Source organism: Xiphophorus maculatus, chromosome 6 (genome assembly GCF_002775205.1).
Source record: "Xiphophorus maculatus strain JP 163 A chromosome 6, X_maculatus-5.0-male, whole genome shotgun sequence".
Taxonomy (NCBI): domain Eukaryota; kingdom Metazoa; phylum Chordata; class Actinopteri; order Cyprinodontiformes; family Poeciliidae; genus Xiphophorus; species Xiphophorus maculatus.
The window spans coordinates 3,746,459-3,884,898 of NC_036448.1; the positions used below are offsets into that span (position 1 = coordinate 3,746,459).

The following is a 138,440-nucleotide window of genomic DNA, read 5'->3' on the forward strand; positions in this document are numbered from 1 at the left end:
CAGTGGGTGGAGCGGGAAACTGAAACATGTTAAATGGCTCCTCAACGCCATAAAAACACAGGAAGGCCTGGGAGGGTAAGGACTCACCTCCGGATGGCCTGCAAATGGACAAGCTGTAAGGTGATTTCTGATGTGTGAATCTGCAAAAAAAAAAAAAAAACAAAGGAAAAAGATTATATGTAGTTAATGTCCTACAGTACCTGTGGTCTCCACATCCAGATTAGGCAAATTAGTCCCAGAGTACGAAACAGCTAATCCAAGAGGCAAACATTGGCTGACTTTCCATCGACCATAAAGTTGCACAAATTGAAATTACGAATATAAATTTGCTTAATGGAAACGTGGCGATTTCGAAAAAAACTTATTTATTGATTGAAACATTTGGTTTTTCTGCAGTGAATTTTACAAAACTGCAGTGGAAAAGGTTTTTTTTCGCATCATGCCAGTTTGTATGTCACGGCGAAGCGCCTATTTGTAGGCATTGACTGCATTTCCATTCCAAATGTGCACAAAGTTTCATCGATATTCTGCTAACATAAAACCCCCCCCTCACAAAATCACAAACACAAATTTGCATTGTTTAAAATCACACGTGAATAAACCTGTTCACGCGATAAGTCATAGTTTGGACAAAAACAAGAACAAACCATCATCCTCCTACCACTTCCTGTCGTCTTCTTTGTGGTTTTTGCCAGTAGTAACATCCAGTTATTTATCCTGTGACTCGTGTGATGCGATAAAAGTGTTTTCATTGAAGTTTTGCGAAATGCACTAATTTCGCACAACTGGTAGATTTTCGCTGAAAAACTACCCGATTTTAGCGCAAAACACTTTTATCGTAAAACTTGTCATTTCCGTAATTTCAAGTTGCACAGTTTCATGGTTAATGGAAACGCAGCTACTGGCCTCCTTGGACAGCTGGCTCCACCAGAGCTCTCACAGCATCACACAGTTCAAAAGTTGAGTTTGTAATTTGAAAGCGCTGAATCCATAGCTCTTCTGTAAAATCACAAACTACAATTTCCCCAAAACTCCGCATCCGTAGCGCCTCCCAAGTTATGAAGGGCTCATCGCTGCGACGCCTGAACAAAATGTCGACATCTGATGGTTTAGCTGTTAGCCTCCAAGACCAACGGATCAATGAAGAGCCCAAAAAGGTTTTCTACTGCTGATGAGATATAAACAGAAACTCACTTGAAAAGGACAGGAAGAAATGAATCCAATCATTCAGTCATTGTTCGTTCCTCCCGTCTCTGTGTTTTATCTCTGCGATAAAGTACCAGGTGACCGTGCCATTAGGCTGAGTTAGCCAGCTGCTTCTCTGGTCAATCAGGCCATGGTGACAAACAAGTTGGCAAAGAATTAGGCACGAGGCTCCTTGGCACGGCAGCTCAGACTGCCTCCTTTCAGCCCCAATGAGGGACAAAGAACAGATGTCTGGTTTAAAGCAACAGAGTTCCTCTTGGGCTGCAAATTTGCTCTCGTTTGAAGTTAGCCCCGAGACAGATCTCATTTTCTGCCCCTGCACCAAATCACAGGCATACCTTTATTCACTTCTTGAAGACTCTCATTACGTGAAATGAAGAGTGTCAGATATGGAGGAAGCTATTAGGGGAGAGCAGCAAGCCCAGTAGGTCATAATTGGAAATATTTTGCTGAGATGAGCTTTATATCACCGACGCTGGTTTAGTATCTGACCTCTTGGCTGCTGCGTTTGTGACCCAGAGGGCATTTACAGTCCTCACTCGGGATTTGTTGAAAACACACGGGCGAAGCAACGGTTTTGTCGCAAAGTTCGAATGTTGATGTTGCTGGGAAAAACTATTCATGTAATAGCTTAATTATATCTAAGCCATAGAGCTCCAAAGCTGATCAATAAGCTGAACTCTTGTACATATGTTATAGAAATACTGCTAGAAAGATTGACTAAAGGACATGGAAGATACAATCAGAAGCTGAAAGTAGTTATCAGTGATTGTGTTTATGCTCTGGGAGGAAGTACAGTTCTGTTTCGTCTCAGATTTTTTTTTTTAAATGTAGCAACAAGAAAATCTCCTCTAATGTTGCTGATGGAGCAACATCAAATCAAATCATTACAGATTTGTCCTCGACAGAGAGGTAATGGAAACTGATAAGTGATAAGGGAGCGCTTACTTTATTTCCTTTATTTTCTCATAAATCCCTCATTTTCTGTGCGATTACAAAAGAAACAACATCAAATTTTCCTCCTTTCTGCATTATGGTCCTCAGAAAAAAGTGGAATATGTAGGTCAGACTTTGAAGAAAAACATTGATCAGTATTAGCCAACATAAACCAGACAGGCATCTGGTTTATGTTGGCTAATACTGATCAAATATACTATTTTCAGTATATTTAATCTTAAACAGTAAATATGATTTCTATTTACTACCCACAACAGCTAAACATGGCAATCAAAAAATACATCGTAGTTATAAAGTAAACTATAGCTGTATTTTCACTGACCACAAAATTGTGCAATTTGACGTTCTGAAAATAAATTTGACTAATGCCAATTTCGAAAAAACAAACACATTTTGTGATTAAAAAGTTTAGGCGCCAGGATGAGGTGGTTTTTCAGCCGTATCGAAATTAGTTTCTTTGGCAAAACTGCAATGGAAACACTCCCCCCCCCCCCGCATCACACCAGTGATATGATGAACAACAGGACGTTGTTGCTGAAAAAAAGCAAGAAGATGACGACAGGAAGTAGCGGGAGGATGATGACGCAGCACGTTTTGAATGACTTGTCTGAACAAACTTACCCGTTGTTTTAATTGCGTTTCTTATTTAATGTAAACGCAGCAATTGCGAATTTGTGTTTTTTGGACATTCGGGTAATTTTGACGAAGCTTTCATTAATGGAAACGCAACTGCTATTTGAGTTGAATATTCATAAATTCAGTCATAAAACAAAAATTTTAAAACCATATTTTACTTGGATAAAATATATCCATGACATGATAGTTTTAGTAGTAAACTATAGCTAAGCTAAATATAGTTAGCTAAAAAATAGTTTAGCTAAAGCATTAGTGCTTCTGCAGTGCTAGCAAAGCTTTCAGATGAACATATTCCTAAGTCTCCTGTTTAGTCTGATAATTAACAACTGAAACTATAATCCTTACACACAGGGCACAGACTGAACTTTGACTTCAGTTAAATACTCAGACGTTCACCTTTTGCTAAACACCCTACATTCTGTGTCAAGAGCCTTTTTACCATGCAGTGCTAATTCTCAAAGCAACTCCCATTTCTCCCTTTTTTTTAAGTAGCCTGTTTCTCTCGGCACAACAGGAGGGTTTTAGTGCAAAAAAAAAAAAAAAAAAAATCAACTTGGAGAGTAACTACTAAAACAGAAAGACAGAGCGTATCCAATTAGTACAAACTATCAAATTTATTTGTTTTGTAATGGTCTTTTTGTTATTTTTGGAGCTGATTGCACCTGCTGCAGTAGCCATAAAAGCATAGCAACAATAGGAGCTCTGCAGCAATAAGTTGCATTTTCATTACTTGTCAGCGCTGTGTGTGTGTGTGTAATAAAATTGTCTAGAGCAAATCGTGGCTACCAGCGAGCAGATGTTCCACTGCGGAGCTGTTGTACGGATTAAGATCATCAGTATCTATGGGCTGAAACTGTGCCTTGTGAAGTCAAACATTAACTCATCCTTTCTTTTTCTTTTTTTTTGCTCCTGCAAAGTTGCATTTTCAAAGTGAGGGCCGCAGCCCACTGGAAGGCCACCAGGGGGCGCGAGGTACGCCTCAGAAAGTTGGAGGGAATAAGAGGAGAAAAAACAAAGAGTAAAAAAAAAAATTCTATAAATTTTTTTAATGATAAATCCTTCACCATATTTGTTTTTTCACAAAATAAAATCTGTTTTTCAATTATTATCATGAAATATAAGAGCAAATATTTTACAAAAATGTTATTTGCCCTGCGCACCTTTCTGATTGGCTGATAGTCAAATGTGTCAAGCTGCGTCGTCAAGCCAGTCGGAACCGTCCAGCAGCTGTGCTGTGAAGGACATGGCTGCGAAAAAAACCCAGTAACTCATGTCCAACTAAAATAAGAAGGTATGATTTTAACATTTATCCTAAAAGGAAGACAAAAAAAAAACACATTCTGGAAGTTGATGTTCCTCTTTGTTGTCTGTGGGTTTGTAAAGGTCGTGTTTCTCGACCAGAAGCTAACTCTGTTTGGAGACCCCTGTTGTCGACCACATAATTCAACAATACTACCTTTCTGAATGATAAAGTATTATTATGGAAGGCTCATTGTAAATAACTCCAAATTAAGTTCCTTAACAGTTTATATCCGTTTTTAGCACGTATTGACTTTACTTCGTTTTATTTGTAAAATCTACACTGAACAAACATATAATCGCCCCATGTCAAATATAATAGTTTTCTGAACATTTGGGTTTCGCAATATATAGAGAAACTCAAAATATATTTTCAGTAATTCCTGATCTGTTCTGGCCATTTGTGGCCGATTGACAATCCTTTGAACATGACAGGGGTCAGGTAGAGGAATTAGATTTTGACCAAGTTGGCTTCACGTAGGCGCCCACGGACAGTGTGAGGTGGGAGGCGTCTGTTGTCCAGACCAATAGTCTCATCAGCTGTGTGTGTTTCTGGTCTTAGCCGACCCCGCAGACGGACGAGCCGGATGTGGCGATCTTGTGCTGGAGTGGTCACACGTGGCCGACGAGGATGAGGTCGATTTGCAGTAGTACTCTTAAAAGGCCTGTGGTCCGAGAATGGACATCGAGCCGTGGAACTACTGCTCTGGTCAACATCAGTTTAATGTAAAAGCCACATGCATTTAGACATGGCTGCAAAATTTTATTTATTTTATTTTATATTTTACATCTGCTGTTTTTACAGTATTTCTTAATCTAACTGCTAGATGCTAAGCAGTTAACATAGCTTAGCATTCCTGCATTAGCTGCTAAGCTAATCTAACTGTTGATATCAATAATTTTTATAGATCATTCTGTGGCGCCATTAAGCTAAATTGAGCAACAATGATACATAACATTAAATGAAACTTGAACCGTAGGAAAGATTTAAAAGGCTTCAACAATTTACTGTGGGCAGAGCTTGTTGTTTGATTTTCATGTTGTTTGATGGATGACTACGTAATTCTCCCACTGGGACTAATGAAGTTGCACGACTTTAAAAGACTTAACTGCAGCTGAACCTTTAACAAAATCCTAAAGAATTCACCGAACAATAGAGGAAGAGAGCCAGATTGCATTTTGTCAAAAACAAAGGGGGAGAAAGAAAGGAAAGCATGATGCAAAGTTTTCTTGTGAAGTTCTGCAGTTTGTGTTGGCGTGTTGAGTTTCTCCTTGTGTTGCAGTGTGAAAGCATGCAAGTCATAATTGGGTCTTTCCTACATGAACTCTCATCCCCCAACTTTCTCTTGGACATCAGAAAAACAGAAAGCGGCTGCAGAGACCATCCTTTTATGTGAAGCATGCATTCTGTTGCACATGTGTGGTAAATTGAAAGGCAAAACAAGATTGTTTATTGACATTTCTGCACAAATCTATACCCCATGTCCTGAAGAGCTAATATTTCACATTTAAATGGTTTTCAGGGATGGAAAAAAAAAAATCACTTTTTGTCTGAATTTAAAATGCTCAATAATAACAAGATGAAACAGATAAAGAATTAGGATAGCTAAGGATGCCAACAGAATCGGACTCAAAACTCGATATGCAAAAAGATAAAAGTAGTAACAGCAAAGTCTCCAGTCTGAATATGAGATCACACAATGGATATGAATAGGGAGATTTTCTCACCGTGGGGATCAGGAAGGGAGAAGAAGCAGCAGTTTGGACCCTCGGCTATTGAGAGACGGTTGCTTCCTGGAGGCGTGGACTCTGCCGAGGTTTTAAGTTTTTCCCAATCGCTGTGTTTATCCGTTTCAGCGCTATGAAGCTTACCAGAAATCGCCTGCGCTGTAAACTTCTCCCATTGCGAAGAGAACAATGCAGAGATAGTTGTTAATGTTAAATTAAAAATTTGGAGGCGTGGCCAACCTGCACTGAACGGCTTCGTTCACTTCCTCCTCTGCCGTTGCTAAAACTACAGACAGTGTACAATTCTAAAACGGTACAGAAAAGCAACGTCATTGTTCACAACTTCTCCTGCTGTTTGCTGATTGGTTGAAATTCTACCGGAGAAATCCAAGTCAATGGGAGAAATCCTAGACGGAGAAGTGAAGTGAAATTGCGTAGCAAGGCAATAGCCATGCTAGCTCAAAGGGGAATCCGGGAATGAAGTTCGACTCAACTTAAGCATGTCCCTGCTACAAATTCAAAAATCTACAGGATAAGCTAACTACGGTGCTCAGACACAAGCTAATATTAGCAATACTTGCGAATAGCAGTACATTTCTCTATTTCTTCTTCTAAAAAAGCTAAAAGAAACAGGCTATACAGTTCTACATGTCAAAGTTTGTGTCCCGTTTAATTAGCTTTTGTTCAATTTACTTCAATCAGAAGTGTAAATATTAAAGTTTTCTTACTGGGCCGCACACGCAGGAAACCATCTTTGTTAATTTTCCGTCTGTCTGTCGATCCATGCAGCCTGGAAAACACCTTCATGGTGAACTTTCATATAAATTTTTACCTAATTTCACTCTGGAAACTCCTGAAATTTGCATATGAAAAACTCCTGAAAGACGGTTTAGTCTAAGTTTTTAAAGGTTTTCATTCTCAATAAAAGGCTGTGGCTCAGAGGCAACACAGACGCCAAAATACCGCAGTGGGTTTGTTGACTAGTACACAGAATATCACATGTCTGTTGATATGATAGCATGATAAGATTATGGTATTTGTCATTGAATTACACTAATGCAACGTGTTTTTGCCAACAAAAATGGGGGGGGGATGATTAGTTAAAAAAAACAAACAAACAAGATTTTATGCTTTGGAGACGTATAATCATTGATTGTCATATAAAACACTTCAAAGGTGAATTAAATCAGATGCTTCTGCCTTGGTTTCATAAGCCTCCGCCATTTCCTAATCAAATCGCTTTCATCAAGAGCTCATCTAGTTGTTGGAAACTATGTTAATGTGTTAAAATGAGCAGAGGATTCACCGGTGTAGCTGCAATCAGCGCCGACTTTCATTACAGTCTGATGGAAAATAAAGGGAAGGCAGCACAGAAAAGAAAAGGAGAAATAAAACCAACACTGGTGAATTATGCGTCAGCGACAGAAAAAAAAAAAAAAGTTCTCTCTAATTAAATCAAGCGTGCCCTTCACTTTACTACGCTTCCGTATCTTGTTTTGATCTGCTAGTGGCTGCTGGTAACCTGCACAGGACGTCTGAAAAATAGTCCTAGGATTAGATTACGCTCTGCTCCTTTCTGTTTTCATCCGCCTCCCTGAATGGAAATGACTCAATATGGTTCGTTTCAAGCAGACAGCAGTCAGACTCATCTTAGACCTCAGACTGGTGGCTGCGGCAACGCACTTCAAATAAAAAGCTTAAGCAGCGCATTTTAACGAGGCTTAAAAAACAACAAGTTAATTAATCCTCGCCTCAGTCTTTCGTGTTCCCAGAAAGGAAATGTACGTTCTCATTCAGGTGTGCTTGGCGTCACATTGTGAATGATTAAATAAGAGAAGGTGGTGACTTGTACAACAAATTTCTGTCACCTTCAGCCTGTTGAGCTTACCCCCCGGTGTCTGTAGTCAAACACTTTCATGCATAAAAATCTTTGAAAAATTGTCATTTTAAGGATAATTAAAATGACTTTATTTGAATTTTTTCCCCCAGTTTTTGTTTCATGTCATGGGGAAAAAAAACCCTTGTCGGATTTTGACACAGATGTTTGCAATTTGCTGCTTTTCTCTCGCATTAGTTAAACGACGTGCGATGCTGAACAGAAAAAGGCTTGAAACGTTGGAACGTTCAGCAGCTGCCTGCGACGCAGAACGTCCCTGGTTTTAAGCTGCGACACCCATCAGTCATCGATTACTGCAAGTGCTTTAGAAGCAAAGGCAACTTCTTTTTTCCTATTTTTATATTATAGCAACAAACTAATGTGTCTTAAAAGAGTTTTGCGTTAACGCAACGAAGCAGATGATTGTGAAGTGGAAGGAAAATGATCTTTAGCACTTTTTGCTAGCATACAATCAGATTTTTTTTCATTGCTTAGTGAGACTTGTATATGTTAATTTTTTTTTTTTTCCTCTTCATGAAGTGGTTTTTTTTTTTTTTTGACTGATGGGTTAAAAGTTAATTCATACTGACGGACATGAACCGAGGAGTAAGCATTAGCTTCCGGTCGGGAAGAAAGCTAATGCAGGCTGAAAGCTATAGAGATCCAGAGCTGGAGGAACAACTCTGCATTGGTTTCCTGCAGAACTTTCTGCTGGAACAGGCAGCAGTTTCGTGTCCACACACTGGTAGCCAGAAAATGAAGAAGAACGAATTTCAAAGCAGGCCTTTTTGGTGTTACAGCTTTATGTAACGCGACTGCCTCTCTAAAACCCCAGATTTTCACCGCATGCGCCTCTGCTCCTCTCCGCAGGTGAAGTGCTCAGCGGTGCTGAGTTGTTCCTGACCAGCCCTGTTCAGAGAGAGAGACTGGACACTGAGAAAATGGCAGCAGACTTCCAAGCCATGGTGGACAAGTTTCCAGGACTTTGTTGAAAAGCAGGTAACTGAACACAACATGACACGGGATCATACCATTAACATGGACGAGGTCTGCCTTACGTTTGACAATTTCTAAGGAAATGCAACTTGTACTCCAGTCCAACGCATATGTGTTTTTTTCCTCTTCATGATGCATTTTTGGACTGATAAAACTTGTGCAGTGGAGTGACTTAAAGTCCTGAAAATACAGTGAAAAGTAAAAATGTATTCACACCCCCTGAGTTTCTCCTACATAGCTTATGGCAAACTAGAAACAGGAGTGCTTACTGCTTTTTTCAACAAAGGTCAGATTAGATGAACAATAACGTGTTGTAGACTTGCAGCTGTGGCATATTATTTCCATTTTCAAAGATGATAGATTGAACACACACTCCAGAGGATGATTAACCTTTGCGATATTGTCTTACAACCTGCTTTAATTTTCTCCACACCATTCCTCCCGACCTGTCTGCTGTGTGCCTTGGTCTCCATGACGCCGTTTGCTCACCATTGTTCTCTGGAAAACCTGCAAGGCCTTCACAGAACAGCTGGATTTAAGGTGTCTGAGTGCAATTGCGAGGCAGTGAATGTGCAAAAATGGCCCGAGATCACCCACCGACATACTTTCATTGCTTTGCAGCAACTCGTCTTAGAAATGAGAAACACAGCATGGAACTGTGAGAGCCGAGATGTGAAATCTTCCCTCGCTGCCTGCAATCAAATCTGTACCGTAAGAAGAAAAAAATCAGCACACGTCATATCAGAGCATTCTGTAAATGATCCAAAGTTTTCATGCCACGAAAAACAAAAGCAGGCATTCGTCATTGTTTTAATGTCAGATGGGTCAATCGCTCTAAACCACACAGCCTCGTCGATCCGAATCAGTAAAGCCTAGATGAACCTTCTGCTGGAACAGGCAGCTTTTGAAACCCATCTGACTTGTCAACAAAGAAGAACCTTTGTTGTTCTCCTTAGTATCAGTAAAACGAACCTTGTTGAAACACCTTTTGGTTCACTTTCATCATCCAGTCTCGTTTAGAAAGAGTCTATGGGCAAGTCCTGACAAGACAATATTTACCCACTCTGCTTGGCAAAAGTTCTCCCAATCTGACAGATAGTGGACGACATCTGCTGTCCACTGCCCTCTAAAGGTGATCCCAAATTTTTTCTGACAGCTTTACTTCTGGACTCTGAGTAAGTCTAAAACTTTAATTTCCTCCCCAATCATAAGGTATGACACGTAGGAGACAGGCATTTCAAAGCAGTTTTTTTAGTGTAGCTGTCAACCTTTTGGTGACCTCTGCCTCCCGCTTTTTGTGACGGTGGGATGTTCTCTCTCTCAGATGCGGGCCATGCAATCACAGAGACATACAAGGGAAAAAGCCTCTGTCACAAACCACTCCTAGCAGTACTCGGGTGCCTTCTCGCTGTCTGTGTGTTTTCTTCAAAAGCGGATTGAAGTCAACTCTCTGCTGATAGGACTCTGAGCAACCAGGCAAGATAGTCAGAGCCTTGTCATGACCAGCTCCTGAAAGAGTTGAGTATTTTTGCAGCTTAAGGTTGTGATGCATCGATGACAGAAGGTCTCTGTGGCGAGGTAGCCAGGGGATTTAAGGCAAAAAACCTGCCGTTAACTCACATAGGATGGGTTGTAATGATGTGTGTCAAGATAGGACAGATCACTGGACCAAAGGTAGTTGTAAGAGTAGTAATGATGCTAGAAAAGATCTCTGGTGCTATCAGTGCATTTGACTTTTTAGAGCTATAAATGCATTTTATGTGTAATGGGTAGTTTATGTAATTTCAAGTTTCCTTTGGTTCTGTGAGCCTGGTTTGATCTTTTAAATCTCACGTATTTGGAGGATACATCCGGCTAAGCTGGTGTTGAGTAGGGTTCATCTGGGGCGTGTCGTGGTGGCGTAGGGGTTAGCGCGACCCATATTGGGAGGCCTTGAGTCCTCGACGTGGCTGTCGTGGGTTGGACTCCCGGACCCGGCGATGTTTGCCGCATGTCTTCCCTCTCTCCTGTCAGCCTACTTTCATATAAGGGACACTAGAGCCCACAAAAAGACCCCCTGGAGGGGTAAAAAAAAAGGTATAAGTGGTTCATAAAGAGGGTTCATCTTTGACACTTCAAGACCAACCTGCTTTGTGAAAGAGGCTAAACAACCTTTCTGACCTTTGTTAGGGTCCTCAGTGAACCTAACAAGTATGTTTTTGGACTGTGGAAGTAACATGGGGACAATACATATTATTTTATTGTTAGTAAAAACCACACAGAAGGTCACCAGCTAAGATGCTAACCTTGGGCTGCTTTGCTGTGCAGAAACAGCGCTAAGTAAAGCAGTTCTGTGGCACACAGTGGTCTGAACTCCATTTGTAATTACTAGTGAAGTATTTTTCTGTTTTTGCATCCATTATCTTAAGCAAGATAAATCCCCAGGTATTAGCGATTTACAAGGGATAATTAATCAAACGTACCTGTTACTTACATTACGTTAGCTTTTAGAAAAAATGTGTTGCCGGGATGTCGACTTTCTTTCAACAAGGACAATACACCTGTAGTCAAATTGGTTGAACCTTAAAGCTTTTAGCCAAAGGTTGAACTTTTGCTGCGTATTCAAGATGGCACCCAAACAGACTGCTGATATTAGTGAGTATGAAATAACATGGGGCTGGAAACAAAAAGAGATCTCTTTCCCTTTGAAAACAGAAACCGAGCCTCTGTGATGAGGTTTGAAATCTCAGCAAGTCTGCAGATGCAAATTAGGGTTGAAATTAAGCGCCTTCTATTGAGTTCTTGTGATATTAGGTTTTGAAACGGAAATCATTTTTAAATAAGGGAGACATGTTTTGACCTTTTATGTGAAGTTCACCAGGTCTTGATTAGGATGCACTGATTTATCGACCAGCTGATTCCCTTATTTTTAGGAGATCAGCGATCGGCCAATACTTGCATGTGAAGCTGATCTTATCTACCTCAGCAAAGGTCTAAAAATCAACTGCTGTCCTCTTCTGCTCTCCCCTGACAGAGGTTTGACTGACAGACCGGCCCACCAGGTCATGTCTGCACGTTTGCCGTGAGCAATAGTCACCCCAATGTTGCCAACTCAGCGACTTTCTTCCTCTCTTTTTTTTTTTTCTCTTTGCTTGGTGGTACACGCTACTAATTAAATGCTACCGCAATCAGACTTCTGAACATCACGCAACAGCTCACTGTTTATGGCAGTAACAACAGCTGGATTGATTTTAACATTGTCTATCACTGGGAGCTGACAGTATTGTCTCAGGAAACTCAGAGGAAAGTTGTGTGTTGGCCCTACTTGCTTCAGCCGTTGTTAATGTCTGGAATTACTACGTCTAGCTTTGTTCTGGTGCAGAAAAGGCGTGTAAAATGTGACACAATCGTCGACTGAAAACGCTTTCAAAAGCTATCTGATACATGTCCACATATAGAAGTGACATGAATAACAATTTTTAGAGGGTAAAAAGACTGGAATCAGGCTGTTCAGACTTACGATGGAAAAATTAGATTTGAGTCTCGTTTGCCTGATGTGTGAACGTAGCATAAATAAGCTGTTTTTACTTGTTGTAGAAGACTATAGAGGATTCATGTTTTGGAAAACGGGAAATGGTGAGTTACAAAGCCAGCAGTGCTTTACAGAATTTAGCACTGTTGCCAAATTATGCAATTCAATGACTTCCTGGTTAACCATAAAGAATGTGGTCAACAGATTAACAAGACACCACAGGAAGCGGTTGCTCGGTTAAATTCAACCAGCATATTTCACTGTTTGCTCTTATTTATGATGTACTGTTCATGATTTATTGAATTTTATTTTAAAATATTAGCACCAACTTAATAATTCTGCATTAAGCCAAAGATAGATGAAAACATCCTGGCGAACAAAGACAGAATAATTCTCGTTTCCTTCTGAGGCATCGGATCATCTGGTGCTGCTGTAGTTTAAAGAGAGACCCCTTTTTTTGAAATCCAAAATTAATTTTATTTAAGATGCATGTGGAACCACTGAAACAAGCTGAAACATTTTATTTTTATTGCTTTTAGCAGAGAACGTTGAGGGCGTGCTGTTGTGAAGTACTTAAGTTTCCACTTTTTTTTTTTCCATTTTCGCAAATGCACCATATTTATGTGAGGAGTCGGTATTTATGGTGTTGGCCCTTTTGTTTAATATCTTCTACAAGCTTTCCTCTATAAATCAGCTCCTGGAGCACAGCTTGACTCATCGTGATCTGTTCATGTTAAAATGTTGCTTTCTGTTTATCTAACCGCCTTTTCAGAACTACAAGCAGGTTCTCAAGGTGTTAAGATGCGGGACGTTTTCCTGTCTCAGCTATAAAATGTCGTTCTTCTGATGTGTGAGCCTCTTTGTTTTCACTTTGTTCTTGTAACACGGTGCTCCATGCTGCCTGAAATCGCTCAGGCCGCCTCCAGATTGGGCCTGGAATGTTGGAAGGGGTTCCTCTCGCAAGACGTTTTGGTCCTGGTTTTTATTTAGGGCAGCCTTCTGGGGCAGCATTGACCAGCTCCCTTGAATGAGAAGCAGACCCTCACATTCAGTACATCATATTAGGTGGATTTATGGTGGGAACACCACGGGACTCCTGGCTGCTTTCCCCACCAAACTTTTCTTGCCCAGTCTTCTGATCATCTTTGTACTTCCTGGAGGACTGCAGTCATTCTTTGAAGCTTTATCTTGGATAGAAATTGCTTCCCCCCCCGCCCGCTTTTATGGTTACAAGGCCCTTTATTAAAAATCTTAACCTGACTCTGCATGCAAATGTTCACACATCCACCAAGTTAATCAGACACTAGTGGCAGCACAGCTCACCTCAGGGGGTGACTGTTCTCCTTTAGTGCTTGCTAGTCACCCTTAGCTCCTTTTTACAGCTGTATTGAAAGTAGTGCATTTCACTTTTTTCACCTTTAATGTTTAATGGAAACACAGCAATTGCATTTTTTTTTTAACCTTAGCAGAATGTCAACAGAGTTTTGTGCACATTTGTAATAGAAAAGCAGCTGCCGTCTGCTGTAAACATACAACCACAAAAGTCTCCTTTATGGATCACTGTGTTATGTTTGTCTTTCAAGTTGATAACTGAGATCGCAGGTAGTGTGTACTTTCAGACCATGCAGCTGGGATTGTGGGACCAAGGGGGCAGAGCCTAAATCTCACTGTCTTTCTCTGAAAAGGATTTGCCTTTAGGGTTTCCCTGATATCAATAGAAACAAAAAATAATTGCGTCTGATTTAGCTCTTCTGTGTATTTCTCCTGCTCGCTCTTTGGTAAGCAACAACTGCTTCACCACAACACAGCCTGCTATGAATACTTAGGCTGGTAAGCATAGCCACTGATAAATAGTTTTCCTGTAACGGTAAGTTGTTTTTACACTTTTAGCACATTGAGCAGCATACAGGAAGTTGATTGACAGCGAAATGTCAATTCGCTGTCCCTCCTCCTGGCTTTGATCAGTTGTTTTTGACCGGGAGCGGCGCAATTTCACACTCGTGCATATGTATTAATTAGTTTTACCTTGTAACCAGGTTGCTGTGTATTGCAGACTTCTGCCCAGGTCCCTCTTGAAAATGAGCTCTAGATCTCAACGGGGTTTACCTGCTTAAAAAACAATTGCAGCCCAAGGTATCTTATACTGCCACAACATGGTGATACTCTTAAAAAATCTATAAGCAAAAGTTGCATACTGCAGCTTTAATATGCCAACTATTATCTTAAATTTAATGTTGAGATGTTGGTTAGGAAGGCATAAAGTGCATATTTAAAGGATGGCCCGAAAGTGACTTTTGATGAACCAGACTGTTTTCGCTGTCATCTCTGGTGGTAAACATTGTCAAACACCGAAATCGATCATTTCCAGCTCATCTGAACCTCCTTTACGGCAATCAGTCCGTTAATTAGATTGATAAAGTGATTTCAGCTGGACTCTATCACAGCCTCACCTGTGCTGCCTACTGTACTGAAATGCCACACAGCATTAACACACCGAAAATGGAGTTTTGTTATCCAGTGAATCTTTGCGGGTAGCAAAGCTGTTTGCAGCGAGCCGGCACACATCAGATCACGTTTCCCGACGGGCTCAGCAGTGTGACTCGTCGCCACAAAAAGTTCAGCTTCAAAATTTGCGAAACAACAACGCAACTCCTCTGGTCATAACTGCATTTGTTTTTCAGCTTTTTTTTTTTCAAATTTATTTTGCACATAAATGTTTCCAGATATTATTATTGTTATTAATATTAATATTATTACCAGACAAAGATAATTGGAGCAAAGCGTCGTAGATAAAAATAAAATCAAGGACAAAGTCGTGAACGTTTATCTGTCTGGGAAGCGTTCACAGTGAGAGCCGTTATCGGTTCGCTGCATCTCCATTCACCTTAAAATCCCGCGGATTGGAGTTATGAAAATAAATTCACCAAGCGGAAACATGCCAGTCAGTTTTTTTTTTGTTTGTTTTTTGATAAAATGTTTTTGCGCTAGGACGAGTGGATTTTTAATTTTTTTCCACCCCAGCTCTACTGAAGCCAGTGTATTTCGATGGAAACAATTTAATTTATTTTTTTTGCATCACACGAGTCACGTGATCAACAAACGAACGTTACCGCTGGTGAAAGAGAAGGCAGGAAGCGGTAGGCGGACGACGACATAGTGTGACTTTAACTGTATTTCTTTTATTTAATGAAAAAATCACAATTGGTTTTTCAACATTAGCAGATGTTTAGGTAACTGTATGGTTGAGACTGCATGGCACAGCAGTTCCAGCCCCACAAATACAAATAGTGCTCTGGAAAAATATTCCCATTTGTAATAATACACTCCTTTAGGACGCAAGTCATATAAAGAAGTGCGATTTGTATCACTAAAACTAAAGCTGCATTTCGTCAGATTTTCAAATTTAATGACATTTATTTCATTAAACAAAAAGTGGAGAAAAATAGCAAAAATAACAATCCCGAGAATACGGACGGTTTTGACATCATTAATTAGAATTCATTGTGACAACGACAAATAAAAGTCTTGTTGATAAAGAATTTATTACGATAATTAACAAATGATGTCATAAATACCCGCCCCTGTGTGCTGCTGGATCCTAAACCCCCATTTCAGAAAGAGAGGTACAAATATTTATGCCACCAAATATCCAAACTGAATTCAAAAATAAGTTATTGGTCCCAAAGGGAAATTAAATGTTGTAACTCATACACTCATATGTAACTCATAAACTGTAATTTCTGTAAATGCAGAAATGTGTTGCTTTGCAGAGATCTTTTATAAAAACAGTGACGGACCACACAGCAGTCAATTTGGAATGATCAGTCTGGTTATCAGGCCATCGGATTGGGACGCAAATGACCAGATAAAAAAAAAAAAATGTTTTTAATATTGCGAGATTCTGTGGCGTGTTGTCACTCAGACATTTCATACTCAAAGCAACACTCCAGAGTGGATCAATTAAAACCATTGTTTGAAGATGATTTGAATTACGCTTCGGGAGAAGTGACTTTTTTTTTTTTACACAGGGTCAGGGAAACTTTTTACCCTAATAAATGAAATCATTACTTGAAAACTGCATTTTGCATTTAATCAGGTTATCTCTGTATGATAAGAAAATAAATTCTCATGATTTTAAAGCTTTAATCGTGACATGTGCCCGGTCTTGCCGCCCTGCATGCAGAGCCCCAAGGACAAAGCAAGCATGTCCACTTCAGTCCAGACTTTAACTGGACCCAGATAGTACTGGTGACTTCTGCTGACATCAGACTCCAGACCAAGGCCAGACGCTGGCAGGCATTATTACCACATGGTTTTGTTTACTGTTTAGCAAACAAAACGCACGTTAAGATGATGTTGAATTTCGCCATTATTCAATCTGTTTTACAAGCTGATTATAAAAGTCCCCATAAATAATTCCTCCTAAACAGCTGATTTAGTTTAAGTGAGACAGGTTTGATGGCACATTATTAATGGGAGCGTCCTCCATCGAGAGGGAAATAGATTATTAACCATGAGCATGTTATGCATCATAATGTTTTCTAACTTATTATGCGGTTTCAGAAGCCTGGTCGCATTAGTCATTTTCTTCCAACGTGGAGTGTTGGTGTGGGTGTGTGTGTGTGTGTGTGTGTGAGAAATGAAGAGGAAGATTAAAAGATGTGTCTTTGGAGACTTCAGAAATCCTATGGAGACCATATTATTAACTTTTTCTTGACCCGCAGTCTGTAGTGCAATAATGCTTTTGTTTGTCGGTTTTTTATTAAAACTGATAAACCACTCAGAGTGTCTGAAAGTGTTGGGCTGGCTACATGAAGCCTGATCCGGCCAGGCAGATGGATGGAAGATAAAGCCAGGGTATTCCTGGTCTTTTTTTGTTTGTTTGTTTTGTTTTTTATGCACAAATATTCACACCACTAGGAAACTTTCTTTCACATTTGGTTGTCAAGTTGCAGCAAGGAACGTCGTCGTGTTGGGATTTTTAATGCGACCAGTCGAATCAAATTAGTGCGAAACTGCAAAGCGGAAGGAAAATGACGCATCTCTTACAAGCGAAACGTCTGAAAAGTGCAGCGCGCATTTGTATTCAGCCTATCTGACTCAATACTTTTGACAACTAGAGACTGAAATTTATGCCTAGTCATTTTTTTAGTAAAATAGTTGAACATGCAGTTTCAAAAATTCTCACAGATTGGACACTTTTCAGATTTTAATTTGCGATATTCCTGCTCTCTCATATCAATTCCCATTGAAATGAACCGGAATTTGTCGCTGTAGCATGACTAAACTTGAAGAAGGGTGTGAATACTATTGCGAGGCTTTGTGTGACAGCATCTACTTGAACACAAAACGATCTGTCAGTCAGTAATCTAGCCGCAGCACGATTAGGCCCAGTCACTACATGACTATAATCACACAGCGGCTGAAACCTGCGGAGCGGACAGAATTCCTCAACCTCTGACGGCTTAAAAGCACAACCACACAACGTGTATTTTACCATTGATTGCTCTTCCTCCTGGCTGCTCGCTTTTATATATTTTTTTGTTTTGTTTTGTTTGGAAGAGGGTGGAGGGGATATTTACATTTTCATTAGCATACTAAAAAGCTTATTTGCATGTTTTAGTAAAGTCAGCGCTCAAGTTTGCAGAATTTGTTCATGTAGCTGCAGCAGCTTAATCAGGCTGGAAGAGCTCCTGAAATCACATTTACAGTTTGTTTCCTGTTCGGCAAAGCGGCGTGGAAAAATAATACGGCCCGGCGAAACGGCCATTTTTGCACATTCACTGCCTCGCAAAATTATTATTATTATTATTATTATTATTATTATTATTATTATTATTATTATTGGGGCTGTCAACGTTTAATGCATGCGGTTAATCTGAAAATTTTAACACGTCGATATTACATAACGCAGACTAATCGAAGTTTCGCAGGAAATGAATGGAGAGGAAAGTTTATAAATGAATGTTTAAAACAAAACGACTTGCTTTAAAACTTTCCTGAATATAAAAACCTGGAAACACCGAGAATCTAAAACCATGTTGGGTTTGAGACGATAAAACATACTTTCAAAACCACGAGTACAGTGGCAGTTTTTGATATGGACTCCATGGGCAATATCCCAGGGCGGCATCAGAAAGGAGTGGGGCACCCAAGAAGTAGAAAATAAAATGTATCTTATCCATCAGTTGATCCCTGGACAAACTTGCTGCTACTTGTATGCATGGGTACTGGAGGACGTTTCCCTGAGTTGCTGTTGAGTACTGGGAGACTACCAGTACCAAAAAAAAAACAAACAAACAAAAAAACTAATCAGATCATTTCTTGCATTTTAATTGGTTGGATTTCAGCAGAAGGAGGGTTTTTTCCACACCACCATTCCTGCATGAATAACTACACTCAAGCTTTCAAAGTGAGGCATAGTGATTCATGATTAATCACAGAACAAGAGGGTGTTTAATCTGATCAAAAATGTAATCAATAATATATATATATATATAAAGTGGTAAAATATGGATTTTTAAATCTTTTTGCAGAACCTCTGTAACATTGCGTGGTGTTGCTAACTGAAGTCCCTCTCCTTTATGGCTCTCCCTCTCGACTTTTCATTATCCTTACAAATCTCCCGGCGTGCTAACAAGCCGCTCCGCTCGGTAAGTGAACAGACGGAGCTCAGGGAGGGAGGGGGGGGAGGATCAGAGAGACTCCAAGCTCTTGGGTTGGTGTGTGTTCAGAGATTCGCTTTTTTTTGTTGTTGTTTTGTTTTTTTCCCCGACATACAGCTGGGGCTCAATTAGTGTCCATTTTTGCTAATTAAGTACACTCTGTCTGAATCAGTGGTGCAAAGACTTGCGTTGTTTGTCAAATCATACGCTGTATCCGGCTTGCTGCCCCTGAGGCAGGCTGGAGGCCCTTTCTACACTACAGCGCTCCCCATCTTCCTTCCCTTTCTCCCCTCTTACCCCATCCTCTCGTCTCCTTGATGTGTTCAGAGATGAAGAGAGGAAATAAAGAATTCCCTCTGGTTCTTCTGTTGCGAGCGAATATTTTCTCTCCCCAGTCCTGCTTAAACTAAACCCCGCTGCCAAAGAGGGCGCCTTTAACAAATGAGGAGCCGGTGCGCGTGTCGATATTAGTCCCCCTCTGTCCCCTCTGACGTGAGCCTGTTCCCTTTCAGCCGGACCTTTGATCCTGTGTGTGACACTCGTTACCGTGGCGGCGTGCTAAAGTGCGGCTAAAGGCATGGCGGAGGAGTTTTCGCGCATATTTCCCTAACAATGTGCGGCGGAGGAAAGCTCGGCGGAGCAGATAAATCCTTAAGTATTTGAAGAAGAGACCCGCAGTCACAGACATTTACAGTGTGAAAATATCCTCCACTGGTGTCTGAAGTTAACACTTTGTAGTATGATACGTGTTAGATTGCTCTTCCAGAGAGAATCGGCTCCGACGCCGTCAATCTCCGCACTCCATCTGCGTACGACGGCATTAATTTCCGAGACATAACCGCGGTAGGGGTCAGACTTCTCCAAAATGATCTGTCAACCCCTTCATCCCATGTCGCACTCTTATCAATGCCGCACACTTCCCCTCTCTCCACTGTTGCCATGGCTACGGTTTGGCAGGGATGAGCAGTATCAAAAAAAAAAAACCTCATTCTGGAGTTTTAGAGAAGACTCCTCTCCACACTTACCTTTGTTACGCGGCTCTAATCCTTCTCTTTTTGATCTTCTTTTGATGGAGACATTAAACTTGAAGGAATTCAGCGTGAATCTCACACACACACGCACACCCCCCCCCCCCCACACACACACAAAAAAAGCCCGCATGCGGGCCGTTTGACCGGCCGAGGCGGCGATTCTCTGCGGACAGATGCTCCGGTCCGGCTCGGCTGCTCTCTTCGAGCTAACAGATACCAACCTCATTATCTGCAGTCCACAGATAGGGAATCTCTAGCAGTCAGGAAGCTCCGGCTTTCTTCTACTCCAGGCTTTGAAGCTGCGAAAGGGGAGAAAGACACAAAGAAATTCACAAACCCTGCGAAAAACAGGCACGTTTCATGCCAAATTAAGACGGCAGAAAATGAAAGCTTCGCAAAATAAATACTAGATTTGAAGAAAAAAAAGAGTCTGTAGTCGAAGTTGCCTCAGAAAAACTTCAGGTCTCTGAAGGCGAACATAGAGTTTGGTTAACCTTGCTGATAATATGAGGAGCTGCAGCTCTGAGAGTTTTCAAATCTAACTTGAGGCTGTTGTTAAAAACTGTTCATATATGTAAACATTAACTGCATGACTGTGTGTGCCAGTGATTAGAAATCAACCAGTAGTTTTATATGTTCTGTTTTATTTTATTGATTTATTGTACATCTAATTTTGTAATCTGCCAAGAGACTGCAAATGCGAATTAGCTTTCATGCTAGCTCACGGCGCATCAAATGGTGAAATTTATGTACATTCTCCCTTCCTGAACAAAGTTTACCACTACTACTACTAATTAGTGCAAATATAAAGAACTGTTTGTTCCTGGGAGGGAATAATTTAATATTTTTGAGCTCATGAACCAAAGCACCAGACATTTAAAGTTGATCCTGATCAAACTGCTCCTGTAGTCGTTTGACATTTGTTGAGGGAGAACAATGGCAAAAACCTGCTGTATTAATCACAGGGTCACCCAAAGCCTCTGGATTTCTGCTGCGGAGACATTTAACTCAGAGCCTCTTTCACATGATATTTAAAGTGTATATAGGGCATTCACACTGACCATGCAAGCCTGGAAGACTCGCTCACGCTGAATGTTTTGCCCTTTTTCACAAAGCAGGCACAAATATCCTGAGTTTTCATGAAATATGTGGGATGTTCTCTGGTAGCTGCAGTGTTGTCTTCTTCCTGTAGCGTCAAGTTAGCAAGTATACAGACATTTACGCACATTACACTTCATAAACCATGAAGCAGGAGGAGACATTACTGAGTGTTTAAGCACAAGAGCTTGCGTGAACAGCAACAAAAAAAAAAAAAAAACATAAACATATTACTGGTAATTTTATCTTTTACATTCACATTTCACCAAAACTACAGCTGGTACCGATCCCTGTTGTAGGTACAACCTTAGCAGGACTCAAGTTTTCAGAAAAGTGCTCGTAACCTTTAAAGGTTTTTAAAATTTCTCACGTTTCAAACACAAACATTAGTATATTTTGCCTATTTATGCTTATGTCCAAAACGAAACAAAGCCAAACATAATTGTGTTGTGTTCCCGTTAAATAAGAAACACAATGAAAATCAGTCATTAAAAACATGCTGCAGCGTCGTAGTCGTACTCCTGCTTCTTCCTGTCGTCTTCTTTGTGGTTTCCTCCAGTAGTAACATCCGGTTGTTGATCACATGACTCGGGATGCAAAAAGTGTCTCCATTGCAGGTTGGTAAAATATACAAATTTCGATATGGCTGAAAAAACATCTCGTCTTACTTTTTCAATTTTATTTTTTAAATTGGCATGTTTCCATTAAGTAAATTGTTGTTTTAATTCCAGTTTGCTCAGTTGTATGGTGAATGGAGCAACAGTTTGTGTTTTGGATTTCTTTCTTTCTCTTTACACTTTATAGTAGCTTCATGTTTCATTTCCCCTTTTTTCATTTGCTTTTGCCTTATTTTTCACCTCTGTCTTTCTGCTCCCCTTCCCATCTATTAATCATTTCCCTATTTCCCCTACCTGCTCCTTTCCTCTGCTGCATCCACTTACCTGTAATTAGCTCTTCTGGTTCCTTTTTCCACTCCCATCACTTCCTCAGTACTTAAGCCTTTCAGGTTCTAGCAGGTTCCTCCATTATATTCCCAACATTTCCCTTTTGCCCCTTTGTTGTTTGCTCTGCGTGTCTCCTTGTCTTTGTCCTGCTGTAAGTCTTTTTTTCATTTACTTAACTTGTTAAAGTCTTTGGTCGTGTCTAGGGTCTTCCACATTTACTCACCATGACACAAAGTCTGACAAATATCCTACAAATCCACGAGCTGGAAATGTCAAAGTTGGGTTTTCTTCAGAGGTTATGAGTTAAAAGTGGAGTCAGTAGATCGATGGGCCTGTAAAATTTCCTTAAAAGACTTTGAATGTTTGGGATAACGTAAAGTACAAACGATACGCACACATATTGTGAAAACAGCTTAGGCTTAAAGCTTCTTAAATCTCTGGTAAGTCTCACTGCTGCATTCATCTCAAGTGAAGACATCAATCTCAAACACAGTTTAAGCCTCAACAAAACTGTTAGCTAGCTTGGCGACTCCCATTCATTATGCAATCGATCAATATGTTCCCATTATTGGAGACAACATAAAGCAGTTATCCTCCTCTGGGCCAAATCCAGCCCAGGAGAGCCGCCGCAAAGCGTAGCTTCTTTTAGAAATGACCCACAATCTCATACAGGAAGGAATCACTAAAGAGCAGATGGCAACGGCTGAGTTTATATCAGCAAATTTTTTAAAAAGATAAAATGTTTAGTGCAGCTCAGAAAGGGTCAGTAGTAGTGCTAACACTACTTTAGCCAATCACAGGAGTTAAGTCAGGAGGGAGGAAAGTATCTGTTTATGGATGCTTGGAAGAATCTGTGCTTGAAATGTGACTCGCTAAGAAAAGTTACAACATCAGCAGCAGTCGGCTAAGCTAATGTGTTCTGTTGACAATTGTTTAAATAGTTCCTGAATTTTGTTAATTGTGCTGTAAAGATGCAACAAAATGTTTGGGGTTTTTTTTCTCAAAGAATAAATACATTGCAGTTTTTTTTTGTTTTTTTTTTCATGCATCCCAGTTGTCTTGGTCCAAATATTGATCGTGGCTATTTTGAAATTTCACATTCTCAGGTTCTCCTATTTTGTTATTTTAGACCTTCCTCTTTTTCGCATTAAACGTTTATGGTTATTCACAATCAGAACATAACAATAAAAAGAGAAAATGCGGAAAAAGACCCATTTGGAAAAACAAGAGTAGGCCAAATGCATCGGTGAAAGCAGAAACTTCCCAAAAGTAAAACAGGCTGACCAGACGACACGTTCCATCTGTACGGTGAAGTCATCTGGGAATGACCAACACATCCACCTTGACTGTGAGTAAGATGGCTCAGAAACCTCTGCTTTTAAATAAAACAAGCACTAAATTGATCAAAAGCTGTTTTTGACATACGTCCATGAGTCACATGATCAACAACCGGATGTTACTACTTACAGAAAAAGATGACAGGACGTAGCAGAAGGACCATGGCACCTCATGTTTGTTTTTTTAAATATCTTTTTTTTCCCCCTCTAGGGGGTCTTTTTTTGTGGGCTCTAGTGTCCCTTATATGACAGTAGGCTGACAGGAAAGGGGGAAGGAGAGGGGAAGAGACATGCGGCAAAGATCGCCGGATCCAGGAGTCGAACCCGCGACAGCCGCGTCAAGGACTCAAGACCTCCAAATATGGGTCGCGCTAACCACTGCGCCACCGTGGCACGTCCCACCTCATGTTTTTCAATAACTTATCACGTGGACAAACTTATCCCATATGTGACCTTAATTGTGTTTCTTATGTATTGGAATCACAATTGCGAAATTGTGCTTTTTCCAACATTAGTGGAATATCAATACATAAGATTTACACACATTTGTAATGGAAGGAAATGGAGATAACTGGAAGGGGATGAATATTTATGCAGTCAGTTATTTTATGTTTAATATATTAGTTTAATTGTCATTATTTTGTAGAAATCATGTTGTAGTGTTACTTTTTTTGTCAAAAAAGCCAAATTTTGTTGATCTCAATTAACTTGGAAAAGTAATAACAAGGCTAAACCATCCCAGGATTGGACTCCCTGTTTGTGTTGCCGCCGTTGGCATCGCTAACGCTGAACAGCACTACGTGCGCCAGAGTTGTGTTTTCGGTGGCCCTGTAAATCTTGACAGGGAACCTACAACAGAGCTCTTCCCTGGAGGGAAAGCCATCATTAATACACCTGGGGATTTCCCGCGTTGGTGAGTCGAAATGTACACACTAAAAAATTTATTGGACAGCCTGCTGCCAGGACTGAGTGTCGCACTGCCCTTCCTGCTGCTGAGGGATTTGCTCGCAAGTAAGCGAACACCAACGGCGAGGCTCAAACCAAACGGCAACAAGAGAGTCGAAAACATTGTCCCTTTTTTTTTTTTGCCACACTCAGAGGCGTTTCCAACCCCTCGCTGGCTGGACAAAGGGGCTCCGTTATGCGCAATATGTACCTTAAAAATCTTTCTTCATTCATACACACAATCAAACTGATTAAAGTAGCAGGAGGGATGTTGGTGCAGAAACAAAACACATTCTTTTTTCATGTACAGAGCTTCACTATTTTTCATTTTGTTCCCCTCATTGTGAGCTTTTGACTCACTCTTGCATGTTATTGTCAGAAAGATTTACATTGGGGTCGCCATGGTGAAGGCGGTGCCAACCATCAGTCAGTAGGTCACTGGTTTTAACCCCAGTTGGCGCTCACTGAAACACCTGAAGGTTGTTCTGTACGTCCCCTGCTGGTGGTTCTTTACTTCTATTTTTTTCACATACATAAAACTCAGAGAAATGCTTTTCTCTATGTGCCATAAAAAAATATGTGATATATGTTGATGCTGTTGACTTTAAATTTTGATAGGAAATAGCAGGTTTTTGAAATAAGGCAGATTATATCAAATTTAAAGTATTAAATATTAGTATGATCTCCAAGCAACAGTCTTCCCATTGTTAGAGGTGATAACCTGGGTTATAGCCTCTTGTATGGAAAAATCAAGATTTTTCTAGTGCAGAGTAAACAAACCTTTGGTGTCTTAAATTGAATAAATTGTGTGTTTCATCTTTTAAACAGATATCTCAGAACTTTAGTGTCTGCGCTCCAATAAATTCAATGATTGGAACAACTTTCAAATATTAAAAAAGCTCAGTACACTAACTTTGGTATCGACCTTCATCAACTTAGTAAAAACCCTAGTTCAAGATCAATGTGCTGACTTTTAAAACTGTCGACCTGTCATGTGTATCATACCATGTTTAGTCAGTATGAAAATAGTTCCATTTTTATCTTTATTCATTTCTTTTCTCTGTTTGCACAATGTGTTAATGTTTTCTGAACAAGTCGTTGTTGAAAATAAGAATTTATTCTCACCCAATGTACCTGGTTAAATAAAGATTAAATACATTTTAAAAATGTAAAAAAAATTTTAAAAAAAATTCTATTTCAGTCAGGTTTTCCCCCAATGTATTATAAACCTGGCGGGCCACCAGGCTTTACCTGCCGCCCACCAGACTAAATGTTGTTTATATACCAGTAACAGATAGCACAGACATGTTGGTTGTCTGGTGGAATGGTTGGAAGCACAATGGTAACATAGTCACATAGGGAGGATGAAGTCGGACGTCTTTATTTTATGGACCAGAACTCTTTAAATACTTCCTGTCTACATACTGACTACTTCAGTGAATTAAGTGACAAGTCATGGCTAAAGGATCAAATATTTTGGACACTTTAATGAGGATGAAAGTGCAACAAAAAGAAAAAAAGTACATTTCAAATGTACTTGTATTTGTTTTTTATGTTTGCCCTTTAAGACTACAGTTGGTGTTTAGGTATTGTAAATAATGTCTTCCCATAGCACAAAATTACTTAGTAATATTGTCAAATCTCCTGCCAATTAGAAACATTTTTTAACTCCAAAGCACATAATGCTGCTGGATGACCGTCGTAGCGTCTCTACCACCAGGATTAGCAGGTTTTCTGACTGTGATGCATTACTGCTGGTCTGTTACATAAAATTCCAATAAACTGAATGCGGAAAAGGTGAAAAGGCATGAAGCGTTTTGCGAGGTTCTCTTCAGTCTGTTTAGAGTCTGGTAGAAGGTTATTATCCAGTTCTTATTTCAGACTCTTTTCCTGTTATTTTACTGAATTTCACTGTGAATCTGCTCTTTATGATCTGACTTTTCAGCTTCCTGATTGACCGAACACATTAGAGACCAGCCTGTCAGGATGTAGGATCCTATGCTCTCTTTGCTCACTGCCAGATTGTTCCTGCTGATCCCATCGGCTTGTTTGTTTGGTTTTTTTAGTTCATCTTGTACGCTTTACCTTATTTGAACTTCAGAACTTTCTACGAGTAAATATAGCCTTGGAAGTGGCTTTGTTTTCTGTTCGGGTAGTGAAAGTTTATTTTTGGGTCCCTACCTTCCTGCCTCCGGCCTCCGAAACACTGCAGTGGCAGTGTCAAGATAAACATTCAGGTCTTTATGTGTCTCCTCTGAGACAGGCTGAGGAAGTGATGAGAGGAAGTGTGTGTCTGCACACCATAAATATTTCCTCACTTTCGCTCCTTTCTTTCACCCTTATGCCCTGTAGGCCTGTTTGAGACGCATCAATAAAACTGATGGATGGCTGTAAAAAAGTATTTGCCCTCTTGGAGATTTCTAGTGGTTTGACTTTGTTGTCACATTTGGATGCTTTAGATCAGGGGTCTCAAACTCCAGTCCTTGAGGGCCGCTGTCCTACAGTTTTTAGATGTGCCACAGGTACAAAACACTGGAATGAAATGGCTTAATGACCTCCTCCTTGTGTAGATCAGTTCTCCCAGCCTGGCTAATGACCTAATTATTCTGTTCAGGTGTGGTGCAGCAGAGGCACATCTAAAGGTTGTAGGACTGCAGCCCTCGAGGACTGGAGTTTGAGACCCCTGCTTTAGATCATCAAACACATTTTAAAAGAGCAGTATTATGTATTTCCCACGACATTTTATAGGAGTCAAGTAACTATGTTGACTTTAGTAACTATGTTGAAATGATATATAGAGCATTATTAAAAAGTTCTATATATCAAATATGACATTTTACTTCATAATTTAACGCCCTGAAATTGGGTGTTTTTCTCTTTAAGAAACTCTGCCTTCAGGAAGTCATCAAAACATGGCTCCTCTATTAACCCTTTAATAACATTTTTACCAGCATTGCACTGAGAAGTAGCTCCTTCTAATGGACTGAACAGATGCTCAGTTCTGCTAATTGTAGCTGGCTAGTCTGAAGGAGCAGATTAGGGCAGTTGCAGGGGAGGGCTACTCTGTGACGCAGAAGCTTGGAAACTGTAGCCAGAGAGGAGCTGCACCTTGAAGGTGGGGCTAAGTCCACCCAGGCGTTTTGTCAGATGTTGATGGTGTGTATGGCTGCTATCAACAGAAAGTAGAGGTTTCAATTTTTGGACCAGACATCTCAGAAAACAGAGATTTTTCAGGGGAGAGATGTGATTGGTATTGATGATGTTACAGGCCACCCAGAGACATAGAGAAAGAAATGCAACTCTAACGCACGCCAACGGCAGAAACAGCTGATCAGTCATGCGAGGTAAATGTTTGCCATGTCAGAGCAAATGTGTTTCCATCCCCTCTTAAGCACGTCAACTCTTTTTCGGAAAAGCTGAAAACCACCTCAGACAAAAGTAAAATCTATTTAAATTTTGCCATTTCTAGACCAACTAATTAAAAAACGAACTTAAACGTGGATGGTTACTGAAGTTTGAGTCCCAAAACCTTAGGAATATCTTTGTAATACTTACCAGACTGATAGAAATCAGTGATTTTGTTCCCATTTATTGTTACATTTTTGCTAATCAGGCCAAGTATTTTGAGTTTTTAAACCTACATCATGTTGTCAGTAGAGTTCTATTTAAGTGATTTCTAGAGATTGCGCAGGAAGGACTCAGTAGCTGTGTTTCAGTTACAAATTTTGTTGATATCCCGCTAATGTCAAAAAATTCAATTTCGCAATTGGGGTGTTTCCATTAAACACGAAATACAGTTAAAACCACATGAACATATTTGTAAGTTGTTCAAAAACATGCCAGGCCGTCATCCTCCGACCACTTCCTGTCGCCTTCTCCATCGTTTTCGCCAGTAGTAACATCCAGTTTTTGATCAGGACTCGTACGATGCAAAGAAAGGGTTTCCATTGATTTAAACTTTTTTTTTTTTTTTCCTTTTTTGCAATTTGATGAGTGCAATTTTAAGGTCAGTGGAATCGTAGCTACGGCGACAGGTAGAGTTCAGATAAGCTTTTGTAAATATTTTGTATATTTCAAAAGGGGGCAATAACTTTTTCACTCAAACCCAGGTTGGGTTGGGAGCTTATTTTCCTCTTAAGAAATGAAATCAGCATTTCAAAACTTTTCATATTTCTTTGCTGATGGATTTTGATCACCTGAACTCTGAGGGGAAAACACTTTCTCACAGAACTGTAATTGCATTTAAAGCCAAAGCATTCCAGTTTTTGCTGCCATCAGAGCCTCTTCCCCCCCCCCCCGAAACTGACAAGGCAAGCGCACTCGACTGACTGATCTAAATCACAGCAATGCATTAGAGCCAGATCCATTTTAACAAATTCCCTTCTACCTGTCGCATTAACCATAATGACTGACAGTTAATATTGAGGGGCACGATGTACCTGGACACAGACGGCAGACATGCAGCAAAGCTTTTAATAAGATTTGCTTTTGAATGCTTCATCATGCTTTGACATGCTTTGTGTGGCTACTTGTCAGCCGTGGATGCAAGAAGTCGCCTCGCTGTGAGTGTGCGGGAGTTTATATGGGCTGCATGATGAATAGCTAGTGTCAGGTGTTACCATGGGGATGATTACTTGAAAGCAGCCATGGCAGTATAAGCATTTGGGATTTCTAGCCAAGCCATCAAATGCTTGGCAGGCCATTTATTTTGAATATACAGGTAGTTTCGGGCGATAAGAATCAGCCTTTGTAAGAGGGTGGGTGTGTGTGTGTGTGTGTGCGTGTGCGTGTGTGAGTCGGCGCAACATAGACAAAAGAAAATCACGGCAAATTTCTGTCAAACAGCCGTTTCACATTTAATTACAAAGCAGTGGTGACGCACATCGGCGTCGCCATCAGCTTCCGTAGGATTCCGGTAAAAAGGACCAGACAGATCTTGGCTAAAACGGCGAGGAAGCTTTTTATTGTTTTGTTTTCCGTGTCTATCCTCATTTTCTCGTCGAACGCGTAGAAGGAGGGCCCCCCCCCAAAGCAGAGCCAATCGGCCTTCTCAGTCACGGCCTTGTTGCCGAAGCGTCCCACAGGCCATAACAAAAGTGCCGCCAAAAACAACCTCTCCGAACTTTGACTGGCAGCTCGGTGGAGCGATGTGCGCCGATGCTCGCTCTGCGGAGATTTTTCGTTAAGATAGGAGTTTTCCACGTCGGATCCGCCGATCCCTACGGTCTGTTCTCCTTTTCTTTTCTTCACCAATTTGGGACATCTGCTTCAAAACCACAGCACACCCCCCACGAGGTTTACTGAAAAGTCTTTCTCTTCCTGCCTCTCTCCAACCATGCCCTTTCCCCCCCTCCATCGGAGAGGATTTGCGATTCAAACCGGGTTGAGGGACCTAAACCCCTCTATCTCATCGGCAAACATACAAACGCATAATCTGCTCTTTCTTTCCGCTCCATTCTCATGCATGCTAATGATCTCTGTTGGCCCCTCTTTTCACACAGCGCCGGAGCTTTGAAACCCACCCTGGCAGTCAGATGTTGTTTTCACAAGCCGCATCACGCTACATTTTCATCCATTCTAGTGTACAAAGGACAGTGTTCCCTCTGATGTTTCACCTCCTGGCAGATCGGCGGTGTCGTCACGGCCCCCTCGTCAAACACGCACAACGCAGCTGTGAAATCTCCCGGCTTCACCTTGTCAGAGCCCGGCCATTATCAGAAGGACGCTCTGGGAAAATCGAGGTGGCAACTAAAGTGTCCTGTCACTGCATGGAAACGAAAAACAGCCGGGCTGTGTTGAATGAAGCTAGCGAAGCCTCTAAAGCTCGGTAAATACCGCGGCAGATACATCTGTGTCATCCAAACAAAGAAAACACTGTGGAGCGCTGAAGTGTTTATGAGATTGATTAGAGAGATCCTCAGTTTCAAGATAGGATAGGTTTTTTTTTTGTTGTTGTTGTTTTTTTTATACATTCAGCACCTTCCTCACAATGAATTTTTAGGGGATTTTTTGTGTTTGTCCAAAGAAGGGCGTCTGAAGTTGCGTTTCCATTAACCATAGAATTGCACAAATTTAAACTACTATGCATAAGAAACGCGCCAATTTCGATAAAACTCGTGTTTTTGTTTTTTTATAAAAGCTCTATCAGCCGTATCAAAATCAATGTATTTTGCAAAACTGCAATGGAAACACATTTTTCGCATATGATCAACAACCAAGATGTCACTACTGCCGAAAATGTTAAAGAAGACAACAGGAAGTAGTAGTAGGATGACGGTTTCGTTTTGGTGCGTTTTGTTTTTTGGACAATGTGCAGCTGACTCACATCTTTGCACACTTCATAACAAGTTGTGTCATTCTAACATGTTGAATCCATAGCTCTTCTGTAAAATCACTCAGTACAATTTCCCCAAAATGCCGCACTCAAAAGTAGGCAGGGTTTGGCACCGACGTCTCCTCTGATTGGCTGATAGATCATGAGCATGAGCACTCACTGAATTGTGAATCTCATGTAACCGTTTACATCCGTCGCTGCACTGATTTGTAATGACTTATTGCGTAAACTATCTTATTCACGTGTGATTTTAGCTTAATTTCTACTTTAATGGAAACATCAACATTTTGAAATTGTTTGTTTTACATTCGTTAAGTGTTAATGTGTACTGGGAATGCAGCTAGTGTGAAGTGAAAAGAAAAGAATGCATGATTTTAGTATGCATTCGTAATAGTCCCCTCTACTCTGATACCCCTAAGTATCAACATAGTTCTGGTTCTGGTAAATGACAGTCATGAGACAAAGATGGGGAGAAAGGATCTCCATTAAGATAAAACCAAAATTGAACATTCTCAAAATCCTCAAGCAAATACAAAGTTTCTCAAAAGCGCATTTACTTACAGAGCAATGACAGAGTGAAACTCTACCATTAACTCTGAGTAAAGCTGAACAGAAGTCAGTGTTTAATTGACAACTTCTTTAAATTGGGCCTCTGCCTCTTTAAAAGTGAAACTCCACCTTCAGGAATCATCACATCATCACTCCTCTAACCCTTTAACCTTCTTAACAGCGTTGCACTGAGAAGTAACTCGTATAATGAGCTTAGTTCCACCAGGTGTTGCTAATTGCTGCTAGCTAGTCTGAAGGAGCTGAATGGGGGGAGTCACAGGAGAGAGAAGCTCAGAAGCTTGGAAACTGTTACATACTGCAGCTTCAAGTTTGGTTGAGAATTTGTGGCAAGATATCAAAGATATTGTTTGCCAACACTTTCCATCCGATCTGATTGACCTGGAACCTTTTCGCAAAAGTTTGGAAGCATTTTTAGTCTCTAGGTTTGGATTTAGTCAATAATTCTACAAGGCATTGACTCAAGAATGGAGAATATAAACTAATTCTGCACTTTAGATTTTCATCCTTAATAAAAAAGAAAAACAGGTTAAATCAACAAATACATTAAAGGTTTTAGGATGTGAGGTGATAAAATATGACAGAGTTTACGTATAGAGGGAGTGTGAATACTTTTGGTAGCTGCCGTTACCAGGACGACAGCTGACGTTGCTGTTCTCCTGTCGGAGCTCACGCTGACAGAACAAGCTCTGGTCCGATAAAGCTTGTCCAATTTTTGTTCGTGGATTTAGGCCAGCGCTGGATCATGTGTGGTGACCTAAAAAGGGCAAAGATAAAGGCTTGGCCCGACTCCGCGCGCCGTCCGATGCCAGGTTAGCGTGCCAGCTCTGGCCTGTCGCTGAGCCTGAACTTCCTCTGGCCTGCTTGACCCGGACACGAGCATCACGGCTACCTTGACGAGTGAAACTCTGCGTTGCCACTAATTACATTTTTTTAAATAGCTTTCTAGAGAACCTGGGGGTTATTTATAATGTGATTCATATTTGATGCTCTCTTCATTGCGAGAAAATGGGGGGGAAAAAGAGAGAAATGCTTTAGCAACATTTCGCTGCCATCCTCTTCCACTTTTTGCTTAGCTTGCTCTTTTCCTCCTGTCTGAAGCCAGTGAACCATAAAGCCCAACGAACCCGGAGACAGCTACTGTCAGGATTTTCTTCATTCCCGTCTCCGGCTGCGAGACTGTAAACTCGACCACTTGTGTCATCCAATTCATCCGTTCGCCTCCTTCCCTTTGACTGTTTACGTGAATGTGGGCTTTTAAAAGTCACGCAGAAATAATAGTCCTTGCATTTCCACTCCTACGGTGAGTTGAGGTAATTCTTTATTATCAGCATTTTGAAAGAAATTCTGTAAAAGCCTTCCAGCTGACTCAAATTGCAGCAGCTAGAGTTCCTGTGAGAGTAAAGAGATCATATTTTCATTTTAGCTTCTCTTCACTGTCCTCCCCCCTGCAGATTTATGTTTTCTTTCTCTCATGAAAAGCTCAGCATGGCCACGCTCTCTTTTATATTCTAGAACTGAATGTTCTTTAAGTTCCTTGTTGTTCTCAAACTGTAGGTTTACTCCCGGTTCCCCAACTACAGCGGCGTCTTAAAACTCCACCCCCCTCTTATGAAATGCATATTATTGTTTATTTTTCTCCCGTCACCAGTAATGCGGCTCTTTTTTTTTTTTCCGTCGTGTTAAAAACGTGAAACTTGGATAACTGTTTTGGATATAACTTTTTCCATGTACATGACATAGAATATGATAACCAGATTCATTGTAATTCTCCAGCTCCTTGTTTTCCAGCGTAGAACAAGGAGCTGGTTTTTAACCAGGCTACATTGATACATAAATCACTTTGAGATCTTTTAGTCTACTTCCTGTTGTATTTGGGTTCTATTTCAGTTCCTGATTCTACAGGTTAGGATGCTTGGTGTGGCTAGCACAAATTGCGTCAAGTCATAGTTCAGTTGTGGTATCACATCTTGACAAAGGTATTTTCCAGTAGGTTCGTTTGAAAACAGTTCTTTGTATTTAGGCTGGTTATCTTTGGCTACTGTTTAATGACCTGAAAATTTTAAGTGCGACTAAGGTAGCATTCACACCTGTTTACTTTAATCAAACTCCAGTCCGTTTGCCTACCGAGTCTGGTTCGTTTGGGGAGGTGTGAATGTGTAATCGAACTCTGATGTGGACCAAAAAGGCAAACTCTGGTCCGCCTGCAAACCTCTGCCTTGGTTTGGTTGAAGTGAACTTTGGTGCAGTTTGAATGCGTATGTGAACGGCAAGCGGACCAGAGAGACCGCTCTAAGTGGACAACAGTGCAGTGTGTTCTGTGTAAATATAACCAGAACAAATGTCTAGCCCTAGCAGGAGATATGTCTTATGGTCTAGTTACAAAAACAAACAAAATCCTAAAGTCACTAAAATCTGATGCCACTCCATTTTTGTTTACCTTTCATGAAGGAGGAAGTTGCTGCGCTCGGTGTCTTCTTCGGTGGTTTTTATTTCATTTTCCTCAGCGGTTCTTGTTGCAGCGCCGCCACAGGCGACGGAGAGAACAGGTTTCTCAAACGCTTCGGTTCGTTTGACACAGTGTGGCGTGAAAGTGAACTGCAGCAGCTAAAAAATGTAACAAATGTTGCAATTTTGGTCAAACGGAGTCAATGGGACTTTTCAGGCGTGCTTCCTGAGTCAACCATAAGTCTGCACGGGAGTAAATACTTTCTCACATCGTTTCTACCTTATGCCATAAAAATAACAAGCACGATCTGAAAAATACTAGCTGACAAGCCAGTCCAATCGTTTCACCTCTTTGTGTACCTTTGCCTCTTAATTCTCCCCTCCCGTCCTCCTTTTGCCTGACCTCATTCGCTGCTCTGTCCTCTGCTGATTCTCCCCTCCTGTTTTGGCTGTGGCCTCCAGATCAGCAGCCCTGGCTCAGCAGCAGCAGCAGCAGCAGCAGCAGCAGCAGCAGCAGCAGCAGCAGCAGCAGCAGCAGCGCATCAGGGCTGCTGATGATAGGCAGGGGAGGGGAACGGTGGCTTTAGCAGATTTTCTGCTGCACAGTTTTCCCGCCCTTCAGAGTCGACAGGGCACTGACACCGGTTAGTCAAAGGCAGTGGCTGCACAGGCCACTTTAATGGATCCCACTCGCAGCTCCAGCTGCAGGCTGACAGAGCTGAAGAAGCACACACACACAAAAAGCCACTGTTATGCTAATCACTCGTCCCCCAGGCTTTTTTTTATGACAACAGTGCTGAAAGGTAAAGGCAAAATTGGAAAACATCATTTACCATCACAGGAGTGTGTGCGGAAGGCATGTGTGCAAAGAGAGCAGGGACTCCTGCGTTGCAGGCCCTTTTAATTAAACGTGAAGAAATCATTTCATGGCAAAAAAAAAAAGAAAAAGAAACGCTGCTTTTTCCACCGTTCCACATTTCTTTATTTTATTTTTTTCTTTACATGTGAAAGCTCCAGTAAAGATTAGAGCCGCACGCAGAGCCAGCTGTTTGGCTAAAAATGTTGCCATGTTATAGTTGGAGCGGGGTGAGAGGGAGTAACGGATTATCATTAACGAGATTACTGTAATCTGGTTACAAGAAATGCTTGGTATAATCTATTAGGATTCAAAGAAGGAAGATTTTCATGTTAAATAACATTTTGATGGAGGCAGATTGAGAAATTCCACATTTATTACAGGTCGGTAAGGGTTAATTACTATGTGTTAGGGGTATAACAAGATCCCACACCAGGAAATGTCTCCATATCAAAATGGCTGAATATTTCCTCTTGAAGTAAAGTCACAATCTGCTGTCAGGTTCTGGGTTTTGTCTGGTGAAGTAAGAGTGAACCAGAATAATTGGACTCGTGATTCGAAGGTGCGTGTTTTAAGGTTCCACTATCTGCGTTTCCATTGACCCTATAATTGCATGATTTGACTTTTCGAAAATAAAAACGCTAAATGGAAACGCGGCAATTTCGAAAACCTTGATTAAATCGTTTTGGCACCAAGATGAGATTTTTTTTGTTTTTTAGCCGTATTGAAATTGGTTTGTTTTGCAAAACTGCAACAGAAATACTTTTTTCACGTCACACGACTTACACAATCAACAACTGGATGTCGCTACTGGCACAAACCTCGAAGAAGACGACGACAGGAAGTAGTTGGAGGGTGAAGGCGGGGCATTTTTAAAAAATAACTTATCTTGCACACAAACTTATTCACGTGACTTTAGTTGCGTTTCTTATTTAATGAAAACGGTGCAACTGTGAAACTGTTTTTTCGACATTAGCTGGATATAGACAAAGTTTGGTCATAGAAATTCAGCTGATATTTGAAGCTCTTCATAAAAAAAAGGAAGAAAAAGAAATCAAATAGTTCTTGAGTTTACTTTTTGTCAAATGGCTGCCAAGATATGCTTGCGAAAGTCCTAAAAAGACCGCCACCTTTTTGACATCAAATATCAGGAAGCATTTTGGGCTAAAAACAAAGTGATAGACAAGAGACAGAAGATACATGCTAACCTAACATTTGATTCTTAGTACAGATCTGCTGAACATTGTTAGAAAGCTGCCTATTGTGAGTTCAGGCAAATTCATTCATCTGATAGTGACTGAAGTTTAAACCTTTGAGTCATGAGTACTTTTTGACTTTAGGCACCTTAATAACCAAAATATATGGTTTGTAATTATAAATACAAATGGACTCACTTAGCCAAGTCCCTGGTACCTAAAACTTAACAGAAAGAAAACAAACACTGAAATAATATTTGTTTTATAATTTTAGAATATGACACACAAGACTAAGCTTCGCAAGAGTCAAAGATTTATCTAAATTATTAAAATAGATATATTTCATGTTTAACAATATCTTTTTTATTATTATTTTAGTTTTCTTACAGTTATTAGCAGAATAAAACAGCTGAATGAAAATGTGGAGAACATTGTGACCTGCCATACATTCCCAGTTTACAGCGAGGAACAGAGTTGGTGAAAATGCTGTTTAGTTATCATATCCTCCTCCTCCTCCTCCTCCTCAATTTGATGGAGATTTTTAGGTGCAATACGTTCTGCTCCTGTCTCTTACCATGCCAGCTCTCTATTGACTATTTAGCTCAGGTGGTCCTGCTCTCCTGTGCTTGTCTGATTGCTGTCTGTGCAAAAATGAGGTAGTACTAGTTCTCCCAAGAACATATTCCAAAATTTCAGTCATTTTTCACATGAACCCAATGTCCTGCATCTAAGCTAACTAATATAAATTGCTGATAATATTTGGCAAAAGCGACAAAGAAGCCACGATGATTACACAGATAATGCTTTCAGAATCTATTTAAATGGAAAAGAAGAAAGAATGGCAGATAAGACTTACAGTTTGTAAGCACCGAATGTCACCGCTGGCTAACTGTTAGCTTCTGATGAAGCTAAATTAGCATGTGTGTCAAAGCTTCACCTTAAATTGTAAATGAGCCTGTACCTGTGTAGCATTTATCAAGTGCAAAGCAACTCAAGGCGCTTCACACTTTGACCCTTCAGTCATTCACACACTCGCATGATGTCAGTGGCTGGCTACTTGCTTATCTTAGCCCTGACCTGCTAGTTTTACCTTTGCATTTACATTTATACTCAAATATTGCTGAATTCCTGTCATATTCCTTCGAACAGAGTAACGTGAATTATCTTTTGAAATGGGAGCCTCCTCACACCGCTGAAGAGCTCGTCTGACTAGTCAACAGCACTCAAGTTAGAATAGCATTGTAGAAGCCTTCAGCTCTTTTAAATCATTTTGGAAACATTTTGGTGACCCCCGTTGGGGAAAAAAAAGAAAAGAAAAACAGGTGACAGAATTACAGGTAAGGCTGTTTGTAAGCACCGGTAAGCATTAGCTACTATTAAGGTATCAGTGATATTAACTCGCTATCAGCCGCTGATGATGCTAAAATGAGCATTTCTTTCAAAGCCTCAGAAGTAGTTTTTATATTTACTCTCTGAGGACAAACACCCGAGTTTCTTAGTTTTCCAGGAAGTCTAATGAAAATCTCGCCACATTCCATAAACACAATATTGTTTTGTCTTCTCCTGCTGACTCCATAAATCTTACAGCCCTACTTTTTCACGTGGTTAAATAATTCATCTTTACATAAATGGATTAATTAGTTTAATTAAGAATGCAGCAGTGCTCTTTTTTTCTTTTGTTAATGCAGATTAATGAAAGTGATGTCAAGGTTGAGTCACATTGTGAATGTCTTTCTTCCTGCGGTGCAACACAAACACGACTTTTCTGATTCACAGCCCAACACGCGTAACCGATGATGTAAAGGTAACCTTTTAGCAAAAAGTTTAAACATTCAATCGAACCGTTTCAGGTCAGACATAATCAGTGCAGCTGTTTAGCTCACTCTCTCTCCCCCCTTTGCTTCCCTTCACACCCTCAACTCCCCCCCTCCCCTCTTCTGGATATTTCAGAATATTCAATTAAAACAGAAAACTATATTGCATGAAAAACTTCTGAAAGGGCTTTGATTTCCTCTTGTGCTCTCGGTGCAGGCGCAGAAATCCCTTCCAACGCAGAGCAACTATAGCAGGTCGTTAAAAGAGCCTGAGACTTCAGTGTCTCTCCTCACAGTTTAGGCTTAGTGCTGCCTGCCTTCCCCGTAAAGAGGGTAGTTTTCCATTGATGAGCCCGCACAAGCAGCCTCAGCACCAGCAGCAGCAAATCACTACTCTGTTAAAAGGCCCTGATGCGTAGCAAAACTCTCCTGCCAAGCCCTCCTCGCTCCAACTCTGCCTGCTCTCACCCCCACCCTGCCTCCCTCTGTAATTGGAGGCATTAAACTTGCTTTGGACAGGATGGCAAATGAGCCCTTTGAGCCCGGGAGAGAAGTGACGAGTGCGTTCAAAAAGACGGGGGCCGCCAGTTTAAATCTGAAAGATCGCCTCCAATCCAGCAGATTTGTGCGCGCCTCTCTCCCTCCTGCGGAAGTCCAAGTCTGGTCCGGTGTGGAGGCAGCGCTGCAGCTAATCTGGCGGTGATCGTCAGGGTCGGCGCAGTGACGTCTGGATCTGCCCCGAAGCCGAGCGACCGGCGGCAACCGAATAACAGCGCTTGGCGCTGGGGATGCTTTCTCGACTTTCCCACTCTGCCAAGCTCGCTCATTAAAACCTCTGTGGGAACGCGTCGCAGCTGATTTCTCCCCACTAATGGCCTGTAATACAGTGGTGAGAGATTTTCCTTCAGGTTTGCTGCCATTTTGCATCATCGTCAAAGATGCAGCAGTGGAGGGGAGAGACAAAAAAGAAAGCTTCTGTGAGATGGAGGTGCTGTGGATGTTGTCTCTTGGTGAGCAGCTGTAAACGCTTCAGATGTTTAATGGTAAACAGGATGCAAATTCTCACTTCCTGACATTGTGTCGGGTCTCATAGGAAATGGTAAATACAAACAAAGACATTGGTGATTAAAACGCCGGGCCCGCTCGTGTTAATTCCAAGCTTGAGGATTTCTCTGTAGTCGGAGCACATGCGCCACCACAGAGCGTCTATCTGCTCTCCTAGCAGCAGGTAGCACTGACACATATGATAATTTCCAGCGGCCTGGCTGCTGACCGGCCGCCGTCGCATCCTGTGAGAGCGCCGCTGATGATTAGAGAGCATGATCGTGACCCCCGGCGCTCACTCCGCTGCGGGATCGGCGAAGACAGTGGGGGTTAGGGGTCAGCAGCTGCGTTTCTTTTTGCCAGAGAATCCCGCAAATTGAAAGTACGAAAATAGATTTGCTTAACAGAAATCAATTTTGGAAAAAAGTTGTCATTCGCACATGGTGAGTCCATAGCTCTTCCGTAAAATTGCAAATCACAGACTTACAGTTTCTCCAAGTACAAGCGGCTTCTCGCTCCCATGCCTACATAAGACGCACACGTCTTATTTCTCCTCTGATTGGCTGGTAGATGAGCGCTAGTGTCACGCCTTAAACTTTACCTTAAAACTGCACAAATTGAAATTACGAAAATAAATTAGCTTAATGGAAACATGCCATTTACGAAAAATCTCACGTTTTTGGATAAACAGCTTTTGCGCGAGGATGAGGTGATTTTTCAGCCATAGTGAACTTTAGTGTATTTCACAAATGTGCAATGGAAACACTTTTTTTTCACATCACATGAGTCGCGTGACCAACAGCCGGATGTTACTACTGGCGGAAACGACAAAGACGACGACAGGAAGTGGTAGGAAGAAGATGGATTGTGTTTGTTTTCTTGTAGCTTTCCCAGAGCTCGCAGCGCTCATAAAAAGTTGTCATTTGAAAACGTTGAATCCAGAGCTCTTCCGTAAAATCAAAAGTGACCCCAAAAAAGCCGCACATTTGCAATGGAAACGCAGCTCATGTTCCCATTACGAATGTGCGCAAATCTACAAAACGCAGACGGAGCAGAACCGCTCAACGCCACTCGCTTTGGGTAGCAGATTTTTAAAAATGAAAGGAAATGTTGTCGTCTTATGTCTTACAACAGTCACACAGATATTTGTGGAGAACGATGGGCGCATAAAGGTAAAATCATGCACAAATTTTAACCAGAAAAGAGAGGTTTGCCAAAAAACACATGACCATATATTAAATATTCTATGTTTCTTGCAGATATATTGCTGAATTGATTAAAGCATAACTAATACCTTTAATTAGACACGATCAAAGTTTAAAATATGAGCTTCGATGTTGGATTTTGGATTCGTACGTCCGATAGTGTGGGAGTCTGCTCCTCGACGCACGAGAGCCCCAGGAGCCTCTCAGTGGCCAAGCCTGCTCAGTCAATGCAGACACAGGGTGACGGCTCCGCTCAGCCGGACCGCTCCGCTCCGCGTCCTGCTCGGCAGATTAAAGCCAAACAACACCGGCGCTTGGTGAAAAAGCCAGAATAACTTTGCCTCCTTGAAGCCTCTCCAGCAGCGGCGGAGACTGAAATCCCCACAGCAGTCCTGCGGTCTCGCTAATTGGCGAGCAACGCCGGTCCAGGCTTTGATTAATCTTAAATCTTAATGAGTTCACTCAGAGCTGCTGTGATATTCCGACTGAGGAGGTAAAACACACTCGCGATTCCCCTCGTTTCATCCCCACGGTTGCATCAGAGGAGACCTGGAACCTTCGGCCCAGTGAACCCGCTGAGGAATCAAAGAGAATACCAGAGATGTATTTAATAATTTATTTGCATATGATTATCGTAAAAATACTGAAAGAGAGATGCTTATTTTTGTTCTGGTTTTCTCACATTTTCTTTTTTTTTTCTTTTTTTTTTGCAATCTAGTACACCTTTAACTGCACAGGAAAACTCTGCCCTCACAGACACGTTTTCTTCTTTCGCGGCGAGATTCTCTTTAGCTTCAGACACGGACAGACTAAGGATGTCCCGATCCGATCCCAGGTATTGGTTTGGGCTTTTTTTTTTATTGTTGCTATTGGCATTTCAGGCCTCTTGTCTGTGATTTTTAGCTCTAGCTAGCTGTCCAGTTGTTTCTTTTGTAAACACATTTCCTCCATGGAAATCATAGTAGACGCCACACCTGTCACAAATCTACCCTTCCTGAAAGTCATAGTATTTTTTATTTTTTTTACCCCAACTAATGAAGTTCACAGTGATAGAGACTGTATTGGCTGCTGCAGCTCCTGGTCTGTCAGTCATATTTTGTTAGTCATATGACTTAGATTTGCCCAACTGTCCCAAAAGCAAGAACGACCTCTTTCAAGTTTTATCTGCAACCAGTCAACTAGAAATGCAATAAAATATGTTACAAGCCAAATTATCAGCAAAACCTTTTTTTTTTAAAACCAGAGTAAGCATGCTAACGCTAAGCTAGTAGGCTAGTAAGTAACTCCTTATTTCGAGTCAGATCATAGAAACAATGAAGCTGCGCAGATTTCCACCAGACAGAATCTGATGACATTTTCATTTTGATAAACTTCAGTATAAAAAGCAGTTTAACTGTATGAAGTCTAAAAATTGATGCAGAAATGTACAATGACATTAGTCATAACAGCTAGTTCTGTCGGAGTAATGGAACATCACACAGTTGCAACAATGTTAGCTATAGCATGTATAATTTTAATTTCTGTATATATGGACTTAATGTAAAAATGGATTAAAATTCACTAAATTTAGGTGGAGTCCACATGTAGCCAGATATAGGGGGAAAAAAGTACATTTTGGTTTTAGCCTTTCAACCACACAAAAACTCAGTTTAATCACTAAGAACAATTATTTATTAAAACTCTGATCAAAGTGCAGATTTGAGAAAACTGTGTTTGCATGTGTGTACAAAGGAAAACAGAGAGTTGGGGTCTCGCAAATTTAGTCGAGGACAAGTAATGTGCCAATATATCCGCTTTGACAAGATTCCCAGTCGACATCGTCTTGGTGTTTTATTAACGTTATATTCTAACACATTGTTTAAAAGTAGTTCAACTTTTCCATCTGTCGACACAAATGAGCCACTTGGTGCCGTGTTTAATTCCTGACAGGAAGTCGTGTTAGTTTTGAAGCAATCTGATTGACTGGCATAGGTTCCAGCTTTGTGCTACACTGCCCCCTATTGGTTTGGCATGTTTAAAAAAAAACGCTCAAGGGAGGATTTGTTTGGGTTCACGTGGATGGAAACGTTTCTGAAAATGATCCCGAGTGCAATACTTTATAAAACAATATGAGGAGTCGTTCAATTTAGGCGTTTTCCGAAACGACTCGGATCGGTTTCGGGACATCCCTGGTAGTGACCGTCAAATTCCCTCATTCGTTTGCTTTATGAAAACATAACAACAAGCAGATAAGTGAGGGCCCCGCAAAGGGCCAAAGTCAGGTCGGATAGCTGTAACTGCTCAGTGGTTTGGTCTAATACAAACATGGTGTTATATACAGGCAGTTGGTTTAGATAGAAACTGCACTGACAGTTGGCGTTCCTAGGAAAACACTGATTAGGAATTAAAGAAATAATGGCTGATTTGTTCTGCAGGGTTGTTGTTTTTTTCCTACCTCTGAGTCAGTTTTAAGTTCCTGCTAATCTCCAATTTTTTTTTTCCAAGTAAAATCTGCAGCTCTGCTTGGGGCAGGAAGAAGCCGGACATCGATCCTGACACAGTCTGCTCAGTGATTTTAAAGATAATTAGCCTGTCTGAGTCAAACATTTCCTTAATTTACTCATTCACGTCTGTGTGGTTTCTTACTATGTGGGAAGAAAAAAAAAACAAACAAACAAGCTTTGTAATAAAAAAGTTAAGCACAAGTAAAAAAAAAAAAAGCAGTATCAGGTAATAACTTGGCATTCAAAACAATGCATTTTATGAGTCAAGGAAGGTTAAGAAAACGCGGGCGTTAAAGCCCGAAACAGCAGAATGCCACCGAAGCAACAGCGAATGTGGAACTTGGTAAGTACGTTTCTCATGACGGAGTTTCCACTTTGGCATGCACATGACGTGTCCCGCACAGTGTCAGCTACGTCTCGCCTCCAACCCGGAGAGACGCGGGGGGGTTTGGGAGAGGGTGAAGACTCGGACGCTTTGTACAGATTCGTAAAACACGGATCTCCCAGTACGTTTCTGTGGAAGACGGTATTTAAGAGGAAGAGGATGAAAAGTTTCTTCTTTTTTTTTTTCTCATCGCCAAAAATAACTTTAAGGAACGTATTTGGTTGGGATTAAACAAACTACAAAAGAAAAAAAAAAACGGTCGAGCAGATTGATGCGGATGTCAAGCTGTATTGAAGGTTGGGTTTGCTTCATCTTGGCACTGTTGCGTCATTTCGACGTTTGTTTGCGAGCTCGCCTTTCCTCGGTGAGGCGGCGAGAAGGAAATACTGATTCCCAACCAGCGGAAAGAAACAGGGGAAAAAAAAGAAAAGAGAACACATGCAGGCATGCAAACACAACCTGAGAGGGTCCATTAAGAAGTTTGGCTTCATGTCAATAGTCACAAATCCACAAGTGTCAAGTAATGAACACACACACCGCAATGGGAAGTTGTCTTTATACAGACGTTAAGTCTCCAGTGGGAAGGAAGTCTTCGAACCGGTCCGCTTTCATTGCTGTCATCTTTGATTCCCGCCCTCTTTCTTTTTTTTTTTTTAGACTTTGTACATCGGATTCTCCTCGTCAGAGTTCATAGGTAGTTTTTTTTATTTATTTTTTATTTTAATCTCCTTCTGTATGCGTTGCAGCAGTTCACACTCTGATGGGAAGAGTCTGGCTCATCTGTTGCCGGATGATTTCCTGACTGTCTTCCGGACTCTTCCTGTTGTGTCCCGGCAGCGTTCCTCCCAGCCGCAGCAGATCCCTGCCAAGACAAACGGCACACAGGTCAGCATCGAGTTCTGAGACGCCAAAGCCACCGCGAGTCCGAGTCTTTCTTTTGAAGCCGGATTGAGGTCTAAGCCACCTTTGCGTCAGAGGAGCTCAATTCTGCAGAGTTCCTCACTCTTAGATCCTACGATTGCAAATAATAAAACACTGCATCGTGGGAATAAACCGTAAAAAGTGCTGATCTGAAGCCTCGACTGTTGTAAACAGCTCCAGAATCTATTCATCACGTTTTCAGTTTTTAATAAAACTTCAACATATTTCTTGGCTATCTTTGGGACACCAGCGCCTGAGTGTCCTTTGTTCCCCGGCCAGTGTCCTTGTTTTGAAGGCCTGTGTGGCTGGAGATGCTGAAGCAGATAGCGCCGCATCTCATATCCCCTCTCTGCATCCCCTTTATCTGGCCGTGCCATCGTCCAGCAGCCAATGGCGACGCAGACGCTCTCTAAATCATCGCTCTGACAACATGATTCTTCTCCTCTCCCCATCCATCACTTGCCGCCGCCGCATACAGATGAGGCCATAAATTAATCATCGGCATGTCATCGGCACACAGCCACAGCGGAACGAGTAACACAACGCAAACAGGAGCGTGCGCGCGCGTTCTCCTCCTTCCCGCCCGTCGCGTTCGCCGGGCGCGCCCTCCCCTGATGCATTAAAAAGCTCATTAGCAACCTAATTAAACACATTCCTCTCTTTTAGCTTCTCCTCAATCTCCCTTATTACTCACACTTCATCACCTCCTGCTTTTCCACATCAGCACCCCGTGTGCCGCTTTCTGTCCTATCACCTACATTCCAGCATCCAGCCAAGTGGAAGGGGAATTAAAGCGAGGTCAGCCATTACATTTCCACACACAATTAGCTTCGCTGAGCCCAAATCCTGGCACAGGAAATGCCCTCGGGGGACTCCGTGTTGGAGCGAAAACTGTGAGCCAAGGAGCCGGTACCCGCACCTGGAAACTGAATGTGTGAATTCTGCTGTATGCGTCTGTCTGTCTGTCAGCCAGCCAGCCCGGCGGCGTAGACAGTGCTGAAGATCCGCGTTTGATTCATTATACATCACCAGCCGATCCGGTGTTCTGAGCACCCGCTAAGAACACCGCTAATGTTGTTGACTTGAATTCCAGGCTAACAAAATTCAGAACAAACACGTCGGCATGCCGGAGCGTTCCAAGTCGGCAAAAACTCAGAAGGAGAAAGCTGAAAAAAACCCCTAAACAAAACAAAAAAAAATCCAACACCTGGGGGCGAGCACAGCTACCTACGACATCACATCTCCACTTCCACCGAGAAGTGTCAGAGACTCAGAGGCAGACATCCGTCTGGCAGCAAAAAGGCCCTTCAGCGCAAAGAGGTATCCTATCGAGTCAACACGGAGTATAAAACAAAGCAGAGCCAACAAGCACGCACCTTGTTGTGCTTCTCTTCAGGCCAGACATTATTTTTTTTATTTTATTTTTTTCTGTGACATCTTATTCCAGCAACCCAGAGGCGCAGCGCTGCCCGTCTCCAGAGCAGCAATCTTTATCTTGCGCTGAGCGCCAGTCATATACAATACCGAAGACAATTTCACACGAGGAAGAAGGAAAATGCATTACTGCTTTATTTTCTGCTTCCGTCATGGAATAACCTCCAGACCATTTGGAGTGCTGATGGAGGGAAAAAAAAGAAAAAGAACGAGGACAGTGATTGTTTTTTTTTGTGTAGCAAAGTAGCAAACAGTAGCAAAGTTGCCTCCATTTACAAACACGTTGCCTTTTATTGTAAAGTGACAACCGTCAGAGCAGACGAATGATTAAGAATGGCGGTGGGGTAACCTAAAGACGGACATCCGTTTGGGGAAACGTCAGGTTTTAAAAAGCATTTTAAAACAAATGCAGCACTAAAAGTCAATGCCTCGTCGCACCTTTTCAAACACCTTCATTCAATGTACAAAGGTTGGTAGTACAGATGTTAGAAGCATTAAATTAAAGCGGCAGGATTTAAGTTACATAAAAAATTGTTTTTTACTTGTTTAAACTGTCACCATGTTGTGAAAGATAATCCGTGAAAAGATCAAACTCCTTCACCTCCTACCTGAGCTGCTGTTACCGTCTGGAGAAAAACAACCAATCAGAGCCAAGAGGTGGGTCATAGTGCTGTCAGTCATCCTCATGTAGCTGCTGCTAAATGTGTGGATCGGAGAGAAAACAATCTCACCGTTACAGGAAAATCGTTTATCTGCCGTCATTTGGTGGCTATGCTAACTAGCCTTCACAGTCACAACATGCTACGCTCGCTGCAGTGTGGCAGGGAGCAAGGCGAGGAGAAGGGAGGATGAGCAGCGCCACACATAGAGGTGATTGACAGCGCTAAGACCCAGTTGGCACTGGGAGAAAACAAAGGAACTTCTTTTTTTACACCGATTATACTGTCACGACATAAAGACATTTTCAACAAATTTGTAAAAAAAAAAAAAGTTTGCAAAGTTTACATAAAGCAGCTTTAAATGCAGTATAATATCACAATAGTATAATATCACAGCAAATGTTTGGTTTTTTTTTAGAAAAATCCAAACTTTAGTTCAGTACAATTATATAGTGGAGAAAACGGTGAAATCTATTGCTGCTTTAAATGATTTGCTTCTGGCAGTAGGAGATCATTCTACTGGTCCTTAGGCAATTCACAGACCTCTGGTCCAGAATCATGGCAACTTGGACGACCTTGGAGGAACATTGATTTTGTGTCTGAAGGAACGCTCGGTGTTCTGTTTTGGACCAGATCGAGCTTCACAGTATGTTGAATCACAATAGACATCACCGTTTCCAATGGAGTCACAAAGGGCTGAATAATATTTCCAGTATCATTTATTCAAACTCTGTATCAATAATACATCTTGGCAGTTAGACTTTTCTGTCCTCAACTGGTATAGATTTCGGTAAAAATGAAGAGGAGAAGTTGATGGGGGGGAACAAGAGCACAGAGAGAAAAGTGCGAGTTGTTCACGATCGATGTCGTCACTGCAATTTTCAACTGTGCACCCCCAACAATGATTCATTTTCAGTTTACTGGCAGAGTTCATTCGATTTAAAAAAAAAAATCTCCCCTGGTAAGAGTTTATGATGCTCTGCATTCTAATAAGGATCCCTGGGTTTTTGCAGGAGAAACAGACCCACAGGATTACAGATCTTCTACCGTCGATAACAAGGGACAGGAGGTGGGTTTTTTTGTTGTAAAATCCAAGTTTCATCTGATCAAAGCACGTGCTTCCAGTTAAAGCCATAGTGGAGTTTAGCTAGCTCAGCATTCATATTTGTGGAGGTAGAACAATAAAAAAAAAGAAAAACATTTTTGGCATCTATCCCAGGTAAGTAGGAGATTGGTGATGGATTAATATTGCATAAGAGTCCGCAAAGGTCAGAAAATGAACCACTTTTGGCTCTGCTGTGAGCGAGGGCTGACCGACAGACCCGCCAACCAGGTCACATCTGTACCAGCACCGCTAACGTTGATCCCACTGTCAAGAACTTCATATAAAATAGGTTGCTATATTTTGCAACTTTTTGGCGAAAAAAAAAAATCAGGATTGGCCAAAATCGGAATCTAATGGTTTCCCAAGTTGATCACTCTACTGGTGAGCTTTGGATATTTTTATTACCTTCCGTTAAATCCTGCTCAGTGCGCTGATGGGAACATGAATATGGGTTCTTCTCCAGTCTAATAGCCAACAACTAAAAGATAGTTTATGACATGGAAGCTTCTAGATATTTGGATTTCAAGAGTACCAATAGACACAGAATGTGTTTCACGCTCATGTGCTCAAATTAGAGGTCAGATTTTTTAAAATTAAGTTGCAGAAATTAAAGATTGATTTAAGACTTTTTACATGACATAACGCAGGACAACCACAGTTTTTCCATATCTACATATGTTTATTTTTCCTACATCAACATAACTCGCTTCATCGCAGACCTTCACCCCGACAACAGTAGCTGCGTTCCCGTTACAAAATGTGCGCAAAGGTTTGTTGATATTCCACTAATGTTGAAAAAACACAATTTCACAATTACTGTTTCCACTAAATAAGAAACGTAATTAAAATCACACTGAATAAACACAAAAAAAAAACACACCGTGCGCCATCATCCTCCTCCTACCACTTCCCGTCATCTCCTTTATCGCTTCCTCTAGTACTAACATCCAGCGCACAAACTTTTTATTGAAAAACTAGAGCTTTTTTTTTCAAAATTACTTTGTTTTTACTAAGCAAATGTATTTTTGGAATTCCAATTTGAGCAATTTTAAGGCCAATGGAAACGCAGCTAGCCGATCATCGAGTTGCTCTGAACACCAAGGGTGTTGGGTGTCGATCTGAGCAGCTCTGGTCCAATCAAACCTACACGTCTGACTCACCCTGAGTAGCTGCTGGTCACCACCTTGAGGCTCGCGGCGTTGCGGAGCAGCTTGTCCAGGGTGCTGACGATGCGCGAGAACTTAGGCCTCAGGTTTCTCTCCTTCATCCAGCACTCCAGCATCAGCTGGTGCAGCACCATGGGACAGTCCATGGGCGGGGGCAGCCGGTAGTCCTGCTCTACTGCCGTCATTACCTGGCAGAAGGAAAATCACTCATAAGTACAATAATTTTAAGCTAAATGACATAAACATTGTATGTTCAAGGTCCGCTGAGTTCAATGTGGCTGCAGAACGCAGAGGCTGGTTAAGTGTTTATTCGAACTGCGGCAGTTTATCACTCTGAACATCAGGGAGCAATTCCCCACAATTAAATATTAACAGACAAGAACACTGAAAATGAACACCTGAGCACAAAGTTCAGTTTATCTTTGATCAGAGACAAATCTCTGTTCTTCTGCACGAATTGTAATTTTTGAGTTAGAACTTCATTTTGATGAAGTGGCATCACCTGCCTGGATCATCGACTTGCTCTTAGAATACAGATGATGCAGCGCGGACATGATGGCTCCAAGACAGACGATAAATCTGTATTATTATTTTCAAAAGGCAATTAATTCTAACGGCAACAAACAAGTGAAAAGTCCTGGACTGAGTCTATGCATCGGCTGTGAAGGGAAAGGGTGATGATGCGTAGCTCATCCAGTACAGCTGTTGTTAGTAATTGGTGGGTTCTGAGCTTAGTCTACTTTTTTGTTTTACGCTTGTCGATCTTAACTTTAAAAAAAAACGTCTGTTTGAACTTATAATAAATCTATTTTAGACATCGAAAGAATCGTCTTTAAGATTAAATATTTACACATTTCAGGCATTTATGACGCCTGTAAATACAGGATCATTTACAAGGTAAATTCTGGTTGGTCTGGATGAGGCAGATTTTTTTATTTATTTTGTTGGACTGTGAGTCGGACGTCAAAATCATTCACCCCCTCATGCACAAAGATGTCATAATTTCAGAATGATTTTTTTGTGAGTAAAACCTCTTGTGAAATATGGCAGCCTCCAGAGACGGAGGAAGCGGTTTGTCCAGATGAGATGCAGACACGTTCCACCTGGACCTCGCTGACACTTGTGTCCGTCGGATCCCAGCGTTTCACACAGAGATTCAGATTTTTGATTAAAGACCCTTGGGGACCGATAATGCACTGGTTTGACAACTACCAACTGAGAAAAGAAGGGGAAATAAACTGAACTGAAAAGAAAAGTAAAGCCAAGACTCACCAGGATACCAATGCAGTTTTTCTGCCCCTTTTGTCCCCGAGAAGATCAATAATTCAAAACAGGAGGAGAACAGCAAGTCTACCTTAAACATAAGCGTCTTTGTTTATCTACTTCAGCCTGTGATCTGATTCAGGGGTTTTTGTACCTACTGTGCATTTGGCATCAACCTTTGAAGGGGAATTTTCTGCTGACTAAATGCATGCAAGCTTCACAGGTGAGACTGAACACAAGAAGAAGAAGCCACAACGCAAGAAAAGCCACAAAAAAACAACAAAAAGACACAACAAGTAGCCACAACACAACAAAAAGCAACAATACAGGTTATGCTAAAACTGAAGGTATGCTAAACTTGCTAGCAACATTCAATTTTAATGTAAAACAGAATTTAATAACTTCAAAGCATAACTTCCGTTGTGGCCTTTGACGTTACGCTGTGGCTCTTGCATTTTGCTAACCCTTCTGGGCCACCGTCCTCGACAACATTGTGGTACTTTGAAATCTTAAGTAGTAAGTGAGGAGGTACTTATTTTAAAGTCTGAGAACCATCAATCCATAACCTATCATTTCTTTTACGGTTTTAGGGGTGTCAAACAAAGCATTTCAACTTTAAAAAAACAAACTCCCCATTCCTTAGCTACAAGCTAAAATAAACCCCATCATGTTCAACCATGTAGTTCTGAGTAACCACATAAAGACTCTTTGTTTAGTGTCTGTTGGCGTTCTAGTAAGATAATCGCCACTTTCTGTATTATGTCCTGCGTTTGACAGCTGCTCAGTTTGCGCTGTCAAATATTCCATCCTTCCTTTCAGCGGCTCCGCCAAACTCTTAAAAAAAAACGAATCCCAAATGTTGTCACTTCAGAACTGCCTGTGACTGACGCAGAAAACAATAAGTGAAGGAAGAGCGCGTTGGCTCATTGATTAGATTTCGCCTAGCAACTGCATTTACCTCCATAAGCTCTGTATGGGCTTCCAGCTCCCCGCAACAATAAAAAAACTGGCATTTGGGAACAATAAAGCAGTTCTGCTGCGCTCCTCTCCTCCCGCTGCTTGTCCTTTGATTTTGTGTGGTGCCTCCAGCCGGCGAGTACCTCTGTTTATATCTCGTATTTGTTGACTCTGTTGCTTATTGAGCAACGGCTGAGGCACAAAGGCTACGGGGAACAATGGAGAGCCTCTGCTTTGATGCTTTTCATTACTGCGTTAGGGTTTTGTTGTGAAAGTTATACATACATTAATGCCATTTTTCATTTTGGTTGCCTTCCCCCCCTCCCCCTTGCTTTATTGGTATCAGTGTTACACGTCTCTTTTTTGAAGCGCGATACAGAGCCGGTAGTCCTCGGAGAGTTGCGTGGAGGTGTACAGTACGCACCGCTTCGGCACTTTGCTCAGCGAGGAGGAACCCAGAGATTTCTGTTTTCTTTCCTACAAAGCTCGGCGCTGCAGCTCCAGTGTCTGTGCAGAGCAGATAGCCGACAGGTAACAAGGCCCGTTAAAAAAAAAAAAAAGCTTTTCCTGAGAATGCCTTTGTGAGTGTGAGGAGGAGAGGCTTTGCAGTATGGATTTGTAGGGTGTGTGCCGGGCTTGAGCTGTAAATAAGGTAGTACAAAAAAAAAAAAGAGGGTAGAACACAGGCACACAGCTGCACCGGCATCTGCAGAGAGGAGATAAAGACTCCAGAACAGAGCCGGGGTCCGACGTGTCACTCTGGAAATCAAAGCCACAGCCGCTCAGAGGAACTCCCAGCCGGCCCCCCACTAAACTTTAGTCGTAAAACTCTTTGCAAAAGGAATTTGCGGCGCAGGTGCGTGTGTTTCGGGGAGGCGGCGCGGCCAACTCACGTCCTGGTTGCTCATGTCCCAGTAAGGCCTCTCTCCGTAGGACACCACCTCCCACATGACGATGCCGTAGCTCCACACGTCGCTGGCTGAGGTGAACTTCCTGAAGGCGATGGCTTCTGGCGCCGTCCACCGAATGGGAATCTTTCCTCCCTGCTCACGCACACACACCCACGCACACACACACACACATCGCTACTATAGAATGCACGGCAATATAAAAACAACAGAGAAGTACAGAAACATAGTGGCCCGCAAGTCTTCACACACCACTGACTTCTTTGTATTTACTGGAAAAAGGAACTTATGGAAGGGTATTTTTGAGACGTGTTTTTATCATCTTGACCTTTGGTCGAACTGTTGTGTTGAAAGGTCACGGATGCAAAATGATCCAGACTGTATCTTCCTTTTTTATGTACGCTGATGTTTGAGATGGTAAGTTCTGGAAGGGAAGTGTGATTTTGTGTACGTGACTATAAAAAGCAACTTGTGTACTTGTTTTTTTCAGTCTCGTTTTCTCTGAGACTCTCAACGGTTTAAACTTTGTTGGTCCTTGAAGGAAATATCCTGAAGACAAATGTGCGTTTCTCTGTATGACTGATTCAGTGTTTCTACATTTTAATAAGAGGACACAACCAAAAACCTCACAGTAGGAAATAACTAGGAAATGAGGGAAAAATAATTCACGTTTCAACATATTTTTGTTTTCTTTTTATACCAATACCAATTTATATTGTGCCCTATACTCTAAGGCTTGGTCCACATGTAACTGTATATCTGGGAAAATGAATACATTTTATGTGTTTTTTGCATTCATCCACACAAACACTTCAACTAGTATCACTAAACATGATTACATATTTGATGAGATTTGAAAAAACTCTGTATTTGTGTTTGCGAGTGTACATGTGAAAACAGAGCAGAGATTACAGTCGGCGACAAATAATGCGCCAATATGTCCACATATTTACTCTGTTATTCCCAATCAACATCATCTTGTGTTTTATTAACTTTATGTTCTAATACTCTATTTAAAAGCAGTTCCACCTACATATCTGTTCACAAAAATGGATGTCCTGGAACCGTGTTTAATTTGTAGCAGGAAATATTGGTTCTATTGCAGCGATCCGATTGGCTGGCATAGGATTTAGCTGTGTGCTACGCTGCCCCCTATGGTTTTGGCATGTTAAAACAACCCCCATGGACGTATTTGTCCGAGTTCATGTGGATAAAAACTTTTCCGGAACGTTTTAATAGAAGAGCTGGCTATGCGTGTACATGGCTTATTGCCCAAATAAAATTCTCAACACGAGTTTTCTTTCAGAAGTCACCTTAACAGTAAATCAAGTCTCCCTGTGTGTCATTTCTTCTACGTACAAATACGTTTATACATTTGTACGCAGAAATGTATAAACGTATAAATGTGTCACTGAGACCAAGCAACACAGCAGATGAGTCAGGGATCAAACTGTGAAGAAGTTTAAAGCAGTTCCATCGGTCATCTGAAAGCAGAGTGAGTATGGCACATCTACCAAACAAGACATGGCCGACCACCTGAACTGGCAAACCAGGCATTAATTAGAGAAGCAGCCAAGAGGTTCATGGTAATTATAGAGGAGCTGCAGAGATCCACAGCTCAGCTGGACCAATCTGCCAACAACTGACAGGATGTTATCACTCCTAATAGTCCTTTAGACTCGGTTCAGTTGGCAACCAAAATTGCAACATTTGTTACATTTCTACTGCCGTGTTTCTCTTTCACTGCGTCAAACAACCAAACCATTTTGAAAAACCCATTCCCCTCCTCGCCTGTGGTGGCGCTGTACCAAAGAACCAGAGTTCGACTTTGCATTCACAGCTCCCCAAGAGAACCAGACTTTCTAGGCAAACGAACTGGAGTTTGATTAAAGTGCCACAATACTACAATCTAGATGTTTTTTTTGATATCAGAACCAATACCGATATTAATATCAGATTGGTGTACCTCTAGTCAAAGTGGTAAAAAAATATGAAAACCAGTTTCCTTCTACTTCACCACTATGAACTACTTTGCTTTGGTATGTGACATAAAATCTAAAACAAGCAAGTTTGTGGCTCTAGCAAGAAACGGTAAGAGTTAGACTAAAGAGAACATAAATCTGACTGACCAGGGAGCTCGTGTACGTGGGGTCAGCGGATGTGTCATCGAGGAAGCGCGAGAGGCCGAAGTCGGAGACTTTGCAGACCAGGTTGCTGTTGACCAGGATGTTCCGTGCGGCGAGGTCTCGGTGCACGTAGTTCATGTCTGACAGGTACTTCATCCCGGCGGCGATGCCGCGCAGCATCCCGACCAGCTGCGTCATGGTGAAGCGCCCGTCGTTGAGCTGCAGATAAGAGCCAGAGATTCAGATTCAGGACGGGCGGCGAGGAAGGGATAGGATGCGATGATTATGGAAATATAGGAGGAGTATGAGAGACAACACCGGAGGGGAGCCGATCAGTCACTGGAGCCACACAAACGTGACATCTGTCATGATGCGTCGCAGCTGCTGCTGACGCTCACTGACAGCTGACCTTTTCACACACGCTGCCCAATTAGTAGATTAATTACACACTTTATTGCTGCACCGAAGCCGCTTGTGTCTTAATACCGCTTTGACAAAAACAACATAAAACAAACTGACACACACACACACACAAACGCTCGTCCGTCGCAGACGCACGGCCGCTACCGAGGCGGATTTCTCATCGACATCAAAACAACAACACATTAAAGCGAAACCGCCTTCCAATTGCATCTAGCACCAAAAAGTCCTTGATTCGCAGCTTCTTTTTTTATTTGCCCCCCTTTTTGTTACCATTAAAGAAGCATGAAAGAAATCTTAAGATTGTGGGGCTTTCAGGGTTCATTTCACAATTCTCCACATTAGTGAACCATGTCACAAAGTGGAGATTATAATAAATGATCGGTCCGACCTGTGAAGACTCGTGACCCCCTGACGATGCGAGAGCCGGAGAGAGTCGATGGAACGTCAATAGACAATTAAAAAAAAAAAAACGGGGAGAAGTTTCTTCTCTCATGACCTGAATATCTAATAAAACCGGGAAGAGAAACTGGAGAAAATATTGTGGTGCATAATCGTTGCCTTCTTTCACTCAGCTGTGAGAAAAGCAGGAACGCACGCACAGATGTGACATGGCAGAAACGGTAAACACGCTCGCTTTGTAGTCTGCACACTCCGGTGGAGTTCGACAGGCGAACAGGCCGGGATGGATGGATGTATAAACAGCCATGATTCACTGCAGGCCTTCAGAAAGTCCTGTGTATGCATGTGTGTTATTTCAGGGCGTCTGTGAAAGTTCTGCATGTGCACATGTCCGGAAAGCTCAGAAAGTAGGTCTTCTGGGAAGCCAGAGTTGAGAATTTCCCGTGAGTGACTGACTCGGACAGTAAATAAGTGTGTGTGTGTGTGTGTGTGCGCAGTAGTTTCCTCATTAGAGTAGAACTCTAAGTTCCCCTGAGTCACCGGCTGAGTGACACTGGCAGGAGAGAGGCGCGCAGGGAGCAGGCAGGAGGTTTTTCTCTGTTGTTTATGCGATATCTGACTGAAGCTGCGTTTCCATTATGAATGTGAGGAAAACTGTCAATATTCCGCTAATGTAGAAAAATGAACAACTTCACAATTGCGCTGCTTCCATTAAACAAGAAATGCAGTTCAAATCATGTGGATGTTTGTTCATATAAGTTGCCATCGTTCGTCTACCACTTCCTGCCGTCTTCTTCGTTTTCAACAGTAGTAACATCCATTTGGTTGATGAAATGACTGGTGATGCACAAAAAAAACGTGTTTAGACATGGCGCTACAACTACTGACTGTAATTTCCAAGAACAGGTTTTCAAATAAAGACATGGTAATAAGCAGAATGATATCCATTTGAATAAGACATTTACATTATCCAACAGTTTCAGGTTAGCTTTTCTTCTTCCCTTAGCTGTTCTCTTTAGCATCGCAGCAGATCACCCTAATCTGCTGCCGTACAAAGCATCTGCCCTAATCCATCACTTCATCCACGAACCTTCTGTGGATTGGAGGTATGGTTTGAAACGGGTCCAGATTTACCTGAACACCTCCCAACATGCTGTTCCTGTGGTTTAAGGTCCTTCTTATAGGACAGAATCTCTTGTAAGCAGTTGTATTTGTCCTTCCACTGTAGCTCAGAGAAAAGACTTTAAAATATTTCTGCTACTTTATAAATCACTGAAGGGCTCAGCACCAAAATACATCAAAAATCTGTTGTTGCATCAACTTGGGTCTCCTGGTTTTGGCCTACTCTACACCACCCAGAACCACAACCAGAACCAAACGTAGAGAAGAAGCATTCAGCTTCTATGAACCACAAATCTGGAAAAAAAAAAAACTTCCAGAAATCTGACTTCTTTTAAGTCCAGACTAAAAACCTCACCTGTTTAGAGTTGCCTTTGATTAGTAGTAAAATCACACACTGTTTTGATGATGTAGCTTATTAAATCAATTGTTTCAGTTTTTTTTTTTTACACAAGCAAGGTTTTATGAAAAGGGACATAAGCCATTAAAATGTTACCCGTAGTGTATAACTATTGGCATTCTCATAAAGTATAAATCCTGATTAGTTGGTATCTGAGAGTGAAACTAACAGGGTGAAAACTAAAGGGGACTTTAACAGTCTTAAAAAACGTTACCTGTCATCATGTTTGTAATTGGGTTGTTAATTACACAGAAGCTGATGATGTTTTATACAGTTAACAGCAGCGTGCCACTAATGATCTTCCTTTGTGAACATGTGAAGCTATACATAACTATGTATAATTCTACATAACTATACATAACTGGATAGTGAGACTGATTAACAACCAATAAAACAGGACATAACATTTTATGAAGTAAAACAAAACTTTAATCACTATTATCTTTGATTATTTTTCCTTTTTTTTGGACCACTTCACTTAATGAACTGCATAAATAATTCACTGCTTTGTAGATTTCCTTTCAATACAAATTCTGTATGATGTATAACAGCACCTTTGAAGTATGCATAAAATATGAAACTGTTCAAGTAGTCAAAGGAAATGAATATGTTGGAATCATTTTTGATAGAAACATGAAGTTTTTCCGTCACATCCAGGGTGTGTGTCAGGGTCAAAACAAATCTGTCTTATGAGCTGCTTTATCATATATGAATGATATGATTTTGTAGCATTTTTCTTAGTGTAAAATGATCATGATCACAGCTCCCCTCTTCTGCATTGAAGTCTGTCATCTCATTGTGTGATCAGACAACTAAATGTTTTGGACAAGATACACATAAAATGGCGTCATCAGCAAATACAAACCTTTTCCCCTATGAAAATGTTATCAATTTTTAGCATTTCGAAGCTCTCTTTGACCTTTGACCCTATAGCCTCTGGTAGTGGGGATTGTATAGTTTCAAAATCTAAAACATCCATTGGACATTTCTTGTTTGCCACCTAAGGCCCCCAATAAGAGTTGGAACTCTCTCCCCACTGACCTTTTTTAGCTTCATATCATGTTATGTTATTCCTTCATCAAAATCATACCTTGAAAGCTGCTTTGATTCCTTTATGCATTTTTGAGAAATCTTAATCCATTCAGCTGTGCAAATCGCCTGGGTGGACCTAGCTCCGCCTTCCAGATGCAGCTCCTCCTCAGTTTTAGTTTTCAAGCTTCTGAGCTTCCGCTTCACAGACTTTCCCTCCCCCGCGACTCCCCCACTCAGCTCCTTCAGACTAGCTGGCAGCAATTAGCAACACCTGGTGTTACTGTTCATCTACTGAGCTCATTGTAGGAGCTACGTACATCTCAGTGAAACGCTGGTAAAAATGTTGTTAAATCGTCAATAGAGGAGTTATGTTGTGATGACTTCCTGAAGGTGGAGTTTTAGAAAGAGTAGGAGGTTTTAAAGAGACAGAGGCTCAATTTCAAGAAGTTAAATTACAAAGTAAAATCGCTTTTCTCATATTTGAGATATATAGAGTTTTTAAAGCCACTGAAGGACACAGTTGAATTTGCTATTATCAATGGCAGTATGTGTCTGGAGGAGACCTAATGCTGCATCTAAGGCCAATACAGACCTTACATAAACATCACATTTATAAGACTGGAGTTGCTTTAAGAGACTTCAAACTCCAGTCCTCGAAGGCTGCTGTCCTGCAACTTCTTGACGCGTCCCAATTCCCAACACGCCTAAATCAAAGAACCAAATTATCTCTTCTTGCACTGCAGTTCTATGGAGTTCTGCTAAAGGTAATTATGTAATTCGAGTGTGTTGACAGAGAGGTGCATCTAAAAGCTGCAGGAGGCCTGGAGTCTGACACCTGTCCTCTACGGCAAGCTGTTAGCTTCAGCCTGTGGGACCAACTAATGACAACAGGTGGTATCAGCTGCAGCTAGAATATGAACTGCTTTTAACAGAAACACACTTAGAAAATGATGAACTGTATCTTTAGAGTAACAATATTTTGTTATTATTACAACTGCACTCAAAACATCGTCAATATTCCTCTTGTCGAAAAAAAACGCAACCAGAATTTTACAATTATGCCATTTCTAATAAGAAATGCGATTTAAAAATAATGAATAAGTTTGTTCACATGATGTCATTACAAAACATACTGCTCCATCTTCCTCCTACCACTTCCTGTCGTTTTCTTCATCATTTCCACCTGAAGTAACATCTGGCTGTTGTTCAGATGACTCGTGATGTGAAAGATGTATTTCCATTGCCGTTTTGTGAAATACATTTATTTCAATGCAGAAGAAAAATCACCTCACCCTAGCACAATTTTTTTTTATTAAAAAACTTGAAGTTTTTTTTCTCCCCCAAATTGGCATGTTTCCATTAAGCATATGGTCAATGGAAACTGTGTTTTAAAAGTAGAATTTCTGGCGTGTGCTGGTTAATTGTACTTTCACATTTAACAACATGAATAATCTAACTTTTACATGGAAATGTAGTTGTTTTTTTGTTGTTGAATGAACCCAGCTGAATAAGCTAAAAAAAAAAAACAAAGCTAGCACAAACTATAATGGTAAAATAAATTAAACTACATTACTTTTGACAGCGTTTCACCTTTGGTAGCCTTTGTTGTAGACGCCATATAGCTACAACCTTACTTTCTTACTGTCTCACCTCTGCACCTCATCGGATCTGTAAGTGTGTGATCCGATTAACCTAAATCCAAATTATAACCATAAGAATCAATGTGCACAGTTAATTTAGCAGCAGCAGCAGGGATGAATTGGATCACGTCAAAAGTTATTTTAGATTTGTTTAAATACCATAATGTCGTGAAAACGTGACGTCCATATTCACAGCCTCTGTCCAATAGAGTCTAGTCTATCACTAGAGTTTTCCTCTCTAACTCTACATCTGATCTGTTCCTCTGGATTCTTGTTGGTCTCATCCGTCTTGTGTGATGCCTGTTGCTTAGGATGAACATCTGTTACTTAAACCTTTTTTTTTTTAATCTCTGGTTTCTTTACACAAATTCCTTCCTTTTTGCTTCAGTACTTCAAAGTTTGCTTGGATGCAAATGGTAAGAAAATAAATATTTTGGCCAGACACACGGTATGTTATTATATTCTTAATTCATCATCATTACTTATTGAGCAATAAAAATATATTTGGTAAATGGACTGAATTTATGTAGGCCTTTTCTACTCATAATGACCAATCAAAGGACTTTTAGCCACATTCATCCAGTGGACACATTCATACTGATCTTCAGGTCATGCAGCTAGAGGTTAAATGCCTTGCCTATGGGAACATCAACATGTGGTAGGATGTAGCTGAAATCAAACCTACAGCTTCCGTGTTGCAAGACAACTACTCCACCCACCGAGTCAAAGTCACGCCTTATTTCATATCATTTTCTTATTTAAATTTTAAGTGTTAAAAAAAAAACAGCAAATGGAAAAATTTGACTATGCAAGTTTTGACTACAACTAACCGGAAGTAGATTATTGAAATCAGATAAAACTGTGTTGTGTTAATTATACTGTAGTGAAAAAAAAAATCCCGTGTGCTAAAATTCAAGGTACAATGAAAAAAATGTTTAACTGGTATTTATGTTGTTCTGTGGATGTAGCTCCAGTTATTACTGACAGGAACAGTCATGTTACACTAATTTCCACAGAGCGTGCTGTGCTTGGGCACAGTTCTTTTTCGTCTTACGGGAAAAACGACTACCAATGGCACAATTTCAAACGGAGGACATGAAACGGAGCAGCAACTCGGAGAGACAGAGACGAGTTTTACTTTCTCATTCAGCCTAAAACCCATTTCAGTCCAACGACGGGGGCATTGACGGTCCAAATAAAACTTACAAAGTAGCCCAATTATCTGAGGAAGTGGTGGTTACCACAAACAGTGGCCCCAACGCAGTCAGTGGGAAACAGTTTAATACATTGTTACAGTACTGCTGGGTAGGATGGTTTGGTAGTTACTTAAAGAAGCCCAAGTTCATCCTGAACCTCAGAGCTCAGAGGGAAACCAGGGGATGTAGGGAAGAGTTCAGTCAGGTTGCTTCACCCACCAACTCCACCCATTAAACTGCACTATTCCTACTGCATGAAATGAGCCTCCAACTCCATGACGATTTCACAGTTTTGTTTTTTTTTTTACAATAAAGATAGTTTACAAAAACCAGTAATTAGTTCTACATCCATCTAAATTTATTGTGGCTCAGAAGGGTCATCAAAATAAATTAAAAAAAAAAAACCTGAAATGCCACAACAAAAAAGCACAACTTCAACCAGATGAGCCACAATGGTAATTATGCTAAACTTGCTAACATAGCGTTCGTTTTAGCATAGCTTCCATTTTGACTTTTGTTTTTCTAGTAGTGGCTTTTACATTTTGTCCATCCTTCCAGGCGACTGTATAAATTAACTACAAGAGGTTAAATCAAAGTGGAATTACATAAAAAAGATGCATGCATTTATGGACTACTTTACATAAATAAAACAAATTTTAAAAATAGAAAAATTCTAAAGTACTTTTTGATCATAAATGTCTGGCTATGCTGACAAAAATCTAACATTTATGAGCTTATCAAAAAAGCATAGAAAAATACCTGTTTGTGTTCAAAAGCAGAATGAAGGTTTCATAAACTCCTTTTCGCTGAGTTTTACAGAATGTCTGTTCAACATGGAGTTACACAGCTCCACTTTTTCAAATAGTGATTGTCAAATGTCGTCTAAATTCCTCAAAAACAGTTAAGCCTTCTATGCTAACTTTAGCATCATTAGCGGTTAACAGTTAGCCTATCACAATGTTCTTACATTGCTTAGAAATCACTCATATTCTCTGTCACAGTCTCTTTTTACTGTGTACCCAAAATGTTGACACAAAGACAACTTAATAACATTATCACCCCCCTCAGCAAGCTTTTTATTAGTCGACTCTGTGACTGTGTGCATCTCAAGAGCTACGTCCCTTATTACTTTAAATACAGCCAGGGTGTCAAATTCAAAGCTTCAAAAGATATAATTTACTTTGATGATAAATGTCATGAGATTTCAATATTGCCAGACCTTGTTATACACCTATTGTGCAGTGTCAACACCAAAAATCAGTCAAGACATCCATCACAAATTAATGTTTTTTTTTCTCCTGTGAAATAAAGAACAATCCTCCCAACGAAGCAACGTCAACCAAGTTCTCGCTAAGCAATTTGTGCGCAAAAATAAGAGCTATGATTTTCAGCAACAGAGCTGTGACTAGCAATTCTTCAGACGGACGACAAGTTAAGAGCCACACAAAGGCAGTTACAAACTCGGCCTTCTATCGCCTGACGAACATTTGCAGAATTAGAGAACTAATGTCTCAGCAAGATCTCATCCATGCGTTTCTCTTTAGTCGCATCGATTACTGCAACAGGCAATCAACTGAGGTGAGTTAGTTGCTTTCAACCCATAATCACTGGAACATGTAACAACATATTTATTGATTTTGATGATGGTACTTGACAAAATGTAATGTTTGTTACCGGGTTCTCAATTGGCGTTTGATGTTTTTATGTCTTTATTTTTGCAATTTTATGATGTGACGCACTTTGAACTGCCTTACTGCTGAAATGTGCCATGCAAATAAACTTGATTGATTGACTTTTTAACTTAGTCACTACAAAGTATGGAGAAAGCTGGAACTGTAGAAAATGAAAAAGAGATTTTGCTGACGCAGTATTCCTGGTTGGCCTAAGAGGAGAGGAGAGACGGCTCTCGTTGGGATTAAAAATACTGCAGTTTGGCTATGAAGTGTGAATCATTTCACAGCATTTACACTGAGAAACGAGAACGTAATCACCCAAAAGTCAGATGATGTTTGTAACATTCACGGATATGTAATGAACAAAGCCTGAGAGATGCCCAGGCACTGCCTTGTTTTTCCATCCTTACTTCCTGAATTTGACATATCTATATGTATATGTGTTTTTACCGTCAGGCAGATTCAGAGTTAAGAACAGATTGATAATTTCAATAAAGCACATGCATGGAATATATATGAAAGCATGACGTAGTTTTGCAGCACTAGGCATAAGTGGGCATAGTAGAAATTAAATAAATGACCACTCTGACCACTAGATGGTGGTAACATGCCTACATTACACTTCTTGGTATGTGTCCAATATGCATGAACAGGCGTCTTGGCTGGCCTCCTGGTTCTGTTATCGATTCAGAGGGAACACGATTGTCCTTATTTCCACTTCAGACCATAAAAGGTTTAAAACCCTAAACTATTCATGTGATTAAAGGATTTTAAAATGATTTCCTCAATTAGGCAGCGGACATGAAATCCCTGGACAAAGTTTCTGTGGTGGAAACATGCTTTTATTTGTGAGCAAATGGAATGGAACCCAATGAAATGGAAAGAAATCAAAACAAGCTGGTAAATGTCAAGGCTCTTGAATCTCCAGAACACCCCTGACCCACTGATAGCCAAAGCAGTTATCACTCCAAGCAACACGAGACAAAACTAGCATGAAGCAGCCTCACTTCCCCCCAGTTTCACAGAGTAGACATGTTCAAAGTTCAGCCATGCAGGAAAACGAGCGTTATTGAATGTAAATGACATGTAATAGCCCCCACGCAGCAGGAAATGTACCTTGTGACATCTCATTTCTCATCCTGCCTTTGTTCAACATTTTGCGTAGGCGGTTTAGTGTGTACAGAGAACTCTGATCGGTAATGTATTCGCTGGTTGTATGGGGACTCTCTAACACACCAAAGCAAACTTATCCAAAAGTCTGCGTGTGACGAGTTATCCAGCAGGAGCTTGTGCCGCGAAGAGGCTGTCAGCATCACTCAGCCGCGTCAAGCAAAGACACAATGCCTGTCTTCAAGCTTTCTATTACACGTTTAATGTCTATCACTCAGCAAGCGAGCGCCTCAGGCTGTTTTACACGCAGTAAAACATTCCAATAACCCAAAGGTGCTGTGGCTGACTGTCTGCGTGTGTGTTCCTCTCGGCTTTGATGCGAGCAGAAAGTAATCTTCCCCGTCAGAGGTGCCGCAATTTGCAACTCCCAGCATGCTCACCCTCAGGAAGGAATCCAGCGCGCCGTTTTCCATAAATTCAGTGATGATGAGGACGGGGCAGCTCCGTGTCAGGACACCCTCCAGCCGAATTACGTTGGGGTGGTCGAACTGACCCATGATGGAGGCCTCGGCGAGGAAGTCTCGCCTCTGGCGCTCGGTGTAGCCCGCCTTGAGAGTCTTGATCGCCACCACCATCTCCCGGCGGCCGGCCTGCTTGAGGCGACCGCGGCACACTTCGCCAAATTCACCTGCAGCAAGAGAACAAGGTGGCGGGAGGGAGGGAGGGTGATGTGGGGAAGGGGTTGAGTGAGCAGAGGGAAGGTGTCGGGAAAGAGGGCGTTGGGACAGGGGGAAATGCAGGGAGAGGGAGAGTTACTGGTCGGATTTGGGTGTGAAGGAGCTGACTTGAAAGAGTTGAGGGTCGGCTTCAACTGTGGGACAAGTTCAGAAAAAAAGAAGAGGAAATCTTAGGGTTGTGGAGGGGGATTCAAGGATCAAAGATGTTGGGGAGAGAGGGGGGTGACTGGTATCGATCGAGGGTGCAACCTGGGTGTGTTGCAGGGAGACGGAGGATGGGCGAAGTACTTGAGGGTTTTGCATCTAGTGCCTAGGAGCAAGTATGTTTACAGGGAAGTAAGAGAGAGAGAAAGAAAGAAGACATAGGGATGCATGAAAGTCAGGCGAGCAGGACCAGACTCATCAGGACAAAACATGCTGCTGGAGAGAAATAAAAAAAAGAAAAGAAAACGGTCTAGAAGGGGGAAAAGTAGCAGTCATGTCAGTACTACCCAGCTTTCAAGGGCACTGTGAATGCTACCCTTTTTCTCCCAGAGAGGACTCTAGCAGGGCGCACCCTGAGGCTCTGAGGAATAACAAACTAAAGCTGTCTCCCTCTCTCCTCCCGAACAAAAGCAGCTGCTGCGCTTACCTGCACCAATTACTTCTTCGATTTTCACACAGGAGATGTCTATCTCTTTGGCAAACTCGTGAACCGCATCGTTGGGGTCCTCGTACGTGAAGGGGTCAATGTACACCTTGACCCCTGGAGAAACTAGGAGGGAAAACGAGAACGAAAGATCAGAGCCTTGCATGTGTACCGGATAATTGGAGGCGGAACGTTAAGAGTGATCGCTGAAAACACAACTGTGGTCAGATTTCAAGTTAAATAAATAAATAAAGTTGACTTCTATGTTAGCATTTTGGAGTGAATAGTCATAATGTACTTTGTGAATTTTTACAACGGCTTCTCATTTTTATAGTCTGCTACTTTTACTGAAACCCTACGAGGTTCCTTAGTGACAGGTGAAAGGTAAACTTTTTTTTTTTGGCTTAAAGGTTTACTTTGTGACAAAAGAACATTTTCTTTGCATTTTTGTCCAGCAATAAAACTATCAGCCAATAGGATTTCCGGATCATCATGTTATCAGCACAGGTGGAGGTTTCAAAGAATCCAGGTGAAATCCCATGTTCAATAGAGTCACTTTTGTTCTTGAGTTACCTCCCCAGAGAACAGTGCCTGCGTTAAAACATTACACTAAAATTACCTCAAATGACAGAAACTCCTGACATGAATAACCTAAAGAATGTTTTTTGTTTTTGTTGGATCAACCAGAACTTAATGATCAGAATTTCTACTGCAGCAAACAAGGCTTAAACATATCCAGAAAGCACCAGGAAGGTATACTCTAGAGCAGTGGTTCTCAAATGGGGGTACGCGTACCCCTGGGGGTACGTGGAGGTACTGCAGGGGGTACGTGAAGCTTTTCAAAATATCTCTAAAAAATCAGTAGGCTCCTCATAATAAGTCTTGGGAAAAATTATTTTGTAAAAAGTTCGATAAAATATAAATGTGTGTTCATACACTGAATTTTATATTCAGTATTTACAGGGTATTTACAGCACTGTACCTCTTTTTTATTCCAAAAATGTTTTGCCCGTGTCAGGGGGTACTTGACTAAAATTATATTTTTAAGGGGGTACATCACTGAAAATAGTTTGAGAACCACTGCTCTAGAGTTCCCAGCTGTTCAACACTGACAGCTGGGAAAGTGCATAGTAAAGCCAAAATGACACTGAGCCGGTTTCAAGCAAAATCGCAACAAAACTGCAATGGAAGCATTTTTTTTTTTTTTTTTTTTTTGTAGCACACGAGTCACATGATCAACAACCGGATGTTGCCACTGGTGCAAGCCATGAAGAAGAAGATGGGAAACAGTTGGATAATGGTGGCGCATATTTTTTAATGACTTGACATAGGTTTGTTTTTTATGGCAGCACAGCAATTGTGAAATTGTATACCACTAACGTTTTTTCTTACCTTAGTGGTGTATAACGTTTTGCACATATTTGTAATGGAATCGCAGCATTTGACTCTTTCTGAAACCAGGTCTTTTCGGGGAACACCCTAAGATATAGAAGTTCTACGAAGGTGTGAAGGCAGATATGCCTGCATGGCTGCAGGATTTGTTGCATGGGCAGATAGCAAATAATAGCGGACTGCATTTTGCTGAATGTGCTATTTAATCTGTTCAGTTTAGCACAACTTCCAATAAAAAAATCTATGCATCACATGAGCACTTGTTTTGTCAGAGACTGGTTACTGTTTTTCTAAGTGAGGTGGAAGCCGGTGTTCGAAAGCACATGTGCGTTTTGACGACATGCCAAAATCACAGCGTCATCTGGTGGCCTGGCATAATAACTACAGTGGAGTCAAGGTGCTTCTTTGGCGGTGCTGTCTAAATGTGGAACTTTTCCCCAATGAACACATGAAAATACCAGCAGTTTCCAGACAGCAGTGGGCAAAGCCACAATTTTTGAACAACGGCCTTTGACAACAAGGGAACAAGTAGTACAAGGACGAGCAGTCAAAATTTATTTCCCTGATTGATCCTTGTGACTGTTGGGACATTGACAAAATCAAATGCTCAATGCAGAAAAGATGAGCATTTCTTTTAGCCCCGTGTTGTGACAACAGTGAAGCATCTTGATACAGTCCATGTGTGCGGTTGCTTCTCTTCATGTGGTTTTACTTCAGCCCAAGAACAAAGCCATGAACAAAAAGTGGGACGAAAACATCCTCCAAGAACGTCGTCTTCCTACAATCCAGGAACAACTCGAACACCATGATCTGTTGCTTTGCCAGCATGTGGGAGAGCACCATGTTAAGAAGCATAAGTGAAAACAAAAGATCAGAATGTTAAAATGTTGCAGTAAGGACCAAGAAATTATCCAGATCCGAGAGGAGCTGAGGCCAGCAAACTGATCAACTCCAAACACTCCAAGTCAAGAATGGGTCACCATCAGTCTGGATTTCACCTACAAGTTGATTTCCAGCATCTCTGTATGAATTGTGGAAGTTAGAAAATCCCTTTTCTGACATACATGAGTTTCAAAACCTTTAAAGCTCATGGAATATTTCAGTGGTTTACATCACAGAATATGTGCTGAAAAATCTAAAAATATAAGTATTAACACATTGGTCACACAACACAAATGTTGGATTTTTTTCAGAATTGCTTCATGGTTTTAACAACCGTCAGCGACTCCTCACACTTTAAATTGGTGAACTGCTGCCACTTGTCAAACAGTGCCAGTTCAATTCAGTTTATGTAGCACAAATTCACAACAATGCCATCTAGAAAATTTGGGAATAAATTCCATCCAGTCCACTGATACAGATGCCAAGTCAGTTACACGTATTTCAAATACTTCAATGTTATCAAGATTAGTTCATTAACCTAAATGGTTAAAAGTTTCTATCTAAGGAAACTCGGATTACATCTAGTCGCTGAGTTGTGGCGTTCACTCCTCCTGGACCAACATGTAGCGACAGTGTTGGTCCAGGAGGACCAAAATCCTACAAATTTGATTTAATTCGTAGGAGATGAATGATTGAAAAAGTGAGTGTACTTTTTTGTGTAATATTGACAGTTATTGTTAATGATTTGAATAAAGTCTGACCTATCCGACTACCGTATTTTGTTTCGCTTTATGCGTCTTATAATCTGGTGCACCTTATAGTTTGAAAAATACGGTATACAGTTAGCATGCTAACTTCAAACTAAATATGCAGTTAGCATGCTAAATGTGTAAATATTTCTCTCTATAAATATTTAGCTTCATAAATATTTAGTGTGCAGGCTAACTATTTTGCTCTTAGCTAGCTAAATTGTTTTACAAATAACTCTTTAGCTTGTGGATTAAATATTTAGAACTGTGACATTATAAAAATGCTTGAATAGCATTGTGAAAATATAACTTTGTACCCCCATTTTTTTCTTTTATGACGGCTGAATAAGCCAAATTATTGCTGTTCATTATCGATTGTATAACTTTACAGTCGGCACTCCATAATTTTCAAATCACAATGAACAGTTTATTGGTCATTCTAGTATTTTGAATCATTTATTTTGGTTGGAAACATTAATCTGAACAAATCATAGTGTTTAGTTGATAAAAGCTCAAATAGGGGGTAGTTTGTTCAATTTGTCACAGTTGAGGAAAAGTCAGACAAACAATAAAGGCAAAAAAGAAAAAAAAATAAATCAAACAGCAACAATGGAAATGCAGAGGCTGTGTGCATGCTAAAATCTCCTCAGAAATAATGCAGATCAATAAAAACCATTATTTCACTCTTTGGCTTATTTCTTCTTCTCCCAATGATCAATAACCCTCCGGCAGCACATGCATCTGACCCTCTGCTTCATCTGCGAGGTCTGACTTCCTCCGAGCTAACAGGAACATGTCTTCTTTGACTCAAACAGGTGATTGGATAATTGACCAAATCAGTTGGTTAACTGTACTGGCATGACTACAGAGGCAGAGAGGAGCAGGACACAGAAACTCACTGTACTGCTGCAGTTTCTCGGTGTACTCCAGCTCCGACCCGCTGCGCTGCTTCCTGTAAACAACAAGCACATGAGCGTAGTCACATTCACACAATCAGCCGCGGCTCTTTCCCAGGTACGGCGAAATCGAGCTAATAAACCGCTCCGACATCAGCCGGGAAGCCAGGCCGAGGAAGAGCGCCGCTGCTTTCTTTTCCTTGGAGCTTAAGAGGCAAGAGTTGCATGGAAGCGCACACCCTTTGAATTCATCTGAAAATTTAATGAGCCTCTTTGTTCAAAGTCTAATTAACACGGCGAAACATGTAGTTCGTGTTGTCAGGGATGGAAAAAGGAAAAAAATAAATCAAACGCTTACTTAAGGCAGACAACAGCGATAACCACCAAGGCAACGACGACCACCAGGCCGGCCGAGGCCGAGCCGATGATGAGAGGCAGCTGGTCCTGCACCGACTTCTGGGGGTCACCTGGATTGTAAAACGCACACGAACAAATACCAGCAGATGGATTAAAGAGCAGCTTGAGCTGGATGTGTAATGGATACCAATTAAGTCGGTCATAAAAGCTATTAAGCCTGAACCTTCATTAGGAAAAGCTATGGCAGCAGACCATCAAGGACAGACAGCAGGGGGAGGAAGGAAAGCGTTCATACTGTGCAGGTTGGTGCTGAAGTCCATGGGGTTGCTGTAGCGACCGTACCCGGCCACGGTGCGGGCCCTGACCTGCACCACGTAGGGCGTGGCCGCCCGCAGGCCCTCCACCTTGGCCGAGCTGTGCTGGGACGTGACGGTGTGAGCCATCGCCTGGCCCTGACCCAAAACAACAGAGGAACGTCAAATGCTGCAGAATGTAACTTTTATTAAAAATATTACTTTTTTACATTTTTGTCAAAACTGTCACTATGTCGTGACTGTATGGTATGAAGAAAACTTGAGCTCCTCTGTCTTCTCCCAGAGCTACCTGGAAGCAACCAATCACAGCCAGGAGGCGGGGCTTAGTGCAGTCAATCATGGCCATGTTCTCGCCACTCTGCCTCCCTCTCCCCTCGCTTTCTGCTACGCTGAAGCTAACAGAGTCTGTCATAAATGCTAATGCTAGTTACCATGACTACCATTGACAGCAGATAAATGGTTTTCCTGTAACAGTAACTTGTTTCTCCGCCATTAGCTCATTTAGCAGCGGGAACATGAGGTTTGACTGACGGCGCTCCTGACTCTGATTGGTTGTTTTTGTTTGGGAGCGGTGCATTTCTTCAGACGATGATAGCAGCCCAATCAAGAGGAGGTCGATCTGTCAGACTGTGTGTCATAACAGACTGTCACAACAATTTGGACAGATATATAAAAGAAACTGATTCTTTTTAAAATTTGCACCTTTAAAATTTGAATTGCAACAATTTGATAATAACTGCATTAGTCCCAATATTGAAAAGATTCTAGATTGGGTATCGGTGACAATGTGCCCAATCTATAGAGACAGATCTATTCAGTCTAATTCTAAGCTTTGTTCTGAACAACGTCATGCTTAATTATTTAATTTACATATTTAGAATTCCTAATTGTTCTTTCTGAGTCATTTGAAAGAAAGTTTGTTACACTTTTCTTTTATATGTTTGACCAAAATAGCCAACCTATTGTTTTTGTCAGTTTCTTTACTATTTATTTTACGTCGGCTGTTCTACTCCTAATTGCACCGACTGAACAAATTATTGTTGTTTTCACATGTTTGACCAAACTTATGAAGCTGTTGGTGGATTTAAATGAACTGTACTGATGCATAGTTATCTGATTAATTTGTAATTCAGTGCAGTTATGTCTATGTTTTAAAAAAAGGGAGATTTTTTAAGTTAAAACATAAATTTTCTCTATTGGATCATATTTGTATGAGAAGTGAAAAAAATGGCTCAGCACATCTCTAATTAAAACAAAAATCATTTATTGGTTCTTTTTTGGGTCACTGTAAGGTCACCGTAGCGCCACAAAAAGTTCGGTTTATATCACTGAACTGCACACAGTAATCACATTCAATCATATTTTCTAATCTGCTGTTATTTATTGATGCCCTCGTGAGACAAAGCGGAGAAAATTGTAAAAGTAACATTGCTGATATTATTTTTGTTTTTTGGCTTCATCATTAATTGAAATGCACCAAGACAAAGATAAATAAAAAAAATTTAACATGATAAACATGCACTGTGGCGCAGTTGGTAGCACTGTTGCCTTGCAGCAAGAAGGTCCTGGGTTCAATTCCCAGCCCAGGGGTCTTTCTGCACGGAGTTTGCATGTTCTCCCTGTGCATGCATGGGTTCTCTCTGGGTTCTCCAAAAACATGACTGTCAGGTTAATTGGTCTCTCCAAATTCTCCCTAGGTGTGAGTGTGTGTGTGTATGGTTGTGTGTCTTGTCTGTCTCTGTGTTGCCCTGCGACAGACTGGCGACCTGTCCAGGGTGACCCCGCCTCTCGCCCGGAACGTTAGCTGGAGATATGCACCAGCACCCCTCCCGACCCCACTAAGGACAAGGGTGTTAGAAAATGGATTAATGGATAATAAAAAGTAAAAGCCCACTTGCTTATAAATGAGGATTTTCTATTTGGTTCCCTTCAAAATATTGATAAAAAGTGATCTTCTCTTGTTCACATGAACCTAATATCTCACATTATTTCATCTCATGACATATGTATACATGTATGTATATATATATATATATACATACTGTACATATATACTGTATATATATATATATATATATATATATATATATATATATATATATATATACTGTATATATATGTATATAAATGTATATATATATATATATATATATATATATATATATATATATATACAGTATATACTGGGTGAAGCATAACCCACTTTGTAAATGCAAAATGATCACTGATCAGAGATTATATGGTTTCATCATAAATTCATCACAAATTTACATTTCTGCTTATGTTATGGACCACAATAAAAGAAAAGGGATTTCTGATTAAATTGTATGTTTTTTGTATTTTAAGCAGAAATCCAATAACCTCTGTTTGTCATTAATAGTTTCTGATGAGAAAATTCAATTGCCAAACCCCCCCGTCCCCGACATCATAAGTGAATTATTCATACTCGTATTCGTTTTGTCTTTTAAAAAATGTGAAGCATAATTAATTTCAAAATGCCGCTCTGCCTGGACCTGCCACTCTGGTATGTGAAATCCTCCGGTGAAGCTAATCTAATGCAAATTACCCTGTGAACACGATAAGAGCCATTTTATTATTTACATCACAGCTCCTAAAATAGAGGTTTAAAAGATGAAGAGATTATGTCAAATCGATGTTGTGTTATCAGTGATGTTCTCTGTTGCGGGGTTAGCGGCAGCTCTGTGGCCTTAAGGCCGAGCAAATCATCGAACTGGAGCTGCTAACGTGGCTAAAGTTGACCATTAGCTTGTTTCAGTGCAGCAACGGGGTCGGTAAGCCTAAGGTTTGACCATCAAAGGTTACAAATTGGCTGCATTATGCCTGCAGGCTGTTCTTAGGGAATTGATTAATGCTAATGATGCAGCAGGCACACAGTACCAGCTGCTGACTTTGATTCTGCTGCAATTAAAATGTGCGCCCTCATCCGCAGGCCCCCGGCAACACGTTCCGATGCTCAGTTAGTGTTCGAAACAATTAAGTTGTAGTAAATTTTGATTTAAGCATTTAATGTGACACGTGGTAATGTCAGGGCTTTTACCCTCTCCTGGTACTTGATCTCGTAGTCGAGGATGACCCCGTTGGGCCTCTCGGGCGGCAGCCATGACAGGCTGAGGGTGTCTGCAGTGGAGCGCATCAGATGGACTGTTGGCACGGCTGAAGGTGCTGCAGGGAGTCACCGAGAGAGACAGTATATCACTGTGATGTAACTTAAAAGTTGCTGAGAGCTTCTTTCAAAGTTGTAAACACAGATGCAGTGAGAAAACGGCTGCGAACTGACTGACAATTTTCTGCTTAATCAATCCTAAATGGTTCCAGACTTCTTCTTTTTTTTTTTTTACATGGTGTTACTACAAGTAATAATAAATAATCACTAAAGGCATGAAAGCTACAAAAACATTTTTTAAATGACGTCCTTATGTTTCTCATAATACGAACCATAAAAGCTGCAACGTTTATAAAACATATTTTTTCCATTTTTGTTTGAAACTGTCACTCTGTTGTCATGGTATGGGACAGATAATCTGTGAAAAAACATACAAATAAAAAAGTCAATCTCTTCTATTTTCTACCAGTGAAAACACAAGAAAAGGGTCTTAGTGCTGTCAATCACATTCTCCTGTGGCGCTGCTCATTCCCCCTCCGTCCCCTTGCTCTCTGCTACAATACAGCTCAGGCTAGTTAGCATGGCGACCGATGGTGGTCACAGTTTTCCTGGAAAAGTAGTAGCAGGTACAGAAGTGTGATTGGCAGCACTAAGACCCTCCTCTCTGCTCTGATTGGTTGTTTTCGACAAGAAGTGGCGCCTTTTTGTAGGCAGCAATAGTAGCTCAGAGGAGGAGATCAACGTTTCCACAGATCATCTGCCTCATTCTACACGTTTTAACAAATGTGTAAATAAAAACAAAAAACATTTGAATCAGAAAATTAAAGCTCTCCAAGAACCAGAAATCAGAGATTCTGATGGGTACAATATAATAAAGCAGTATTTCCTCAAATAAAATAAATAGTACAGGCCAAGCTGTGACGTAGAATAAAGAACGAGGAAGAGGGTTGGGGTTTCATTTTTACTAGTTTCAGTGACGGAAACTCATTTCTCTTCCTGTTGCATTCTGTGAAACATGTTCTGGACTGAACATTGATCATGTTGGGTGTAATACAAAGCCACAACTGTGTTCTGGTGAAGCAGGCTTGAAGCATTTAAAACATTTTGGATCATAATTGTAGCACAATGTCCGTGTTTATGTTTCATTAATACAACCCCTGCAGAGAAAATGTTTCTGTCTGATTGAAATGGAAAGAGATTGAAATTTGACTTGGTGCAGAAAGCCGTAAGAGTGTAGCGCGAGAACTTATAGCTGGGAATCCAGGAAGAATACTAATCAACTTAGGAGCACACAGCAGAAGATGGATGGGCATCTGACAACTGAAAATCTGCTGAGGGAAACATACGCAGCAGAAGATAATGAGTGAAGAATTCATAGCTGCAATTAGGAAACGGGAAGTTGATGTTATGGAAGCTGAGCGCAAAATCAACAGAGAAGAACAGAAACGTAAACAACAACAACAAAAAAAGTGCAGAAAATTCTTGAGACAATCCAATAAATCCATAATGTTAAGTCGCTCCTGTTCTTGTCGGGTTTTTCCATCTCTTCCTGTCATCTCATTATTTTAGCACACTCTTTAAGGTAATTCTCCAGGGAATGCTGCCCCGTTAATGAATGCACACCTATGAGGACACATTATAGGTCAGCGTTATTAGGTCACAGCAGCAAAGACATTTGAAGCCACGTTAAAAATACTTTGGAATAAAGTCGTGGTTATGATAAAACCAGCTAGGCCCCGGCTCTGCTGCAATTATAGCAAAAGTTCTGCTTTAGCATAATTTACATTTTAGCATAAATTACATTGTAACGTAACTTCCATTCTAGCATAACTTCTGTATTAACTTATCTTTTGCTTTAGCATATCTTCTGTTGTGGCTTTTGTTATTGTAGCTATCGATACATATACATATGTGGTTGTGGCTTATGCATTTAGTTGGCACTTCTGGGCTACCGTAGGGATCATCACTGTTAACAGCTTAACTAAGCATTGCTTTAAAACGACCATGACTTCCTGTTAGACATTAAACATTATTTATTTGGACAGATATATATCCTTTGAGCTACTTTCAAATAGTTTATTAGAATATAAAGTTATTAAAATGTTTTCCCATGTACACACGCACACAAATACAGAGTTCGCTCAAATTTCCACCATTTTATAAACAATTGTTTTGATAATAAACAGAGTTTTTTCGTATGATCGGAGGGCCGAAACGCTTAAAAAGGTATTTGTTTTCCCAGATATCCGGACACATGTGGACTAGTAGGCCTGAATCAGGCTTGTGTGTAGGTTTAACTTTGAGTCACGTCTAAATGCATCTAAGTGAACCTTGGCTGTTGAAATCGTGTTTATTGTTCAGCGGGAACGCCTGGCACCCGAAGCACTAGAAACGAACCGAAACGGAAAGATGATGAATGTTCAAACTTTCCCCACCTCAGTCCTGAACAGCTTAGGAGAGGAAGTAGATGATTCACCTCTACTGTTCTGCAGCCTATTGATTTGTGATGCCTGAGTCAGTTGATAGTCACTGAGCTGGGTTCATATATGCTGCAGTGAGGTGATTAAGTGCAGGTTAACTGGAAGAGTAATTGCCGTCTGGGAGAGGCCCCCTGAACAGTTTGGTTGATGATGATGTTGCATATATTTAAGTGGCGATGTTGGAAGGTGACATTTGTCAAGACGTATGATAAGAAACCTGCTTAGTCTGCCGAGTGCTGACAGTGGGGATATAAAGCAGAATTTATCTGCCTCTTCCTGAGAACTGTCCCCGAAACGCCAAGCTGCAGCCCGGCATTTGTCCAGCTGTCACTCTCAATGAGCTTTCCTCCACACTGTTTACTCTCCGTGTTAGAACCTCTGTTGATACCCAACACTCATTAGGAAGCTCATTGACATTGACTGAAAGCGGGATCCTTTAACCAGCCTGTACTACCACGATGCTAAGTGGTATTGATCGGCACTCTGCTGTGAATCGGGCCGGCGACGGGGGGGTTATTACTAACCGGCCTGGTTGGTGGTGATGTTGACCGTGGAGTAGTTGGGCGAGGACGGGTTCTTCCCAGACACGCCATTGACGGCCTGGACCTCGAAGCTGTAGCGGGTGTGGGCCTGCAGGTTCCTCACCACCACCTTCCTCTGCCTCATGCCCAGGCGGCGCGGAGCGATGTCCACGTTGTCGTCGCAGCGCGTGCACGGGCTGAGGTCGCGCAGGCACTTCTTGCACACCACGTTGTAGACGAGGTCTCCCCGCCCGCCCGTGTCCTTGGGTTCGTCCCACTCCAGGGACAGGGAGGTCTCGTTCACGCTGGATATGACGTTGCGAGGGGCCGAGGGGATGGCTGAACAGAAACACACACGAACACACACACACACACGTGTGTGGGCACTGGAGAAGGTGGGCAGGCTGTGCTAAAACACACAAGTGAGGGTTTAGTCATCCTCCCGGTGCAGCGCTGACATTATCCTCCCTGGTGGTTAAAGAAACTGTTTTAACAGCTTTATAAAAAGGGAACAATAGGTAGCATGTGAGCAGAAAATGGAGTATAAGAGAGGTGGAGACAATATTGACATTCTTCAGTGAGAATACACACATAACATGTATGGAAATGTCTTAAAAAGGGTAAAAGGGATCATATTCCACCTCCTTCAGCATCTTTATTTAGCATAAATCCAGACTATTTGGCCCCAGAGGCTGCAGTGAACCACCAGTCAGAGAAAGTAACGTCTCCTACAACACACGCCAACACAGAGAAGACTACGCAAACACGGTTACTGTCAGTTTCTAACTAGAGATGCACCGATCCAATATTAATATCTGTATCGGTCCCAATATTGAAAAAAAATTCTAGAGCAGGTATCCGGGACAATGTACCTGATCCATAAGGGCAGATCATTGCAGTCTAATTCTATGCTTTTTGCTCTGAACGACATCATGCATTATTATTTATTTTACATAATATTTAGAATTCATAATTGCGCCATCTGAACCATTTGAAAGACGGTTTGTTGCGGCTTATTTTTCACATGTTTGACCAAAGTAGTCAGCCAGTTGTTTTTGTCCGTTTCAGTTTCTTTCTTTATTTTCCTTTGGTTTTAGCCTCCTACTCTAACTGACTGAACAAATGACAGTTGTTTTTACATGTTTGATCAAACTTGTGAAGCTGTTTGTGTGTCTAAGTGTCCTGGACTGGGGTAGAGTTATCAAATACATGTTTTATTCAGTACATTTATGTCTGTGTTTAAAAATAGAAACGTTTTAAGTCAATTCAACTGTTTTTCTGTATCGGATCGGTTTTGGCCAATGTTAAATCTCAGCTATTGGTACTGCAAGTGAAAAAAGTGGATTGGCGCATCGCTGGTTTAAAGGGCTTTATTGAGAGGTTAGAAGTGGTGAATAATGTAAAAGCAGTAAATCATATGGCTTCTTCATCAGGCCTGTTAGTTTATGAGCAAGAAAACTACTAGCATGATTATTTAGGTTCATTTAGAAATGATAGTTTTGATGAGTTTACAGGAAGTTCTTGTTGTTGTTGTTGCTGCCTGGTAGTTATGGAGTTTAGGGAGTTAAATACCTGAAATCCTCAAAACCCTGAGTTCAGATGGGATTGGTGCATCTCTACTTTAAACAGGCTCCTACAATAAAAATAATGGCTTGAAAACAAAGCAACGTTCAGTTTGTTGTTTTTTTTTTTATGTGATGCATATAAACTGTCATGCTCAAGCAGAGCTTGGCTGACCCGCTGTCAGTTTGAAATAGCTAATCTGCTCGTGACAGAGAGTTCCTGTTTGTGAGTCAGTGTGACCCAGGGCCATCGTGTTTCTATAAGCAGCGCAGCATTTTCAGCGAGAGCGCTTGAAATCAGGATAAAGTGCGATAAGCGCCGAGGAAAGCAACAGCGATCACTTGTGCAAACAGGCTTTTCATCTTATTAAGGTGCTCTGCCTCTCGGCTCCCGGCAGCAGAGAGTCCAGTCTGTCTCGCGGCAGCCGGAGAGCGAAGAACGGCTCTCTCCACAGAGTACACCTCCTCAGCTGCCATGCCCTGAGCGGCCATTTCTCTCGCCCCATCCTTTCTAATTAGGCAGACGGAGTTCAGAGTGGAAGCTCCTCTAATTGGACACCCGTCTAAAACGCACGCTGAGTCCAAGCTGCCGTCCACTGCCTTCTCTTGTGCAATGCGCAGCTTCAAAAACACAAAACGCAGGCGGCCCTGGCACCGGCTCTGACAGACCGCAGAGGCAGGACTGTCAGGCTAGCGCGCCTGCATGTGCGTTTGTGTGTGTGTGTGTCTAGTGGAAGGTGGTGGCTGTGTCCCTGCCCGCCTGTCAGCGTGCGCTGGTCAGTGTCACAGTCCACAGTGTTCCTGTGACGAGGATCTGGGGGAGACAGTTGCGGGCCGCATGTGTGTCATTTAACGTGGCGAAAGGCCCCTGGGGCTCGACTTTAGCAGCTCATGTCGCTCTAAATCAGCACGGCCAGGGAGGGACTGGTGGAACAAGTAGGCTGCGCTGCTGCCAGCAGGACAGCCGCCTGCTTACCGCTAAACAAGTCCTTCGCATTCAAATGCTGACATTTACAGGCTTTCTGCAGTTTTCAGCAACTCAAATTTAAGACCTTTTTAAGACCATTAAGAGTGACATTTAAGACCTGTATCACCACAGAAAGGTACAAAAGAAAATGGCATATTTGATGTAGTAGTAGTGCCAAGCTTATTTGCACAGACTGAACGTAGCGTCATTATAGGTGGGAAACAGAAGGGAGCCAGTGGTGAAGACGAACGTCTTCCAGACAACTGGCGATAATTTTACAATTCCATGATAAAGGCAAAAACTAATGCATCTAAAATTAACTAAAAAAACCTAAGGAATTTAATATTAATTTAAGCTAGCCAGTTAGCTCAATTTAAGTTAGCTAGCTAATGTATCTAAAATTAAGATAAATAGCTAATGCATTTTAACTTTAGACAAATTAATTTAATTGCTAAATTAAATTAATTGCTAAATTGTTAGCTAGCTTGTGCTAAGCTAGCTAACAAGGTTTGTTAGAAGCTACTTAGCGGTCGCATCAACCGCCTCGAGAATGCAGTGAATGAAGACGTCCGCACATGACTCAAAAGTTTGCCCGACAGAAAAGTCCCGAGAGAAACGCACTGCATAGCATACATGATGAAATAGTCTTGCCACCACAAAATTATAGTGATAAACGTATTTAAGGCCAACTTACATTTTTCTACTGAATTTACGACATTTTAAGGCCTTAATTGTAAATGCATCAATTTAAAACTTTTTAAGGATGCACAGACTCCCTGATTTAGAAGTATGGAGTCAGTTTGGGTTTATCATTGTGTAGCCAAACTGAATTTAAAGTATGGACTGTTTTGAAAGGGTCCACTCTAACATTATTGTCAATAATAATGACAGTATTTTCTCACCTTTTATGTGAGTCACATTGTTTTTAACCAATGTACTTACAGCTGCCTTCAGACTACCTTACCTCAAACCATCAGGGAGCAGCTGCTTTGCTCTCCTTCATACTTAAACGGATGGATCGTTTTTTACTACATGTAATGTGTACTACGCATTTATGAGCCGTCGTCATCTTGCCTGTAACAAACCACATTTAGCTTGAAAATTGCAAATAGTTTTCAGAAACTGTAGATGTTTGTGAGTAAAATATTAATTTTGGAGAATTTACTGTATCTTTTTGTGTCAGAGTTCTACATATCATGTGTTGCTTTCAAACGTTTTCTTTGTTGTTGTTTTTTTTGGTCGGTTCTTTTCTTCCAGCAAAAATGTGACATATACAAAAATGGCGTAAAAAAAACATGAGCTGAAGTAACACATCTGTCTACTCATAAACAATTCAAATTTCAGAAAAAAACAGCGGAGCCAAAGTGGATTGTTTCAGAAAGAACTGCAAACACACAACATTTGACCCATTATTGTAGGCCTAGATTCTACGGCAAATATCTCAGCACACTTGAAATAAACGAAACTAACATACAGTCAACTTTTCAGCACAATGTAGGAGATTGCTTTCAGTTAAAAATTCCACTGGCAGATTATTTCACCAGTGGAAATGGAAAATTAATTCTAAGTTAAATAATCTGCCAATGGAACCAGTACTTTTCATTAATATTAGGGACATATTGACTAAAACAAGCTGCTACGTCTTGCTGAAAAGACACCATTACACTCTGCTACTAGCTAACATGACCCAACAACCAAGTTAGTTTTCTCCTATTTCAAGTGTACTAACTTATGTGCAGAAGAAACTAGACCAAAAACACTTGGTGAGATTTCTTGTATTTGTTTAACAAAGTTAATGGATTTATTTGTGCTAGCTTGTAGATAACAAAAACAGACATTGTAGCCCAATGCGTACAATCAACAATACACGCAGTTACTGGTGATCACTGCTATTCAGAAAATGTTGGGGGGGTTTTCTCTTTTAAAAAATGTAAGAAACTAACAATAAGTAGAACATGTCTACACCAAAGCAATGCAACAAAGGCAGAGAATGATGTTTTGCTGGAGCTTCTTGTTTAGAAGTTTTAAAAAACCATTTTGGTTTCCAAGGAAGCGAAGGCAGCTGTGGCACGCATTTGGTACACATACGGAAAGCCAAAAAGGATCATGATTTGTCTGCTTTGCACCAGCGGCCGATATCTAATAATGCTGTGGAATACATCACTAGGTCTTAACTGATTTAATTAGTTATCCTGTTCGGTATACTTAGTGGATGAGGCCAAATTCACTGAAGAAAAACTTATTTTATAAGACTTAATCCAGGGCTTAGCAGATGTTTTTATTCGATACGAGGCCTGTAGGGCTCAGTTTCGATTAAACTCATAAAAAGAAAAATATCCGGCCTTGCTCTGCTCACAAGCGTCCCATCTCCCTACTACTCTTTATCTTTCTTGGTTTTTATTTATTTTCATAGGGTTTCTGCTTTTTTTTCCCCCTTTATTTTAAATACAATGAATAAATTTGACATTTGCTTCTTTTTGCTGCTCTGCAACGCTCACGCAGACCAGTGATCACAGACAACACATAATTCAAGTTAATACTTCAGGAGAATTAACTTGGCAAAATGCAAATTTTAAAAAAAAGTTTAGATTTTACGGGTCTGAAACTGGATCTGCACTATATGCGAAACGGTGATTGTCTCATTATCCACTTGTGCGAAATCCCAATTACAAAGGACTGCTCGGATGCAGTGTTTGGTAGGAAATTATATTTCAAGTGGCATGTATGCAAATTCTGCATGCCAATGATATATTTGGCCTGTTGGCTGGATCTGCACTGCCGTTGATGCCAACACTTGTTTTAATAATTTCAGCAGCTGAGATTCTAAAGCTCGCTGGGAGCGAGTGATGAAGGAAAAGAAAGAAAAGAGACAGAAGAGTGAAGGGCCGCTGCAGAAGCTCAATGTTTAATGGCTATTTGTAAGCTGGGTTACTTTTACTGCAAAGTTTCAGAGAAAACCTTAATGGGTGATTTTCTGTTAAGCGGTTGTAAACAGTTAATATCCTGCCAGAAGTAGAAAAGTCTTCTGGTTTTGGATCGATGCTAAACTTCAGATATCGGTATCAAAAGTGAAAGAAGTGAATCGGTGCATCCCTGCTTTCGTTTTTTAATTATTTCTCAATATGGTGAATACTTGCAATTAGCTATGACAACCTACAGTATATCGTCATCATCACCTTTACTAAAGACACAAGCAGTTCCATATAAAGGTGCAATAAAATCAACTGAACCTCACTGAAGATCGTGAACGTTTGAGTTCAGATCCAATCACTTTCTGCTGCTTCCCGAGGCGTTTGTCGCCGAATCGACTGCGGCCCGTTTCCGCGCCGCGGAGCGTTTACTCACTGGTGCAGGAGGAGTCCGGCGGGTCGCTGTCGGCGCGGTAGAAGCCGTTCAGGCAGGGACAGACGTTGGCTCCCCGTGAACTGGTGCGGCTGTTGGCCGGGCAGGGAGCGCACGTCCCCTCGCCGAATTTGGATTTGAAAGTCCCGGGGATGCAAGCTGGGTGGACGAGAGAGAGAGAGAGAGAAACGGGAAAGGACGATAAGAAGCGGGAAAAACAAAACGCCGCCGTCGCTTATCTGGAAGCCCAGCAGCTGTCACATCAGGACGCACCCACCTGCAAAAAAACGCTCAACATTTACAAAAGAAGCATCCGCATCGGCGTGCGCTTAAGCAGAGGGACTTATCTGTGCTTCTTTTTTTTAAAAAAATTTCTTGCATTTGCTTTTTCATTTTCATCCTCTGTGCTCGGTGACATTAATCTCCCCGAACATGGAGTCGCGATGACAGCAAAGTTTCATGTTGAAGATGAGGGGACGGGGGATAAAGATGAAGACCGACTGCTGACAGGAGATTGCTGTTGTCAGACAAAACAAGGATGGAGAATGCTTGTGTGAAAAAAAAAAAAAGGGATCCACCCCAAAGCCATCAATCAGTGTCTCCTGGCTCCTCACGGCTCTCCAAAAACCGCGCCGCTGAATACAAACGAGGGCCTCGGCGTGCATGCAGAAGACGCTCCATAATAAGCCCATAAATCAATCCAAATGAAGGGACATCAGAACAGACATGAATTAGCTCAGCCGAGTTATGAGGAGAGTATACAAAGTGCGGTAATCTGAGGCGATGTGTCCAAGAGATTAATTTAAATTCCTAAGTGTCGGGCTGAAAGTTGGCTGATATGGAGTCTTAAGGATAAACCGGCGTAAGCCCAGACTAAAGAAGGATTTTGATAAAGGGGATTAGCAGCGAAAGGTCTGGATAGATCTGCCTCGGGAGCCGCTGGTTTTACTGTTCGCCACATTCCTAACCGGTGGTGTAAAAGTGGGGGAGTCTGGCAAACATCTGTCCTGTCAGCATGACGGCTCATAAAACCCAGAGAGAGAGAGACACAGAGAGAGAGAGAGGAGAGGGTGATTAAGTAGTTAGGCTAAGTGGGCTTTCAGTTTCGGCTCCACCCAAAGTCAAAACAACGGCATGATTAGAGAAGCCAACAGCTAACAGCCCTGCAGCGGCGTTGCGCAATAAAGCTCGCAACAGTGACCGCGCTTCCACTGCGACTGCGCCCAAAACTAATGCTGAAAAATAAAACACAAGTTTGCATTGGCAGTGTTCCCATTAAATAACAAAACGTGATTAAAATCAGATGTGAATTAGTTTGTTCACACGAGAAGTCATTAAAAACCATCATCCTCCCGCCACTTCCTGTCGTCGTCTTCTTCGTTTCCGCCAGCAGTAACGTCCGGCTGTCGATCATGTGACTCGTGTGACACAAACAAAAAAAAGTGTTTCCACTGCAGTGTTCTGAAATACATTAATTTTGAAAAACCACCTTATACTAGTGCAAAAACATTTTTGGAAAAAAATTTGCTTTTTCCAAATTGCCATGTTTCCATTAAGCAAATTTATTATCGTAATTCCAATTTGAGCAAGTTTATAGTCAGTCAAGAAACTACAGGTCAACTTCAATCCCAACACTTCCAGCTCTAGTTTATCTTACAATTTTGTCCTTTTCTACCAGAAACCATTCATTGTAACCATTAATTAACAGTTAATGTTTTTCTGTAGTTAAGCAACTGCAGAACCTGCAAAAGTAAAAATAATATATAATCTAATTGGCTATGAAAACTACATGACTGCAAAGCTGAATACATCGAGTATGATGGATGTGTCAAACTCAAGACCTGGGGGCCAAATCTGGTCCGTTCCCATAACTTTTCTCGATGTCAAGTTATAGTCCACATTTAAGATCATATGTAAGCGCAAAACTAGCAAAGTTCCTTGGAAATATTTTTAAATTAGTACCACAAAATTTTAGATCTTTAAATTAAAGAACCAAAAACTGTTTTTAGCTGAATATTTTCTTCAATGGAATATTATATTTCTAGACAATGGTGTAAAAAAAGCATGTAGTTTACAATCAATTGGTCTTAATGACTTGATAAAAATTTGCACAACACCGTGTTGCCTCTGCCCCCACCTGTTGCTGCACACAGAAAATCAGTTAGCTAAAAAAATTGCCACTTCACTTGTTTTTCTCACTTAAAGCACAAACAAATTCCCAAGTTTGGAAATATTGAATGATCCCGAAAAGCACAAGACTTCAATAGAGTTGAGAGTCAATTCTTAAGGATTCTGTTTCTGTTTCATCCATCTGCCTGTTGTTTTCACTCACTTCTCCTTGTAGGGTCAGAGGGGACCTGGTGTCTGGCCCCACCGGTTATTGGGGCAGTTATTGGGTTCACCCTGGACAGGTCACCAGTCCATCACAGGGCAACACAGAGACACGGGACAACCGAACATACACACACACACACTCACACACAGCTTAGAGAGACGAGTTAAGCTATCAGCTATGTTTTTGGACACAGATGAACCGATCCAAAAGCAATATCTGAGGTTTAGGATCGACTGACATCGATCTGAAAAAGAAAAATTGCTGAACTGACTTACAATGTTTCTTTCTCTTTTTTTTAACCTAGACATAAATGTACTGACTTACAAACTAATTGTGTAACTCTGCACCAGAACAGCTCACACAAATACACCAACAGCTTCACAAGTTTGGCCAAAACATGTAAAAACAACTTTAATTAGTTCAGTCAGTACAATTAGTGGAACAGCCAATTTAAAATAAATAATAAAGAAACTGACAAACACAATAGGTTGACCATCTTGGTCAAATATGTAAAAATAAATTGCAACCTGGAACCTGGTCATCCCAGCAGTCAGACACCGACACAGCCCACAGCAGTCAGACCGGTCAGCGCTGACGAGGAGAAACTGCCCCAGAGCCCCCAACCATTAACCCGCCGCAGCGGCTGGAGCGCTAAAGCGCCATATGAGGAAGGGCAGAGTGCCATCCCATCTGGTGAGACAGCCCAGAGAAGGCCAAGAGGAAGAGGGGTTCCCACCACAGCACAACGCAATCCCCACAGTCCACAGCTGGCCCCACGCCCCCCACAGAGCAAAAGGCCAGCCAGTGACACCGCCAATGGCTTCTTCACACCACCAGTCCCCGCCAAGCGGCCCTGGGCACAGAGGCAGGAACAAAAGAGAGGGCTGCACGGGATCCACACAGCGCCCAGCCTCATCACAGCATCGCCCAGGTCGCTACAAATGGAGACCGTAGCCAGAACCCCCCAGAGTTACCAGGGAACCCCTGAGAGGAGTCCAGCAGGAAATGAGAATCTTTTACAGTAGATTATAAGAAGTTACTTTAAATTGTCGGTTGTCATTGTGGTAGACAAAGTACTCAACTATAGTATCCGAGTAAAAGTTTACTCCAGTTAAAGCACTGGAGTACTTAGTTTTGAAAATACTTCAGTATTCACAAGTACAAACAGTACATTGCTGTGTGGTTTTCCGAGGCCTTGTAACTTGCTAAAACAACGTATTGACATGTAGAACCACTCTGCTACAAAACATCTACGCCACTTTAAGGGGCAGTGTTATATATTTTCCAGCCATCTAGTGGCATTTTACAGCATAGTCAAGTAGTTCAGTTATAAAAATGCTGTGAACATCGAAAATGACTTTAAAGAAAATTGACTGTAATTTAACGCCCTGAAATTGGGTCTCTGCCTCTTTAAGAAGCTACTGTTCTTTCTGAAACTGCCTCCAGTAAATCATCACAACATGGCTCCTCTATTTAACCCTAACAACATTTTTACCAACGTTTCAGTGAAGAAAAGCAGCAACAGCAGACTACAAGTCTGTGCTGAGCTTAAAGGGATGAATTATAAGTTCCCCAAAGAATGAATACTCCAGTAAGGATACTCAAATACAATTTATTTAGGTATAGCACTCAAGTAATTGCACTTCATTATTTTTAGAAATTTGACTAAGTATAAAACAGGCCAAAAATAATCAAATGTTGCAAGTTATACAAATGGATCTAGGGGTCTAATGACATTCACCATCCAGTGCAGGGCTCCACTCAGCTCACCTTAAGGAAGACACCAAGTGAAGCAAAGCTTGTGGCGCGAGTTCTGCTTTCATCTCCTCGGTCTGCCCCCCCCTGAGTGTTGACCTGCCTTAATCAGTTTTTGTTTGTATGCGACCGTCGCCAGTCTTGTATGTTATGGTTACGTAAGCTGCAGCAGTGTGCAGAGAAGAGACAGAGGAAGGACGCAGACTCGTATATCCATGACGCGTGAAATGTCCGGCCATCTCCATTTTGTACCCAAAACTTTGGAAAACGACCAAAACTGCAACGATGCAAAGCGCTCAGCATCCATGTTTTCTTCTGCATGAAACAAAGCCCACCATTATTTCCTTTAGTTTATTGTACTCTCATTTCTTTCGAGTGTCTGCTGACTCACACCCCCTCCCTCCCTCCGTCTCTCTCTCTCTGTCTTGTTTTAATCCATTAACCTCTTTGGAGGGCATGGTGATTTTCCTGTTTTTGATCCTCCATTTCTCCCCCTATTGTCTTTTCCCCTCTCCTCCTCCCTCCATCTCATGCGGCGTTTGGCTCGGAGCGGCCAGACGGAGGTAAGGAATGAAACGTCTGAGTGATTAATGTCGGCGTGGCGGCGTTGGCTCGCGTTGGTCTGAATGGTGTTAATGAGCGTGGCCGCCTGTAGATTAACTAACGGGTAGGCCGCCGAGGAAATTACACTTCCTCATCACAAGCGCTGGCTGAAGCCCTGGAGAGCTTTTTTTTTTTTTATCAGGCTTCGGCGGCAAGCTTTTAACCTTGAGCAGCCAAATGGCAACGAATGAGCTCTCCGGCGCGTGTTCAACACCATTTCTCACGCCCAGGTGAGAGAAGGTTTTGCGTGCGCCGTCTCTGACTTCCTGCCGCCAGCTGCCATTTTCATTCCCCTCCTTTTAGCAGCTGTTTCTGTCCGCGCTTTGGCAATTCACACCTCGTCCCCCCCGCACCCCCCTCTCCCTCCGTCTCTCCCTCCCCAACGCTATCTCTCTTCTCTGGGATTCATCTTCCCATTCTATTATCTGCGTTTGCCTCTGCGAAAATGTATTGGCTCTCGGTTTTGTGCCATCCGACTATCTTTCTTTCCCTCCTGTCCCGCTTGCACAATATTTGTATGCGGCTCTTCTCTGCAACACCTCATTAATTCATACTCCTCCCCTGCCCCTCTTCCTCCTTCACCCCCCACGCCCCTCACCCCCTTTCAGGAGCCACACAATAAATGCGAAGAAGAGGGCACAGGCTGAGGTGACTTGCATTGAGCATACAAAGGAGCTGTAGTTGAACAAAAGTCAAAACGAATAAAAATAAAAGTTAAATACTGTACAGGGCGTGGTCCGCTTAGAGCTGCGGAATGTAACTTTTAGAAAAAATGCTTGCATCATGGCTAATGGCGGAGAATCGACTTATCGTAAAAGGAAAAACGTTTCTCCGCCGTCATCTGTGGCTGTGCTAACTAGCCTTAGCCTCTTCTTCTCTTTTGACTTTACTGGCTGTTTCAGTTTACACTACCACCACTTACTGAAGAGGAGTGTGAGCGAGAATTGAAAGCCTAACCTACATTTTACTGAACAGTTCTGATTCTACAAGACACCGAAAGAAAATGCTTAAAATTTCAAGTGGGATTTGAATTTAAGAGAAGAAACTCAACTAATTTAAATTTCTCTTTTTCACAACAGGCTTTGTGGTCAGGAAGAAGTCGCAGCATAACAGAGAGCAAAGGGGTGGAAGGGACGGGGGAGGAGCAGCGCCACACAAGATTGTGTTTGACAGCGCTAAGACACGCCTCCTAGCTCTGATTGGTTGTTTCTATTTAGAACTGGGAGAAGGCAGAGGAGCTTGATTTTTTTTTTTTTCAGATTGTCTCATACCAGACTGTCACAACAGTGACAGTTTCAGCAAACATGCAAAAAAGAAAAAAAATATTTTATATACATTATATACTGCAGTTTTATTAAGGATAATTTTTTTAAAAATGACAGTATGAGGCCCTGCGCACATAGAGAGGAGCTCGGTATGTTTTTTGTTTTTTTTTATAAAAATGTGCATCCACACAAACTCTGCAACACTCCCAGAGAATGACCGAAGCACACAGAATGTCGCCAGGAAGCGGGAAAGAGAGAAAGATGGAGCTATGACGTCATTGATTAAAAAAATAATGCACGGCCACATGGAAACATGAAATCGCCACTTTGAAATGTATTCACTCTAATTCTGGTTTTAAAAACGATCGTTTCTAGTTTCGTAAAACTCCAAAACCGTGTGAATGCACAACCTGAACATCTGCAGACGCACCTAAAACCGTCTCTTTCTTAACGGGGCCTAAAAGTTACAAATATTTCGTCACATCATTCCCTCAATCTAAAGCTCTTTCAACCAAAGAAAGTGAGATTTCTCTTGCTCTATGGATCACAGTGTAATGCAGCGCTGCTCCCTCCCCTACATATTGCTACTCACTTCCAGTCAGTAGGCAAAGAGAATTAAACTGATTTTTTTCCCTGACAAGAAAGGGAAAAAAAAGACTCTTAGAAAATGTTTCTGGTTTAAAAATCATTAATAACATGGAATCTAAAAGAAACCTACTCACCACTATTATGAAGCTATTGACATAGTAACACAGGTGTATTATTTGCGATAAGCACTTAAACACTACTGAAAACATTCAGTAGGTGTTTATTCTATTCTATGTATAAATATTAAGTAAACACATTAAAGAAAAAGGATTGAAGTAGAAATACATCAGATGTTTACGTTTGTTCCTGAAGGTCACATCATTCGTCAGAAATTAAATATTTTTTGATTTAGATCAATTATGATCACAACAATTATTTCTATTTGCTAAATACCTGAATAACAAACTGAAGTTTTAAGACACCAAGATCACTAAACTTTCTAACTTGGGAACAAACCAAAAGAAGAGGCTGTCATTATGTACGGTGAAATGAAAGGCTGAAGAGAGGAAGAGGCCAGCGTTCCAAAAGTCAGATAAAATAAAATAAAAATTTTAAAAAGCCAGTGTAAAGTTGGCAAATGCAGTCAGAAACAAAATCCTTAAATTTTGGAGACGTGTTTCCCAACCTTGGTTCTCAAGGCACTCCGCCCTGCATGTTGGAGATGTTTCCCTGCAGTTCAGCAAGAGTTTGTTAATGACCCATCAACTGAAATCAATGTGCTGAAGCAGGGAAGCATCTGAAACATGCAGGGCAGCATGCCTAGAGCACCAGGGTGGAAGAAACTGCTGCAGTCTGATGCAACTAAAGTGTAAGTGTTTGACTTTAAGGGCCATCGCTACTTTTGGAGGAAAAACGAGTAAAGATTGCAAAAGGTGAAGAATGGGATAATGTTGTGTGGGTGTTTTGCTGCAGGAGGGACTGGTGCACTGCATAAAGTAAATGGCAACATAATACAAGAACATTATGTGGAAATATTGAAGCGACATTTCAAGACATCAGGCATGAAGTTCAGGCTTTGGCAGAAATGGATCTCTGGAAAGGACGAGGACCCTAAGCTAACACTACATTACTTACAAAGTAACTTAAGGACAACTAAGTCCATGTTCTTAACATTAAAAAGTTTGTGGGAAGAGCTGAAAAAATGCATGTGTGCAAGGAGGTCTACAAACCCGACCCAGTTCCAGCAGTTCTGTCAGGAGGAATGAGTCAAAGTTCTACTCTGTTGTGAGAAGCTTGTGGTAGAAAACCTACATTTGACCCAAGTCAACACACCTTAAAGACAGTTCTGTAACATGTCAAGGAAATCCATCTTAAACTTCTGATCTTGTCTATATTTATTTCTAGGTAGTTGGATCAACTGTCAGTTTTAAGTCAAAGCAATTCTATACTGTGAAAGGCCAGTGTGTGGTGAAAGTCCTGTGCTCTTACCCTGGCACTGTGTGCTGTCTGCAGAGGGTTCATAGCCGGCGACACAGGTGCACGAGCCCACCGGAACCATCCACTCTCCGTCCCCGTTGCAGTACAGTTTGAGAGGGACGGACACCTCCATGGCGTTGGCCACGCAGGCCCCTGGCGCAATCACCAGGGAGGTGGCTTCTGCACCCGTGGCGGTCTCAGGGAAGACGGCGAAATTGGCAATGGTGGTGGAGCACTTCTTGAAGAAAACCCTGACTGAGATGAGCGACATGCAGGCCCCCAGGTCCTGGAAGGCCAGGTAGAAGCCGGCCTTGGACAGGGGGCCGAAGCTGCGCACTTTGGTGTTGATCCTGCCGGCCTCCAGCAGAGAGAAGCTCTCGTCCGGAGCAATAGTATCCACCTTCACGTAAGGGTTCTCCCTCCACAGGGGGCTGCTGTCTGTAGCCATGTCCCCCTCTGACTCATAGTAAAACAGATTAAAGGTCTCCTTGCAGGAGCCTGGGATGTTGGGGATGCTTGCGCAGTCGCGGACAGAGAACTTGAGTTCCACGTAGACTCTAAGCACTCCCCTGCGGGGGATGAAGTCTGTCCTCAGCCAGTTGTTCTGGTTCGGCTGCCGGACGTTGCACACCTGGTAGGTTCTGATCGGGCTCATGGAGTCGTCGTATCCGCTCACTTCCTCCCACTGCGAGAGGAAAAAAAATAAAAGACAGAGGAACTCGGTCAAAGGAAATCCTAGTAACCTGACTGGAAAGCTAATGAGTGTTAGTGATTGTAGATCGAAAAAAAGGGGCAATTAAATTTCTGCCAGTAAAACTCCGAAGTTTTGAGATTAATCTCAGAAACTTTGTAGAGAAAACTTTGCAGTTGAAACTTTTTCACTTTTCAAACTCTGAAATTTCCAAGTTGTGTTTTGTTTTGTTTTTTTAGAACATTTGAGATTAATCATAAAATTTCAAAGTTTTCTGAGTTACTTTTCTTTTCCCTAGAGAATTTCTGAGATGAATGTCAAAATCTTGGGAGTTTTTCTAGCAAATTTTCAACTTTTTACTCTCAGAAATGTCGACGTTTTTTTTCTAGAAAATTTCTGAGATTAAACAAAAAATTTCTGAGTTTTTTGGCTTCGTTTGGTTTCCTAACTACAATGCTCCTAATATGCCATTGTTTAACCCAGACTCTGGTCTTTAGTCGCTTAGAAAACCCTAAAAGATCTAAAATGTTGTTTGTTGACATTAACTAATGCTTCCTAATGCAAGCTGCTCAAGCATGGAAGACGTTCAAAACAGTCCTGTGGCGCTTGGAACGGATTACAAAAAAGAAATGACACACACACACACACACCCCTACACACGCACATACACGCCGACACACATTCCCGCAGCATGCTGTGTGTACACGAGGCCTGTGAGGAATAATTTGCAGCTAAAACGCTTCTAATTGCATGAATCATTCAGAAAATTCCAATCATTATGGGCTATTAATAGATAACATTTTCCCATTAAAACACATTTCACGCATTCTATCTGTTTGACTAGTACCGATGCCGAGCGCGTGCCGGAGGTCTGCGGGAAAGAAACGGGGGGGCGGGGCGGGCACTCTTCTTCGGCTGTGATCACAGCAAAATGTGTCGATTTAAAAGCTTTATCAAATCCTACCCTCAGTAGGACGACCTGTCTGTAAATCTGACGCGGCGCAGTCGACTGAGCTTGAGGAACGAGATTTGGGTCTCTCACACAAACGGCACCGTTGAAACTCAAACGTTCCCGTGTGCCTTTAATGAACGGAACTCCGTCCGTGTGATCGGGTCCAGCGGTGTGATCGCTGCGCACTACGTCTTCATACGCATGAAGCATGACTGCATGTATTTGCATATATTAGTTCATAAAGCTGCCACGCTCAGCCGAGTTGGAGCTCAGGAAACGCTGATTTAACATCTTAGATGATAAAATTCAAGTAACTTTTGACTTTGTGTTTGCATTTATAAAACAGTGATGACAATACAGTTTCACATCACCTTGCAAAGGTATCCAGGCCCCTTGAGCTTCTGGATTTTGTCTCATTACAGCCGCAAATCTTAATATATTTTATAGGAATTTATGTCAGATGTACACAGTTTGCTTAATTGTGAAGTAAATCTTTGAAATGACTTATCTTGACTCTCTTTACTCTGATATCCCTGAATACAATCCAGTGCAGAGAAACAGCTTAGCTTCCCATGGTAACAGTGGAGGAGCTGCCAAAATACATATCTCGGGTGTGAGAATCTGCCAACGAGACATTATTGGGGCACTTTGACTTAAACGCATTAGAAATATGGCACAAAGAAAGTCAGTATTGTAAAAACCCATAAGAAGTCTTGCTTGTCAGATTGCCATGATCAAACATGTGGATGATGGTGTTTTCCGAGGACGATACTGGAAGTAAACTTCTTATGCCCCGTCTCTATTGGTGTAACTTAACCGGTTCTTCCTCAATCAGCCCTGCCAGATTCATCTCCGTTTGAAGATACTGTAGTTCTTCGTTTTTTGGGTGGTTCAAGCTGGATCTAGTCGGGTATTGTGCTCAAGCAATTTGATTGGCAGTAGACTGCATCCATCGGTTGACCCATAGATGTACATCAACCATATCCACATCTCAACCACCAACCCACAACAAGACCGTAGAAGCTGCTAATCGATCATTCCATTGATAAACTTGGGGTCCAAACATTTTTATGAGTTGTGGTAGAAGAATAAAATACAGAATCAACTGGACGGTGCAACCCACAATGAACAGTTACACAGAGAGATTTTGGAAAAACTTTCCACCCAAAGCTAAATGCGCAAAAGACGTCAACAGCCCATCTCCAGCTTATCCTGCTGAGCCCAAAAGGGCCGGATGAGCCGGAGATGGGCTTTGCACTCAAGCGATTTGTTTGGCAGCAGTCTGCATTTGTCGACTGGCCCGTAGAGTTATGTCAACAACATCTCAACCATCATTTTCAGTGATGGTTCAAGCTCCAACTCAATAGTTTGTGAGATTGAACCAATCAATGACTCCATGGTCAAACCTTGAGGTCCAAACCTTTTTAATCGACTGCGGGGGAAGAGAATGCCTTGCATCAACTGGACGGGGCAACAAACAACTACAGTGAGAGATTTCTGGTGGCCCAAGCATACACGCTCCACATGACATCAATTGACTACAGCTGCAGCGTGCTCACGGCCCGCCAATATGCACGCCCACATAGTGAGGAACACACTGCCCATGGAGGCGAGTCCAACTAGAACTGGACCAGACAGTGGCTAGTCAAAGTCCTGACTTAAATCCAACTCTGATCACATAACATTTATGTTTACAGGTGTTCTCCGTTGAATTTAGCTGAGCTCGAGCTGCTTTGCTAACAAGAATGGGCAAAGCATCTAGCTGTGCAGGGGTGATAAAGATTTGCAACTGAAAATTGGTCCTACAAAGTACTGTACAACACTTTTTAAGACTCTTAAAAATTAATAAGTTCATAGTTATTCATTTGAATGTGTGGGAATACCTTAGCAAAGCACTATATTTGTATTTAACAGCGATGTTTATATACAAACTAATATTAGAAGCCCTAATATATATTGTCCACTGGTCAATAAATTCATTCCATTAGGAAATAACCTTGTGAGACTTCAATGTTTCTATTTTTTTCCCCCTTCGGTTCCCAGTTCAACTGAATGCTTCGTTTCCATAACAAATGACTGCCCCAGAAATTGATTATTTCAACTGGAGGGAAAATAATGCATAACTCATCTCACGTCTCCGGGCTGCCGGGCAATTTATCCCCAAACGATGAGCCCAAAGAGTCGGCATCAGACGTCGTAAATCACCAGCAACACGTTGACGCGCTACCTGACAAATATGATAATTGCCGGCCCCTGAACGAACGGGCTATGCCGGGGCGTGAGGGGAGCGAGGGTGGAGGGTGAAGGGGGGCGGGGTGCGCTGCCTCGCCAGTCCTGACATATGACTTCATGGATGCCAGGACATTCAGGAGTGGGCCGGAGTAAAAGAAGGGGGGGATTGAAAAAGGAAAAAAAAAAGGGAGCTGGTGGAGGTGGTTTCCATGGCAACCCAGCATTTCCATTGACTGACTTTGCGCTCACGTAGCGAAGACAAATTGTGCCGGCCGGGTGTGGGGGAGGTCTGTCAGGCTGTTAGCCCTGGGGTCAAATTCATGTTGTTTTATTTTCTCACAATTCCTACAGGGGGTATCAACTGAAAACCCTTAATTTCTGCCTGTAATGCACTCCTGGGCCCGTATTATAAAAGACGCATGCTTCCAGGTTGCCAGGCCCTCTTTCCTGGGGAGAGACGGAAGCTGCGGCCCACCTATCTAGTCCTCACATTAAGGGGATTTTCTTCCGGCCTCGATATTTGCTCATTTCGCGGCACCAAGTACAATCTACACATGCAAACTCTTGCACTTTTTTTTAAGGACTCCAGAAAGATGTACACACTGAAATCTCACATTTATTTCACACAATGTCGCCGTGTGCTTTTTACTGTCCAAGAAAGTAAACATTCCCTGCAAAAACAAAGATATAAAACAGCAGGGAGGCTCGCTGTTCAAGGCAGATTGGGCTCTATTAACAGGCAAATGGAACAAATGCTGCTGGAGGAGAAGGAAGAAAAAAAACAAAACACAATGCACAAAGCAAATTAAATGCATAAGCACACTAACTCTAACTCACCCCGCTCTCTGGAAACGTGGTCCAAGCCAGCTCTGTGGTAGCCCACCGACTGTCCATGAGGGTTTCTGCAAACGGAGAGTAGGAGGGAGGAAACAGGAGCTCAAGTTAAATGGTGTGAGGGGGGGGGGCTGCACAGCATTAAAGACACACAAGTTCCCCAAACAAGACAAAGGAAGCAGGTAAGGCCTGCTCTCCCTCTCCATCATAACCTCCACCCACATGCGCTCACTTTATGAAAGCGCTGACAATCACAGCAGATCTGTGATGCAGCCTAATTAAGCCTCTGTGTTGCAGGTGTGTGTGTGTGAGTGTGTTCACGCCTGGCACACACTCCTCTGTCCTCACTCATTTATGGAGCTCAGAACAAAGCGTCCTCCTGGATGCCTTCAGCGCGTGTTTGACTTTGTGGTTCAGAAAGGTCTGATAAGCTTTGGAAACTTTGGCCCAACAGCCGGCGGCGCTGGAGGCTAATAGTTGCTAGCATAAATTGCATTTAGCATTTTAAATAGCTCGTGCCTGAGCTTATGCTGGTGCCACCTCCATGAGGACAATCTCTCTACATTTGAAACTCGCCTCACATTCAGGTTGAAGCTCTATAACAACCGTTTTAAAAAAAATATGTGGAATTGTCATTGAAATTGTAAATAAAAAGGCACACAACAAGCAACCCTGCCCCCAAAAACCGGCTCGGACAAACGTCGGAGGAGCCCGGATCAGAATCAGTCACCAGGGGCCGCCTGGCCCGCCGGTCCGGTCGGTTCGGCTCACCTCGGAGGAACTAACCCTGTTTACAGCCGCAGCATCACCGACTCCCATTGTTCTGTTGCTGTTGCTGCATAATCAGTGAAACAATTACACTTTCTTCATGGAGACTCAATGACACGGCGCCTGCTGTGCACCATTTGCTCACAAGTTGTTGATAACAGTGAAGAAGGAGGAGGGTGTGAGAGGGCTAAAATAAATAACGTGCTCTGTGTAGAGCAGCGGAGGAAACGTGGTTCTGTTGTGGCGGCAGACCGGAGTTAGCAAACAGTGTCTCGTCAGCTTTTGTGTGGTACTGATAGGAGGTCGGTAGGTTGAAGCAGAACTTGCAGTATCTATGTAACCGTGGTAATCGCCAAAGCTTTTCTTTGCTTCACGAGAGAGAGAGACTTGGTCAGAACTAGACTGGATTTCTGTTTGGACCAAACAGAAACTCAACAGTATGACTACAACAAGCTACAGATAAAACTGAGCATCTAAATGTTATCAACTGGTTGAAGCCTCGATTTTATTGGCTAATTCAGTCTGTGATTTAATCTCAGTGTAAATAAATGTTGAGAACACTGGAGGGCAAACAGCATCGTGAAGACCAAGGAACACAGCAGTCAGGTCGGAGGTCGGTTCAGTCCATCATCTGAAAATGGAAAGTGGGCGGCACAACTGCAAAGCTGGCAAGATATGGCCGCCCGTCTCAAACAGCCAAGATTGTTATCTTGGAAGAATAATATATAAACAGGATAACTCACATGCTACACAAAAAGCCATCAGCTATGTTTCCGTCTAATTGTCGTGTGGCATTTGAGCAAACTTTTAAAATGACGCAAAAAAGAAAAAAATCCAAAACTGCTAAATAGGCATGTTTTCATCTACTGGTTTGGAGCGAATCAACCACGCTACGCAAAGCATAACTTTGTCAGGTGTTGACACTCGGTGTGGCTGTAGTAAGCAGGAAGTAGCATGGACCACACATCTCATAAAAATCAAGGGAGTCCTGCCCTCCAGCATAGAGATGTGGATTTAGATTTTTCCAAGTGTCATGCCTCTGGTAAGGCACAGACCCACCAGCAGATTGGAGTGTTTGTTACGTCACGACTTATTTGGAAAAAGCTAGTGTGTTTTAGCGTACTAGCTTATTTTCTGAAAAGCCGAAAACGACCTCAAACCAGCTTAAAACTTCTTTTTTTTTTGTAAAATTGAGGACTTTATTTCAAATTTAGCCATTTCCATCAACCTTTTCTAATGCGATACTTCAAAATGTGCATACAAAAATAATGGAATTGAGGATAATGTTGAAATAAAGTTTGTCAAGTCAATGAATGGAAAAATCAAAAAATTGAAAAAATATACTCTGAAAACCATAACTCTGATTTTTGGTCCACACACGAAACATTACGTATTGCTATAAACTACCATTGTATATCGCTTTTTCTTTCACTAGATTATTCTAGGTCAAACAGGAAGTGTACTTTCAGCATTAGGTGTGTTGTTTTCCTGTTCTTCTGTGTGTTTAAAATTCAGAAATACCGATGTTGGGATTTTATTTACTGCATTTGTTTGTTTTTTTAATTAGTATTTTATCAGCCATCAGACATTTTAGTTGAGAGATAAAGCTTTAAACAATCAACGAGAAGAGCTTTGTGAGCTCATTTCTATTTTAAGCTGTTGTACTTTTACGTCTGCTAATGAGAATTATCTGACAAGAACAACACCAAAGCCAGAGGAAAAAAACACAAACGCACTGAAATATAAAGATAGGAAGAGTATAATTAGTTTTTCAACTGATATTGTGACACGAGCACTGTAAGTCTGACCTCATTAATTTAATTGTATTGAATACAATTGAAGACTTTATTTTGAATGCACATCCAGTATAATTTATATAGCTGCAGGCTGTATCTATACATATATATTTTCCAAAAAGAAATAGGAAGAACATGAACATACTGAACTCAGCCTTTTTGTTCCACAGTCAGTCAAATGATCGGCTGTCCTGTTTAAGCCACACTAGTTATATGTAAATCCAAACAAGTCTACATGTACCTACTCATATGTACATCCAATCAAATTTTTATATACATTTTCATTAGACTAAAAGTTACTAACATTTTGGATTGGCCCAATATGGTTCTGAACTTAAATTCATGCCAGGAGCTAAAAGTAAGGACAATGGCAAAGAGGCATTTTTGCCTCCACTTCCCTTTGATAGACCTCATGAACTAGCCTGCTAGCTAGCAGCTAGTGGTGTGGGGTTGCGTTGCGTTCCACCAAGCCAGTCTAGGGGTGCATTGCAATAGACGATGAGGGAATGAAGAAACGAGACAAAACTAAGATGTAGTAAATTTATTTAATGAAAAACAAATGCAATCTAGAATTCAAAGGAAAAACCTAACTAATCCGGATCCTTAAATCCCAGGTTTCCAACGATGAGCCACCAGCACTAGCTAGTGAAGGAAACACTGGTCCATTCTCCGTCCAGCCACAAGCCGGAACAAAATGAACAACCAGTTCTCTAGAACAATAGCCACAAGCCCTTAAACCCTTTAGTAGAAAGAACCAGCACTCATCCTACCACATGGGAACAAAACAAAAGGCAAGTCCTGAGTCACCTGCAGCACACCAGCTGCCCACAAAACAACCAAAAAACAGGTCTCAAGCTACACACATGCTGCCCAAACGGCCAAATGGCAATAAGATCAGTCCCACACTCCGCTTTGTACTCTGCTCATTAGGGGGCACAGTGGAACCAGCTGTGCCTGCTTCAGCTGCAGCAAAACTAAGACCTAGCTGGGTGTCTGGGGAAATGAATACATTTTTATGTGTTTTGGCCTTTCATCCACTCAGAAACTCTGTTCAATGTTACTAAAAACTTCTACAAATCACTATAAAGCTCATACCAAAGTGGAGATTTGAGTAACTCCAATATTTGTGTGCATCGCGCGTAAAGAGGTTTTACGTTCCCAGACATTACAGTCTGCAACAAATAATGCGCCAAATAATCCACATACTTGCTTTGACACGATTCCCAATAGATATCGTCTTGTTTCATCAACTTTATATTCTAATTATACTCTAATTAAAAGTAGTTCAACCTGTATATCTGTCCACACAAATGAACCTCCTGCCATGTTTAATCCCTAACAGGAAGTCATGATTGTTTTGAAGCAATCTGATTGGCTGACATAGATTTTAGCTTTGCGCTACACTGCCCCCTATGGGCTTGGCATGTTTAACACAATGCAGATTTGTGTTTATTCCGTGTGGACGAAAACTTTTCTGAAACAGATAACATAAAGACATTTTTTTTTTTTTAAAGATGCGGTGTAGATATTTGTATTTATTAAAAATATGTGTACGAGAAGGAAGACAGAGTATTTACACACATGCAGGCACTGGTGCATGTAAAAAGCTATTTTTCAGGAGTTGGCTAATAGTAATATTACAGATATTTACCGATATATTTCACTACCATTGCGGCAAGATAAAAACAAATATCAGTTGTTCATATAGGCACAGTTTTATTTATCAGACAGATACTGATATGTTGAAAAATTACTAATATCGGCCGATACTGATGTTAGTGTCGATACATTGTGCATTGCTACTAAAAACCCAAACAGAACAGCTAAGGAATGAAGTAAAGTGGAATCTTAAATCAGGCTTTGTCATCCAACATCATTGCTTAGTAGGTTACTTATAGTCAAAGTACCACATTTAGTGGTGGTTAATAGTAGTGCTATTATGCCATGTTTAGTTTTTTTCTACTTCTGCACACATTTTCTTGAGATTTTACGTTAAACCGACACCAAGCACGTTAGCTCTGCCCGTATAGCACACGTAAAACCGGCTGCATCGTCCCCCGTTTCCGAATCACGTCCCCTTCAGCATATTATATTCCACGTTGGTAAAACAATGAGATTAAACGCTCTGGCGGTGTTAAAATGAAAAGCAAACAGACAGTTGAGAAAATGTGAAGGTATTCCTCGGCAAACGGCTCCTCGCGGGGACCGGCGCGCCGGGGAAGGAGATAAATCTCAGCTGATTCTAATGACTCATGATGATTTACTGCGCTGTGTATCGCTGAATCCCCACTGTTCCCCACTCTGAACAGCTCATGTCACTCATATGACTAATTAATGCCTTGTGATGCCTCAGCCACCATCAATAATCGCCGGGTCACACAGTCAGCATGAAGATGTTTGCCTCATATTTCTATAAGGACATGAACTGAAAACCTTTTTTTTTTTTCCTAAGGAAAACGGCATACTACTTAATGAATAACACTACTATTATTGCTACTAACCACCAGTAAAGATGAAACACAAAATAGTCGATAATAACATAACCTTATGTCAGCTGTAATTGCAGATAATGTTGAGGGGTATGAATTATATATTAAGGGTGCGATTTAAAGTCGAGCTGTATTTTTCTTTGAACATAATGGCCTCTGGAATATGCTGGAAGAGTAAAACAAAAAAAAATCCTCATTTCAAAAGACTAAGCATACCCTACTATTGTTGTTAACAGAAATTCCCCTTTTTTTCCTCAGCAGGATGATTAATAAGTAATATTTATGCACAAAGCAAACCTAAATTTACATTAAGTGCCGTTGCTCCGCTTTAAAAGCCTTTTTCGTTCCTTCATGCTTGTCTGCAGAAGGGAATGAACGACAGCAGCTAATAACCTCAGTTGTTAAACCCAAATAAATGCCTGTGAACAAGGTTGTTTTACTGATTAGCACGGCTTGAGCCAGGGAGGAGGAACTAATCAGCGAAATCAGCGCCTGTTGTCTCTGCTTGGCCACACTCGGGCCTCTGCGGCGCACCAGGCGAGCGGCCGCTCCCGAACGGGAGCCGACTTGCCCCCCCACCCCTCAAGCGGGCGATCTGGAGCGTCGGCCCCCACCCGTTGCCTTATCTCTCCCAGGTGCCCTGAGGCAATGGAGGCAGAATCAGTCACCCTCAGCAAACCAAAGGTCTGAGCTGCTGCTGCTCCTGCTGCTGCTGCTTTAAGCGGACTTCGTTTCGAGGCGCACACAGAGGCTGCAGGCCTGACGCCGCTGCCTCTGTAAAAGCTGGGTTTAAGACCCCGTGTGAACAGAGGCAACGTCAAGCCCGCGCGGCTGTTGTGGGTTAAAGCTTCACTGCTAGCAAAAAAAAAAAAAGTTAGGTGAATTCAGGAAAAATGGGACGCCGAGTTAAAATGGGACAAAACAAAGGCTGGAGCACGATCTGTCTGAGCTAGACTTGCTGAAAAGACTTACTTGATGCCAAGGTGTGAAAATGTCGGTACAAATGTGTGCAAATCTTTTGTCGATGTTGCGGTATTTCCCTTAAATAGGAAATTAAAGTCACACAGGAATAAGCTTGTTCACTTGATAAGTCATTAAAAAACATGGCAGCGATGGACGGAAACAGTTAAATGAAATATATTCAGAATAGCACTCATCATCTATCAGCAAATTTAAGAAATCTCAGAATAGTTGTATATGAAATTTTGTACAATAAAGTAATTCAACTGCTAAACTTTTGCTAGTGCTCATTTAGCACAAATTCTTCTTGTTTCCAATAGCAAAACACCAAACTAGGCATATCTTGACAACAAGTCTTTGCTTCAAAACAGGCAATTCAAACACGAATGTAAAGAGCATTCAGTGTTTCAAGTTCAGGACTGAAGCTTGCCATTTTAGGATGACTTTTTGCAGGGCCCTAAGCTGGGTGGTCATTTGAAGCACCATCCACCTTCATCCAGCTTCATCTATAGCTGCTAGATGAAGCTGGATTCAAAAGCAAACTGGACCATTTGCTTTTGAATGGTCCAAAAGCAAAACAAGTTGAAGTTTTGGAGTGGTTTAATCAAAGATCCGATTAGGGCGTAGAGGTTTGACCTCAAGCAGGTCATTGATGATTAAAAACTGTTCAGTGTGACTCAATTAAAACAATTCTGCAAAGATGAATGGGCCAAAACTCCTCTTCATCAGTGTTAAAGACACAACGTCGGTTATCACGAATGCTTGATGGCAATTATTGCTTTCAAGGGTTTAGCAACCAATTTTTTAGGTTTAGGGGTCAATTACTTTTTCACATAGCATCAGGTTGGTTTGGATTGTTTGTCCCCTGAATAAATTAAACCAGCATTTCAGGTCATGCTGATGATAAAAAAATTTTTTTTAAAAACCTGTATATGAAAATGAGTAGAAAGAGAAAAGAAAACGGTACAAACAGTTTCTAAACAACCCCAAAAGAGTAAGTCACAGCAGACAGTAAAGAGACTGCTGATGTAGCCTGGAAGAGGTTTTTATCAGTAAATATCCTGCCTGCAGCTGATTTTAATGGCTTTAATTTAATGAAACAGTCATTAGATTCTGAGCAAACTCTGAGTCAGAATCAGGACGGAGACGAAAGCCGCTGCCACCTGAAAACAACAAGTACTAAAGCAAACGCTATTTTATAAACCTACAAATCGCCCTCACATTTCTATTAGAGTTATTTACAGTGTAGTCGACAGTTCATTTTAAAGACATGTTACTCTGGCCATATATACCAGCCAGTTATATGAGCATATGTATAAATGCTTTTGTACGATGCACTATGACACAGTAAAGTAGAGGTTTGCTCGGCGCTCAGAGTCTCTGTTGGTTTACGAATCCTACAAAGTCCTACGAAGTTCTCATGTTTCCCCCTTTTTCCTACAAACCCTTCCTGTCAAATTGCTGATTAGTAAAGACCTCCAGTGCCAGATAAATCATTTTCTAAAACGCGTCATTTTGCCATTGTCTGTTGGTTTCAAACTGAATAGCCATTAGCTAGGCATTAGCTTCCAAGCTAGCCTCAGTTTCCTCAAAGTGAAGATGCTAAAGGACATATCTACTGCTAGTGAGGTATCCTTATTGCAATAACATAAAAAATATACTACTATTTTTGAAACATTTCCACTTTTAGGTTATTTAGTAGTTTGCTGTCTTTCTCCTTTCCACAGTATTTTGGCTAATAGGCCAAAATAGGCATCAGTGTAACCACAAATAGTATTATGTAAAATAGATATTTTGGAGCTTTACACCATGTAATGTTATTCCCTCATTAAAAACTCATGGAGTGTTACTCTGATCCTGTCATGCATGTTTGAGAAATCAATTAATCTCCATGGCAACCATTCAGCTGTGCAAAACGCCTGGTTGGACTTAGCCCCGCCTTCAAGACGCAGCTCCTCCTCAGAGCTGCAGCTTTCAAGCTTCTGCCACACAGAAGTTCCCCCACTGCAATTCCCCCCATTCAACTCCTTCCGACTAGCCAGCCCTAATTAGCAAACATCTGTTGAAACTGCGCATCTGCTGAGTTCATTACGCTTCGGTGGAACGCTGGCATAAACTTTGTTAAAGTTTTAATAGAGGAGCCATGTTGTGTTGACTTCCTGAAGGCGGAGTTTCTGGAAGAGCAGGAGCTTTTAAAGAGACAGAGGCCCAATTTCAAGGCGTTAAACTACACAGTACAATTTCTTTTAAGTCATAGTGAACATCAAACAACTGAAGACAACATGGTTACTTGATTGTGCTGTAAATTGGCCCAACGTGTCTGGAGAATAAATACTGCCCATTTAACACAGCTGTCAATAATATTACTGTTAGTATTATTGTTATAATGAACAATATAATCTGGTACTGTGCCTAAAAATATGCTTTGCCCTATAGTTCTAAACTATCAGCTATTGTTGAGCTAATTCGTGTTGACCTGATTTTTGTCGTACATCAAAGGGGATTCTTAATGTTTGCAGCTACAAAATCATTTCTCCACACTTATTTTCTCCAAGGTGCATTTATTTATTCAACACATCCCTATTTATCCATGTAATGTCCTTTCATCTTATGCGGCACTTATTTGACGGCGTTTAGGAAAACGTGCCGAACGAGGCCCTTTTTTCGCAGAGCTCCAGAATCATAAAAGCCGTTAAAACCTCGCAGCCAACACGAGAGAGGATAATGATGCCTATCCTCGAGCTTAGAGCCGACTCCCGGCTCATGTGCCGCCGTAAAACACTGAAATGGCAGCATAAAAAAGGGTTTCCGTCAGCCAGTAACTCTCCTCTCCAATGCGTGTCGACTCGCTAATTCCCAGAGACCAGTTAAGGTTGAGAAAGATCCCATTTGTTCCACAGTTCTCCCCCCTTTCCTGGTAAATTTACAACACCCCTGAGATAGGCAGAACTGCTACAACTCAAATCCAGATTTCTGCCCCCCCCCCCCCCCCCCCCACCACCACCACCACCTCACTGCTCTCCACCTCACTCATAAAGCTGCAGCAGAGGTGGAGTCATTCACCCCCTGGGGTAAGAAAACAATGCAGTAGTGGGAACTTTAGAGCATCACCACTAGTGGCATTTAATGCTGTTTTTTTTTTTTTCTTCTTTTTTTCTGATCGCCTGCTGGAGCCAAAATGCCACACAACTCTGTATTCTCCAAGTGCTTGGGGAGCTCATGCATGCTGATGTTTTATTCACTTTGTGAGAGAGGAGGGTTGGGGGGGGTATGATGAAAGGGGAGGCATCCCTTGTATCGCACTGACACTTGGAGCCAGCCAGCAAACACATGAAATATTCACGGGGGGAAAAAAAAAAAAAGCATAATCACCATTGATCAGTGACGATCAACAGTCAATGAAGGGGTAAAATAAATCCAGCTTTTAGGCATTTGTAGGCGTGTCGGGGTGTGTTGGGTTAAGGTTTTTTATAATGTCCTTTAATGAGATGACAGGGAAAGAACTTTAGTTTTTTTTTTCTTTTTTCTAACTATTCAGCATAAAGTTGCACAGTATCTGCCCTTCCCCCACCTGTTTTTTGCACACTGCCTCAAAAAAAGGGCTGTAATGTTTTCTCTCGCTTACAGGAAAGACAAATTCTGTTTTTTTGAACACATTTCTTGTTGCTCAAACTCCAAGCCACCCCTCTTACTGCTGCCCCAATCACACTGCCGACTACAGCGTTTAATTTCAATAGAAGACAGTTGGTAGTCAATTGAGAGACGAGATGTTGGAAGATAACTCCCTCACATCACATCCCTACACATTTAGCACTGTAGCGCAAAAAACTTGATCACCAGACAGGCCATGTGAACAAGATATATGCTCTAGAATCAATGCAACTGGGATAATTACCATTAGCTACAATTGCTCAATATCAATGTTCCTAATTCCAGAAGCTTCACTCACCTCTAAATGCAGAATGCTTGAAACCTATACAGGGTTTCTCTCAGTGTGTTTGAAGCCTTTACTTGCCTCCCCTCCCTCTACAGGCTAAGCATTGTTCGCTTATTTTACTTAGGGATTTTTAAACACCAGTAGCAGTGACAGTTAAGATGGATTAAGCTAGGTTTATAGCTGGCACATTGAACTGGGTGCAATTGATGTACAAGTTGTTTTCTTTTTGTAATTGTCTGTGGGGAAACTGCTACTGTAGGGCAGATCTGCCCCTCTTCCAGCTTTTGCTGCACACTGCTGTTGAGATGGCTGAAAGGCCGCTACTGCATTCCGATCCTAATGGGCTCGAAACATGGAGTAGCAATGAACGACAGCAAAAGACAAAACGTTTCTGCCACTCGGGGTGAACCCAGCACACGAGACGCGACAGCAGGCTAGTGACGCAACTTTCTTGAGTTGCGTCACTGGCCTGCGGGAACTTCTACGCGTACAAACTTGAAATTCCACATGCACCAATTTTGCAAATGACTGTCGTGTACGTTTCTTAGGGAACGAAGGTAGAGGTAGCGACGTCGCCTCTACATTGCCACACTTTGCAAGAAGGACTGGTTTGGAAATTATTTTCAGTTGTGAAAATAGAGAGTACAAACCATCAGTGCTATAAACAGTCACTGTTTGTCTGACTGGACACTTCAACTAATTAACATGCTAATATACACTTATTATACTTTTGACTTTCACTATAAAGAGCAGAACACTAAAAGTTATATTTTGAGCAACAAAATGCAAGTTATTACACAGGCCTGTCGCAATAAATCAATTAATTGCATGATGAATTAAAACGAGCTAAATAATTTATATAATTTATCATTTTTTCACTTTTCTCTCTCTGTCTCTACCAAAAACAAGATGACAAAAGTCTTCAGTCTGGTGCTTTGGTCTCAACTAGTCACTTTTTTTTAAAAAAAAGGACAATTTTGCTTACAGAGACTTCATAGTTCCTTTTATTTGTTGTTCTGTTTATTTATTTTGGATACTTTAAATATCTTCCAGTTCCAGTGTAAAATGATGTTAAAACAACAAAATTATCGTTTATCGCAATAACTTCTGGGACAATTTATCGTCCAGTAAAATTTGTTTCCGTGACAAGCCTGGTGTTCCAATCAAACTAACAAAATATAGATGCAATTTTAAGTAAAGCAAGATTAGGATTAATTGTAACTTTTGTGTTTTAGGTCAAAGAAATTAGATAACTTATTATTTTTTTGTTTTTGTTTTTTTTTAATAAATACCAGGATGTTGTCAAAATATTGTATTTTTTTTTACCAAGATTATCACACTGAGAACGTCATACAGGCTCCTGCCTACGAGCTTGATTTGCTCTGGAATGCGTATCTCTGGAGTGAACCACAGCGGTGAGAGTTGATACTGATCCTCAGCTTGATGCTTGAGGAGAAGCTCTTTGAACAAGTCGAGCTGACCTAGTTCAGTCTTTCTCTGCGGCCGCTCGAATCTGCTTTTACAGGTCAGCAAATAACGGCTTGACTCGATATGAAGACGTACGGAGAGAGCAGAAGAATCCGAACGATCACCCCTGCTGGTATGGGGGGGGGAGGGAAAACAAAAAACGGCCAAAACACACAGACACACGTAGATCCTTCAGATTGCTTTATAAAGTCTCTTTCCGAGAGCTCATCCATCTGGTTTATTAGCTTTTAAAATGAGAGGACAGTAAACGCTGACTGTAAATGAGAGAATTATAACATAAAAATGTCAAAGACGCTGAGGCCTTTACTGCAGTCTGGTGGTGCAAACAGGAGGTGAGGCACCAATGTAGCTAACTGCAAACAGGAAGCAGAACCAGCCCAAGGCAGAGGCCCCTGGCGCAGGCGGGAACACGCCTACAGGGGGCCCTCATGAGCAATTAACGTGAAATTATTTCATACAGGTTAGAAACATGTGTGTCTGTACAAAGTTTGCATTATGAGCCCCACTCAAATGACTCATTTGTCATTCATCGTGTCGTTTATCATTTATCGTGACACATTTCTTATCGCAATAAGAATTTTTGATTTATGGTTGTCACAATAAATTCTGATGAACGATGTTGAAAACCCCCACAAAGCTGTTCATATTGTTAGTTTTACCGTTTTTTCTCCACTGTTTGTTCAATGACAGCTTCAATAAGCATCGATACATTTGAAACTATGATTAAATGTAGTTACTGCATGATTCCAATCACACTTCCTTATGTGACTGGTGTCCTAACGAGGAATATTGTTACCTTCCTGAAACAACGACCCAAGTCATTTTTTGCAACGACAAAAAATAAATAAATACATAAATAAATCCACCTCTTTCTTCCCAAAAGATGTTCTAGGCAACAAAAAGAAAAGTTATTTTTGGCACGAAATGACTTGGTCTATTATTTTAGGAAGGTGATGATGTTACAAATGGGAACGTTTTTCAAGAGCAGTGTTTGTTTTTGGGTGGCTATGATTGCTGTGTGATGCAGTCGCAGCCAGAAAAAAAGGATTTTATTGTCACTTTTATTGCAGTGGTACAAGAAAATATTGTGAAAAAGTCCATATCACCCACCATTGGTTTATCAGCAAAACAAACATTAGGTGATGAAAACGACTTACCTTGTGATAGACTTTAACTATACACCAAAAGTGATTTTAAATGCTTTTTGAACCAGATCATCAATAATTGCTTTGTTTATATTTCAAAATCCAATAGATTGCATTGTTTTTTTTTTTAGCTTTTAGCTGCAAAGTTACAAGAATATAAAACTGTATTTTCCAATCGCCTTTTGTTTTTGTGTGTGTGTGTGTGTGTGTGTGTGTGTGTGTGTGTGTGTGTGTGTGTGTGTGTGTGTGTGTGTGTGTGTGTGTGTGTGTGTGGGCGTGTGTGTGTGTGTGTGTGTGTGTGCGTGTGTGTGTTTTGTTTTGCTGTTGTTTTGTGTCTCTCGCTCCTTGGTGGAGCCCCTGATAATCTCTCCCCTTCAAACTCCCAGCTTTTGTACAAACTCTAGCAATAAAAAACAAAACAAAAAGAAAAACAGGATGCCACATTCATGCCAACAGCAACCTGCAGGAGAAAAAGAAGAAAAAAATTGGCTGTGCCTGCCTGTCTTCCAGCTCATTTAAACCCATCTGATGATCTGCCCTTCATGTTTATCCTCAGAGGACAAACATTAGTTAACCCCTGAGCTTTGAGTAACGGGCTCTGGCCTGGGGAGGAGAGTGGGTGTGGAGTTGGTGGTGCTGATCGTCTCTGTGTGGGGAGCCCACTGGGACTCTCAGTGCTGCCGCCGCTGCATTGATTTACTCGCTGACACCAGAACTGATGAGGGATCAAGCTGGCCACGGTCCAGCAGAGGCAGATTGGATGGGGGGAGGAGAAGGGGGAGTGAGGTGAGGTGAAGCGAGGAGAAGCGGGCGAGGGTGGGCTTCTCCCCGGAGGGGGGCAACGCTCCCCTCCCTCCCTTGTTGATGGAGAGGGCCCGCAGCGCACTTGTTAAGCCGTTGACCTTTAATACACACTTGTCATCTAATATGTTACACATGTGCGGAATTGATCCGGCGGGGCGCGCGCGCGCGTGCTTAGGGGGCCACCGGCCCGACGCAGGTCGGTCGGCTACAGAGCAGCGCGCGCGCAAACCTCCTCCGGAGCCCATCATCTGCGTCCTCACGGTGACGCCCCCACCTCCACCTCCACCACCACCACCTCTCCTCGCTGCCTTCCGTGGAGGGAAACCGAACCTCCTCAGCTGTGGGGAGGATAGGCGGGGCAGGTGGGGCATCCTCGCTCCGCTGGCGGGTGTGACAACAAGGACAATAGCAACAGGGACAAGTCCCAAAAGCCGCATCGGAAACACCGGGGGCGGGGTGTCATCACGGAATAACCCCTAGCCCACCAACTGGGCTGTTAGTGGGTCTAATTAAGGAAAACAAAAGCGGGTCCAGTTTCTCCCACTGAGACAATAAACATCAGGTAAACTGAAGACATGGAGTGGACTGCTCTGGTTCAGTTCTTACAGTGCCTCTCTTTCTTTTCTTTTTTTTTTTTTTTATTGAATTTTTCCTGTTATGTTGTCAGAAACCAAACAGTCTATTGTTTATACGCAGCAAACAAACAAACAACAAAAAAAGCAGATATTTCCACAAAAAAAAAAAAATCAAACGACATACCTTCTACAGCCAGGACCACAGGGACAACGAGGCTGCACACCCAAAGCAAGTAATCCATTGTCATAAACCAGGCGCTTGCAACATGGAGAAAGGTGTGCAGACTGGACGCCCCTCGGACGGACCGGAGACTCAAACGCAGAGAGCCGCAGCAGCAGCAGAGCTTTTTCTTCTCATGTCTTCAGCTGGGATTGGGGTGGGGGGGCGAGGAGAGAGGGGAGTGGAGGGGATACGGGGTGTCTCAGAGCCCCGATCAAGCGCACAAATCCTCAATATAAAACCATGCAGGCTGGTGCCGTTATTACTCCTCCGGGGTGATGAATGTCGCGCCGCTTCACAGTCTCATTCTCTTTGTGTGACTTTACCGACAGCGAGCTCCGCTCCAGGGGCGCATCTCCGCGCCGAAGGCTCTCCTGGGGCCCGAGGGAGAGGGGGGGGCGAGGTACCGGAATCCCGGCGGGTGAAGTCCTCCACTGCGCAGAGGGACCCGAGAAGCGGCTCCCTGTCCAGCTCCGCCAGGATGGTGCTCCTCTGCGAGGGATGTGCGTCGGAATGGCAACAGAGACCGAAAGAGGGTGAAGGTGGGAGGGAGGAGGGGGGGGCAGCAGCAAGGCAGACATAATTAGTCCCATGCTTCCTTTCAAGACTTTCAAAGTAAGAGCACACAAATAACAAAAATAAGAATAATAATTAATGCATTATCTGAAACAAACTTACTGTGCAGGTCCCCCATCCAAAATGTTTTGCTGCATGCTGCTGGCCAGCTGGCTGAAAGAAAGAATGTAAACTGCTGTTTAGAAATATTTTCTTCCCAGTTGGAAAGGTAAAATTGTGTGAAAACTTCCCTACAATGATATTTTATTTATATATAACTTTTTTAAAAAACTGCTTTGACTGTGCTGTACGTACAAACGTCAAATGATGGATGTAGCTGGTGTTTATTTGTAATTGGGCATCAAACTCCCAGTGCACCCCTGTTATTTGATGGGGTTATAAAGACCACAACTATCAGAAAGCAACTAAAATCCTCAAATACTTTAGACTTTCCCTAATAATGCTTATGACTACAGCGAGGTGCCGTTTGTAATGGTTTAAAAAAAATACCAGCAAATGTTTTGACTTATTTAGCCTGTGGTGCTATACTGTCAGCATGTTTTTCATTTTTCTAAATGTTACAATTCCAAGCTAAATATTTAACACTCATTATTTTGTTTACAATCTAAATATTTAACTTGCGAATTCAGCATTTAGATACCAAGTTAAAGGTTTAGGTCTGAGCTAAATGTTTAATTTCCTAAGCAAATATTTATTTTCCTAACTAGGTATTTAGCGCTGACCTAAATATTTAGCTAGCAAGCTAACCTAACTAAATATTTAGATTAGTTGGCTAGCTAGGTTAGCTTGCTATATTGCAAGCTAAATATTTAGGTTGTGAGTTAAATATTTAGAGATGTGACATTTATAAATGTATTAATGACATGGTGAAAATATGGCATTTTTGGTTTACTTAGCACGTCATATGGGAAAAATGGTTTCAAAGTTTGTTTCTTTTTTTTTTACTGTGAAACTCTAGCTTTGCGGCAAAAGAAGAAGAAACAAACTCCCCCACCCAGGATCAGATATAAGCCACTTCATCATAACCAAAGATGCCGTAGCTTAACAAAGTCTGACGTCACTGATTGGAAAATAAGGCTTTTATTTTGTAGTGAACCCCCCCCCCCCGAACTTCCGTTCGTGTCCAAGCTCTTTAAACCGAGCTCGACGCAGCCGTGTGCGCGCGTGGAAAGTGGGTGCAGGACAAAAGAGTGTTAAGGTGGGAGGAAGAGGAGGTGGCGGCGAAGGAGACTTGTTAGCGTGCCCGCAGACTCGTACCTGCCAGGCGGCCGCCGCTGCGCTTAACACCGGCCTGAAGGTTGCGCGCAGCGCCGCTGCAGCGCCGATCGATGGTGGCATTAAATGGACTGCGGTCATACCGGCGGAGAATGTCAGCGAGAGCCGTGAACAGACAGCGCGTCCCGCGGGTTATTGAGTGGCCCGGGTGGCTGATACTCCATAATAACCATCTGATTTGAGCTCAGCCACACTGGATTTAACAGAAACAAAACCCGCAGATTTCACTTAGTCTCAGCATGAACCGCCGCTATGGACGTAATTGGATATTAGGAGGGATAACAAAAAGAAGGAATGGCTTGAATCGTTTTACAGCAGCCAGTAAACTTTTAGCAGGGCTTCTGGTAGCCATGTCAAGATTTGAGTTTTAAACTGCAAATTATATGATACTGTTTATTAGATTAAAAATCATTTAAAAGTGATTCCGGAGGAAGTGACTGGAGTTTTCTCCATTGCTGAAGCGTGAAGTGAATCAGTGATGACCCTTTCTTACCTGTTGCTGCACACTGCTGGTCAACTGGCTGAAAGAAGGCTACCTAACCTCACCCAACAGTTTTTCTCAGATAATGCTGTTTTAAGTTGTCCTTACCTGTGCACTGCTGGTAAGGCTGCAGCCAGGTGGTCAGCCGGCTGTTAGGACGACACTTCAGGTGCATTCATGCCACCTCTAGCCCACTTTATCCAAACTATTTCATTTGTCTAGAAAGTCCAGTTTATTTGGTCTCGATGTGCAATTGAACTTTGATCCCATCCAAAAAATTGAACTCTGGTCCTACAAAAATACGTCTTTGTTTGGTTGAAGTGAACTCTTGGTGCGGTTCCAATGCATGTGTGAATGCTAAGCACACGAGGAGACTGGAGACCGCTCCAAAAGCAAGAAGCGCGCTGCAACGCAGGGCATTGTGGGTAAATACAACCAAAACACATGCATGAGTCTAGCATTAATGGGAGAAATGGCTCATAGATTTTTGCCAAAGACAAAAGAGAAATCCTTCAACAGCTAAAATCTGATGCCACTCCATTTTTGTCACAACTGATGACATAGAAGCTAAAGGCCCCCCCAACACCCTCAGATGTACGTCTCTCCATGGAGGTCAGCACATACTCAAAGGGACGTCCGCCAGACATGTCGCGGAAAGGTACATTTTTATGACGGCATACACGTCCTCAGTGTCGCACAGTAACCTCCTTGGTGGGAAACAGTGTTCCCATCAAACTGTTTTGTATGTGACACCAAGCAGATAAAGATTGACAAAAGGTTGAGAGTCAGTGCAAAAAGCCCCAAGGAGGTACAGCGGCTACACTGTCCCTCTGTACAATGCCAACAGGTGTGCGGTGGCTGCTGATGGAGAAGAAGTGGGGCAAGGCCTCCACCTTGCTCACCAAGCTTGCTAGAATCCACTCAGAGTGTGGAAAATGAAGGCATTTTGTCATGGGAAATGTAGGCAATCGGTACACTTGACTATAAAATCTCAGCTGTCCACGGACAGTGTTCACGGAGTCTGCACTGCTCACAGAACACACACAGTACGTCCGAGTACATGGGAGCCTTATGTTGAGCGTTCTGCTTAGTTTGTGGCTAACCCAGATGCCAATTGTTTTTACGAACGGGTCAGTTTGTTGAGTCACTGTTGTCATGCAACCAGTGACTCCATCTTCTACCTAATCAGTGACCCATGGTCTCCTAAGGTCACATGTTCAACCTGGGTTTCCACGGTCAGTACCCCAGCATTTTAGGTTCTGGTGGACCTGTGCATCTGCTGAGCTCATTATAGGAGCTACCTCTCAGTGCAACGCTGGTAAAAACGTTAACAGAGGAACCATGTTGTGATGATTTCCTGAAGGTGGAGTTTCAGAGACAGAGTTTCTTAAAGAAACAAAGGCCCAATTTTAAGGCGTTAAATTATGAAGTCAAATTTCTTTTAAGTTGTATTTTATTTATAGCAATTTTTTTATAACTGAAGGTCACAGTTACTTGATCAAATGGATTGTTTTTCCCTACATAGAGTGGTAGTATGCTATTCGACACATTAACCATGTTTATTTCAAACTAATCATTTTAGTATGTTTTTATTGAAAAATAAATAAATGTCATACTTATATGCTGTTGAGCTATTGTTATTGAGATATTGCAATGTCATTTTATGAGTTTATTTTAAGAGCAGGAGGACATTGTATTTAGAACTGTGTCTACAGTGACACTCTGGTATTTTAACTCTGACTTATCATCCAGTTGAGACTCATACCAGCCCCTGCCTACAGCTCTGTGCCAACAGACACACTTTCCTGGACAGGATCATATTTGTCTTTGAGCAGTTTATGAAACAGGACCCAGTTTACCAGTCTACCAGTGGTGGTACCCTCTCAGCCCTGACAGACACTTCCCTCATTAGTTCTTGTCATACTTTGACCTTTCGCAGTCTCCGTCTCACATTCTCTCCCTTTTGGCTCCCTTTTCCAACAGATCCCAAACCCTGATCTTTTGTCCCTTGTTGGGCTCCAGAGGAGCGTGTGTGTGTGTGTGTGTGTGTGTGTGTGTGTGTGTGTGTGTGTGTGTGTGTGCGTGCGTGTGTGTGTGTGTGTATGTGTGTGAGCTGGTAGTATAGCTCTCAGCTCAGGGACAGGGCTCCCCTTCACACTTCCAATTCATCTGTCTGTGAGCCTCTGTTCCCACTGAGTCTCCACACAGGAACACACACACACACATGCAGAGTCCAACCTCTTCCCAAAAGGAAAAAAAAAACAGCTTGTGACGTGACGTCCCCCCCCCCCCCCGTCCCCAAGCTTCAGACGCACACTTCCAAACAGTCTCCCCCTCCCCACCCCGCCGTCCTCACCTCCCTAACTTCCTTTGTCTCTCAGGCTTTGTGTTCTAATTAACTGCAGTTCAGCTCCCAGCAGGACGGGGTCAGCCCGCGCCACTGAAACCACTGACGGACAGCTCTTTTTAACCAGCAGAAAAGAGGGGGAAAAAAAGAGGAGGAGGAGGAGAAGAAGAAGAAAACAGCTGTCATCAGTACAGTCATCATGACCAGGTGATATTAAACGCTGTCTGCTGCTGCTGCACAGTTCTTTCTAATTAGTCTTTTTTAATATCCCCCACTGACGGCTGATTGCTTGTTTGTGTGTGTTTTCTAAGAAGCTCCTCGGAGACCCACGGCGAATCGGACATTTTTTTTTTTTTTTTTACAAATCTACTTTTGAATTCATCTTTCAATCCCCCTGGTATCTCGGAAAAAAACACAGCGTGTGGAATGTTTCTAATTAATGGCTCAAAAAGCCAATATAAATCCAATCTCAACCCCTTTTGTTGCGTGTGTTTCTCACTCTTAATAAACTTCCATTTGATTTATTGCTGAATAAAGACGAGGGGGGGGGGTGTATTTGCAGGAGTGGTAGAGATATGGAGAATTGCAGGAGCACAATCGCAAATGGATAAATTTAGAAAAGGATCAAACTTTTAACTTTAGAACCTTTGCCTAGTGGGGAACAATACCATTTTAAGAAAAAAAATTATTGTTTTGTCCAATATCCCACAGCTTTGGGACCCTGGCCAGGGGGAGCTTACTGATAAATATAGCAACAAAGTCACTAAATTAGCAACAGTGGGATGACAGTGAAAGGTTTGTTTTGAAAATAAACTTTTTAGCAGCTATTAAACATACTCTTTTCTTCTTCTGTTTTGAAAAATAGTGTTTTTTATTGGTCTGTTATATTCTAACTCAGAATATCATGTTTTCACTACCTATAAGTGGAAAATCCTCATAGATTACAGGAATAAAGGCTTTCAAACATCCATCTGTCTGTTATTAACCAATCTGCTGGGGGCTTGAGATGACTGTGCAGACACACACAGACACACACACAGACACACACACACACAAACTAAAGACCATAGCACATAGAGTATTTTCTGTAGCTGCATTTCCATTGAGCATTATGCAAATTGAAATGATGAAAATACATTTGCTCAACAGAACACTGCAAATTTTGAAAAATAAATAAAACATTTTTGATTAAAAAGCTTTTTTCAGGAGGATGAGGTGGTTTTTCAGCCATATTGGATCCCCCCCCGCCCCCCCGTGCATCACATGGGTCGTCACGTGATCAGCAGCCGGTTCCTGCTGCAGGCGAAGATGCTGAAGAAGACGACAGGAAGTGTTAAGAGGGTGACGGTTTGTTTTTGTTTTGTTGTTTTTTTTCTGGCTCACAAACATCACACAGTTCATGAAAGGTTGTGTGTCATTTGAACGCGTTGAATTTATAGCTCTTCTTTAAAATAGACGACTACAATTTCCCTAAAGTGCCGCTTATGTAGCCTCTCCCACGTAGGCGGGGCCTGTCACTAAATCAGGCACTGATGTCTCCTGTGATGGTTGATGAACCTAGCGTCATGTAGCTGTTTACATCCATTACTTATCATGGGAAAAAACAGCAACTGTGAGAAATTGTGTTTTCCCGACAATAGCAGAATATAGACAAAGATTTGTAATGGAAACAGCTAGTGCTTAAAAAAAAGTGTATCATTAATGAGGGTAGAAGCTTCTTCATTGGCTTCATTAAGTTGAGAAACACAACTAAACAGTTTATCTCTGGGCCTGTAGTGAAACGTATAGGCTAGACAGACTATGCTGTTCCCATGTAATGTTACATATTTAAATTAATTGCTGGTAATTTCCTCTGAATTTTCTACTTATCCCTCACACGTCAGATGTAACAGCAACCCACAGTGTGTGCTTCATGCTGCCTCCTTTGTTTTTGTTGTGCTCCAGTGATTTCATCCCATCACCAAGTGCAGACCAGGTACATTTTGGGTTATTGTCGTCGTGTGGGCAAAAGATTTCTTGTCTCGAAGTGATCCAGTGTTAATGAGAGGAAGGGAAAAAATGTGTCCTTATGTGGCCAAGGACTAGAGAGCGTTAACATTTATGTGTGCACAACTACCACTATTGTAATTGGCATGCATGAAGGAATTTGTGGGAGTGGGGTAACCAAAACTGTCTCTGATCCAGGGGCGCTCAGGCTTTTAAATGCAACCCTGACCTCTGCTGTCAATACTTTGTAAAACTCCTCCTCTACAGAATGAGAATTCATAATCATCATTCATCTCTTCAGCTCAGTTATGCTTTTTTTGTTTGTTTGCTTGTTTTGTCACCAGGGGTGTCAATAAATTTCTTGCCGTCTGCACCAGGGTTATAAAAATTCTGGGTCTTTCATTATAATTTAGTTTTATTTTGTTGTGACTTTGTCTAACCCAGTTTTAATCATTTTAGTGTGTTTGCTTGTTTTTAAAAGGATATTAATTAAATATTGTTTAGTTTAGTTTTCAGTTATAGTATACTACTTGTAGTAGTTACCAGTACTATAGTAACTAGTGCTACTTACCATAACTAATGAAAACCAAACATTTACATGTAATTCATATTTTAAAAACTAGCAAACACACTCTAAAATTATTAAAACTAACTGAATTAGACAAACACAAAGTCACAATAACATAAAACTCACATAGTCACTAGTTATATTATAACTAGTAGTAGTTACTAGTTATTCGGTAACTAGTAACTACTACTATATACTAGTTGTTGCTACTAGTATATAGTAGTAACAACAGAATTCAAAAAGGTCAAGTATTGTGATTATGTATACATTGATTGGATATTGAACACTCAGCAGAAGATGTCGTTTTCTCGCAAATTTTTCTGTTGCCATTTTGGGGACTAGAGTAAGGAGGATTATGGAGTGCCTTAATTTGCTAGTGTAGGGAAACAAAAATCAATTTCACATCAGTTCAAAAAGCCAATAAACAGATTCATAAACACAGAACACATATTAAAACTGTATCGTTTTAATATAGTTTCGTTTTTTAACCGCATATAGTTCCAGTTACTCATTGTTTTTCCCCATTTAATTACCGTTTTATTTATTTGAGTTGACATTTAAGGTTTTGCTATTTCGCTAGTTTTGGCTAGCTGTAATAGTGTTGGTCTGTATGCCAAACTCATGCAAAGACACATGAATGTGTCTAGACAGCAAACGGGGGAAAAAAGGCTTATGAAATATTCCGGAGTTCATCCATGCTCTGTGTTCAGGTGTTACCTCAGCAGAAGAAGAAAAAAGTTCCCCAGCTCAGACAGGATCATCAGGCAAGCTACACCCCAAAGCTACACTGACGTCACCAGCGGGCCGGCTGGACCGCGCTGGCGCGCGCCTCTGTAGCCGCTCTGGCAGGTGGAATAAAGAAACGCCGATCCAGAGACTCTGACCATCCAGCAGCGGAGGAGAGACCAGTTCCTAAGCTGCAGCAGGGGGCGAGAGGAGGTAGGAGGGAGGGGGGAGATACATATTTCACAGAGCGTGGAGCAAAGCCCCGAGGAGCCGGGTGGAGGGAATGAGAACTAGCTGAGAGAGACCGGAATGTTAAGTTGACAAGAAAGGGACAACAGAACATCTCCACAAAGCTGCGTGTGTATTTTGAAGTGTGACCGGTTCGACTCGTGCGCGTGCAGCTTCGTGCGCATGCGGCGCTCGCGGATTTATCTTACACACGTGCCGCTGTTTCTTTTTTCATTTAAAAAAAAAAATCAATATTACATGAATTCAGCAAGCTCCTAATCCTCGGAGCTTAAGTTCTTTGCATGTTATATGTTCCTCCCATGCAGCACCTAAATATATAAAATGATTGATTTTATTTTTTTTTTTTTAAAAAGGGCAAAATCCATATTCATTCTACAGATTCATAATTTAGTATAATTACAAACTGAGAGGCCATGGCTGGGGAAGAACGCAGTTGGGGGTCGGGCTTTCTGTAAGTTAATCAAAGGAATCTTTTTTTTATAAGATTCTCTTTCAGGCCACAGGCTTAACAGAATATGCCCTGAATGCATGTTTAAAATGAGTCTATTCCTCTTTAAATCCAGAGAAATACCGAAGCTAAACTCGAGCACAGAACGATAATAAACCGTCGTGTACAAGCTGTCAGGCATCCTTTGATCTCCTCTCATGTAAAACTTAGTTTGCAGTCACAATTTCATTTTCCTTCAGAGCTTTGAGGACCTTTTCTTTTTTTTTATCCTCCGCTTGATGGAAACCGATGGTAAAGTTCATATCATGTTGCGCCCAGAATAAAGTCTCCCACCATTTCGTCAAGCTGTCATAAAAAGACAATCTGTCATGTTTTAAATCGGCCCTGGGAAGTCGGCAGGGGTCTTTTTTGTGGAGCTGCTCGCATCACTGTCGAGAATCAGATTCAACTCAATGCCTCTCGTCTTGTGTTATGCTGAAACTTCAGTTTAGTTTTTTGCTGTACTTCATTTGCCCATTGGATAGGCCTACAAACTTTAAGTCAGTTAAAATTAGAAAAGCCTGTTAAGTTTGTGGAAAGAATCAAACTGAAAAAACCTGAAAAGCACTTCTTCGTGCGCCTCATCAGATTATAATATTTTGACTATTCTTCACGGACAATGTTGCGAGACGAGACTCTAAAAACACGTGTTATGTGGGTTCATGCTCTGAGTTCCACAAGTGGTCAAGAACCAATCAGAAAATAGGTCAGCCTGCTGTTAGTTGGAGTCACTCCTACAGGATTTGGCTTAGTAAATCTGCAAAAGTGTATTGGTACTGTCCTGCTGATACATCGACCGCACCACTACATATCCAGAATGACGAAAGTAGCGCAAACGAAGTATTATTTTGTTTTTCTACGTTACAAAACAGAAATTGTGCGAGTTCGTGCAAGGATTCAATCTCCACATTACGTTATGTCATGGTACGCCACGCAGACGCTTTGCTACGTTGACAAAAATTCTACTGCAGGGCAATTTTCTGATTCATTTTGATTGAACTTTCATCATTAACACAACTGATGGTAAATGTCAGAGCCTTCGTTACGAAGGCCACACCTTCCTCCCAGTACACTGGCACTGCACAAAACAGTTCAAGAAACTATACGCTTCGCAGGTGTGACAGGTGTCATGTTGTTTCTTTTCAGAACTTTGGTTCAGATGCATCCACAAACACAACTAAAACAGTTTGGATATATAAAAACAAGACAAATGAAAAACATATCTTTATTCTTTTTCAGCAGGGACTGATGGTGGAGTTGGATAACCGGGAGGAGGAGATGAATATGAAACGCTATGAACAGAACTGAAGCTCGTTGGGTTCGGCGGTGAAGCGGAATGTGGTGAGACAGAGACAGGTGACCGTTGGTACTACTGATATTTTTAAAGTAAAATGTTCATCCATCCATTTTCTGTTCACCCTTTGTCCCTAATGGGGTCGGGAGGGTTAAAGTAAAATGTTTCTCTGCTAAATAAAATAATTTCTTATATCAACAACATAAGTTGGGTTTTGTTCTCGTTGCTTCATGATGTCTTTAAAAATAACCTTTAAAAAGAGGATTACAAATGGATCAAATGCAGCTCTGAAATATAATCTATGTTCAACAGTAAAATCCATCTTGCATCCTCTGTAGCCTGGAGGATCTGGTACGTAAAGTTTCCAATTTAAACCAAAATGGGCTTGGTTCCACGAGAAGCTTTGGAAACATTTAATCTGCACTTGTAGATGTCAACATGCATTTCAGAAGGATTGTAAATCTCATTCAAGAATTTCACACCATCCAGTTCCGTCTTTATTACGCCTCCTGTGCTTTAGGTCCAAACTTTTAATTCAACCACAAACTTTAATGTATTTTTGATTGGATTTCATGTGAGGTTGACACAGATTTTCATTTTCATCTGGACTTTGGGTCATAGGTCTGGACTTTGACCAAGCCAATCCAAGATTGAACTAAACCGTCCCGCTGTTTGTCTGGTTTGCGTCGTTTACCTGCTGGAAGATGAACCGCCACCACAATGTCTGAAGAACAGGATTCCCACAGCATAACGGTTCCAACTTCAGATTTCATACTGGCGTGTTGTGTTCAGGGTGATCTGTTAGCTTTCCACCCACGTATAGGATTCTGCATGCAGCCCATAAAGTTATATTACTAACCGTGTTTCCATCAATGGTTTTAAGGCGCACTTTGAAGTATCGCATGAGAAAAGGTTGATGACATTCAAAATAACTAACTTGATTTTGAAATTTAAAAATTCATGCTAGCTTTTAGTGTTTTTTTACTCGTTAAAGGGGAGATGGAAACAAACTTGCTGAACAAGTTACGGTGTGGTGAATATCTGCTTCGCATGACTGACTAGCTTTTTCATAAAAACACATTGTCGGTGCCAGTTGATGTGACGAAATAATTACAACTTGGCAGACAGCAACACATTATTAAAAGCCTCTCCCCCTTTTTCTGAGATGTGAGGTCCAAGATAGTCTGGTCAAAACCACCCTGTGGTTCTACGTTTAACTTCGTACAAAGGGTCCGGAACCTTGACTCTTGAGAAACAGTTGCTTCCTGGAGGTGTGGACTCTGCTTAAGTTTTTGTAACGCGACAGTCCGATGCTATGAAACTTACCCGAAATTGCCTGAGCTGTAAACAAGCACCTCCCACTGCGAAGAGGGAAGTGGCGAGCCGATCAAGATGGCTGTTAATGTTAGTCAATATTTGGAAGTGTGGCCAACACAGACTGAACAGGTTCGTTCGCTTCCTCCACTGCCATTGCTAAAACTACAGGAAGACTACAAAGAGAAAAATCAATGACATTGTTCAAAACCTCTCCTTCTACTCGCCTTTTTATCCTGGTTGAAATTCTACCAGAAAAATTTATTTCAATGGGAGAAAATCCAGACGGGTCCCTAAAAGGAGATGAGAATCGTGGGAAATTGCAACTCCCAGGGAAAGTTCATGCTAGATTACAACCTCTACATCATGTTTACAGCCAACACCTGATAAAATGACCTTGAGTAACCTGGGGGATTCGCTCCAAACCAGTAGATGGAAACACACCTAATTTGCATTTTCTTTTCCCCCCCAAAATTGGCTGACAATTGGATGGAAACATACTGATGTCCGACCAGAACATCTTCCTCCATGTGTTTATGATACTTGACTCCCTGATTTCCCACTGGTGGAAGATACTTCAAAGTACTAATCCCAAGAAAATACACTTAAGTCTATGTTTATAACAGGATTCATACTGAAAAAGGTTCGTGGCTATGAAAACATTTGCACGCCACAATACCTAACCCTGTGACGAACTCATGCCGTGGCTGTTATTCATAAACTAATCGTTACTTCTGGCGCCTGTTTGGTCTGCCCTCTCAACAAACCGAGTCACGTGACCGACCTGCAGCCAATTAAACTAATTATCCGCGAGGCTCTCCAGCAGAAAAACGATCTGCCAACAAACACCAGGAAGTAAACTTTGCGCGGGGTGAGACTGACGGATAATGAGGGGAGAAAAAATAATAATAATAATCAAGAGGGATTTATTCGAATGATTTTACATATATTTACATAACTGTCAAAATCTTTCTGGGTTTCCTGTTTGCTGCTGCTACGAGGCCAAAATAAAGAGTCCTCGCTGATTGCAGAGGAAATCCTACATGATTGTGCTCAGACGAAGAAGCCGCCTGTTGGATACTGCCGGAGGGCAAAGGCACTGCCGGGCTTCTGGCAGACGCCTGTCACCGCGCTGTTCGGAGCGCCGCCGATTGATTATGATGTTGGTGTTGGTTTGAGTTTGTCTCCCGGCGTCACCGACTCCGCGAAGCTGTCAGCGCCGGCGAGGAGCTCCAGGTGAGGGCGCGGAGCTCCACCGAGCGCCGCCTGCACACTTCCTCCGACTTCCACCCGGCTAATGAGTGGAAAGCTGTCAGTTATTGTGGAGGACTCTCAGGATGGAGGGCTGGTGGTGGGGGAGGGAGGGGAGCCTTTCAGGACGGCGGGCAATCGAAGGCACAAATACTCGTGAAATAATGAGCGCTCATCCATGAAGTGAGGCAATACACAGCAAAAACGAGTTAAGACAATTTCATTTTCAGCGGGCACAGACACTTTTTTTCCCCCCCAGCAGAAGTCTTCTTTTTTTTTTTTTCCTTCAGAATTATTCACAGGAGGCGTTATTGATGATTCGCCACATTCTGCAATTTTCCCACCATTCTCCTCTTCCATTATTCATCCACCTCTACTTTTTAATCTCCTGTGAGCTGACTCAGAACTCCGCTTCCATTTGCAGACTGTTCCTCCTCCATGCTCATGTCTGTAGCATTGATTAAATGGACCCCAGTGGGCTGTGGGGGATTACATTGGGGTCTATTTGAAATGGCATTTCTACAGTGTTTTTCCCATTACTGAGCATACTATTGGAATTTAGATAAACCAGAGGGTGGAGGGGAGAGAGGGGGGTTCTGGGTATGGCTTTAGCTGATTTCTGAGTTTATTTGGGCCCAGTCCACATGGGTTCTGTTTGCTGCAATTTAACAATTACAAGCTTTGGTGTGTTTGTTAATTTTCTGCTCTCGCATCCCTCACCAGCCTTCAGCGCCAGCAGAGCGAGTTCCCAGCAGGAAGAGGGGAAGGCAGGAAATAATAGAGACAATTGTTTTTCATGAGCCGAGACGGAGAGAAGACACAATCAAACGGGACGGAGACGAATTAGGTAACGAAGGACGGAGACTGGGAGATGTTGCTCAGTTATGTAAATTTCTTTTATTATTATTTAACAGCTCGTTAGTAAAAACCGAGGCGTCTTGTGAAGCTGGTTTGTCTACAGTCGAACCAGGTAAAAACCTTGTTAAGGTTCACTTTGTTTAATCAAGAAATGCAAATATGTTGATGCCAGTGGAAGATTTTTGACATGAGCAAGACAATGTGCCACGCAGGGCCCAGTCCTACCAGAGGGCAGCATTTAAAAAAAACAAAAAAAAACTAAAACATAACTCAAAAGTTATTTTGTATTTATTATTTCCCGTGTTGCGCCAGATGTGATAAAAATATTGATTTTGAACTTCAGCTGGATAATGGCGTTGAAGTTGGTGTCTGATTTGAAGCACCCAACACAGCGCTAAGCTAAACTGCTATGTCAATGGCTATGTTTCCATTACTGATGTGCACAAAACGTTGTGGTTATTCTGCTAATGAAAAAAAAAACAATCTCCCTACAGCAGTGTTTCCGATAAATAACAAAATGCAATTAAAATCACAGTTGAATATGTTTGTTCATGTTACAAGTCACTAACAAGTGTGGCTGCGATGAATTTAAACACCCTTATGAATATCTTCATATTTCAGCCACTAGCACTCAACACCTGAGGAGACGTTGGCAGCTTGTTCATTCATTGGAGCAGCAAGCTCCGGCGTTTTGGTACATTGTAGTCAGAGATAGGTTCTGTAGGTTTCTCAGTTTTGTTTCATTTTTTTTCTCTTTCTGCAGGTCTAGAGGCAGACTAACAGGGTGTTGACTTATGTTCTCTCTGTGCTTCTTTTTCTCCTGTCTTCTTCTTTCCCTCTGGACCTTTTTCCCATCTTTCTGCCTTTCTTTTCCATCTCTGCGTTTATTACATTTGGAAAAAAAACCTACAAAAAAAACCTAAGCAATTTCTAATGAAGTGGAGAGTGGAGCATCATGGTGAAGGCTGCAATGCTCCGTTTGTGAAAGTAAATTTCCAGGGCCTCGCCTTGACACAACAATCCTGCACATTCATGCAGATGGTGAATATTTTATATTGAAAGCTTTTATATTATTTTATACATACATTTTTGTACTTCCAATTTTCTGTAATTTTATGGTCAGTGTAATTGCAGCTATTGTGTTTTAAAGAAAGTGAACAGTCATCATCTCTGGTTAACTATCTAAAACACTAAGTCTAAGATGTGAAAAACCTGAACTGGATTGTTCTCAACTAAACAGAGATTCTGTCAAACTCATTGTTTATGTATTGAACCTTTATGTTGCTGAACACACACAAACACACGTTTGCGCAGCTATCTTTGCAGGGACTTTCCATTGACTTCCATTCATTTCTACAGCCTAAACCTTACCCTTACCCTATCCATTACATACCTAACCCTAAACCAAACCAAAACTCAATTCACACCATAGTCCTAAATCTGACCCCTGACCCAAAAACAGCGTTTCCCCTTGTGGGGACCAGGCTTCGGTCCCCACCAGGAGCAGTGTGTCCCCACAACGTAGTATATGTCAGGAAAATGTCCCCACAAGGTATTAGAAACAAACACACACACACATGTATGGGATGATGCGGCAGAAAGATGTGCTCACCCAGCGGAATCACCAGTTTGATCCAAGCCGTTCCCTCACGTCATTGACTTGCTAGTCTTACTGCATTTCTGAATATTATTCATGCAGATGGTGAAATATTTCATATCGAGAGCTTTTCTGACATCTATTATTAATGTCCTTCAACTAGAAAACCCGAGGCTTTTGGCCTCTATTCATATAGTATTCTACTTGACAAGTGTTCAGGTGAGCGGCGGCTGTGACACCGCGACATCCGCCGCTTCAGTAAACGACGTCAGGACGTTTTTTTGTGTCCCGCAAAAAAAAGAAAAGAAAAAAAAAATAGAGTCTCCTGCAGTGCTGGATCCCAGTCCCATTCTTCCAGCTGAAAAAGAAAAAAAAAAGACATATTTATTAGAGCGACTCCTCATCCTGTTCTGGCTGCAGCATCCTACATTTTCAGCTTCTATCGTGAAGAAGCTCCCTCGAGGCTATTTTCCAATTAGTACCAGAAATCCAGTGACCTCTTTCGCTGCAACTCTGAGCAACTGATGATAAGATCAAAAGCCGCAATAAAGCGCCAAGAACCGGAATGAACTTTCAGTGAGAAGGAAGCGTCTCATAAACAATCCCACAGAACACGGATGAATAGAAGCTGTGTGAAAAATGACGTTTTTCAGCCCATTTCTGAACTCCTTTCCCCACAGCCTTTTTTTTTTTTTTGCTTCTGGTTCAATTTTTTGACATGTTTTCAGCCACTGCGATGCTTTTCCAAACTCCACCGAAGTCCACAGTACGCTGGCTGTCCGACACCAACAACAAGCCAACATCCACAGTGAGAGCTTAGAAGGAAGGTGGAGCGTTTTTACAGCTTAAGCGCCTGATGTTACCCACAGGAGACCGGAGGAAAGGGAGCCAGAGCAAGAGCAGATTGACTTCCTTCTTACGAAGTGAGTGAGGAGAGTTATTAGAGGCATTTGAGAGTCCGACTGAGGTTTTTCATTTAACAGTTTTTCGTTAAAACGCTCAAAGCTCGTGAATTTTACCTCGGCGTCGACAGATTGACGCTGCAAACGTCCGTGTTATTTGGTGTGACAGAGCCAAGAAAATATCTGAAAACTGTGGCGTGTGTTTCCATTCAGTTCCCCTAAGACGATTATTTGTTGAACCACCTGGAATTAGGACTTCATCTGAACTTTGACTAGGCTAGTCTAATACACAACTATGCTTTTTATCTTTGAGCTTTGCTCAGGATCATTGTCCTGCTGGGCAGTGAGCGATACAACATTACGAGCATAAATGCACAACAACGAGGGGCACAGTACAAACTAATAACTAAAAAAAAAAAACAGCTGTGGCGAAAAACTGAGTCAATATTCTACTAATATCGAAAAAACACAATTTCGTAATTGCGGTGTTTCCATTAAATATGATTACAATCACATATGAATAACTTTGTTCACTCAACACGTTATTAAAAAACTCCCAACTACTTCCTGTCGTCGCCTTCTGCTGTGCCAGTGGCAACATCTGGTTGTTGATCATGTGACTCGTGTGATGCAAAAGAAATGTTTCCATTGCAGTTTTGCCAAATAAACTGATTTTAACGCGGACACACAAAAAAAAACCCCAACTTCATTCTAGTAGCAAAATCAGAGTTTTTCCAAAATTGCTACGTTTCCATTAATAATTACATTTATTCTGGAAATTTCAAGTTGCGCAATTATACGGTCAACGGAGACGTCTCATATTTCAGGCTAAAATACAATAAATAATCAAGGATCATATTGAAATTTAAAAAAAAAGATTCACATATTGAACATGAAAGTAATGGGGCTAATTTTAGCCTATTGATATTTCTGAATGAAATATTTTCCACATCTAATGTATCCATCAGATATTCTTAACGTTTATTTGCACGATCCACTTAAAACATTTTACTGTCATAGGTTAAGCTGGAAATCACATTTTTAGATCAAAGTCGACATTTATCTTCATTCATGACCCTGATGCGTGTTTCCAGTTGGATGTGCTCCTGTGGCCCGAGATTCCTCCGCAGGGTCAGTGAAATGTGTGACCCCGTCTCTCAGTCGTGATACAAAAAAAACAGCCTGTTGGCGTGAACATCTTGTCTTTTTCGAAAATCTGCAATGACTGGAACGATTGCGTCGCGTGTGTCCCAGAACTCGCTTGGTTTGGTAGTTCTGAAAGAATAACGCTTGAGACAACGAGACGTGGGCAGAGCAGCAGCACAAGGATCAGTGACTGGACACTAGCACTTCGGGGACCAGTCCAGATGTCAGTAGGGGCCAGTGTCCCTCTGGCTCTTGGTTTAGATTTGTCAAGCGAATGTTCTCTTTACACAAAACTTGAACTGTCACCAAGACACAAGCCTGCCAGCAGCCAGGAACTTCTTTTACTCTGTCAAAATGCAACCCTAGCTACTTTTTTGCTATTTTATTTAATGATAGTCCCTAATTACGTTCCCTAAACAACATACAGGTTCAAACTTAAACTGCCACTTTCAATAAACTGCAAAATCATTTGATATAGGCATGGTTGTTTGACAATACTAGGACGAAGATGAATAAGGCCTCTCCTACTGTATATCTTTCTAATGAGTTATGAGGCGAAGCTCTAGCCAGTCTTTGCTGATCAAACATCAATTTGTTGTGACAAAGCGTGAACACCTCTAATAAAGAATAGTTTTCTTTTCAGTTTCCTGCCCTGGAGCATTTCGGTGAATAACAACACTTACACTAAGTAGAAAATAAACCAACAGAGTTTAGAGAAGTATTTGTTGCTGGTAACAATCAATCTGGGAAGGGTTATGAGGCCAGTGACAAACAATTGTGAATTCTATTCCTGCAAATACCCTCCGAATCAAAGGTTTATTGGAAAGACACACACACACACCCACACACACACACACACACACACAAAAAGAGCCAACGGTCTCCAGCTGCAGTCGTCAGGGGCAACTGTCCTGAAACTTTTGGAAGAATCTCTGTTCCAACACACCTGAATCAAATCAATACTTCATTAATGAGAGCGTGAAAAGAACGCCGAGGATGAAATTCAATCATTTGATTCAGTTATTTTTGTGTTACGAAGGTTCAAGGTCCAAATCATCTGTATGTTTACATGTCAAAGCTGCAAAACTTTTATTTAAAAAAAAATTGTTTTTACATATTTACTGAAAGTATCACTAAGTCGTGGCTGTATGGTATAAAACAGACAATCTGTGAAAAATGAAGCTCCTCCTCCTTCTCCCAGTGGTAGCTAGATCACAGCCAGGAGGCGGGTCTTAGCGCTGTCAATCACCCATCCATCAGGTGAATTTTTATGGCTTTCTTGATATTGGTTAAAACCGCAATGGAAACACTCTTTTTTTCGCATCACACAAGTCACTTGCCACAAGGAAGAAGACAAAAGGAAGCAGTTGGAGGACGACGGCGTGAACAAGCTTATTCACCTGTGATTCTTACTTCACAGAAACACCACAATAGAGAAATTGTTTTTAATGTTGGCGGAATATTGACAAAGTTTTACGCACATTTGTAGTGGAGACGCACCTAATGAAGCGTACGCCTTTAAAGAGAATATTTCGACTTTTTATTGTCTCTTCAAATGATAATGACAATAATATTCAACTTTTATCCGTGTACATACAAGCTGGTTGCTTGCTAAAAGTTTAGCTAGAAATATTTTAGAGGTGTTTAGGTATTTTAATTATTTTTTAAACATAATTAAATCCTACAATGATTGTTAGGGATCAAGCCTGCTTTAGAAGAAGAGTGAGGATTCCAGCTAACTTGAGGTTGACAACATTAGTTCAATCATAATTACAGTGCTATAACTGATTGTTGTGTTGGTTAGGAGCTAGCTGCCTGCTAACACATTAACTAGAAATGTTATATAAGATGTTAAGATATTTCATGTCTTAGTTCAACCATATTTAAAAGTACATGAATTATTGGGCTTCAAAACCGGGCTAGAAAAAGAGAATAAAACGCAAAGAAATGATCTTTTGGACACTAAGTCCATTGGAAAAGGAAATGTTTCTTTCCTAACTGTTTCTTTCCTAACTGTTGAATACATTATTAGTTAGCTGCTTGCCAGCATAGTAGATAGAAATGTCTTAAAAGCTCTTCAGATATTTACTTTCCTAAATTAGAAGTAGATTTTTTTTCGTGGAGGTTAAGTCTAAAAGCTAAAAAGATGAATGAAAACTGGAACATAATATATCTGGTGAAAAACATTTATCCAATGGCGGCAACCGTTGCGGAAATTATTAGCTAGCCACTAGCTAGCGTGTCAAAAATGATTACAATCAGTTACTTTTCTGTGATTATTGACAGCCGTGTATATTTTCTATACGACCACGCGGCTGGTAAGGCCTCACCCAGAGTTATAGTTTCAGTCGCATCGACTGGTGTAAAAGAAACGTAGACGCAGAAAGCCTTCATTTAAGAACTGGAAGAGCTATTATTAATTTTTGCCATCAATGTGACGTTTGTGGCCAAGCTGTGGTAGTGAGGAATAAGCATCTGGAAAGGCATTACAAGCCTTACATGCTAAGTAGCGTTGCCATGTTTTGTTGGCGTTTGGCTGAAGAGCAATCAGTGTTTACAAGACCCATGAATGACAGCAACCGCATTAAGAGGAAAAGTGTTGTGGTGACTAATTTAGTAAAGAACCTCAAGCTTTGTGAAGATGGAAAGATATGAATGCTGCTGCAAAGCCGCTTCCTTCGACACTCGAATTATTTGAAAGCATCAGTTTGTTCAGAAGCATTAGTTGCAGACTGAGTCAGATAAGGCCAAGGCCATCTGACTAAAGAAAAGCTGCTCCATCCATCACATTTGGCGATTTTGATGATTCTATCTTCAAAAACGTCATCTCGTCTCTTTCAAAACATCAGATATAGAAAGTAAAAATATTTTTTTACGCTTGATATCAAATAGATGTGCAAAAACTAAAGTACAATTATTGTACATATTTCAATAATAAATGTGTTGTTGGAGATCAGAATTGGGCTAAAAATAAGAGTAAACCTTCCTCTGGTATTCCGCTCGATTCTCATCTCCCTACAGTCCAGACTTTCTCCTGTTGAGCTGGATTCATCCGGTACAATTTCATCAAAATCAGTAAACAGAAGTTCTGAACGATGACGTTGATTTTCTGCGCCGTTTAAGAATCGTAGTCTGCCTGTAGTTTTAGCGATGGCGGCGGAGGAAGTGGACTAAACCGATCAGTCGAGTTGACCACACTTCCAAATGTTAAATTCACATCAACAGAAGCCTCGTTCGTGCGACAGACTGGCGACCTGTCCAGGTTGTACCCCGCCTCTCGCCCGCAACGTTAGCTGGAGATATGCACCAGCACCCCTCCCAACCCCACTAGGGACAGGGGTGTTTGGATGGATGGATGGATGGATGGATGGATGGATGGATGGATGGATGGATGGATGGATGGATGGATGGATGGATGAGCCTCATTCGGCTCAACCACCCCTCTTTGGGGTGGTTGTTTAGAGCGAAGTCAATTTTTGGTAAGCCTCGTAGCGTCGAACTAGCGCATTACAAACGTCACAGCCAAACATTAGCTATAGGGTGAAATTTAAAACTTCAACAGAGTCCACACCTCCAGTAAGCAATCCTTTCTCAACAGCCCAGAGTCACAAAGTGAAGCGTAGAACAAAGGGCTGGTTTTGACCACGTTAGCAAAAAAAGAAGAATATATTAAAAGTGGAATGGCTATAGTAGATGTTTATATTTCATTTGTGTTTGCAACTTATTCTCATGTACAATGCACAATTAATACTGAGGATTTTTTTTACTACTTTATAACTAATTGAAAGGATTTATTATTTCAACTGAATGAGTAAAGTAACTAGTAAAAGCATTCAAATAGTGTAATAAGTGAACTGAACAGCACAAATCTCTTCCCCCATTTCTTATTCATGCTATGTAATGCAACAGCAGAGCTTTCCTCCACTTTCTAGTGTTCTGTCAGAATCCTTTATGGACACTCACTTGACAAGTTCAGTCTTTCAAGAACTTGTCTTAGTCTTCTTGGCTTTGCCACCATCAACAATATGAGCTGTTCATCCGGCGGCTCGCCCTGGAGACCCACGTAGCCTGACCTCATGGAAAAAAAGCTAAGCAGTGAGTGTGTAGGTTGAAGTCTCAGGGAAACCTTTTTTTATAATGAGGTCAGGCTGTTGCTGCGTGTATGAGTCAAAGCAAACGCACTCAGACAAGTTTATTTCATATTAAAGCAATATAGCTACAATCCCTAAAGGCATTGAATGGAGCAAAAAATAAATAAATAAAATTACTCGCTGCCAAATTTAACGGTAGCGGTGGTGATGATGACGATGAGCGCTTGTGACTGTTTTGTCTCCCTCCAAGCCTGCTGCAGCTCCCCGTCCGGGCACCGGGCAGACAGAGGGAGGAAGGAGCCTCTCCTCTTCCAAGGATGAAGTTTGAGTCAGGTAATTTCATCTGGCACGGAGGGACGGAGGAAACGTTGCATCATAATGCAACCTGCTGTGTGCTTCGGTAAGCGTGTTCCTCGTTCCACGGAGGGGAACGTGTTCTCAGCCGTGGAGCAGGAGTGCCTTCAAGTGCCAGAGAGCTGAAATGCAGCAAGTAACTCGTTCGTTCAAAGGCAGGATTCATTGTTGTGTGGCCTGCTGTTCCACACGGATGATTTGTGGATACAGCTTTGATTCTTCACACAGAAATTAATTGTTGTTATTTGTTTCACATGAAAGCAAGTGGAAGGAAACCCAAAAATGTTTGATATAGGCAGATTTATTTGACTAATAATTTATGGAACTGAGAGCCTTTCTGTTAAATATTATTTTTACTGATTGCAGGTTTTTCAGTTGTCCTTTAGACTGAGTAGCTCCTGTATTGTGCCTGCAAGTATTTTACATGTTTATGTCTAAATTAGGTGAATTTATGGCCAGATAATGTTTTAAATTTTGGCAGATCACATAAGTATCATTTCTACCTAAAGCGAAAAATGAACAGTCAATCCAGGCGATCGGCCTCATGGGTGATCGGTATCGGTAGCACAAAGCCTGATCGGAGCATCCCTAGTTACAATGTAGCAGTTTGATCACATATGGACCAGACTCTAGAGGATTTCTTAAAACATAATAAACACTAAAGCTCTCACACATCAGAAATGCTGCCCATATGCATCAAGAGAGCTCAAAGAGAGCCGCAACATCCAAGAATAACAGCAATTTTCATGTCACACTATGCTAACTGCACTAATGAGGTTTCACTCACCTCGGCATTTCTGATGCTTGAAACTGGAACTTTGACTGATGGTTTCTTTCTGATTATTTTTGCTCATAATAAACTGATAAAGCACTGAAATTCTGGTCCTGTCATTCTTAAATATGCTAATAATAATAATAATAAATAAGCGTTTACTTATGGTTACCTTAACAAATTGACTGAGCAAATGACACTTCACACATCAGGAAGTTCACCGGCCCCCCAAAGTGGAAATGACATGACATTACGAAGCCAAAAATAATTGAAAACCAAAAGGAAACCAATGAAAATTAACACCTAATGCACAGAAAAACCTCACACACGCGCAGCCTCCAGTCTGAGGAAGCGACAGAAAGTCTCAGACGCTCAGGGAACCAACACGACGATGGACGACGTTGCTTTGACCTCGCGAAGAACACAGCCATGTATACACATTTGCAATGAAGCAGCGGCACGCCAACCTTATATATACATGTTGTAAATACAACGTTAGACCACGCCGTCCTGAATCCGGCCTGGCCTCTGTCATGCTGTATATTCTTTTTTCTAATACAGACACAGTTTTCTGTGGAAACATCTTCCCTGAATTCACAGTGAGCTCATTTTTACTTCACTTGTGGTGCCTGTCAGGCTAAAATAACTGTGTTTATGCTGCTTTTCTTTTTTTTTTTTTTACATTAAAGTATACATGACACAAGTGACAGTATCTCCTAACTTTGAGATGGTACTTAGTGTGAGGATACACCATCTGTAGCTTAGAACAAACTGAGCAGAAGCTAACTCTTAACTATTAGGTCTTCATTGTCTGCTGCTGTCTGGTGTAGCTTATCAACAATTGTTCATCAAGTCCTAAACATATAATTTTACAACGTGTAATGGTGTTTGTTTGCTAAGACCTGCAAAAGTTTCCATCAAGCCACCACTAAGGCCTCAAGTTTCTGTACGCAGGCAAAAGAAGGTTCAATGTCCAAACTTGTTTGTTCTGGATGATTTATTTTCCCATTTCAGCAATTACAGAATTCAAACTTTCCTTTGTTCTTTCTGCTACCTCTCTTGCTCTGGTAAAAAAAAACCCACAGGCCCCCAAACCCAAATGCCTGCTGGTCCTTCACCTTCACCAGGCCCCTAGACTTATAGAAAGTGGGCCGACCCACATTGCTTCCCGTGATTGTTAGAAAATAACAATCAAACGAAAAGTAAATAAAATCAACAATTATTAGCCTACAAATAAACTCTGTAACTAATACAAAAAATATAAATTTAAGAATAAACTAACAAAATTCAAATGGATAAATGGATGTTTAGTTTCTTAGTTTAATCTTGCGTTCTGTTCGTTGAACATTCGGGTTTGTTTTCCCTCCTTTTAAGTAAATCGGCTCTCCTGTTAATTAGCTCTCTGTTTCCCTGCTTTCGTTCTGGCACAACTGTTCCACATCTCCTCTAATTACCTCATCTTGTTCATTTGTCCTTTCCCTCCCCAGCCTCAGTATTTAACCTCCGTGTTTTTGATTGTTCCTCGTTACTCTGCCTGTCGCCCGTCTGCGTTTCCATTGACCGTAAAACTGTGCAAATTGTGGATAGGGTCATGTCAGCTGGATTAGAGATTCTACCAGATCCCAGTTGGGGCTCAGGCTGGCCCTCTGCAAAACAGTCATATTACTTCCAGTCAGAGAAGACATTTCTTGGTCAAATTAAAAGATTATTTAAATCTAAATCTGTCAGGGGAATTAATAATTCTGGGCTTCTTCACCATCTGACATTAAAAGAGGCTGATATTTTCCTGCTGTAAGTCATTAAAATGAACAAGATTTTTATTTTTTATTTTTTTTATCGCTAAATGCCAGACTAACGTAAGAGCAAATTTTTTTTTTTTTTAGGAGAAAAATCTTGCTTTATGTCAAACTACTACACCTTTAAACAGTTAACACACTACAGTACATCACAACTTGCTACGCTTCTGATAGACGTCATGAAGATTTTCAAATCCTCTGGTTCATCTTAGGAAACCATTTCCAGGATATGCTGCCTTTATCTGTTGAAGCCGTTTTCAAGCTTCCAGCTCACAGAGCAGCCCTTCGCTGCGACTCTCCCGCCGAGCTCCTTCAGACTAGCCAGCAGCAATTAGCAAACACCTGTGGCGCCGCGCATCAGCTGAGCTCATTATAGGAGCTTCTTCTCAGTGCAGCGCTGGTAGAAACGTTGCCATGTTGGAGCCATGTTGTGATGACTTCCTTTAAGTGGAGTTTTAGGAAGAGCAGGACTTTCTTAAAGAGACAGAGGCCCAATTGCGAGGCATCTGGGTTTCTATTTTTTAAATGATTGATGTTGATGTAGGCATAATTTTTTACAACAGCTGAATGCAACATAGTTACTTGATTGTGCTATAAAATGACTCAATGTGTCTTGAAGATCTCTTTAAGGACAAAGCAGGAAATATTTGTAGCGAACGCAAATCCCTCACCTCAGTGCTACGTTAAATTTATGGGTTTCCTTTTGATGTTATCGATTTTGCCTCAAGTTTCTTGGCGCAGTGTTTCAGGAAGCCGGAACAAAAACGGCGAGCACTTCAAGCTATTAATAGGGTCTGGTGTCAACGTCTATGGTTTGAAGGTATAAATAAAAACAGACCCCCTAAGAGCGGGGCCACGAGCGGAAACGCTTTGAAATTTTCATTTCCTGCTCTTTGTAGTTGTACCTGTCGCTCTCCAAAGCCTTTGAAAGCGGCTCTTAAGAGAGAAACGGCAGACTGTGTGGCCCACTCAGGAGCCACTGGAGAGCCGCGTCTCAGTGTGACAGAGGACGCGCGTCACCCAGCTCTGCAGGTGGTCCCTCCGTCCACAGAGAGCGCGGCGGCGGCGGCGGCGGCACGCTGCCGGGACTGCACAGCCTCACGACGGGGACCTAAAAAAAACAAACAACGAGCGCTCCTTTGGCAGCCTTTTTAACAAACGAGCTCACTGCGCAGACCAAACACACACACACACACACACACACACACACACACGCATGCAGATGCATCGCTCCAACGTCCAAGAGAAAATGTGCAGCTGTTGTGAAGCTATACGTGTGTATTCTGCAGTGAGAGGATATGAAGACCTTTCATCACCGGCTCTGTGTGGTTTGCGCCTGCGCGGCAGCGACGGAGACCTGCTGCTGCTGCTGCGCGTTGAATCATGGCGGCAAAACGCAAAGAACTTGGCACAATTTTCCCCCCAAACTAACCGACTGAGTTGAGTAAAGCGGTTGGATGCAGGTAATGTTAGCTAAAAGATAACTAGTTAATAACAATATATCACGTTAAGCTTGTTATCAAGTGGCCTGTAGACTACTGATGTTGTCTAGATTCATTTTGCGCCCCCAAAATAAGTCGACGCCGCCCCTGTTAAACTCGTCTTTAGCCGGTGTTGGTCCAAACTCCGGTCCGGTTTCTAAATGCACGATCTGCGGCGCTGGGGGGAGAACTTTGATCACTGTTTTATGTCTTTTCTTTGATTTTTATTTTTTATTTTTTATTTTTTACTCGTTTTAAACATCCAATCAAGTCAAGTCTCCCGCTGCACAGATCTGACGGTGTGCGTCTTCACGCCCCTTTTTCTTCACTAACTTCAACCACACCTAAAACCAGCGTCATGCTTTTAAACAGTGGAAATACGGAATAATTTAACAGCAACTGTTCTACAAAACAGTTTGATACATTTGCTTCTTTGATGTATTTATTCAGAAGAAAAAGAAAAACAAACCCATAGTGGTTATGTTACATAATTTTTACATAATAAATGTAGGAATCCTACGGAGCCCCTAAGGGGACATGGAGAGAAAAAAAAAGGAAAGAAATCCCGACTTATTATCTCGAGATCCCGACTTATTATCCCGACTTATTATCTCGAGATCCCGCGACATTTCTGAAAAATCGCGAGTTACTTTTTTTGGGGGGAAAGGCATGTTTTTATGCGGTAAACGTGGGGGAGTGCGTCTACATTGATTATGGAGGACGACTTATATCATTTTCTGCGGTCCAGAGATGTCCCAGAGGAGGATATCATGCACATGCAATTTAGCGTACATCCATCGGTAACCGTGAAGCTGTCCAGAGGACTGTAGCTGGTTATTAATGAATTCTACCAAAACTGCCAAGTCGGAAAAGGACTTGCGCCGAATGAGTCCCCGCGCTCTGAAAACTCTCTTCAGATGTCTCTCACTAATACTAAATCCATGTCTGCTGTCAAGCGCTGATTTAATGTGTTTATACTCAAGCCCAAGCTCGAAATAAAAATCTATATATCTACCCCCACAGTGATTAGGTCGTTATGTACTGATGTCGGGATCTCGAGATAATAAGTCGGGATAATAAGTCGGGATCTCGAGATAATAAGTCGGGATTTCTTTCCTTTTTTTTTCTCTCCATGTCCCCTTAGGGCAGGGGTGTCAAACTCCAGTCCTCGAGGGCCACTGTCCTGCAACTTTTAGATGTGCCTCTGCTGCACCACACCTGAATAGAATAATTAGGTCGTTAGCAAGGCTGGGAGAACTGATCTACACAAGGAGGAGGTAATTAAGACATTTCATTTCAGTGTTTTGTAGCTGTGGCACATCTAAAAACTGCAGGACTGTGGCCCTCAAGGACTGGAGTTTGACACCTGTGCCTTAGGGGCTCCATAGAAACCTATGTCTTTCTTAAAGGGTTAAAAAAAAAAAGACCCTGTATGTTGGGTTCTGCAGGGGAGTGGTTTTCTTCTTCTTCTTGTTTAAATTTATTGGCGGTTGGCAAAAAACGTTGGGTGAGCATTACCGCCACCAACTGGTAAGGAGTGTGGACCACATGACAAAACAGGGGAGTGGTTTTCTTCTTCTTCACAGGGTGGCAGGCTGATGGGATCCAGCTGCTACTCATCACCACCAATCTGCAAGGTCCTTAAAGAGGAACGGCTTCCGGGAAGCAGATGCCGCCAGTAAGTGGCGGTAATGCTACTAAAAGTTTGTTGCCAATAAATCCAAGAAGAAGAAGCAGATGCCAGATGGTTCTACAGTGGTACTCTCTAGCTGTCAGTGCTGTATTCCCAGTGTCCTCCTTGTTCTGACTCCTTTTCATCTGTTCCTTCCTCTACAGCAGGGATGTCGAACTCCAGTCCTCAAGGGCCGCTGTCCTGCAACTTTTAGATGTGCCTCTGCTGCACCACACCTGAGTAGAATAATTAGGTCATTAAGACTCTGGAGAACTGATCTACACAAGGAGGAGGTAATTAAGCCATTTCATTCCAGTGTTTTGTACCTGTGGCACATCTAAAAACTGCAGGACAGCGCCCCTTGAGGACTGGAGTTTGACACCTGTGCTCTACAGTGAACCCGCTCTGAATACTCTCTGAACCAGGACTCACCTGAAGTATCTGATCCTCGCTGCTCCGTTGGGCCTTGCACCTGGGTGCGTCACGCCCACCACTCAGCTGCTGCCTGTCTGCCCTCAATCACCTGCTGGAACTTCCCCATCTGGAAAACCACCACATCACACCAACTGTTGGACCCCCATGTATTTACCTCTACCCGCAGACCGTAAGTCACCGTCAGGTTACTCCGTCATTCCCTTCATTACTTCCCTCTTTAACAGTTCCTCCACTGGCCCGGTTCCTCCCTGCTGTCGCAGATCGACGCCCCTCCACAGGCTCTCCAGCACATTCTACTGCTAAATAAATCTGTTAAAACTGTTTGGGTGTCCGTAGTTGTTGCTTGCCCTAGAGTCCTAGAAACCTCGCATTATGACACTGTAGTCCAACAGCAGCCAATGACTGACAACAGGCTTGCTAGTTTTTCACATCTGCATGCTGACACAAACCTAAATGTCGCCTCGCCGCTTTGTCCGAACGCAGCTTCTGATCGGCATCACGCTCCGCTTGTTTGATCATTTTTTTGTTGTTCACAAACTGCCGCGTCTCACACACTTCTCTGGAACAGAGGCATGCGTACCGACCGCACACACAGTAACCAAAGAAACGAGGCGAGAAGTAAACACAAACCAACGCTCTCTGCGTGAACAGACGACATAGTAGGAGGGAAAAGTCACATATTGTTAGAAACCTGCAAACCAAATTAGATTTCTTTGTGCCTGAATGAATATATTGAGCACCTAGCAGGAAATTAGCCCAGCCTGATCTCAAATAAAAGCTTCTTTTTTTTCTTTTTGTCTCAGTTAGACTTCCACATAGCCACAATTAATGCCTGACTAAATGGAGGCCCCACGCAGGAAATGTCAAGTTTCCAGCCAGGGGTGTATTGGAGTCCTGGACTAAAAGCTGAAATGAACGGAGACGCCACCATGGAGCTGAACACCAGCTAAAGCTAAAGAACATGATGTTGTTCGTTCCCCGTTTACTGAACTGAGAAATCTGACCAAACGAATCCCAAGAAAGGACATCAGATATTTGATCTACTCTGTCCACATGCATTTCTAACATTACTCAAGTGTGTTTTAAATGAATAGGGCTGGTAGTGAAGTGCTCTACACACACTTAAAAGATTCATGGATCCACTCTGCGGAGCGGCATCAGGGCTCGCTCGATGACTCGCCTGGAGTTGATGACGATGCACGTCAAGCGGTCTGTCCTTTTTAAACGCAGTGGATTTAAACACTCCCAACGGAAAGACCACTTTCACTTCATTAGAATCGAATAAAACGTGTCGGTGGAGTTACAGCCAAAAAATAAAAAATTACGTTTCACCAGTTACAATGTTTAGCACAAATGTTTACATTATTCTTTAGAATTTTTGGACTAAAAACATTGCAAGTTGTGTGTTTTGAACGTGCAGTCGTATTCTATATGTGTTCCGATGAGGCTTGTTTGCCAAATTAAAGGTACCTTTTGAAAATAACCTTTAAACGAGTCAAAAAAAAATTTATAAGCCCATATTTCTATGGCCAAAATGATTTTTATTGTTTTGATCTAATATTCTGAGCTTAAATTATTTTTTTTTTCACAAGCTATAAGTGGAAAATCATATTAATACCACTAATCTGTGTGTATTTAATCTACATACTTTTTCCACTTAATTAATTTGGCTACTAAAGTAAATGCTCCTTTGTATGATATTCTAGTTTATTTAATGATTATATGTATAGTAAGAGAGATTGTAATAGTCCATAATCTCAATTAAGGTTAAGCGTATAGATGGTAAATAAGAGTTGCCTGAGAATGGAGCCTTGAGGAACCTCGCATGCAATCTTACAGATTTCTAATTGCCAAATATTGCAAATTAGAGTAGTAATAAATAAAGATTCATCATGACAAGAACATAAATATTTCACCTGAACCTTATTAGAGTCACTAGAAGACTTCATTCATAATGTTACACTTTAGGCAAAAAAAAAAAACACAGCAGCCTTTTTTTTTTTTTAACACAAAAAACATTTTATATTCATGAGGTTCAAACGAGATACGATATAAGATGGCCACTCTCGAACTCAGCCGAGTGCTGCTTATTTGCCGAATTGAGATATTTCAGATGAAAACAGATGTTTGCCTGGTCAGAGTTTGACATGAAATGACAGGAAATGGGTCTGAGCAGATCCAGAAGCCTGCCGCCTGAATGCCGGTAAGGGTGTATAAAAACCAAACTATGCATCGTGAACGCACACCGCTGCACAGCGTTCAGGAGGCAAACACAGGGGTCAAAGCAATCTCCACTTCCATTCTTACTGCGACGCCACATGTGCTCCCAAAGCGGAAAAAGCAATAGAAAACCGAGCGTGTTTGTGAATTAACATATTGACAGTGTCAGTGGATGCCAGACGGATTATGGAGAGGGGAGGACAAAAAAGAGAGAAGAAAATAAGTTGAGTCAAAGAAATTGGGGGAAAAAAAGGAGGATAGTGATTGAAACAAGATTCTCTGCTTAGTTAGTAGGAGCAAGAGAGAGAGAGAGAGAGAAAGGAAAAGGAGGTGGGCTGAACATCAGCCATCAAATACGGGAAATCAAAGCGTCAGACCAGTCCGGATTTAAAAGTAACGCAAAGAAACGAGGAACAGAAAAAGGAACCTGGAGTAACATTTTCTTCCAAAGTATCTTGTCTCATTTTTGCGACAGGCTCCTCAACCTGGAGGTGAGTTTATTTTATTTCATTCCTCACATTAATCTCAATGACATGCCGAGTGGGTTATACACAAATCCGCTGTGGGAAATCCAAGCTTCAACGCTTCTCTGGAGTCTTTACTGCGTGGAGCACAAACTCTTTAAAAAAGAGAGAAGAGAGATTGATTTGACAGCATTTAAATAATCAACAGGGTTTTGTTTTGTTTTTGTGAAACTGAACTTTTTTTTGTGTGTGAATGCTAACAGCATTATTGGACCTTTACAGCTAAAAATGACATGACGTTGTGTTGAACATATTCCATTAATCACCTTGAAGTGGCTTTTATCTAAATGCTTTAAATAAACACACACTGCTGGAGGTTAGGAAGCAACAGTTTGAATTATTGAAGTGGTGATTAGTGTTAGTTAAAAGCAAATTAGAACAATATATCATTTTTTACAGATGTAATACTGGCGTGGGACAAGATGGCAGGTTTATTGAATTTAACATGATATAAATAAATCATGTATTAATGTTAGATATCCAAAGTTTTGGAAAGTCAAGGATCATTTTCAAGTAAAATGATGAAACGATGACCTTTTTTCCTCCCCTCTCATCTGGATTCAGGTAAAACAGGTTTTGTCAGGATACAAGATTGATTTGGGTTTGAAATGTTTTTGATTGAAAAGGTCGATTTAAAGCAGGGTATGTCACAGCTGATCATTTTTATAGAGTTTAATAGGTTCGTTTTTGCATCCGGAGGGTTTAGCAGCCGGTCCCTGTGGGAATATCCGGTTCTGCTGGTTAAAAATAGAGATGATCTACAAACAAGTCACAAAAGCAGCTGATGTGGACGACGTTGCAAATATTTTGAACAAAAAAGGGAATTTCATCCAGCATGTTCAGATCAGCCTACCAATTAGGATAGAAGTATTTTATGTATGAGCTGTTTTTTTTTTTATTAAGAAGTCAATTACAATAAAGAAAAACACATTTTTAGTTTGCGTATCTTTCAGCACTGTGTTCGGCTGATGACGATACGGAAATGAAAATCAGACAAGCAGCTTTCTCGTCGGAGAAACGGGGAGAGGCGCCGAACGCGGCGGTCCCTGAGCGAGTTTCAGCTTTTCCAGTCGTTCAAAACAGAAGAGATCTGAAGAGATCTGGTCTTAGTGTTTTACTGAGCTTCCAGATGGAGAATAAAA

The 138,440-nt window shown here is 41.6% G+C and overlaps 1 protein-coding gene across 1 annotated transcript; it reads right to left on the reverse strand.

The window, feature by feature from the left end:
• Nucleotides 1-40,295: 40,295 nt before the first annotated feature.
• LOC102226142 (ephrin type-B receptor 3-like) lies at nucleotides 40,296-107,430 on the reverse strand. Its single transcript, XM_014470017.2, has 15 exons — nucleotides 106,861-107,430; nucleotides 92,718-92,782; nucleotides 88,018-88,690; nucleotides 80,047-80,202; nucleotides 74,176-74,511; nucleotides 71,106-71,230; nucleotides 68,029-68,185; nucleotides 67,735-67,843; nucleotides 67,380-67,432; nucleotides 63,461-63,583; nucleotides 62,533-62,780; nucleotides 53,104-53,319; nucleotides 50,960-51,109; nucleotides 47,841-48,034; nucleotides 40,296-43,423 (listed from the first exon to the last, which is right to left on the reverse strand). The coding sequence occupies exons 1-15, from the start codon at nucleotides 106,922-106,924 to the stop codon at nucleotides 43,312-43,314; spliced, it is 2,781 nt and encodes a 926-aa protein (XP_014325503.1). The 5' UTR covers nucleotides 106,925-107,430; the 3' UTR covers nucleotides 40,296-43,311.
• Nucleotides 107,431-138,440: the final 31,010 nt, after the last annotated feature.

What these genes read in the sequence shown, in the direction of transcription:
- LOC102226142 (XM_014470017.2), bottom strand. Translation starts at nt 106,924, where the DNA reads ATGACAATGGATTACTTGCTTTGGGTGTGCAGCCTCGTTGTCCCTGTG. An exon ending in AGACAGCACACAGTGCCAGG is followed by an intron (nt 80,203 to 88,017) that starts GTAAGAGCACAG and finishes TCGTCCACCCAG; the next exon opens with CTTGCATCCCCGGGACTTTC. An exon ending in CCACGTACACGAGCTCCCTG is followed by an intron (nt 51,110 to 53,103) that starts GTCAGTCAGATT and finishes GTGCGTGAGCAG; the next exon opens with GGAGGAAAGATTCCCATTCG.